General features: G+C 39.2%; 2 protein-coding genes across 3 annotated transcripts; one reads left to right on the top strand and one right to left on the bottom strand.

The window, feature by feature from the left end:
• Window positions 1-28,428: 28,428 nt before the first annotated feature.
• On the bottom strand, window positions 28,429-102,848 carry LOC149156931 (nucleolar essential protein-like protein). Of its 2 annotated transcripts, none has more exons than XM_089438834.1 (8): window positions 102,591-102,848; window positions 89,927-90,118; window positions 67,510-67,602; window positions 67,265-67,409; window positions 67,014-67,124; window positions 66,827-66,909; window positions 66,549-66,606; window positions 28,429-28,876 (listed from the first exon to the last, which is right to left on the bottom strand). In XM_089438834.1, exons 2-8 carry the CDS (start codon window positions 90,107-90,109, stop codon window positions 28,797-28,799), a joined length of 753 nt encoding a protein of 250 aa, XP_089294960.1. In that variant the 5' UTR covers window positions 90,110-90,118; window positions 102,591-102,848; the 3' UTR covers window positions 28,429-28,796. The 2 variants fall into 2 exon arrangements, with proteins under 2 accessions (XP_089294960.1, XP_089294959.1); XM_089438833.1 differs by having other exon boundaries at window positions 102,627-102,847.
• Window positions 102,849-109,748: 6,900 nt separating this feature from the next.
• LOC149156930 (uncharacterized) lies at window positions 109,749-110,679 on the top strand. Its single transcript, XM_089444917.1, has 2 exons — window positions 109,749-110,069; window positions 110,536-110,679. The coding sequence occupies exons 1-2, from the start codon at window positions 109,749-109,751 to the stop codon at window positions 110,677-110,679; spliced, it is 465 nt and encodes a 154-aa protein (XP_089301043.1).
• Window positions 110,680-144,179: the final 33,500 nt, after the last annotated feature.

Below are 144,179 nucleotides of genomic sequence, written 5' to 3'. Positions count from 1 at the left end.
CTCCATCTTTTGGACAAGAACCTGTTGTGCTCTACAACAACCCCCCATTTCATATCAAATTTATTCTCAAAACTATAATATGAAATGGGCCCCTTTTTATTTTAATTGGTATCAACTTAGTATTATTCAAAAAGATCTGAAAAACAAAATAAAATAAAAAAACATTACAAAACCTTTTTGATAAACCAATTAATTGGTCTTATAATATATGAATGAGTAATCTTTTATCATTGCGATAAAGTGATCGCATGTCGCAATGACAAAGGAGGCATAACTTAAAAACCCATTGGTTTTCTCCGACGCGACAACACGCAAAAGGCTATCAGATATCGGCAATAACAAGTTATCATTACAAAAAGTCCCTTTCGCTCCGATGTGATGCGATAAAGTCCCTTCCGCTCCGATGCGATGTGATATCGCTATCGGCAACCGAAGATGTACAATGCATGCTTTTCAAAGTTCTCAGTTAATACTCCCGATGCAAATTGGAGATATCGCTATCGGCAATCAGGGATTCCAAAAGGAACCAATATAACGATTTAAGTTTTCCCCTGACGGCCGATTGCGATAAAGCCAAAAGCGCGAATTTCAAAAAATTGATAAAGCAGGGATATTACGGTTAATTCGTATTAAAGGCCTTATCTTCCCAGCAGCGATTCACCTGCGCTCAACCGCCAAAACATCCAAGACACACTTAAACGAATCATTCGGCCTATAAACGATATGATGGGCATTTAAAGGATTGACAGGTTTTAACGGCCATTTAATGGAATAGTATGTCTAAAAAAATCTGTTCACAGATTGTATCCTCGGCCACTTTAAGTTAATCCTTCATCATGCATTGATTAATATATCTCACTCATATTTGGTTGGCGCTACCAATTCTCTGTATTACGTTCATTTTCACTCCTGTGCAGAACTCTTCCGAAGCAGTAGATTCAAGCAGAATGGGGAAGAAGTCTAAGAAAACTGCAATAGCCTCCGCTTCGCCAGCCACAGGACAACTAATCGTCGATCCAAGAACTAAAAGAAAAGGATTGATATCCGACACTACATGTCTAGGACACGGCAAAACTACTTGGCAAAGTACCTATAATTTAATTGAAGCCGAAGAACCCGAGGTGACAGCAGTACAAGCCACAGTAGATACCACTCGAAAATCTGATGCTACTCTAAAGGATTTAGCCGACTCTTCCTTCATCGGATAGCAGCCCGGGAACAAATTCTCCCATATACGGATGTAGTAAAGTGGGCAATTGAAGAAATCCCAATTACAAACAGAACCTTTTGCACCATGGATGGCAGAATCTTCGGCTCATTTCAACCTAATGATTTGAGGCAAATGTATCATTTGCTTGTACCGGAGAAGAAGTACAACAAGGCATTTCTGGAGAAATTCTGAGATGAGAACGAAATTGAATCCGAACCCATTCGGGATTGGAGGCAAAATCCGACAAAACACAAGTATGAGTCTTCGGGTAAGTACTCTGTTGATTCTCTATGTTCTCCTTATTGTTATGCTGGGATAATGATGTGTAGATTGTGGGGGTTACACGATTCCGCAAATTTCACTATAGAGATGGTTCCTTTGATGGAGGCGGCATGTAATAGCGAAATAATGGATTGGGCAACTGTACTTTCAGATAAGCTAGCAACCGCAGTTCTTGATTTTAGAAGCAAAACCCGCATCACCGAAAGGTTTATTCCCCCATTCTACTATAGTGCTTATATCTTGGACACCCTGTGTTTTAATTCTGAATTTCCTGTGCTTGGATGGAGGTGGACTCCACAAGACCCCATGCCCATTCATATATACCATCAGAAGTTGTGGAAAACTTACTATAAGCACCATTTATACCAAGTCTGCAATGGTTTTATGTTACCCATTCACTACTCTATTTTTGATAAACCTGCTCCTAAGATTTCCTACCAAGCAGGGGTTGATTTGACATCCATAGGAAGATGGTTCGGAGAGGAAAAAATTACTAATATAAGAATTTTCGGCAGCCAAGCCAAACCTCATGTCCTCCCTTTGTACATACCTGATAAACTGTTGGCTAGGGAGATAGCCTATCAGATTATGTCAGAAGGAGTTACACAAACTCTAAAGAAAAATAAGAAGCGGGTTTGGCCCTCTTTTCCTCTAAGATGCGGTGTCTACGCTCTGCATGACTTTAACATGCAGAGAAAGAAGCTGAAAAAATGAAGGCATTAAGTCTAGCAACTCTTCCTAATAGGCGATTTGATCCAAACAAAGTCGCCTATAATGCACTTGAACAGGCCAAATTGACAAAGTTTGATCATAAAGAAGATAAGTTCGATGACCTGTTCTCCTCAGCCGAGCCAATGTCCCAAGTTAAAACGTTGGCCAGAATGGAATATAAAGATGACGGGTTAGTTGAATTCAACAAACTTAGAGAACAGAGGTTGCAAACTCTGCCTTTAGATCTGTTAGCAACAACCCCAACGACAGAATGAAGCGAGCCTGAGCAGCGACTCACTAAGGAACCTCCTGTTACATCAAAAGAACAAGAGGAAGTGCATATGAAAAAACAAGAGGAAACCCAGACAAAAGAGCAGGAACAGAGCAGCATAGAGGTGAATGTAGATGCCCAGATTGACCCGAAATTGCTCCAAGAATGGCAGAAATTCGACTCAATCATCAGCAATCTTGAGTGCTCGAAGGAAGCCAAAACATCAAAAGCGGCTGACACACAGGAGACAACTTCAAAACAGGTTCCAAGTGGCACCAGCGGCCTACCCAGTTCTAAAGAAGTAGAGATAATCCCTAAGGATCCCTCCGATCAGATTATTTTGCAAATAGAAGAAATTCCTCCCTTAGATGTCTTTTACAGCCCAAGACACAAGGTTGTGGTAAAACGACAGCGGAAAAGGAGAAGGACTGATCAACCTTCCCTATTCCCTGAACAAACAGTGACGGGCAACGTGGTTTGGAAAGAGGAATTTGATCCCTCTGATGACCTAACAAAACTATCCCAATATGCTGGAGCCTATTCGGCAGCTATAATAGACAAGGCATCAGAGGTGAGTAATTTATTAAAAGCAAAAGACCAGGAGATCTTTTCACTACAAGCACAACTATCGGAGGCACAGCAGAAGGCGGAGCAAGCAGAACAGCAATTGTTTACACAACAGCAAATAAATAATCAATTGACTAAACAATTGCAGGAAGAGAAATAGAGGATTGATTACAGTGCAGTTCAAAAGCATAAAGAGTTGTATGAGGCATTGGCACAACTAAAAGCAGCGAATGAACAAATGTTGAAGTCGAAAGATGAGCAAATTGCTCAACTATCAGCCCAGCTAGAGAAAACAAAGAATTTTCCACAGCTAGCTGAATTCAGAGCAGAGGCATTACAGATAAACAAGGCATTGATAACAAAGATAAAGCTTTTATGTCAACAAATCGCCCAGGCGGAACCTTTCTGTGATTTGACGACATCAATAAGTGAAAAATCGGAAAAAGCTGGAACAGACTTGGATCAAGCCGATGAAACACTAACTAATTTTCTTGAGTGGCAAGACACTGATCAGGGACAGGCGGCTAATTTACCAAAAATCCTAGAATCACATAAGGAAATATTATTTACGGAATGGCAGTCCCAGTTAATGAAAGCAGAGAGAGCAATTTCAAGATGCAAATTAACCACAAGTAATTTGGTTGAATTGGTTAATAATACTCTTTACTTGTCTAACATGATTTCTCAATGTACTCCAGGTAAATTGACAGCGGCTAAAACATTGGAGCAGTCATGTTATCCGGAACTAGAGAAAAATGGGAGATTAATCGCAGGAATTAACAGTTTGACATGGGACACCTATTGGTTCTTCTTATTCAAACCATACAGCCAGAGAGCCGCCCTCAAATGCCTCACAGATGCAATCGGGTATATCATTCCCGATATACAGGATGCCACCTATGCTGCCCAACTCAATTCTCGCCTCAACAGACCACCAGAAGTGGAGCCAATGCTTGCGATATGCCAACTCAGGTTTAAAGGCAAACAGCCTAAGTGATGATTCATGCCGCCGACTACCAGATTGCCATGAAGGAGATATTCAGAATCAAATGATACCAATTAAGTAGGATTTTAGTTTCATAGGTAGTTAGCTTAATTAAGTATTTATAGACCCTTTCATGTATTTAGAAAGGGTCATAAGTTTTGTATATGACTTAAAACCTGAAGTTGCACTACTGTACTTTAGGTATATTCTTTTATAAAACTGGGCCAATCATTCTGACTTTGACAAAGAAGCTTTTATGCGAATGTGCACTACTGTCTTTGTTTGAAAGTATTTCTGAGTTGGAAGAAGAATTCCAAATAGCGATTGATATTGGGAGTGATTAGCAACTCATATGGTACTATTATCTATGTCTGAATTCATTCTTTTTATATGAATTGTCATTTGATCGCTTTTGCTATTATCGGATATATGCATGTGTTTTTAACAGCATCCTTTATTCCTTCCACTATTGGATGTTTACAGTATGCTTTTCTTTTGATCATATATGTATCGATAATATAAATGATAAGTGTAGCAATATTGTGTTAATCACTTTGTTTAACTATTTAAACAAAGTAATCATTGAATGAATAAATGTCTATGTTTATTAGATAGAGTCATCTATATGCCTGTCAATAGACAAAGATCATCAAGCGCTACCTTTCAAAGAATAATAGTTCCCGTGATTAGTTGTAGTTCTTTTATTTCTGCTGATAGATTAAGTTATTCACCTATCGATAGATTAGATAATCAATCGTTCATCCACCCCTTTTATTCATTACTGGGAAACTGGTCCCATTATCCCCAGTCGGAGCCACCATTCCAAATGGAGAAGGAGCTGTATTAAGGTCCGGATCGGGTGGTTATCCCCAATGTTGATACAACGATTTTCGGGGCATCAACATTTTTGGCGCTAGAAGGAGGGCTCAACTGTGAATGGCAAGAAAACCCAAATCTACAGACCATTCTAAGAGTAATTCTCCCTCCATATCACCTCGTACTTCCCAATTGCATGCTGGTTCTCCAGTATCCAAACAAGAAGAAGAGGAATCAACTACCACTGCTCAAACCCACAATACTCCAGAACAATTAAGTCTTGAATCTCCTGAAGTTCAGTCTCTCATCCATAAACTTCAGAGCTTCTCGATATCACCACAAAAATCTGAGGTATCTCAAAGCAGTGTGACTTCGCAATTCAATTTACCTCACCCTCTCACCAGACTTCAGAGTGGAAAGCTCGGTATTGAACCTACTGAGTTCCCTTTACCCAAAAGGAAAAAGGCAAAGAGAAACACTGAAGGATCTGACAGTGAAGAACTTTCATCCACATCCTCCATCTCATCTTCCCCAGTGCGAAGTCAACCATCCACTCCCTCATCACACATTGTTGTTCATCAGGGATTAGAAACTTCAACATCCCAACCTGCGCAATCCTCAATATCAGCTCCTTTGCAGACATCTGGAATTTCAACAGCAGTATCATCCACTACTGCGGTTACAATGGAAAATCCATGGACCAGGCCTGGTGCGGTCAACATGCTTGCACCACTGCATGCATTACTTGATGCTCCTGAGAAATGGCTACCCAAGTTTAATCGAGATGATGGAACACAAGCTGAAGAACATATTAATAACTTCATGTTAGCAGTTAATTTGAAGGGAGTAACAGAGCAAGATGTTGTCGTTAGGCTTTTCCCTTATACTTTGCAAGGATCAGCAGGATCCTGGTATTTTTCCTTGCCTTCTGGTTCCATTACCAGTTGGACCACTTGCCAAGAACAGTTTCTTACTAACTATGGTGATGATAGGTCTTTAGCTACATTAATAAATGATCTCTCCAATCTTAGGATAAAGCATAGGGAACCGATTAAAGAATTTAATGCACGATTCAATAAACTCTTGAAAGCTAAGATTATTTTTCCCGTTCCGCACTCAAACTGGGTCTCCAATATGGTGCCTGTCAGAAAGAAAAATGGCGACATCAGGATTTGTATAGATTTCAGAAATTTGAATAAGGCGAGCCTAAAAGATAATTTCCCATTACCTACTATGGAGAAGATACTCCAATCAGTGACAGGCTCTGAGTTGATGTCCTTTTTAGACGGTTTTTCAGGATATAACCAAGTTTTGGTCCATTCTGATGACCGACTCAAAACCACATTCAGAACAAAATGGGGAACTTATGCTTATCAGAAAATGCCTTTCGGACTTATTAATGCAGAAGCCACGTTCCAAAGAGCGATGGATATAGCTTTCAAAGGATTGATTAGCAAAACAGTAGTTGTCTACTTAGACGATATTACTGTATTTTCTAAAAAGAAATCCAATCATTTGCATGATTTAAATCAAATCTTTCAACGCTGCAAAAAGTACGGTATTTCACTTAATCCCAAAAAATCCTTCTTCGCTCTTGACCAAGTAAAGCTCTTAGGCTTTATTGTTTCTAAAGATGGCATTTATATTGATCCGGACAGGATTAAAGAAATCTCTGAAATCCCTTTCCCTCATAATAAAAAATCCATGCAGTCATTTCTAGGCCAAATCAATTTTGTCAAAAGATTCGTTCCAGACTTTTCTCAAATCATTTTGCCACTTCAAACTATGATTAAGAAAAATTCAGTCTTTAGATGGGGATCAACAGAAAAGGAAGCGTTTGATTTAATCAAACAATCAATAATCAATGCCCCCACTTTAAATACTCCTAATTTTTCTAATCATTTCACATTGTATACTATCGCATCCGATTTGTCTTATGCAACAGTACTCGCACAGATTAACAATCACAACTTAGAAGCACCCATTTCATTCTATAGTTCAAATCTTCAGGGTGTTGAATTGAATTACTCAGAAGTAGAAAAACAAGCCTTTGCGATATATAAAGCTGTCAAACATTACAGACCCTTCCTTTTAAAAGCCCATACAAAAGTTATAGTTCCTTTCCCTGTAGTAAGGCAACTATTAATCCAAAGGGAATTAGGTGAAAAAATGGCAAATTGGGTTACAGCACTTCAAGAATATGACTTAGAAATTAAACCAGCAAAGATTGTTAGAGGCCAAGGTTTTTGCAGGTTATTGGCGGGAGCATCCAACATTCAAGAATCAAGTGATACAGATCAAACCGAAGCGATCAACCAGATAAGTATTACTGATTCTGAATCACAATATGCTGACTTGATCTTTTATTTGAAAAATGGATATGTACCTCCTAACCTGTCTTAAAAAAACAAAAGGGCCATTAGATTAAAAGCAAAAAATTTCACAATTATTAATGATGTGCTTTTTAGGCAAAATTATGATTCAATCTTATTAAGATGCCTAGAAAAACCTGAAGCACAAAAGGTTTTGCAGGAATTACATGATGAACCAGCAGGAGGACATTTTGGAGCTGACACAACAACCCACAAAATCATTCATGCTAGATATTATTGGCCCACTCTGTTTAGAGATGCTCATGAATATGTAAGGAAATGCCGAAATTGTCAAACTTCTAGTGGAAGACAAAGAAAGCCAGCTTTCCCTTTGCAACCAGTCAACATTGAACAACCATTTGAGTAATGGGGATTAGACATCATTGGAGAAATTACTCCACATTCTTCCAAATAGCATAAGTATATCCTTACCGCCACTGATTATTTTACTAAGTGGGTTGAAGCAATTCCTTTAAAGACAACAAATTCTGAGGCAATTATAGAATTCATAGATCAATTCATCATTACCAGGTTTGGTGTCCCAAATGCTCTTGTTTTTTATAATGCATCTTACTTCTCAGGCAAAGCTATGTTTGATTTTGCTATTAAAAGAGGATTTAAATTGAAATATTCTGCTAATTACTATCCCCAGGGTAATGGTTTAGCAGAATCCACAAATAAAAATCTGATTAAAATTATTAAGCGAACTATCGAACAGAATCATAAAAAATGGCACAAATCCTTAATATTTGCACTATGGGCTGATAGGATAACGCAGAAGGCTTCCATAGGTTCTTCTCCGTTCAATCTCGTGTATGGAAAAGAAGCAGTGCTACCAACAAATCTTGTCCTTCCTTCTCTAGCCCTAGTTCAGTTTATTGAGGAAAGCCCTTCTTCTTCTATTCAACTTAGACATGACCAAATTCTAAAATTAGAAGAGGAAAGAGAAAAAGCCAAGGTTATTCATGCAAAACATCAGCAAATTATCAAGTCATCCTTTGATTCAGCCTCATCCGGTTCAAAACAATTTCAAGTCGGTGATTTAGTTCTGAAATGGGACAAAGCCCATGAAGATAAGGGAAAACACACCAAGTTCCAGAAGATGTGGCTTGGGCCATTTCAGATCTGTGAGAAGATAGGCCATTCGACCTTCATATTACAAGATTTATCAGGTTTGAGAGATTCTCTCCCTGTTAATGGCCTTATCTTAAAAAAATTCTTCAATTGAGGAGGTAACCCCTTCTCCTTTTTAATTTAGTGGAATTTAGTAGTTTGTAGGACCATTAGAGAATAAAGTTGTAAGGTATCTTCCATTGACCTTTGCTGTATTTAAAAGTTGCTCAAAAGAAGTAGTGTTGATATTTGCTTTTAAAATAATAGAAGTCTTAAACAAAAGGGATAATTTCTAGGAAACTAGGAATAATTGCATTCTGAAACCACGCTTCAATTTTTTTGAACGCTTCTCAAAGTTTAGAACTATTGTAAATCATTTTATGTTTTCATATTGGTCACAAAAGGGTTATCAATATCAAAACAGGAACTAATCCAACTTCAGCATCTTTAACTCTTACCTGTCATCCATTTACTCTTAAGGAGAAAATTGTCCATCCCACTCACCAAAGCTTATGATTACTCAGAGTGTAATTCTAATATATTTGATATAAAAGATAAGAGGTCTTATTACAAGCCTGCTTACCATGATCATAGGCAAATAGTTTAACCGACATTACCAACATTGCATACCAAAACAGGGTAATGGCTTAGGATTATAAGACAAGGGGTCTCATCACGAGCCAGCGTGTTCGGTTAAATTACTACCAGTGAATGGAATTGTCACTCAGCTGGTCACCAAACCAGGACAATGGCTTTTTATCTTACAAAATAACAGAAAAATAGAAAAGAAATGCAAAATGTGAAAAGCATGTTTTGAATTCATTCTGTTAATCATACTCTGAAATGGATGGGACAATGGACAATAACATGGTTAAAAGGTATCCCTGTCGAAACTATGAACGTTTGCGGGCAGCAGAGGCTCTACCTATGACAAAGGAGTCAATTCTAAAAGCTGATTTGGAAAGGTTTTCTGTTTTATCATTATCAACCAATAGAGGCCAATTTAAAACTTAGAATGTATCTAATTTTAAACAAGAGAGGAAATTAGCAAAGATAGTTTCATTTTATTTGGAATGCATATATACCTAGTTATATTAGAATTTTCCCCTTTGATGAGATTCCTATTTTGAAAAAGTTTAAGTATTTCCGTACTTTTCAGAGATAACTGTTTCTTCCAGCGAATCGCCAATTGTTGTGCTCTACAACAACCCCCCATTTCATATCAAATTTATTCTCAAAACTATAATATGAAATGGGCCCCTTTTTATTTTAATTGGTATCAACTTAGTAATATTCAAAAAGATCTGAAAAACAAAATTAAAAAAAACATTACAAAACCTTTTTGATAAACCAATTAATTGGTCTTATAATATATAAATGAGTAATCTTTTATCATTGCGATAAAGCGATCGCCGGATCGCATGTCGCAATGACAAAGGAGGCATAACTTAAAGACCCATTGGTTTTCTCCGACGCGACAACACGCTATCGGATATCGGCAATAACAAGTTATTATTACAAAAAGTCCCTTTCGCTCCGATGCGATGCGATAGAGTCCCTTTCGCTCCGATGCAATGCGATATCGCTATCGGCGATCGGAGATGTACAATGCATGCTTTTCAAAGTTCTCAGTTAATACTCCCGATGCGAATTGGCGATATCGCTATCGGCAATCGGGGATTCCAAAAGGAACCAATATAATGATTTAAGTTTTCCCCCGATGGTCGATTGCGATAAAGCCAAAAGCGCGAATTTCAAAAAATTGATAAAGCAGGGATATTACGGTTAATTAGTATTAAAGGCCTTATCTTCCCAACAGCGATTCACCTGCGCTCAACCGCCAAAACATCCAAGACACGCTTAAACGAATCATTCGGCCAATAAACGATATGATGGGCATTTAAAGGATTGACAGGTTTTAACGGCCATTTAATGGAATAGTAAGTCTAAAAAAATCTTTTCACAGATTGTATCCGCGGCCACTTTAAGTTAATCCTTCATCATGCATTGATTAATATATCTCGCTCATATTTGGTTGGCGCTACCAATTCTCTGTATTACGTTCATTTTCACTCTTGTGCAGAACTCTTCCGAAGCAGTAGATTCAAGCAGAATGGGGAAGAAGTCTAAGAAAACTGCAATAGCCTCCGCTTCGCTAGCCACAGGACAACTCATCGCTGATCCAGGAACTAAAAGAAAAGGATTGATATCCGACACTACATGTCTGGGACTCGGAAAAACTACTTGGAAAAGTACCTATAATTTAATTGAAGCCGAAGAACCCGAGGTGACAGCAGTACAAGCCACAGTAGATACCACTCGAAAATCTGATGCTACTCTAAAGGATTTAGCCGACTCTTTCCTTCATCGGATAGCAGCCCGGGAACAAATTCTCCCATATACGGATGTAGTAAGGTGGGCAATTGAAGAAATCCCAATTACAGACAGAACCTTTTGCACCATGGATGGGAGAATCTTCGGCTCATTTCAACCTAATGATTTGAGGCAAATGTATCATTTGCCTGTACCAGAGAAGAAGTACAACAAGCCATTTCTGGAGAAATTCCAAGATGAGAACGAAATTGAATCCAAACCCATTCGGGATTGGAGAAAAAATCCGGCAAAACAGAAGCATGAGTCTTCGGGTAAGTACTCTGTTGATTCTCTATGTTCTCCTTATTGTTATGCTGGGATAACGATGTGTAGATTGTGGGGGTTACACGATTACGCAAATTTCACTATAGAGATGGTTCCTTTGATGGAGGCGGCATGTAATAGTGAAATAATGGATTGGGCAACTATACTGTCAGATAAGCTAGCAACCGCAATTCTTGATTTTAGAAGCAAAACTCGCATCACCGAAAGGTTTATTCCCCCATTCTACTATAGTGCTTATATCTTGGATACCCTGTGTTTTAATTCTGAATTTCCTGTGCTTGGATGGAGGTGGACTCCACAAGACTCCATGCCCATTCATATATACCATCAGAAGTTGTGGAAAACTTACTATAAGCACCATTTATACCAAGTCTGCAATGGTTTTATGTTACCCATTCACTACTCTATTTTTGATAAACCTGCTCCTAAGATTTCCTACCAAGCAGGGGTTGACTTGACATCCATAGGAAGATGGTTCGGAGAGGAAAAATTTACTTATATAAGAATTTTCGGCAACCAAGCCAAACCTCATGTCCTCCCTTTGTACATACCTGATAAACTGTTGGCTAGGGAGATAGCCTATCAGATTATGTCAGAAGGAGTTACACAAACTCTAAAGAAAAATAAGAAGCAGGTTTGGCCCTCTTTTCCTCTAAGATGCGGTGTCTACGCTCTGCATGACTTTAAACATGCAGAGAAAGAAGCTGAAAAAATGAAGGCATTAAGTCTAGCAACTCTTCCTAATAGGCGATTTGATCCAAACAAAGTCGCCTATAATGCACTTGAACAGGCCAAATTGACAAAGTTTGATCATAAAGAAGATAAGTTCGATGACCTGTTCTCCTCAGCCGAGTCAATGTCCCAAGTTAAAACGCTGGCCAGAATGGAATATAAAGATGACGGGTTAGTTGAATTCAACAGACTTAGAGAACAGAGGTTGCAAACTCTGCCTCTAGATCTGTTAGCAACAACCCCAACGACAGAATCAAGCGAGCCTGAGCAGCGACTCACTAAGGAACCTCCTGTTACATCAAAAGAACAGGAGGAAGTGCATATGAAAAAACAAGAGGAAACCCAGACAAAAGAGCAGGAACAGAGCAGCATAGAGGTGAATGTAGATGCCCAGATTGACCCGAAATTGCTCCAGGAATGGCAGCAATTTGACTCAATCATTAGCAATCTTGAGTGCTCGAAGGAAGCCGAAACATCAAAAGCGGCTGACACACAGGAGACAACTTCAAAACAGGTTCCAAGTGGAACCAGCTGCCTACCCAGTTCTAAAGAAGTAGAGATAATCCCTAAGGATCCCTCCGATCAGATTATTTTGCAAATAGAAGAAATTCCTCCCTTAGATGTCTTTTACAGCCCAAGACACAAGGCTGTGGTAAAACGACAGCGGAAAAGGAGAAGGATTGATCAACCTTCCCTATTCCCTGAACAAACAGTGACGGGCAACGTAGTTTGGAAAGAGGAATTTGATCCCTCTGATGACCTAACAAAACTATCCCAATATGCTGGAGCCTATTCGGCAGCTACAATAGACAAGGCATCAGAGGTGAGTAATTTATTAAAAGCAAAAGACCAGGAGATCTTTTCACTACAAGCACAACTATCGGAGGCACAGCAGAAGGCGGAGCAAGCAGAACGACAATTGTTTACACAACAGCAAATAAATAATCAATTGACTAAACAATTGCAGGAAGAGAAACAGAGGATTGATTACAGTGCAGTTCAAAAGCAGAAAGAGTTGTCTGAGGCATTGGCACAACTAAAAGCAGCGAATGAACAAATGCTGAAGTCGAAAGATGAGCAAATTGCTCAACTATCAGCCCAGCTAGAGAAAACAAAGAATCTTCCACAGCTAGCTGAATTCAGAGCAGAGGCATTACAGATAAACAAGGCATTGATAACACAGATAAAGCTTTTATGTCAACAAATCACCCAGGTGGAACCTTTATGCGATTTGACGACATCAATAAGTGAAAAATCGGAAAAAGCTAGAACAGACTTGGATCAAGCCGATGAAACACTAACTAATTTTCTTGAGTGGCAAGACACCGATCAGGGACAGGCGGCTAATTTACCAAAAATCCTAGAATCACATAAGGAGATATTATTTACGGAATGGCAGTCCCAGTTAATGAAAGCAGAGAGAGCAATTTCAAGATGCAAATTAACCACAAGTAATTTGGTTGAATTGGTTAATAATACTCTCTACTTGTCTAACATGATTTCTCAATGTACTCCAGGTAAATTGACAGCGGCTAAAACATTGGAGCAGTCATGTTATCCGGAACTAGAGAAAAATGGGAGATTAATCGCAGGAATTAACAGTTTGACATGGGACACCTATTGGTTCTTCTTAGTCAAACCATACAGCCAGAGAGCCGCCCTCAAATGCCTCACAGATGCAATCGGGTATATCATTCCCGATATACAGGATGCCACCTATACTGTCCAACTCAATTCTCGTCTCAACAGACCACCAGAAGTGGAGCCAATGCTTGCGATATGCCAACTCAGGTTTAAAGGCAAACAACCTAAGTGATGATTCATGTCGCCGACCGCCAGATTGCCATGAAGGAGATATTCAGAATCAAATGATACCAATTAAGTAGGATTTTAGTTTCATAGGTAGTTAGCTTAATTAAGTATTTATAGACCCTTTCATGTATTTAGAAAAGGTCGTAAGTTTTGTATATGACTTAAAACCTGAAGTTGCACTACTGTACTTCAGGTATATTCTTTTATAAAACTGGGCCAATCATTCTGATTTTGACAAAGAAGCTTTTATGCGAATGTGCACTACTGTCTTTGTTTGAAAGTATTTCTGAGTTGGAAGAAGAATTCCAAATAGCGATTGATATTGGGAGTGATTAGCAACTCATATGGTACTATTATCTATGTCTGAATTCATTCTTTTTATATGAATTGTCATTTGATCGCTTTTGCTATTATCGGATATATGCATGTGTTTTTAACAACATCCTTTATTCCTTCCACTATTGGATGTTTACAGTATGCTTTTCTTTTGATCATATATGTATCGATAATATAAATTATAAGTGTAGCAATATTGTATTAATCACTTTCTTTAACTATTTAAACAAAGTAATCATTGAATGAATAAATGTCTATGTTTATTAGATAGAGTCATCTATATGCCTGTCAATAGACAAAGATCATCAAGCGCTACATTTCAAAGAATAATAGTTCCCGGGATTAGTAGTAGTTCTTTTATTTCTGCTGATAGATTAAGTTATTCACCTATCGATAGATTAGATAATCAATCGTTCATCCACCCCTTTTTATTCATTACTGGGAAACTGGTCCCATTATCCCCAGTGGGAGCCACCATTCCAAACGGAGAAGGAGTTGTATTAAGGTCCGGACCGGATGGTTATCCCCAATGTTGATACAACGATTTTCGGGGCATCAACAGAACCTTCAAAGAATAACTTCCATACATCAGATTGTTTTGTTATAGGGTTTTCAATTATATCTTCAATTTTTACTTGAGAGTCATGTGTTTGGTTTGAAGAGAGTTGAAAACATCCAAAATCTTGATCAATTGCACAAATGGGATGGTTCATTGGTTGATCTGTTTTACAGATAGTGTGCACAAATCTTACTTCTCTATATAACCTATGTTGTTCTCCCCCGTAGATTGGAATAGTGGCATAAGACATGTCCAATTGAAGAGTCCCCCCTAATATGGGACAGCAAGACCTTGAAAGGAGCATTCCAAATTTGGGGGGATATTTATGATAACTATATCTAACACTACACTTTTCACTAGGATTTCAGCAAGAGTGACTACTAAATCCTTAATCAGTGCTAGGCAAGGCACCCTTTTTGAATCAAAGGTGTGCAAATCATGATAGGACCTAGTTACGTCAATATTTAAATGATCCAAGATAGTTTTTGGCATGAGATTATGTGATGCTCCAAAGTCAAGCATACAATTGTATAACTTTGAATCATTTGTCTTTAGAGTCACATAGAAAGTGGGCACTATTTCATCTATCATATCTGAGTTAGGACCAAAACCCATTGTTGGTTTTTCATCTTGAAGACTAATAACATCACTTTCAGCGTCAACCGAGGTGTTCTGTATCCATTTGGAGACTTGATTTTTATCTAGGCTTTTTAGACAGTTCTAAAAGTGGTATAGGAATTTTAACTCTTTCTAACTCCTTTTCAACATTAAATGCAGTTAAGACAGTTTTTTCAGTTGGCGCTGTATCAGTTGACTGATTTAATGGTCGAATAATAGTTGTCTGAGTTTCAACAGATTTGGTACAAGATTTAATTGTTGGAGTTTCCTTGGGAGGTCTTCCAGGGCCAGGTCTAGGTCTAAGATCATATCTTTTGTTCAACTCTGCAATTAGGAATTCAGAGAAGGCATGGTATTTGGAAGCCTGTGAAGAATCTTGGTCTTCTTGAACCTGCTTTTGTTGAGATATAGGAATAATAGCGGTCTGACCAGAAGAGGTATCCATATTGTTAACATCTTCAATGATAGTCATAGTATTGTCATCAGGTTGTTGATCATTTACCAGTAAAGGAGTTGGAGCCTATTGATCGTTACTAGGCCTTTGAAGAATTTGTAATGGTGGATTTCTTTTGTATTGACCTTGATTTTGATTTTGAGGTCGAGTGAGTATTTGTTGAATTGTTCTAGGTTGAGTCTCAATCTTGGAAATTCTATTAGATAGATTTCTAAGAAGTGATGTTATCTCATCTATTTTAAAATCTTCAGTTTTAGTCTTAGAGGAAATAGAGGCCTCTTGACTAAATTTAAGTTTTCTTTGGGCCTTTTCCTCTTTAGCTTTTAAAGTGGCTGAGGCTGCCCTATTTGCTTCCACCTTTATAGCATTAGTTTGCATGTCTTCAAGAGTTCTTGAATTTCTTTCTCTTAACATTACAACAAAATCATCTTCAAAGGCTTTTGAGAACCTAGATTTGGTTGCTGCTACAGGGGATTTACAATCAGGGGCATCTTATGATAAAGTTTGTTGAACCTTTTGATAAAATCAGAGACAGGTTCACTAAAGTTTATTTTAAGTTCTTCAAACTCAGTCAAAAAGTAAAGAGCATCTTTCTTCACTCCCCATTGATTTTTTATTATATTTGTTATCTCTTCCCAATTTCTAATGGAATTTGCAGGTAACTATGTAAACCAAGTTCTCACATTTCCCTCAAGAAACTGAATAAACAACCTCATGTAAACATTTTCTTGTTCTATGTTCATGTTATCTGCAAAGTCTATAAATGCTTGAAGATGGTCTTCAGCTGAGGGACCAGTTTCTCCATTATACCTAGGAAGGTGCTTTAAATATCCAGGAGGGAAAGCATCAAGGTTTGGAGGTAAAACTAAAGCTGCATATCTTGCCTGTACAATGGGTTGGAATGCCATAGTAGAAGGTGGTGTATGAGGTGTTTGTATAGAAGAAGAAGAAGATGATGATGGTGATGGTGATAGAGAGGGTGAATGACTATGTGGAGGTGAAGAAGGAAGGGATAAAGAAGGAGGAGACATCCTAAAAGATTTTAAAGGAGTTTTAATAACTAACTTGTGGACCTGAGAATGAATATCCTCTTTTGTTTCAAAGAGTGGATTTGAATATATAGAAAAGGTCCCTTCAAGTTGTTTAGAAGGAGAAGATTCAGGGCGTTCAGAAGTGGAAGGGAATGAATAAGTAGTGGGGGATATGAAATATGTAGGTTTGTATTCAGGTAAATGAACACCCAGGTCAGACTCAGATTTAGGTGATCCTAGTGGAAATAGGGGTTTCGGATGAGATTCAAGTGAATGAATAAGGAAAGTTGATTTAAAATCAACTCCCATATCTAAAAGTTCAGCAACCCTAGGTGATAAATGAGTCCAATCTGGATTGTATGGAATGTTACTATAGGGATCAAATTGTAATATATCTTCAATCTGCAAGGCTGAAGTGGAAGAAGATGGTTGATGTCTCCTTCTAGAACTAGCCTTTCTCACAAGTCTTTTTGGATCTGACAGAGGACTAACTATGTCAAATTTAGAATGGGATCTAGTGTGCTTAAAAGGTGCCAGTTTGATATAGTGGAGTCGCCAAGTGAAGGATTTTGACCTATCTAGACCTTTAGTCACCTTAAAGGAATAGGATTTATGTCGTTGACCTAGGAAAACTAATCAAATTCGAGTCCCCGGCAATGGTGCCAGATTGATGTTGTATCTCTGAGATGATAATGGTCAGCTATCATGCCAAGGCATCTAAAATATTTGTTTTGGGGGTTTTGTTTTAATTTTTGGAGGACCAGTGTATGAAACAGATTCAAAATAGTGATGACTAACCTTTTTGAATAACACTAATATTAAACAAAGGGATGCTATTACAATCCACACAGTGATTTAGCTTATCTGGTGATGAATAGAAACAGAAAGATGATATGACTATTACATTTTTCAAAAAGAAAATTAAATAACCATACGTAAGAAAACCTTCAAACAATGTTCAGAAATTTTGACAAAATATGCCAAAGATTACAAAAACACTGATGATTTTATGATTCAAAGGGAATTACTTAGACAAACAGTTTTTATAATTCATTCTCTTTAAAGATGATCACTTCAGAAAGCTTATAAGAGTGAATTGAAACTCAACTACTCCTATCTGGCTATCTTGGTTATCTTTGTAAAACTTAAGAATATGAAGAAAACAAAGTGAACAAAAATTAGAAAACTTACAAAGAATACAAAACTGTATGAATCAAAATTTAGAATCCTTTGCTTTGGTATTAATGATTTAGAAAAAGTTGAGTACATTTAGTGATTAAAAATGTTTTTCCAATGGTGCAACCATTAATAACTCGTTAAAGAGAGTTATTTATACAATCTTAGAGCTAAGAAAATATATTAAACAAATTTACAAAAATCGATTAATACAAAATCAGGAATATGAATTGATAATCGATCTGTCACTATTTTGGTGTTGCACTGTTGATGATTGTCCCTGGAAATGTTGAATGTTGCTGAGTTGTTGATGACTATCCCTGGAAATGTTGAATGTTGTTTGAACCTCCTTTTAGTCAAGCAAATCAGTTAATTGTTCCCAACGTTTCTTATCTGGGATAGATAACTTAGTCACCCTTTGATAAACTTCATCCATTTTTGTATATTTAGTAAAAGTGGGTTTCACTAAAAATATATGTCTGATTTCATTTAGGATGAAAAAGGTATCTCTAAGTGCATTTAGCACAACCCTTGGTGTTGTTGCACCTCTTATGTTTGAAACTGTAGCTACATTGGTGTTGACCTCTGCAAGTTTTCAGACATAGTCTTCAATGGGCATTAATTTATCATTTATTACCAGCATAGAGGGAAAACCCTTAATGATCAAGGGTTCCAACCTGTTGAAAAAACGTTGAACTATGACGTTAACAATGTTGCATTTCTCCTCCAACTAAGAATGAGATTTTTCTTTGTAATAATCTTCTTCACTTCCAGTATGGTTGTTGTCTTGTCATTAATTCCTAATTCTTCAAGCTCATAGTTGTCTTTAGAATTCAGAAACTTGATTATTTCAGTGGCAACTTCTGGCATGTCCTCAAGTTCCTTGGAGATGGTTTCAATAGCTTCCTGAGCTTTCTCCAACAAGTCCTTTTGATCAAAGATTATCCTGATATAAGGCCAGATATCTTTGATTGATTCAGTGATCTCTTCCCATAACATTTCCTTTACCAAACCCAATTTATTTCCAAGGTAAGATTCTTTGATTTCTTTCTGCAATACCTCAATTTGACTTTTTTCCCTCTGCAACTCAGCTGCATGTGAACTGTCTGCAACTACTTTCAAGTGTTGTAGTGTCTTCAGTTGATCCTGCAATTTCTTCATTTCCTCTGTCTGAATAGACAGATTCTGAACAGCTTCAGCAAGTTGTTCAGCTCCTACTGTTGTTCTTGTAGTTGTTGTTGTGCCTGAGGCAAAAGTTGTAATTATAGACTGTTGTAAGACGAACTACATCCATTGGAATATTGGCCCTTTTTACAAAGTCCTCTTTCTCTTTGACAAGTTTCTCCATTTGTTCCTCCATCTGTTTTATTTGCAGATTTTTTTCCATGATGAGCTTCATCATGTCATATTTCTGAGTTTCAGTTTCTTTAATCTCTTTAGTCATTGGGTCCTCTAAAGCTAGCAATTTTAGCTGCTTCCTTAATGTTGAAATCTCAGTATTTTTCGTCTTGACAATTTCTTCTGCAGCCTTTATATCAGAGTGATCATATCCCGTCTTCAGCGTCAGATCTTCCAAAGCTTTGATCTTGGTGTCTTTGGCCAATGAGGTAATATTCTCAAGCTTTAGCTGTGACTGTGTATTAGCCAAGGTAACTTGCATTTTTGACAGACTCATGGCAGTGTTAATTAAAGTAGAAGCAATCATTTGGCCAGTGTATTTGTGCATCTCAATTTGGTCAATTGAATGTACATCGTTAACATCAAAGTCAAAGGAGGCTTGCTTATGGTAATGTGCAGCAGTCCTGGGCTGTGGAATCTGAGCTTGTAAGAAACCCATCTGCATTTTACCTTTCTTAAAGTCAAACACTGAAAAAAGCCTGGCTTGAGAACTGGAAGAATGTTTCCAGAATTGAGTATAAGTATTTAACTTTAACTCCTCATTCTTCTTCTTAATTTCAATGAAGACATGAAAAATGGCATCTTCTTTATCCTTCTGACTGCTTTCACTGGTCTGAATCGCCTATTGTTCATGAGATGTGGTGGAATGAGTAGGAGACTGAATAGTCTGTCCACCACACTGTGTAAAAAGAGAGGTTTCTCCAAGTCCATCAAATGTTATTTTTTGTAACTCAATAGTTGCACTGACCTTGGAAGAGAGCCTAGGTCTCTTCTTTCTATGTACAATTCTAAAACCTTGACTTGATGCTTCAGTTGTAGGGGATGACTATTCTTCCCTCCCTCGTTTAGTTGTCTTTTCCTGTGCAAGTGGAGTTTGTACATTGGAAGTAGAGACTGCCTGTTCTTCAGCTTCTTGAAGGGTGTTCTCCTTCCACTCTGACTGATTTTTGTACTGCTCTATTTCAGGCCTGGCAGTATGATGGTATGCAGTGAATTTGTTTTCAACTCTGAGCCTAGAAATCACTCCCATTGGGTCATAAGACCAAGTGAAGCTGAGGCCAAACTTCATTTGCTTCAATAACCTGTCTGCTTCTTCTCCTGCTGCTCTAGTATTACAGATGAATGGACCAACCTGAGCCTTTAGCTTGAATTGTGATTTCTTCTTTGCAGCCACAAAATGTATTTCATCTGCATTTAACATCTGCCTAATATATTCTAATGCAAAAATTATGATAGGGAGGTACTTAGGAATCTTGTAGGGTGTAAGCTCACAACTATAGACTCTGATCTCTATATAATTTTGGTAAAGATACCAATCTCCTGTTGTGGCTTGATCAACCAACTACAACACTTTCACAATTTCATCACTTATTCTTGGTACTAGAGTGCTGCTAATAAGATTAATCGCTGGATGAACAAACAATTCTATGAATTGTTTATATGTAAATTCTTCCTTCTCCTTCATTCCCATATAAGTCCAAAAGATCACTAATTGTTGGTTGCCTTCTTCATCTAGCTTCTGCAAGGTGAATGGAGACTTGTCTCCCTGAAAATATATAAAAAGATACACAAGTATTGAAGCATACTTGAATACCTCTTCAGTATTGAACTAGACAAATTGTTCATGAATGGCCTCAGTTAGAAATTGGCTAAAGTTATAACGAACAGTGGGTTTGGAACCAACAGAAAAGATAGATAAGAAACCAATGATGGCTTCATTTACATATTGATCAGAATTGTAACCAAGAAGATAAGAAAGAATGTAATTTTCTTGGTTCTGTCTGGGAATATAGATCAATCATAGGGAGGGTTTCTTTTAGGCAAAGGGTTATCTACATCTAGGAAAAGTTCTAGAGTTTGAGCTCTTTTAGTGAAATCTAGCTTTTGATAGGCCTCTGTTAGGCTTTCATGAGAAAAGGAATGGGTTGGCACAATAGTTGGGCCCTGCAACATCTGTTCAATGGACTGAGCATTGATGGAGCACAGAATTGCCCCTCTAGGTGAGATGATAGCTCTTTGAATGGGGTCATAGGATTCATGGTATTTCTTGACAAATTCAAGTGCTCTGTGTATCCGAGGAAAGATGTAATGAGGAAGGTGGGAGTCCCAAAGTCCTATTTCATCTGTTTGATCAACTAATTGATCCTCCATCCAGCAGTAGATTTCAAACAAATCGAATTCAGACAAAGACTCATTGATTTTATAGTCTCTGTCGACCAGGGGAGTATGATGGAAGTCAACTTGTGGATGAATGAGAGGATTTGGGGTTTCTGCAACTTCTTTTCCTTTAGGAGGCATTTTGTTAATTGAATTCAAAATTGAAAGTGATAGAAATTGGAAGAATTGGGCTGAAACACAGTGATAATAGAATCACAGTGCAATTGGAAATGGATTAGGTGGACCTAGATGTAGACTTGCTTTTGAAAAGAATTGAAAATTCGGTTGAATAATGAATCTATCGTTTTGGCTGCAAACAACAAGTATCCAATGAATTTTGGGAATGCACTGTGTAACGGTTTTTTTATGAAAATCAAGGCTTATAACGAACAAGATGGAGCGGGTCCATTAATCAATAGTTAAATCCTCATTAATTCTCAAACGGGGATGATAAACAGTTAAATGGAATATTGATGTGTGAGGGGTGGCGAATTAATGGATAACGAGAAAAGAGATGGCAACTGATTAGACAGAGGAAGTGACATGGGAGTGGATGTGGATGATGACGTAGGAGTGGCGGTAAACAATTGAATGAAAACTGTGTTCGGGAATAGGTTGGAATGGTAAGTTGTTTCGGGATTTTAAGTCCCGAATAACTAGGATGGGGGAAAAGCAGTTTTGGAGGGCAGTTTCCAAAACTACCGACTTCGGACCCTCCATCCCCCTACCCTCGCCGATAACGTTCGGACGGCAAGGGAGGGCCGAAGAGCGATGTAGGCCATCAAAGCTTAGGGGAATGTGCGGGATGAAGAAGAACATGAGTGAGATTTAATATCGTGGTGGATAGTGATGGTGGGGTCAAGAGTTATGACGGATGTGACATGCGTGGGTTATTGGTGAATGAATGGATAACATGCAGATACCATAACATTGATACTTTGTAAATAATGTTTAATTTAAACCATTCATTATATGCACATGTATGCAATGTTCTGACTTTAGAATAAAAATCATTTCATGCTCCAATGGTATTTCATTTGTCTACCTACCCTTAGTCACCTGAGTGCATTTATACTAGCAACTCAACATTTTCCTTTTAATGATTAATCTACTTCTATCCCTTATTGCTTCCATTGGCTCAGATTAAACTGTTGAGCCAATTTTATTTGCTACTTATTGACAAAAATTTAAATCCAATCCAATCATGATTACACTGTATAATTGGATTGTATGAACTAGTGTGGTATTTAAACAATATGCACACAACTTTTATTTGCAAAAATAAACTTGACTAAGAGTAGTGGCATTTGGATTTGCAACACTTTCATAATTTATTATTTTTCTTTTATTTCTAATCTAACATTTTATTTTTGTCTTCCTTTTTTAGGGCATCCATTCTAACATTTTATTTGATATGGACTTATTCATCAAAATATGTCTAACATTTGTTGATTCAATATTCTTTTTGTCCATATCCTAACTTAACATTTTTTGAAATATATTTTCATTTTTTGACTAATTGATGCTAACTCACCAAAACCAAAAAACGCTACAACACCCCCTTTAAGCCGAAGGAGGGCTAGCTAGAGGTAAGACGAGGGTTGATGAGGTGACAGTGGTCTCCTCTAAAATGTAATGGATTTGGCAATTTAGCCTTCGAATTTTATTTCAAGTACGAAATTTTGTTGTAGCATGACTAAAATGAGAGCTTGTTGAGGAACTAGGGACTTCAACCAAGTTGTTGTTACGAAACTTAAACAAAGTAGTGATAGGTTGGTTATAGAAAGTTGGGTTGGTTATTACTTCAAGGACCATGTGCACTTGATCAAGCACCCTACTTTGGTCACATGCACCTTCTTACAAGGGTGCACCTTGCTTTAGGTTGATTGTTCTTCACTGCTATGACTTGGACCCTCATGGGAAACCCATCCAGCCAGATTTGACCAGCCCCAGCCTGTTTGTTTCTTGGACCAGCGCCTGCCAGTAACGAGCGATGCAAGTAACGATTGGCCAATCAATGCCTTAACGAATTCAAAGCCAGCTCAAAAAGCCAGCGATCTAATTCATCCCATTGGTTCAATCCAACGATCCCATCCATCCTATCCAGAGAAGCAGCGATAAACGCCTCAGAATGATAGATGACTCACACGTACCACCCATATGGACCAGAGTTAGGGGATTGTACTCGGAGTTACTGTCTGTCGGAGACCACTCGAACTCTCTGATAGAACAAAGCATGGGGATCTGGTTTACATACTTTAAAGGGGGTTTGTACCTTGAACTTGAGCTTTATTGGACCACACATGTGATGTCTTGGTCATAATTCTTTATTTTATAAGGGCACCCTTATCATCCAAAAATTTGTTGTAACAACTTGAATGTTAACCCTCACATTTACACACTTTAAAGGGGGTTTGTACCTTGAACTTGAGCTTTATTGGACCACAGATGTGATGTCTTGGTCATAATTCTTTATTTTATAAGGGCACCCTTATCATTCAAAAATCTGTTGTAATAACTTGAATGTTATCCTATGGTTTGTTGTACTCATAGTTTTAGCACATGGTATTGTACTCACCCATGGTTTCCTACACATGCTTCTTAAAGGGTGCCTCTTTTATAAAAAGAAGGTTGTGCTCTCATTTGTAATGAGAGTTTGGAGTATAAGAGACACACTTACTCATTTATTTTGTGTTATTGATTTTAACTTGGCATTTTCCTAACTAATATTTTGTGAGAGATATAGTACAAGGCTTTTCATTGTAACAAGGGAAGGTTAGTTGAGAACGCTAGCAAGAAGCCATAAGAGGGGTAAAGAAAATTCTAGACATGCTTTGCACCTTCACCTGATACTATGGGAGATAACCCTTGCATCTACCACGTATAGATCCTATAGAGCAACTACTAGGTCAAAGGGCAACAATGGAGAGATAGTTCATTGTCACCTCAACTAAAGTTCCCTGCTCTTTACGGACTGTCACCGGTGGGAGGAGTCTGGGTACAAGAGGAATCACAAGAATAAATGGATCAATGATAAGACATGGGGTGATTAGATAGCTCAAGTAGATAGCTTGCTTGAAAAAACAAGGTGTTAAGCTCAAATAGATAGCTTGCTTGAAAAACAAGGTGTTAAGCTCTCTTGGAAGGGCTAAGAGGACACTTGAGCCTAGGTTTGGAGGGTATGCCTTGACAAAGGGCTTCCTAGGCTTAAGGATCCTCGTGAAGAAACAAATTCTATGTAATCCTTGTGGAATTTGAGTTGTAGAGTTGTGGGACCACAAAGAACCCAAGTGGACCCAAACTAGGTAAAGGGTATGGAGTTGATCAATCAAGAAGGGGCTTGACCTAATTAGGGAAGAGAATGGGATCAAATGACTAATTTTCTTTTGAGATTTGAATGCAATGATCCTAGCGAGGACACTAACCCAAATCAACCTAGGGAAAGAGGTGGTCTTATAGCTAGGGCTTGCTATATCTCCGAATTCCACTGTTGGATTGTGCTCAAACTTGGAGGACCCCTTGAGAAGACCCCAGTGCATTTGTCGACCAATTTTCAAGGTGTTTGGATGGAAACAAATGATTTCTCTTAATGCCCTAGGTGACCCTCTAGGGTTAGGCTTAGAATTGGGAGAGGTGAAGAAAAGAAAGATAAATTTGACCACCAAGAGGATACAGGGATCAATGTCTTGCTTAGGGGGCTTAATGGAGTCAAGATACACTTAGATCGAGGAATTTCATGAGATGAGAAGCCCTAATTAACCTTCGCTAGCCTATTCAAGGGCAACAACTAGGTAATTAGAGATTTATACTTCAAAATTGCCAAAGAGATGAAATTTCAAAGTATTTCAACCTAAGATGTGCCTCTAGAAACATTCATCTAATCCTTCAAAGAGCAATGCATGCATTAAATTATTTATTCAAGGTCCCAGAAGAATTACACATTACATTTGACAAGTAAGATGACAAGTATAGCATTAAAAGTTCACTTACATGAGAGATAAAGAGTACATCCATTCATCAACTTTGCATTAGAAAGAAGCTCCAAAGACAATAGCGAAAATACAAACATCATAGTGCATCAAGAATCTCCAAAAAACTTAACCCATCAAAAGTGCGAAAATATCTTAAGAGATACTAATCCAATCCAAGTGATGATGAGAGGTTAGAATGACTCTCTCGCATATTTATACAGCTCTAGAGGGGATTAAATTTGCCTAATTGGCCTCATTTAACCCCAAATAATTAAATAATACATAATAATGACATAGCTTGGTATAACGCTGACCAAGATAGCTCTATAGTACCAAGAATAGCCACTCAGGAGGGCAAATAATGAATATGATGAGTTGTTGGGCCATTAAGGAGGTTTGATAATGTCCAAATGTGCCAAGTTGAGTGAAAATGATCCAAACATAGTGGACAAGGGGTTGGCCCCTTGTTTTCCAAGCAAGTCATATGTAGTACTCCCAAGTGGGTGTGGGGGCACAATGACATCCTTATGGGTCTCCGAGTGTATCGATAATGTCTGTAAATCATCTGTAAGGGCTAAGATGATGACATAAACCCTCCCTTTGTCTCCTGTAATGAGACACATCCTCATTTGGACCCTGAAAGATCTATCAAGTGTATGGTGCAAGATGTGGAGCCCGCTGGGCATGGTGAATTAAGTGCATCATCCTCATCCAAAAAGTGGAACATGAACAATCATTGAATGGTGTTGGGGATCCATGACATGATGTTTGTTATGGTGGAAGCCCTTGGCTCTCTACACTCACCTTACAAGTGCCAATGTGGCCCTATAGAGGGCTTGGACCTCGTATAGGGAGACAAAACCCCAAATGGAGACCCACTTGCAATCCTACATAAGATCAATGCGTCCCCTTGCCCTCCAATACAACAAATCATTAGAGAAATTTAGTAAAAGAGTTTACAAATCATGGAATCAATTGGGTACTTTATGGTGGCATGCCCTTCCATAGTGGGCTTTAGCATGTACAGGTGTCTCCAAGCTCAATAAGGGTGTTAACCAAAGACCCTATTAAGTGCTTTCATCTTTTAAAGGGGTGACATGTCCATGGTACATCCATCAATGGGTAGGTGGCATGTGATATAATGATGGAACGGCGTGGGGATTTGGGAAAACCTCTAGGCCACATGCCATGGTACAAGGGTAGCTATGATGAGGGATGCCCACACTTGGGTATATGAGTGTAGAAGGGAGAAAATCATGGTACATGAGTTACTCTGACCTTTGTTTTTCCACCCTATTTCATATGTCTTTTGCCTTTGATTGATTTTTCTTTATAACTGCTCGGGGCTAAGGGGATGAGAGCATGAAGCGTGGGGTATAGTAGTATATACCCCTTTTAAGGTGGGGCAGTTCATTGCCCACTATGGGTTGGGACAATCATGGGTTCTTTAGTGTGAAGGGGGCTCATCTAGGGCCCATAGGAACCAGTGTGATGGTCATGAATGAGGGATAGAGCTCATGTTTGGCTTTTGCCCACATTCCAGGCCCTACCAAAGTGTGGACAAGGAGAGGGGGAGGTTAACTGTTTGTGGACCCCCAGTGGACAAATGTGGACCCAGATGGAAAACTTGATGAAATGGGTTTAAAGTGAGTGTAGGGGAGTGATGTATATGGTGTCAGAGAAGCGGGACCACGCAACCAAAATCGGGATTTCCCATGTAGTGTCAACCCTAAAGCTAATAGCCAGTGAAGGAGATCCCACAGGACTAGGAGGACTAGGATACAAGACTAACCACCAAATTGGGCAGAGTAGGCAAGATTACAAATCTAGCCCACCCTTTCCATCGAATCACGCCACCAATCTAGGCCCAAAAGTGTCCATGATAAGTAAACAAAATTACTCAACTACAATCAAAATCTATACCTTCGGGGTCAAGTGGCCCACCTTCAACCATATGATCATAATAGATGGGTGAGGGACCACATAGTTGGCTCAGGTGACAGAGATAGTGGCACATCGAGCTATATGGTGTCTACAAGGGGTTCCTAGCTGCCAGCTGGGGACCATCTACGAGAGAATTTTCTCCTATGGACACTACCCACAGGTGGTGGGTAATAGGTTTGATTGCTCATTTGAATGATATAATTCCGTTGCAACTAGCAACAACAATACATTTGATATTACCTTGGCATTTCATTACAAACTCTCAATTCTTGATGTTAATGGTAAAGTGTAGGGTTGACATAATGCTCTAGGCTTTTATGATCACATTGCAATTTGATACATGTTTCGATTCTTGATGACAATTCATGGTGCATAATTGTGAGCAAGATTTCTTTTTCTGAGTACAACTTTGAATGAGCACTTGTCTTAGTCAAATGTACTTTTGAGCTTGATCCGCTATTCACACTTAAGCTAGTTTGGTATTCTTGAGAGTGGGTAGTGATTTCACCCAGGTGTTTGTCGAGTCAAGTTGGAAAATTCCCCTTTCTACACATCCATCCTAGTTGGCCTTGGCCTTTAAGAACAGCCCTCTTAAGTTAAGAAAACCTTTCTCTTAGCATTAAAGCAAGAGGCAAGGCCACCAAAATGATAGTGGGTAACTTACCTAGTAGTTGCTCCTAGGCTCTCCCGTTAGGACTTCTTCCTTAGGAGAGAGTTCGAGCAATATCACACACCACATCACATGAAGCATACCTATGCCTATGAAGCATAGAATAAACACTTTCGGAGCAGACCAAAAGCTAACATATACACCTTATACTTTCTATTACAAAAGGTAGCCCTCCATTCTATCCCACAACTGTGATTGCAAACAAATAGAATAGTTTCCACATATTAAGTTATTTGTACTGACCAGACATGAACATATTTGGCATTACATTAATTATTAATATAAATGCAAATAATATTGTAATAAGCTTACTTCACCCACATTTTCTCTTAAAACATATCACATTCTACTTCTTCTCTACCTTACGGCCATGCTTACAACCAGAAAACAAGAAGGATTGGAAAATAAAGTTATTTGAACAAGAGACATAAATAAAGTGTATTAATCCAATAACTAATGCATTAAATCTGAAACGTGAATATATGTTTACATTGTCCACTTTGACTATACAAAACAATTTGATCTAAAAAGCATTCTGTTAGCATATAACTCGGTTGGATTCTAAGCATACAGAAGCACTGTCTCTGGCAAGAAAAGCAAACATCCTCCATTAGACTTGCTAAAGATGTTTACAGAAATTATTTACTTACTCCTACAAAAATTTCCACTCATGCTCAACTGCATTGCAAATGTGGCCTATGCAACATGCAGCACTGAGGATATTCTGAAACTGCAAAACTAATACATTAATAACTAATAACGTGAATAATATTTAAATATGTTTACATTGTCCACTTTGAGTATGCAAAACAAATTCATTTAAAAAACTTTGACCTGTTAGCATACAACTGGGCTAGATTCTAATCATGGCCAGGAAGCACTGTCCCTGGCAATCAATCGAAAATCCTCCATTAGATTTGCTAAATATGTTTACAGAAATTATTTGCTCACTCCTACAATATTTTCCACTTCTGTTCAACTGCATTGCAAATGCGGCCTATGCAACATGCAGCACTGAGAGGATATTCTGAAACTGCAAAACCAAGGCCACCAAAATAACCATCAATGCTTCAAACACTACCAATACCGCAAATATAAAAAACATAATTTGGAGTACACTATATATGATGTCACAAACAAAGTAACTAGGTTATGGCATGAAACCTGAAGTCGGCCATATCTCAGATCTATGATGGCAACTGAATCACCAAGAGTGCATTTTCTACAGAATGTATTTTTCTCCAAAATAAAATTGTGTGCACAAAACTTCAGAAAAAAATAGAAAAAAAGACCAAAAAATGTGAATGGGAAAAAGGTTAGTAAACACACACACACACCTATAGAGAGAGAGAGAGAGAACAGGATTTGTTAGCCTCCATGGGACCAAGTAGGACCAATTAATCTATGGAACGTTACATCATCATACTGCTAAGCTTTTTAAAAATAAATGTCTAACTAAAAGTAAAGAGGAATACAGTCCAAAAATTCTGTGACAGAAATACATATGAATCGAAGATGGCAGATACTATAAAGTTTACCAAAGATTGAGGACTTCAATGACAAAAAATTATTCCACAAACTAATTAGATGGATATACAACATTGGTAAAGAAAAATAATTTTGGACAAACGATGATGCCCTGGATGCGAAATGTTTGGGAAAATATAACCCCAATTTCAGTGGACAGACCAAGTACGCATCTCTTGATGAAAGAATGCAAATATGCTAATCCAGGCTTATCTCCTATTGCAAGCGAAAAGGATAGTAACTTACGCAGATATTCATACAGATCCTCATGACACTCAAGGCTACAGTACAAAGCTAGTTATTAAGATAAAATAATGTGCAAATTTTTCCATGTTTGTATAGCAACAAAAGACCACTTGGCAGGTTGATATCATCGCTATGGAACAAGAAATGTTAACATCAATGTTACTTTTATCGTGTCAGTGAATATATCACTGAGAGTCTGGAATATAACTTATCAGCAATATTGGGGGAAAATAATGAAAAATATTTAAAAATATAGACAAAAAAAATCCTCGGAGAAATTAAAACAAAAACAAAAACATCTTTTTTAGCATCTAAAGCAACAACAACATCAAACACGCACATTACGACATAAATAAGAAAATAAAACTGATATATAAGAGATGTTAAGATGCTAAGTGATATATCACACATGGATGCTGAAGTTTGTTGTCTATCACAAGTCCTAAGTCCTAACCAGGCTTCTACAAAATCACATCAAAAAAATAATAAATGTATCTCATGATTCATCATCATGAGCAAAGTTATCAGGATTCAGAACTGGCACTAGTGTAATAAAAAATACATAAAATATGAAAATCATATATATACTGGAGATCCATATTACACAAGCAGATCAGGGACAGAACTAGGGCCTGATCTGCTGGCTCAGATCCAGGGTATGTTGTAAATGTATTTTCCTCAGTTGGGCCATTATCCCAGGACAGGAGCCCAAATAGGTTCAGATTAGTAAGCGTCACATGTGACTGAGATTTGTTAATATTTTTGCTTCCACTGAATGATTATGTTAAAAACTTAGTTGTGCTTTTATTCAGTAGATCTGTTATAAATCTGCTAGGAACTAGTTGCCGGGTGCTAGGATCAGAATTTAACACCTAATTCTATCAATTAAACAAAATATTCTCTTAAACTTTTAAGGAAAAAAAATGGTACGGTGCTTGATGATGCAGAAAGCAAATGTGAATTAGAAAGTAGAGGATTGGAGAACTTGTGGACTCTGAAGAAGAAGAGCATGTGCAGGTAAGACAGAAGAAACATATGGATGTTGAGCCAGTGGCACAAGCTGATTTTGAGCATGGATTTAGAACCATTATGCAGGAGAGATTAAAATCTCTAAAATCAGAATCATGGAAACATCCTATGCTAAACATGGTGATTCTCACGAGGCTTTTTGGAGGATCCAAATAGCACAGTCGAATAACTGAGATAGAAAGTAGTGGAAACAATGTCCTTTTCATGTTCTTGTTAAAAAGGGTAACAAGCAGCAAAACCAGCAATGGTATGTTCCACAGGGTTGTTCTCCTGTGCAAAGTACAAAACAGAAAGAAGAAGCCAAATTTGGAGAGAAATAGGACATCAACAGTCTGGTTCTTGAATACAATGAGTGGGAGCAAGAGGATTTACCCATTGCTGCAGCAAAACCAATTCATTGGTCTCCAGCAAATCCAGAGTTATCGATACAGAACAAAGGAATACCAATATTCATCCGAATAAAGCCTCCAAATAGCTGGATGCCTGAACAGGGAGACTATTTCTTTTCAGACAGAGTGCCGAACTGTTCAGGGATAGTTTCTTGTTGCAAGGTCATGGTATTTGAAGGGAGCTATTCTCGTAATTAAGTAAGAGAGAAGTTTTCACTCTTTGATGGAGGCATCTATGATCTAGCATTTAAGGTAGTTTAAAATGACCAAAGGAGGATGCATTGTGCAGTGGTGGACACCCATCCCTTCAAGAATTTTGTGTGTCTGTGTGTGTGTGTATCTTGAGGCAACTTTGGAAGGATATGTATCCACTTTAAAGAAGTATCTTGAAAAGAAGGTCAGCTCTGTTGACCTCATATATTGATTACTGAAGCAGGCCTGAGGAGCCGACCCCTTTCATTGGGTATCATTTGAGGCTTTTGGTGGTTAAACGAGGCAGTTTGGATCCCCTCTAGTATACATGGAAGCCACTCTTATCTTTTAGAATGGTTATTGACATTAAAAAGAACCTTTCTTGGATATGCAGCATATGCTTTAAAAGGTGGGGGCTCGTGTGCCCACTATGGAAGGATCAATGAGGACTTGATTGGAGGAGGGAACAATGTTGAAGGGCCTTTGGAGTATGGATGTTGTGTGTTGAAGCTCTTCTTTTACCCATTCATGGAGGTGTCCCTCTCTTTGGGGGGGTTTCAGTGTAGATTAGTATACATGTCACTTGAGAAGCCCTTCCTTTTGTATTTTGAAATTAATCAACTAGAAAAGCGGACCTTTTGCCCCTCCATAAGCTAGATTAGGGGCCTTTACTCAAGAAAATAATATTGAATGTAAAAGGAAGTTGAAGATTTCCCTACAAACAGAGATGCACTTCCTCTCATTTTCTCATGGTTGGATTGGGAAAGAAATCCCTTAGCAAAGTCTGAAATTTTGTTGGAGACTTTGGCTTGGATTTGGTTCTATGGATGGAATGCTAATGCACCTCATTGAGAACTTATTTTGTGGATGAATTTTGCAATTTCTTGATGATTCAAGGCTAAAGTTTATGAATGAGCAGTGATTTCTTTAGTAGGTGATCTCTCTAAGTCTTGCAGATTTATTTATTGAATGTATTATGTGCAAATGTGTTTATCTATTGGTGAGTGTGCATTCTCTTTATATTGTTCTTGGATAGATCCTATCTAGTAAACCCTAGAAAGAATTCTAGTGGAGAACCTTCTCTTGAAGTTATATCTTGGAGCTTGTAAAAAATAAGAGGATCTACTAGGGTTTACTAGTGGACAACTCTAGTCATCACCCTTAGTATATTCATAACTTCTCAAGGGAGACCTGGTTGACCCCATATGTCCAATGAAAAGACACTAGTCTTTGATCCTCCCATCAACTTTCATAATCTAAAATTCTATCAAAACCGTTTTGCTAGGTTTACTCTTCATGCTACTTTGAAACTCATTGCTTGAAATCCTAGCAATCTTAACCTAGGGATACCTTCCTTCAATCAGAGGAGAGCTGGCATGAAGTGAGTAGAGGCTTGGAAGAGGCTTGGTGAGGTGACAATGGCCCCCTCTTGAGTTGCACGTGTATTGCACTTGAACTTTCAGACATCATCTCAAGAAGTGCGAGTTTGTGTGATAACAAGTCACACAAAAAAGGAATAATCATTGTTTTCAAGCCACCATCAATGGAACGAACTAGGGCTTGCAATTAATGGGCCTATTTCTTTTGTCTAAATAAGGCATTATAAGAGTGAGCTAGTCTATACTCACTAGACACTATTGAAAGTATAGAAATATTTTTGATTCAAAGGGAATGAAAAAAACTCGCCCTCCCTAAGAGTCTCGTTGTTTAGGCCCCTCCAAATTAATAGGGGACAAGGCATTACAAGTAAGTCGATTGTAGTGAAGGATAAAGTTCCTAGCCATTGTTTATGTTAACATTTCACCCTAGACATTGATTAGATGTCACTAATGAAGTTTAAAGGAAACATCCCATGAGTTTGCTCCATCTTTTAAAGAACAATGTAAAACAAATGTGACCCTACAAATTAGGCATGTTCTTACACTTTGGCATATTTCCTTCAAAACACAAGCACTACAAACTACATAACGACCACCATCCCTTACATACAAGGACATGTTGCACATCTTGCAAAAATTCAAAGGCTAAAAGTCGTAGCATTCATAATAAGTTGGGTGGTTGAAACAGAAGGATTTTCTTCGATATTTTCATTAAATTTTCATCCAAAGTTGTGGGTAACACCTAATAATTATATTACTACATTCATTCTCTTCAATTTTGAGAGTTCCACAGATTTCATATAGATCATTTTATATTTTGACATTTAATATACAAATGAGATTTTTATTTATTTGTTAACATTATTTATAGTTTTTTTTTCAATAATTTAATATTTAGAAAACTTTAATTTTTTCTAATTTTTTTAATTTTCAAAAATTGGCAATTTTTTTTGTTTCCAAGATCTTTTTTATTTAATTCATTTTTTTTGGGTTGGTGGGGAGTGTTTCGCTTTTCCATGGCATCCCTGTTTCACCAAGAATCAAGATCATCCTCTTGATCCACTTCATGCAATGTTATACACTCCTCTTGAGTCATTGCCTCATAAGGTTCAACACCTAAATAACCCACCTTGAGCAATGGAAGCATCTCCTAGTCCATCCAGTTAAAGTTGTACCCTATTAAAGTTGTTACTTGACTCTCCACAACCAAATAGGACGAGGAATCAACCTCATCCAAGAATATGGGATCTACAATAGAATGTGTTGTTCAACCAACTGGGCTTTAACCAAATATTGTATTGCACAGACCAAATTTAACCTGTTAACACCATTTTAGCAAGGACTAGCTTATTTAGAGAAATGGGAAACATCTATTCTGATATTGGTTTCATTAGCGTGAACTGGACATCTTCATCAACTCCTAATCAATAGTTGGCAATGATACAAGGAAGTGATCATGCAGCAAATGAACTTGCTCAATACATTGTTTCAACATGTGGTATGAATGATGTAATAGGACCAATTTGCATCAAGGAACGACCTAGTGCAAAGATGCAATCCAGAAAAGACGCAAAGGTTGTCAGAATTTTGAAGGAGACATATGCATGTCAAAGCACTACTGAAAAAGCATGAAGCAACATTTGCACACACTGGCAAAGGCTCTGTTGGAGAATGAAACATTGAACGTTCAAGAGATAGAAAGAATATTAAATCCTCAGATTGGATGCTTCTGTGGTTCATGATATAATGATTCTCCATGTGATCTTCCAGAAGATCTTAATCAATATTATATCCTTTTTAGGTCAAAGGAGATCAGCATGTGGAACCTACCATCAGCTCAGTATTTTCTATTGTATCATTTGCTTTTTTCAAAAATTACATTTCATGACTACTGAGCTATGTTTCCCATACAGTTTCATCCATCCTTTTAAAAAAGACATGCCCAAACCTGCAGAATTAGGCCACCGAGATGTTACTGTGCATCATGAGAAAATCGTACATGGATTGCGTGGTAGCTATAGCAATTCCAATTGGAGAAGAGAATGATTATAGCTTTCCAATCTCAAGAAATAGTTAAAGAGAAGGCATCACCAATTTACAGTCTCAAACATGCATTTCTCATATATTGTGGGCAGGGAGCTGAACAGTTCACAAATTTGATCCGAATTGGATCATTATATTGTTTGTCATCCATCTCAATGCATTTGGAGTGGAAAAAGTGGAGGAATCAGCTCACGAGATTGTTTTTACCGACGGGATCCAGTTTGGCGAAATGGGGTCTGAAACCTTCCAGGAGCATTTTGAGGCATCAAATGATGTTTTTTGGGGTAAAACTTTGTCGCTTTGGCGCAATATCTTTTCATGCTATTCTACACAGAGACCTTTCCAATGGCGCAAGAAGCGTGTCAATCAGAGTCCGTCTGCAAAATTTATGCCACTCAGAAGTTGACCTTCATGTTTTCACACCTATAGTTCGGGAGGATGCCGCATCAACCCCCATTATTCATGGAAAAAGGGCTAGCCACATGATTATGATGTAAAAGACTCTAGAAGAGTCTATATTGTAACTCTAGTTAAGAGTTGATGTAGTCAAACTTAACCACTAGTAGGCTATCGGATTGTGTTATAACCGGGTAATTAGTAGGAAGGGGTACTCCATTCTTTCGAGAGCATTTTATTCCATAGCTAAGCAAAGATAACCAGGAGAGATGGGAGGTAGAGCACACAGAGAGGATATGTGCACTGTAGCAACCCACAAGCCACAAGCATTACTTCTTTGTACCTACGGCTATATTTCTAGACAGAGAAAGAGAGTGAAGCAGCCTCACCTTTTAGCTAGGTTTTCTCCCGAAAGGGTTTCCCAAAGAGCAAATCTTGTGTCTTATGTGTGTGTGTGTGTGTTTATTTTGTCGTTCTCTACTTTTCTGCATAATTTTCATTCGCATGCATGCACTAATTACAGTTAAATCCACAGATCTTAAGTTTAATAAACTGTAATAGCGTAGAATTTTCATAGTTTAAATATAATATTATTCGATCTGTTGTGACAAACTATCCAGTGGAATATCCACGGCAATTTACAAATCATTTGGTATCAGAGCAGGTTTCTTTGGGTATTTGTGGATATTTGAGGGATCTAGGTCGACAGGGTCGAAAATCGTAAAACCCTAATCATGGCCGACGAATCTATAGACAAACCTCGTGATCCTGCAGAGGTGAGGTTTTCACGGATATAAACCGCAATGTAAACCTCCTCATGGTGGCCCTAAGCAATACGCAGGGGATATTTGGAAAAGATGGGGGTCCAATGCAGAGGACAAATCAGAAGGGGGATCTAGAGATTGGGAAGACACGGAGAACCAGCGAAAGAAAGAACCCGTAAAGAACAACCCAGTTCGAGTGTCGTGAATCAATCCCTGTTCAAAATGGAAGCAAAAGTCGATATCAATTCGTACCACGATGAGATTGACGCTCTCAAGTTGAACCACTGGTTGCAGCAACTAGAAGTTTATTTCAGCGTCGATCAAATCGAGTAAGGGGAAAAGATCTCATTCGCACAACTGAAATTAGAGGGCCATGCACTAACTTGGTGGGAGAGCCACACGGAAACCCTAAGGTTGGAGGGCGAACCTCCAGTGACTAAGTGGGAGGATTTCAAAACCCTCATCAACTCACAGTTTTATCCCATTGGGTACGTGGAGGACTAATGGATCTGGTGGCATTACTTCAGGCAAAAGTTGGGCCAAAGCGTGCAGGAGTACACCACAGAATTCAGAAAGATGGCTATAATGCTAGGTATCTCTCCAAAGAACCCAGATGTACTCCTCAAGTATTTGGGGGGTCTGCACCGCCATCTACGTGAGCAAGTGATGTTGTTCAAGCCCAAATCAGTGGACGAGGCTTGTGTACAAGCACAATACCTGGAGAACATAGGCCTGAAAAGAGCACAATCAAGTGGATCGAAGCAAAAGGAGCAACAGGAAGCTTCTAAGGAGGGGAAGAAGAAGCAAAAAGGGGGAAAAGATAAAAAGACGGCAGCCACAACACACCAGTACAAAGATCCTAGCAACCACTGCAACATTGATGGCCATACAGAGGAGAAGTGTTGGAAGTTGCATCCAAAGCTAAACTTGAAGAACAAGAAGAAAGATAAAAAGAAGAATCCCATGGCCACTTATTCGAGCAACCAAGTTAAAAGCAACTCGGACGTGGATGAGAAGATCGTATGTACATCAGTGCAAAAGGAGGTGAGCCTAAGTAGCCTTCAGCAACAAGAAGAGAAAGAAATGACCAAACTCTTCCATATAAAGATACAGGTCAAGAAGACAAAGATTGATGATCTGTTTGACTCGGGATCGCAGGCAAATCTCATTGCAACAGATCTGGTCAAGAAGTTGGGGCTGGAAGTTCGTGATCATCCAAACCCATATCCACTGGGATGGGTAAATAAGGATGCAAAGCTGAAGGTAACAAAACAGTGCAAAATTAGATTTGCTATCAGTGCTGATTTTATTGATGAAGTAGATCTGGATGTGGTTCCCCTTTATGTATGTGGAGTTGTGTTTGGGAGTCCATACATGTACATGCGTGATGCAATATTCATGAGGAGAGTTAATCAGTACCGGTTCATAAAGGATGGAAAATCGTTCATCATCAACGTGCACAAAGGCAAGTCGAAAATTTCATTGGTAAGTGCCAACCAAGCCAAGAAATTGATCAATTCCAGCAAGACGTAAGTTTTATTGTTTTTAAGAGAAAGTCAGCCTAAAGAGGAGTCAATAAAAAGCAAGGCATCCCTGGAGGGGTGTACTAAGAAACAGAAACAACAATTGGAGTAGTTGTTACAACCATACAAGGATGTGTTCCGAGAGCCTAAAGGGTTACCACCTAAGATAGAAGTGGAGCACAAGATCCATCTATTGCCAGACTCCCCATTGCTAAATATTGGGTTGTAAAGGCAGTCTGTTATAGAAGAAAGTGAGGTGAAGAAACAGTTACAGCAGTTGCTAGAACAGGGTGTCATTCGACCGAGTACATCACCATGGGGGTCACCCATCATCATTGTGCCAAAGAATGATGGGACTTGGCGGATGTGTATAGATTACAGGGCGTTGAATAAAATCACACTCAAGAATAGATACCCCCTGCCTAGGATAGATCTACTAGATCACTTGCAACAAGCAAAGTATTTCACCAAGTTGAGCTTGAAGTTTGGATATCACCAAGTTCGAGTCAAAGAAGAAGATACATGGAAGACCGCCTTCAAAACCAGGCAATGTTTGTATGAGTGGTTAGTTATTCCATTTGGCCTATGTAATGCACCAGCTACATTTATGAGATTAATGAGTGATATACTGCACCCTTTTATAGATTCATTTGTTATTGTCTATTTGGATGATATACTAGTATATAATGTTACCTAGGAGGAGCATATTTCACATTTGACGCAGGTGCTGGAAACATTGAAGAAACACCAATTGCTAGCAAATCTCAGGAAGTGTGAGTTTGCGCAGCAGTCTTTGGTGTATCTGGGGTCTGTGATTGGTGGAGGAGAGCTGAAAATAAATCCTTCCAAGATGGAGGCCATCATGAAATCGTCGGTGCCTACTAATGTTTTTGAGGTCAGGAGTTTCATTTGAGCAGCACAGTACCTGAGGAAATTCATAGCCTCATTTTCAGTGGTCATAGCACCATTCCACGCCATAACAACAAGTGGCAAGAGTTTCCAGTGGGGAAAAGATCAGCAGAAGGCTTTCAAGGAGTTGAAGAAGAGGATCAGTCAAGCACCAGTTCTGGCATTACCAAACTTGCAGCGGCCCTTTGAAGTGTAGACAGATGCGAGTGGGTATGCTATGGGAGTTGTCTTGATGCAAGGAGGAAGGCCCATTTGCTACCATTCTGAAGTGTTTCATGGGGCAGTTCTTAACTACCCTACCTACGATAAGGAGCTCTATTCCATGGTGCAAGCTGTGAAGAAGTGGAAGCAATATCTGATGGGAAAGGAAACTGTAATCCACATAGATCAGTAGCCGTTACAGTACTTGCAAGCCCAGAGTAAGCTACAGCAAACCGGGCATTACAAGTGGATGGGTTTTTACAGCCATTTCATTTGGTGATCAAGTATAAGAAGGGTAGCACAAACAAGTTGGTCGATATGCTTTCAAGGCCACCCACATCAAAGATTACAGCTTTGGGGACTCTTGTGCACATGGAGCCATTCACCCATGATGCATACAGAGAGGCATGTTCAGAAGATGAGGACTTCAAGGAGGTGTATCAGCAGTTGCAAAGTTAAAGTCATGTGCACGATGGCGACAGCACCGTTGACTACCATCTCCAGGATGGGTTACTCCATAGGCTAGATAAACTATGTGTTCCTAAAGGTAAGCGTTTGCAGCTGATTAAAGAGGCTCACACCTCCAAGGTTGCAGGGCACTTTGGTGTAGGAAAGACCATGGCTAACTTGCAGAGGTATGTGTATTGACCCAAGATGAAAGAGCAAGTAGCTAGGTTCATAAGAGGATGCATGCTTTGTTGTACCAGCAAGCCTAGCAACAAGAAATAGGGTCTATATCATCCCTTACCTGTACCTACTCGTCCTTGGGAAAGCATTTCCATGGACTTTGTGGGAGATTTACCAACAACCAGGAAGGGACATGACTACATATTCGTGGTAGTTGATAGGTTCAGCAAGATGTGTGTTTTGATGCCCTGTAAAAATACCATCGGCGAACAAGAAGCAACAAACTTGTTCTTTGGACAGGTTTGGGTGCACTTTGGAATACCAAGGAGCATCATTTCAGACAGGGACACAAGATTTCTCAGTGCATTCTGGATTACATTGTGGGAGAAGATGGACACAAAGTTGAAGAGATCTACAACATTCCATCCACAGCCAGATGGGTAGACAGAAATAGTCAACAGGACTTTGGTGCAACTTCTAAGGGGATACAACCAGAATCATTTGAAGAAACGGGATGAAAATCTAGTATATATACAACATTCTTATAACAGATTAATCCACACTTCTACAGGAAAGTCCCCATTTGAGACTTGTTTTGGATATTTGCCAACTTCACCTTTGGATATTGCATATGGGCAGCAAGGAGGAGTGAGGGAAGATCTTATAGGAGATGCATTGCAGACTGAAAAATTATAGAGGAGATCAGGCAGATGCATCTACAGGTACCAGGAACACTGCAGAAGTCGCAAGAGAAGTATAAGACTAGGCATGATCAACACAAAACAGAGAAATCATTCAAGGTGGCAGACAGCATATGACCACAGTTGAACAAGGAGCAGCTGCATGGGCCTGCTAAGAAAATCAGGGCTTTAAGGTATGGTCCCTTTGAGATACTGGAAAAGGTGGGTGATAATGCCTATCGACTCAGTTTATCACCATATATGCGCATTTACGTAGTTGTGAATGAAGAGAATTTGAAACTCTATGAGCCTTCCATGCTAGATCAGGAAGAGGAACAGATCCTACCTTCTATGGAGGATTTGGCATCAGACGCTTAGGCAAAGTTGACAGAAGATACAGTTTTGCAGAAGAGGTCCAGAACTACAAGACAGGGGCAGCATGACCTTTGGCAGATTGGGTTGAAGGGACAACTTCCAGGCAAAGCTAAATGGTACACTAGAGAGAAGGTGGAGGAAAAATTTCCTCACCTCATTCAGTAAAAGCTTTTGGGGACCAAAAGCCTCCCAAAATGGGGAGGTGTAATCCGAATTGAATCATTATATTATTTTTCATCCATCATGATGCATTTGGAGTGGAAAAAGTGGAGGAATCAGCTCACGGGACTGTATTTATCGACGGGACCCAGTTTGCCGGAACAAGGTCTGAAACGTTTTTTAGGGGTAAAACTTTGTCGCTTTAGCACAACACCTTTTCATGTTATTTTACACACAGAGCCAACCCCCATTATTCATGGAAAAGGGGCTATCATGTGTTTGTGATGTAAAAGACTCTAGAAGAGTCTATTTTGTAACTCTAGTTAAGAGTTGATGTAGTCAGCAGAATTAACCACTAGTAGGTTATTGAGCTGTGTTATAACCATGCCACTAGGAAGAAGAGGCATGCCATTCTTTTGAGAGCATTTTGTTCCATAGTTGAGCAAAGATAGTCAGGAGAGATAGGAGGTAGAGCACACAAAGAGGATCTATGCACTGTAGCAGCCCACGAGCCACAGACATTACTTCTTTGTACCTACAGCCATATTTCCAGACAGAGAAAGAGACCGAAGCAACCTCACCTTCTAGCTAGGTTTTCTCCCGAAAGGGTTTCCCAGAGAGCATATCTTGTGTCTTATGTGTGTGAGCTTATTTTTTCGTTCTCTACATTTCTACATAATTTCCATTTCCATGCATGCATCAATTACAGTAAAATCTACAGATCTAGAATTTTAATAAAACTGTAATAGCATAAAAATGTGGTATTTTAATATATTATTATCAGACCTATTGTGACGAACTGTCCAATGGAATATCCACGACAATTATGAATCACTTCCCCCTAAGCATCTAGATTCATTCTCCCAAGGAAGCCTAAAGGCCTATATATACTGGTCATCTCATAAGTAGTGTAAAAATGCGGTATTTTAATATATTATTATCAGATATGTTGTGACGAACTGTCCAATGGAATATCCACAGCAATTTACAGATCACTTCCCCCTAAGCATATAGATTCATTCTCCCGAGGAGGCCTAAAGGCCTATATATATTAGTCATCTCATAAGGTCAGGCTAGTTAGAATCTGAGATAGAGTGTCCTTATTATAGTCATAGAGCTTTGTTTTGTGAGAACTTAGAAGCTAGAGAAGACCAAGCTAAAGGAGAGGCCCCTCGTGTCATGGAGGTATAATCACTTATGTATTCCATTTTTCTATATGTAGAAATTTCTGTTTTCCCACCCCGGTTTTCAGTTTCACCTTATTTCTCCCATGTAGTTAAATGCCCTTTCCCATAACCATACATTTAACAAGCTGAAAAAATAAATATTGCCTGAAAACACAAATTCTGGAAATTTTACAGAATGTTGTAAATTGCAGAAATAAAAATCAGCAGTAATAAATAACCATTAAAACACATTTAAACACTGAGATTTTTGGTCAACTTGACCCTGGAAAAACCCCCTACAACTCTTGGGGAAAACCAGTTTGAGAGCTCTTCTTTATTTCTGAAAATTGCCTTTTACAGTTAGAAATATTCAGCGAAAAATCAGCAAGCAAATTTACAACTTATCTTTTTTCCCATGCCTCACAGCAAACTAGAAATTACAACAAACAGGACAGCAATAAATGTTGTACGGCCTCCTCAATTTTCATGCCCACTTTCAGCATTAAATGCTGATGTACGGCCAGCATTAAATGCGTTGTACGGACTGCAATAAATGCATTGTACCACCCTCGTTTTGCGTGCAGAAAAATCAGCAAACTGCTCCTCAATTTTTGTGCAAGCCACTCCTCGAAAATCGTGCCAAAATCTGCCTTTCACTGTGTGTTGAATCAGCTGTACAAATCTGCTCAACTGCTGCCTTGGAATGTGTGCCAAGTTGCTGTCTCCTTCTCCTCCCTGCTCAGAAATATCTCTTGCTCTCTTGCTCTCCTTCTCCCAATCTGCTCATGAAATAATGAATGACCTTTTCCTCATTTTCCTCCTTTAATCGTGATCCAAGTGACTTTTGGGTGATCCAAGTGACTTTGGGTGATCCCTAAATCCAATGGCTGAAATAGATTGAGATCTAAAGCTGAGATTAAATGCTCATTTAAATCTCACTTTTTATTTTTTAATTCACCCCACTTTAATAAAGACCCACTTAGTCATTTATTTCCAAAGTCACTTTTCCTTTCTAATTTTTTCATTGACTTTATAAAAGTCACTTTAAAATTAGACTTAATAACTTTTATCACTTAAAGTCACTTTTAAATTAGATTTAACTTTATAAAAATTATAAAGTTACTTTAGGAGAAAAATTAAATTCTTTTGGACACTTTTCCCTAGGCCAAAGATCAAAGCCTTAAGGAACCACCTGTCCTCCGATACCAAATTTCAACACTATAATGTAATATTGATTCCCTTTCCTTTGTATTGTTGGTATTCCTGGTATATACATGTTGTTCATGTTATTTTAATGTTGGTTTATCAAATGTATATCATGCTAACTTGATCTTGCAGGAAGGGTTTTGGGTGTTTGTTTGTTGGTTGCATATATGCAGGGGCTTAGAGACTAGGAGGTTTAGCATCCGCCAAGTTTGTTGCGTCGACTGAATGATGTGATCTCATTTGGAAGGTGTGGTCTATCATCATCTTCTTGTATGATATATTACGGATTGCGTGATATATTGATTGTCATGGAATCTCTTTGCATAGATATTGCAAACACATTTGTCCGGTGATCCCTGGGCAATAATCACAGAGTAACAACTACTTGTGGCTGTGTGATTTCTGCTACAACAATCATACCTCTAAGTCTTGTTGGAGAAACCTCCCTTCGAATAATATCCAACCACAAAACAACAGGAGAGAAGTCACTGAGGTGACAGTGGTGGTGGGTTACATTATTGTCCTAGACCTAGAATGCCTAATGAGGCTTTGCAATAGGCTACTAGATTTTGCGATAACATTTCCAAAAGACTCCAATAGTAACCCAATGCCCATTTTACCCCCCTCGCCTTTGACCATCAGACTCAGGAGTCCTTGACAACATCGACCTCACTGTTTGACCTCTCTCGCTTTCTTGACAAGATCTTGAGTTGGGTTGCCTATTTTCCAGTCTTGGACAAGCTCACTTGTTGTTTTCTATAATCGTACCTTTGTCACAATTTTATACATATATTTTGATGTTATATTATTTATGTAGATTTCTTTCTTTGTATTATTATTGGCATTTTCTAGGAGTCACATTGGCACTCCCACAATGTATTCATATTGGTTGTATTGTTCAATCCCATTGACCTACTTTTGTCATTTGTCAAACAATAATAAAGTTCTCTTATCTTCTATGAGATAATAAAGGCCATTTATAATGACAATATAAACTTTGAAAATCACATCCACTAGATGTACTTTAGGCCATCACAAAATACAAATATATTCGAGATCAAAGTGTTTCTACATTGTTACTATACAAAAAACCGTTTTTGTTAAAAATAAGTTGGTTAATATACAATCAATTGTTGTCGTTCTCATGATGTCTCATTCTGACTTACATTGCTACCACCCCAACTTACCAACTATACTTGTAGGCACAACTTATGCACAAAGCAACAATGAGGAGTATGCATCTTGGTGCTCAAAGTTAAGTTGATATCACGCAATCATAATTAGCTATAGATATAGAACTATGCATGTCATATACTTCAATAAACATGCACCAAGCACATATTTCATTCAATATTATCCACCATGCGCAATAAAACAAATGGACACATTTACATTAAGAAGTATAGGGACTAGATTGTCAACTGACGAAGAACTAGGTCAGTCAATCCACATTATTGAGTAGTTGAAGTGAGTATTGAAGACAAATATCATAATCATAATATTTGTTAAAAAAATTCTTATTGTTGATTTTCCAGTACAATAGATACAAGTACTTTATTTATGAACTATGATAATTACTTCCAATAATGTAGATGTTATTTAGCACTTCAAGATGATCATTATGTAATTATACTTCAAAAATTCAACTACGTAGACAATAACACAATAGAGATCACAATGCACAAAGAGACAACAAGATTTTACCCTAGAAAAACCCACTGGGGGGAAAACCCAACCAACCTTTTCCTTAGAGAATCAATGTAACAAGAGAAACATCATAGTCAAACTAACTAGCAAGATGACAACCACAACATACCAAGTCGAACTTCCCAAATTACTTCAAGGAGCCTCTCAACCAACTTGCTCTTGGTCTGCACTAGGGCCGAATTTCGGCCTCTCCTTTGCCTCAGATTTTCGGACCTTTACCACGGAAATTTTAGACCTTCAATCGCACATGTGAGGGAAGCAGAAGGACACACGTGCAAGAAACTTCTTCTTGAAGTTGGCTTCTTTTTCTCCTTCAACTTGGCCTTCCTTTCCTTCATCCTCCTTCGCTATATCAAATCAAAAATATGCTTAATGAGATGCTATGTAAATGTCGTGGATTAAAGACAAGTGGTCTCTATATATATATATATATGTTGGAGGGGGTCGAATAGATGTCTCTTGGGCAAGGCTGACTTCATCACTTAGAGGTTGTCTTGGGCATCTTTGTTGGATGGTATTGTCATTAATGCAACCCATGGAGTTGGTTGGGCTTGATTTTGACTAAAAACAGCAGCCATTGATGTCAAATAGTTAATGAACGTTTCCTAATAATTGTTGGATTACATCAAGTTGGCAACTCCACTATTGAATGGTTGAAAACCCATGTCCTAGGGATTGGGCTCCCTGGATTGAGGATGTACCCTGACTTTGTCGAGGGTTTTTGAAGGGTCAAACCATTGATTTCGGGTTGGATATCTAGGTCATTAGATTCTCCTCGAAGAGATGTTTTTGCTGGTATGTGGTACGCCCCGTGGTTCATCCTAGTTTGAGAGAAAATTGGGTTTGAAGTTGAAGACCTAGTTTTGTGGGCTAAAACCCCAGGGGGTAGTAACATGACACCCTATTCACCTACAGTTGTCAATATATGACAATGATTATCACCGTAATCTCATTGTGTATATTTGGAATAACTTCAAGAACCAAAGGCAATAAACCAATCACTGACTTCACAACCTTGGTAGGACCATATGTACTAAGCCAATCATTGATTCCAAACTTTAAATAGGGTTCTTAAGTGTTAGTTACTATTATTTATTAATTATTAAAGGGTGCTTATTGATTTTTGACATAACATTAATTTAGGAAGTATATTAATTTAGGGAGTGTCACGTAGTGTTCTAAAATAACAAAAACTTCCTATTTAAAGAGTCTAATTCGTCACCATAAGGGCAGTTTTCCTTTGCTTAGAGCCTAAGACAATTAATAAACTATTATCATTTATTAAACCATGTTATTAAAATATTTAAAAGGAATCTAAAGACCTCCAACATCTAACTTAAAAGCCCTTAACTAAGCCTAATCAAACACTATAAAAGGAGATCTAATGCACTCAACAACTAACTCACATTTAGCTCTGAAATTCTATATGATTTTCAGCATACCTGAAGTAGAACAGCGAAGAATATCTAGGGCAGCGAAAGCTTGGTTAATTTTCTGATTAGACTCCAAGTATCTTTCCTCCACTTGGCTTTCAAGGTATGTGTTTGCATTGACTATTTGATGATCTTTTGAGTTTCGTTGATTATAGGTGTAGGGATTGGTCGTAGGCCTGTATAGACACAATCTTCCTTGCAGATTAAGGGCTTTGACAATTAGCCTCGGCCTTTTCTTCTAAGTGGCTAACCGCAAGTCTTTTTTTTCTCTTGCATTGGGAATGTGTTAAGTCCTCACTCCTTCAACTGCAACTAGACCCATAACAAAGCAAACCAACAAATATCAATTATAATCCTGTAGTTTGCTCGGCCAAGGGTTTCCTCGGGAAACAGGCCTAAAGGATTCACCTTTTTATTGAGCAGTTTCTAGGTCTATTAGCATAATGACCTCGTATTTGGATCATTGCTAGTAGTAGCATACCTTGACATGGTTTTGTGTTAATGTGACAACTATAATGCATGAAGCAACATCACCTTTGGACTATATTGCAGTATAGGATATTGAGCTATGCAAATATGATTGATTGAATTGATGCCTTGCCATGACAAACTAGTTTGACTTTGACTGCTACAGAATTGACAAATGATGTAATTATGGGAATGCAACCGATCCAAATCATTGACCTGACACCTTGACTGTTTTAACAAGTAATGAGAGCAACATACATCTTGAACTTGACATAAGAAACTGTGACTTGAAGACAAATGCTAGCTTAACATAGTGACCATTCTATATGACAATAATGAATTGCAATTGTCTTGACTTAACTTTGATAGTGACAGCAATATATGGACAGCAAGGTAGTTGTGAACAATTCTTATGATTGTCTCAACAGTGAGATTATAATCTCTTATACAGTGAGAAGGTAATCTACAGCAAGTGACATATTGATGTTGATATAATATCTAGACCATGACTTGACACATCAATGAAACTATTACATAATTTTGACATGACTATCTACTTGACAGTTTTGTACAATGACCTTGACTAATGTACAGTTAGAGTTTTATTGGCATTGGTCCATTAACTTATGTCAGCATGCATTGATGTGACAACTAGAATATTGAATGCAACAGCTAAGCACCTAATGAACTTGACTGGCAACATGACAGTTGACATTATTCAGTGATAAGGTGATCTACAACATGTGACAGATCTTGATTTTGACTTAAACACAATTACATGACCTTGACAGTTGCTTGATACCTTAACCTTAATTTAATTCTTTTGAATAAGACTTAACTATGACACATGGTTTGGAACAGTGAGTTTACATCTAGTTGACAAGTGTCTTTGACTATACTTGACTAAGACATTATATGACAATGTTGCATTATTATTGAGTTGACACCTTGACTTTGACTTGACCTGTAGATTGAGGTACTTACACCTATGACAATGATGACCTAGAGAGAGTGTACAAGTTACACAACTGTAACTTTGTAGAACAGCAGGTCTTGAAGGCATTCTCATCCAATTGTACAAGCATATTGATGTAAAGATGGATAGCAGGGCTTGACCAGCTGAGCAGCAGTGTTTACACGTATGCTAGTAGCTCTCCAAGGGCAGAGTTTGAGAGCATTGGTAGCAGGTCATAGGGATGACCTGAGGCACCTTTGTTTGTGCCATCATTTGATAGCAGTACCAGATGGTTGCAACATTGTGAGCAGTTTGAAACAGTGAAGCAACGTGAAGTATGATTGTCTGCATATGAGCCTTGATGCTTATTCATTTGTGACGTGCAGTGGTAGCCAGCGTTGTGAGCTCTTGATGTTGAGCAGTGATCAGATGTGCAGTGATCTACGTGTGCAGTGATCTACGTGTGCAATTGAGCAGTGACAGTGATGTGTAGTTGAGCAATGACTTTGATGTGCAGCATTGTGCAGTGATCAATTTAATTGTGCAGTGGTTAGTGGCTACCAAGATTTGACAAATATACAACATCTCCTTTACAGCGTTACTATATGGATTCAAAGCACAGGGGGATCTAGTCTGAAAATTGTGAGACGTGGTCTGTTAGCGCTTCAAGGCGGCAAGGTGGTGCAAGGCAGGTGATTGGAGTCACCTTCAGGTTGTGGCCTAAAAACACTTCAAGTTGGTCGGGGGGTGCTAGGACAGGTTGTAGCCTGCATAGGGCGTTGTGGTGTCTTTTTAGTTGGGGTTGATAAACTATAGAGCGACGAAGCATCCTTTCCGACCGCAGTTGGTAAAAAGAGTGTTCAGCACTCGTCAAGTTATGCCCTGACTTACAGGGCATTGGGGCGTCCTTCTGGTTGTAGAAGGTTATTAGGGTTTAGTAGTGTCCTACAGGTTGTTGCCTATGAATTAGGGGGTTGGAGCCTCCTCTTTTCTTTTAAAGAGGAGGAGAAGACAATTACTAAGAAGCGTTCAGTGGTTTTTGACCCGGAGGGGGTTTTCCACTTACAAATTTGTGTCCTCTATTTTATCTTTCTACATTGTTGTATGGTGTCGTCTATTGTTGATTATTGTTTATGATAATAATATCTAAAGATTAACTAATGCTCTGAAAAGTACAAAAAAAAAGTGCTAATTGCTAAGAAATGCTGATTCTTCCCCCCCAACCCCCCTCCCCAACAGTATTTCCAACAATCTTGTGGTTGATAAGGTCATGAAGAACATGCCTTTATAAAATTTTCTTTAGAATTATAGAAACAATAAATATTTTCTTTTCTTGCAAGCGTGAAGAACATCCTTCAAATAATTTTTCTTTTACAAAAATAATTTATATTTCATCATTACAAGTACAAATGAAATATTATGAAGACCGACCATAGCTACAAAATTCAACAATTCAATCATGCAAAATCTTATTACAAACCTAGGCTCCTTTGATCTTGCATTATCCTGCTTATATCTCTTGGAATGGAAATTTTATGAGAAAATCTTATTATTCTTAACTATTAAGTTCAACCAAAGTTCATAACAAGATATCGATTATCAATATAATCACAGTATCAAGATCCTTAAAAATTGACCAACTGGTCAATTGAAGCATATGATGCAACATGAATGGGCATTATGTTTTGACTACTTCATAATCCAAGCATTTGTTCTTTGAAAGCAAAGAAGGTTACTTCGGAATTTTGTATTTATTAGAAAGCTTTTTGTATGAAAGCTAGCCTTCAGTGATTAAATGTTTTTATAATTCTTCACTTCTTTGAGTACCCATGAGATGAAAATATGCATGTATGCATGCCCATGGATGTGACTTATTGGTTGCTTTCAGGTGAATTAAAGACCATATCCACTGAACATGGCATGTAGCCCATGTTCACTGCAGAACAATGTCGTAGTCAAAGCATTTTCTAGAAATTTGTTCTTATTGGAAAATGTAACTATGTTCGGTCTTCAATAATGTACTTGAGTCATTATGTAATGTACTTGTCAAAAGAATAAAGAAAAGAATTTTTATTATTATAATTGTGACTTATTAAAGCATGGGTTTCATGCTTGTGTCACCATGTTTTAGGTCAAAGTCCCCATTGAGGACTTCTAGGATTTATTCCGAGTATATAGAGTTATTGTACATTTAAAGAGACCCTTCTTGGGCTTTTGAATCATGTAAAAAGGTTAAGTATTGAGTCAAATATGAATTATGTAACCTCCACACCATGTCGGCCTAAGACCCTATTCGACCCCACAAAAAGCGTATAAAAGGAAGGACATCGAATTCATTTGGAAGGACATCGAATTCATTTGGAGCATCACTTCTCATCAAGTTCAAGTTCTCTCTACTGGGCAGAAGTGCAAAAATCTTCTTGTTGGGCAAAAGTGCGAAGTGGGTAGTTGGGAAAGTCTCTTGGCGGGAAGTCGAAGTGAATGCGAGTTTGGGTGAGTTTAAGAAGTCAAGGAAAATCGAAATTTTGGTGGTGGTCTCTCTCTGTTTCATGCTCTAGATTGGGAGATCAAAGTCTTCCAAGTTGGACTGCTGTCAGTTGCTGCAAGTCGCTGCATAGTCGAAGTTGCTGGGAAGAGGTCAATCCTCTGGAGGCTGACTTGGTGTGGAGGGAAGGCCTAGTCTTGGTCTAGGGTGAAGAGTCTCAAAGAATACTATTGAAAGGAAGAAATCCTTTGACTGGGTTTTCCCCTCAAAGGGGGTTTTGCCCTGGCATGTGCCTACATATTGTGTTCAATGTTTTATGTGTTGTTGCTTTTGGTAATTGCTTGATGAACTGAAGAAAGAAGATATAAAGAATCATAATAAGAAGAAAAATCACAAGTAATTATCAAGATCAAGAAAATCTTTGCTGCCTTTCCGATTTTCCAACATGGTATCAGAGGTTTGGTGAAGAAAGAAGAAAAAGGCAGATCCATTCATAGGCACTATCTCAGGGAAAGAGTCTATTATATTCAAGGAAGATGTCTAACATAATCAAGGGTGAGAACAAACTTGAAGGAGCATCTAACTTCAAAACCTGGAAGAAGAGGATTGACCTAATCCTCGAGAAGAACAAGGTGCTAGACTTGGTTAAAGGAAATGTAAAGAAGCCTACAAAAGAAGCCAGTGATGCTGACAAAGTGAAATTCAAGGATCTAGAATTGGTGGCTATGACTCTGATGGTAGAAAGGATAAAAGACAAACTTGTCCCATTCATAGCTAACATCGATCATGCTTTGGTGATGTACATTGTATATAGCCTTGTCGAAGTCGTTCGCTATTAAGAACATTGGTCAAGTAGCAAGTTTGAAAAATGAGTTGAGGAATATGAAAATGACTAAAGAAGATACTATGGCAACCTTCTTTGTGAAGATAGCTAGACTCAGGGATGATCTTTTGGCCATCGATGAGATTGTTCCAGAGAAAGAATTGGTGATCACTGTTATATTAGGATTGCCACCCTCTTGGGGTGCATTTGCATCAGGTCTCAACGGTTGGAAGGTAGTTCCCACCTTTGAAGAATCATGGACCGCATGTAGTCAAGAAGAATTAAGGATCTCAATGGTTGCTAATCCTGAAGGAGTATCAAATGCTTATGTTGGTCATCATAAAGGAAAGAGATCGAAGGGATCAAGGAAGAAAGTTGACATGTCTAAGATAGAGTGTTATCAATGTCATAAGAAAGGTCACTACAAGAGTGATTGTCCCGAGAATCCAAGGAATAAGAAGAGAGGAAGAGATCAAGCCAACTTTGGTGAAGAAGGAGACTTGAAGAAAGTCAACACTGAAGAATCCGACATTAGGGACTTACACTATTAAGTCATTTGCTTTATATAACTTGTTTTACATGTTTTAGAATTTATAGGTTTTTAACATATCTTTGGAAAAGGCATTTTTGTATTGCTTTAAGTTTGTAGGTTTCCCTCGAACTTTGGAGGGAGCTCCCAACAACTCTCAAAGATAAGTATCTCATGTCTTTTCAGTTTTGGGTTCATGTACTCATTTAGTTTTGATTATATTAAATACTAATCACCTTTCTCCCTTTGTTGTCTTGATCAGGAAAACATCTGAAAGGAGGAGGATCTCTCAAGACAAGGTTAGTCAAGATTCAAAGGTATGTTTTGAATACATTGATTGAAAGGATTATTCATTTGATGATCTATTACTAACTTTGTTATGACTAGCTGTATTGAATCTTAGTGATTCTTGTTTGGGTGATTCATCTCTTGATAAATCTACCCACCCCACTCATATTCTTGATTGACTATGTAGAACCCTAGACAGGTTCTGGAAAATCCTAACCAAAGGTTATGCTAATGTGAATGTTTGAAATCCTAAGTTACTTAGAGATATTCTTAAATGTTGGTTGAAGTCTTATTGATGAAGTCATGTTTGGGATTTTGGTATGATCGAGAAATCCTAACTTGTTAGAGTTGAATGATGAGGTCTAAAATCTTGAACCTTTGAAGTTTTCGTAATGTTGTGTTTGCTATGTTTCTACATTGGAACCCTAGCACACTAGGGTTTGGTGGAATTTGTGTTCTACATTGCAACCTTAGCTCATTAGGGTTTGGTGGAATGTGTGAGCAAGACCCTTATATTGTCTTAAAATGTTTTCCTTAGTATGTGTGTGTTTGTCTGATCAAACCCTAGTGTAATCAAAATGATTGTGTGTCTAACTCTTATTTGATATTGTTGTGAAGTTGGGTTTGACTAACACATGATATGAAATATATTTGCATGATGATAAAATCTAGGCATCTATATAGATATGTCCTTTTGGTTAAAGTCCTAGGTTGGTCTAGGTCAAATGTATTTATGTTATTAGACATATGATATGCTTATGCATGGTTATGAATTCATAGATATGTGTGCTGACCTGGCCATTGATGGTCATGAGTCTTAGGGTTTAATGAAGTCCTTGTTTGAGATTCTAGGGTGATGATATCTGGAAATCTAGGGTGTTATTACTAAACCCTAGTGAAGTTAAATTGTCTAGTATGTAAAATCTATTAGATGATTGTTAAAAATGAAATTCTAGGGTTTTGCAGTTAAATCCTAGTAGTGACATTGTCCAGTGTGAAATGTAACAATCTGAAATCTATGCATGTAATGATTGTTAAGATTGTGGAAATGGAATTCTAAGGTTTTGGAAATAAACCTTAGTCAAAGTAAAATCTCTAGAATACGATGATTTGAGATTTGTATAAGTTTGTTGAATTTCTGAAAAATGGAATTCTAGGGTTTTGGAGTTGAACCTTAGTTGAAGTAAAAATCTCTGATGAATGTTGACTATATGATAATTTGAGATTTGTTGAAATTTTGGTTGAGTTTGATGATTGATCGGAAATCTAAGGTTTGCAACTAACCCTAGCAATAGTTGGTCATGTTAGTGACTGATTGATGGTTGATCGAAAATCTAAGGGTTTGAAACTAACCCTAGTGGAAGTTGGGCACGTTAATGTCTAAGTTGCAATTGACTTTGATTCTTTTGTATGAAATCTAGGATTTGTATGAATCCCTAGTGAGAAGTCTAACATGTGAATTTTGAAAGGCTGTTAGATGCTTTATAGATCTATACGTGTCTTAATTGTTTCTAGGGTTTGCTATATGTTGTAGGAAGGTATGTCATACCTTTGGAAGACACATTGAAACCCTAGATGGAATGAATGTAGCTATAAAGTAGTCTAGGGTGTATGACAAAGCCCCTAGCAAGATGTTGAAGAGTATATGTCTCTTGTTTATAATTAAGTCTGGGTATCTCACATATATATGAAATGCTTCCGTGATTCTGATATGGCTAACATTATGCTTTTATAGTTTTGGTTGTACTTGTTATTGAAGTTGTACAGGTACACAATCTTCAACTTGGTGAAGATGTTCATTGATGTGATAAGTATGATGGGAATGATAATGACTCTGATAAACTGGTTGGAAGCCACGAAAGATTCTCCGATGTCGAAAAGGAAGAAGTTGATCTCCCGCAAGAAGCATGAATAGAAGAAATCTCCCTAAGATTAAGAGGGAGTCTAGATAAAGAGATGCTTCCTAGTTGAGAGGGAAGGCTTAGCTTGGTGTTAATTGAAGAATGAATTTCGGAGGATATGTTATTGCATGATAAGTAGGAAGTAAATCATATGATTGAGGAATCCTCTGTCAAAAGATTCAGTTGATAGTCCTACTATGGAAAGATGAAAAGCAACATTTGTTGTCTGTGAGACCCCGAAGGTTTGTATTTGATTATGTACATGTGAAAGTATATTATTGATTGGGGTTGTGTTTATACAGGTGAATCTCTCGAAGGATTTGATAGCATGTTGGTTACCAATTAGTTTAATTGGGAGAGATTGGTCATTCTTGATCTGCTGGATCAAGGGGTGTTGAGGCTTTGTGAGTAAAGCATTGCCTCGAAGGACATCTAGCTGGCACATTGTGTTGATGTCTAGAAGTTGGAAAGGTGGTGTTAATCAAAGACCTCTGTTTTGGATACACACCTAGATTTTTGGGTTGATGGTTAGCAAGTAAGCCTGATGGTACCTAGAGGGGTTGAAGCTTGAATACATCTTAGTCCCACTTGGATAGATTGCCCTAGTCAGGAATCTAGTCCATGGCATTGCGGTGCCTAAATTGTTGAGTGACTGGTTGGATAGATTGCCCTAGTCAGGAATCTAGTCCATGGCATTGCAGTGCCTAAAGTTCTTCATGGTTGATATAGTTTGAGATCTTCCATTGTATTTGTACATTATGAATACCTCCCTGGTTAAGAGGGAGTGTTGGAAAATGTAATTATGTTCGGTCTTCAATAATGTAATTGAGTCATTATGTAATGTACTTGTCAAAAGAATAAAGAAAAGAATTATTATTATTATTATTGTGATTGTGACTTATTAAAGCATGGGTTTCATGCTTGGGTCACCATGTTTTAGGTCAAAGTCCCCATTCAGGACTTCTAGGATTTATTCCGAGTCTATAGAGTTATTGTACATTTAAAGAGACCCTTCTTGGACTTTTGAATCATGTAAAAAGGTTAAGTATTGAGTCAAATATGAATTATGTAACCTCCACACCATGTCGGCCTAAGGGAAGATCAAGTTGGCCTAAGATCCTATTCGACCCCACAAGAAGCCTATAAAAGGAAGGACACATAATTCATTTGGAGCATCACTTCTCATCAAGTTCGAATTCTCTCTTCTGGGAAGAACTGCAAAGTGGGTAGCTGGGAAAGTCTATTGTCGAGAAGCCGAAGTGAATGTGAGTTTGGGTGAGTCTAAGAAGTCAAGGAAAATCAAAATTTTGGTGGTAGTATCTCTCTGTTTCGTGCTCTAGATTGGGAGATCAAAGTCTTCCAAGTTGGACTACTGCCGAAAGTTGTTAGTTGCTGCATAGTCGAAATTGTTGGGAAGAGGTCAATCTTATGGAGGCTGACTTGGTGTGGAGAGAAGGTTCGGTCTTGGTCTCAAGTGAAGAGTCTCAAAGAATACTATTTAAAGGAAGAATTACTTTGATTGGGTTTTCCCCTTACCGGGGTTTTGCCCTGGCATGTGCCTACATCTTGTGTTCATTGTTTTATGTGATGCTGCTTTTGGTAATTGCTTGATGAACTAAAGAAGGAAGATATGAATCGTAATAATAAGAAACATCACAAGTAATTATCAAGATCAAAAAAATATTTACTGCCTTTTTGATTTTCCAACTGTTCTATGGGATAGTGTCTTATTAAAATGTTGGGATCCTTCGGCGTTCCATTGTTTCACTTAAATTCCTTTAATTAGTAATCTAAGGATACATAATTATTTTTCTTTTCAGATAGTGAATGTCACCCAACCTTTTCAAACAAGCTAATTTGCCCAAATTCATCACAACATGTAGATTATCAATAGAATTGTTTCATCAAAGTGATGAAAATTCACCATGTGATCAATCAAAGTACAATATGCAATTTACTTCATGTGACATACAAAATGGATGGCATGTGAAAACCTCTTGGTTCATTTGCCATTTCTGTGAATAATGTATAAAATATGATATATATTACCTGTGAAATCCTTCAAGTGATGCATATAATACTTCCAAAAATGTATAATAACATTATCATTTACAATGTGATTGATTGGATTCTTCTCTACGATCAGCTCTGAGCGCTGCTACCTCAGCTCGGCCCTCCGGCCATTCCGCCCCCAGCGCATGAGCAGATCGAGCCTTGGATCTGTTTAGATCAGATCGCTGCTCCTCAATCCTGTCTTCTGACCCCTGCGTGCTCCTTCTGTGGGTGAGCTCGTTTCCGAGGATCTGCACAAGCGAGGTCCCAGGTCATGGAGACTTGATTCGACTATCAAATCAGATCTAGGGCCCATGGAGGTGTTGGGTACCCCCCAGGCCCCTTCCTCCTCTCCTCCGTCGGCAAGCTCCCCAGCTGAGGCGTTCAGTCGTCTTCTGGAAGGGCTACCCAAGAAGAAAAATGCAGAAGCAACGAAATTCGTCAAGAAACTCGACGATATCCCCGAGATTTCTCTACCCCCGGAAACCCCGATCCAGGTTGCTCTGTCCCTATCCGAGCGGGCTCTCATAGGCCAGTTTACCGGTCTATGGCCATCTCCCAAGTCGACAGAGAGTTGGGTTAAAAGAAACTGGTCGCCGCTGATCAACGAAAGTGTGACATCTTATTTCCTGGGCCGAGGATTCTTCCTCTTTGAATTCACCTCCAAAGACGACAAAGAGCTGATCTTTCGAAATGGCCCTTACTTTATGGGCCCCCAGGGTCTGTATCTGAATAAATGGACCCCCGACTTTGACCTAGCAGTAGACGTACCCAAAGTTGTTCCGGTATGGGTTAGGCTTCCCAACCTCCCGGTTCATTGCTGGAACTAGGATTCTCTGATGCATATTGGAAATGCCCTGGGGAAATTCATAGACCGAGCGAACAGCAAGGATCAATACGACTGCGCAAGGATCTGCGTTGAGGTGGATCTGGAGGAGGGGCTTCCAGAGGCCATCAAACTCAAAGTAGGAAACTGGACGCATGTGCAGAAGCTAGATTATGAACAGTTGCCTTTCAAATGTCGGAAATGCCAGGTCTATGGGCACTTCGCCAGAAACTGCCCAACGGCCAATGAAGCAGCTCAAGGGAAGGAGGCCGGCTGGAATCAAGTAAAACGATCCAAAATGGCATCCAAGACCCAGAAGCCGGGAGGAACTACCGGCAAAGGCCTCCAGCAGGACCCAGCTCAGCAGATCCAGCAGCCCCAGCCCTCGTTCAATCCAGAGAACAGGTTCGGCCCTCTCAGCTCCCAACCAGAGGACTCTCATGAAGTAGCAGTTCAAAAGCCAGCGTCCCCAGACAAAGGTTCCCAATCGCCCAGCGTTAAAGACAAGGGAGCTATTGAAAGTCCAAAAGGAACCCCTGAAGTAGTCGAGGAGGAGGATCAAGAGTCAAAAGAATCGGAGGAGGAAGGGGAAATAGGAGAATCCCAATCCTTAGTAAGGAGATCTACAAGAGGACGTAAAACGGATCGGGAGAAAAGAGAGCACGAAACATATAAAGATAAACTCCAGGGCAGCCAACCAACATTGGAGAAGCTGTTAGAAAAAAAGCCGAAGATGGTAAGAAACAAGCATCAAGGCTCCAAGGAAGCCCAGCCAAACAAAGGTAAATAATGAAGATTATCCCCTGGAACTGTAGGGGTATGGGCAGTAAAATAAAGGAAGAAGCTATACGAAATCTAATAAGAATAGAGGCCCCTGACATACTCCTTCTCCAGGAGACTAAGATGGAGGAACCAGATTTTCTCCAGGTAAGCAAGAAACTTTGGAAAATAGTAATGCAACAGCTGTCTCAGCCCGAGGAGCCTCTGGAGGGTTGGGTACTCTTTGGAATGAAAGCAGATTTTCGTTGGTGGCAGAGGCATCAAATACCCACTGGGCGATGTTAAAGATGCAGCATGTAATTACAAAAGAAATCCTTTGCCTTTTCAATGTTTATGTTCCAGTAAATGCTGGAGAAAAAAAGAGCTGCTGGGACTCCTTAAGGCAGCACGCAGATCTGGTTAATCTAGAAAATGTCATCATAGCAGGCGACCTAAACATCACTTTGCACTCTTCTGAAAAGAGAGGAGGCTCCATTGTACGAGACCCGGCAAGGGAATGGGTTGAGGATCTCCTCCAAGACTGGGATCTGCTAGATATCAAGCCCGTCTCAGGTATGTACACTTGGTCCAATAAAAGAATAGGTCCTGGCCATATTGCAGCAAGGTTGGATAGATTCTTGGTGCATAGCTCTTTTCTTCTGCTTGGCCTAGACGCTAGCATGCATATTCTTCCTTGTAGCATCTCTGATCATAAGCCAATCAAGCTCACCCTCCGAGCTCACGTTGACCTAGGTCCCATTCCCTTCAAGTTTAGCCCATTGTGGATCAAGGAACCAAATTTCTTGCAGATTGTGAAAGAAAGCTGGTCTCAGCCAGTCACTGGATCTCCATTTTATATTTGGGAAGAAAAACTCAGGAGATTGAAATCAGCCCTGAAGAGCTGGGCCAAATCTATTGCAAATCCAGCAGCTGAAAGGAAAAATATCCAAAGCCAGCTTGAAGCATTTCAATTGAACATAGAAGAGGCTCACATATCCAGAGAGACTTTAGACAAGGAGGCTCACCTCCAGCAATGCTATCATAAAGCTTGCCTGACCGAAGAGGAAACGTGGAGGATCAAATCGCGATGCCTCTGGCTAAAGGCAGGTGACAGAAATACATCATTCTTCCACAAGCATGCGGAAGAGAGAAAAGGTTTCAACTCCATCAATGAAATTAAGGAAGCGGATATCACTCATAAGGACTTTGCAAGTATTAAATAGGCAGCTCATCATCATTTTAAAGGGTTGTACAGTGAAGATAAGAATGCGAATCAGAATTTTAGTTTGTTGGACGGGATTCCCTCCTCAGTATCTGTTGATATGAACCAGCATCTAGAAAGTAAAGTCACAATGGATGAAGTCAAAAGGGCCCTCTATGCCATGAATCCTGACAAATCCCTTGGCCCTGATGGCTTTTCCGCCTCTTTCCTCCAAACCTGCTGGCACATAGTGGGGAAAGACTTATACAAAATGGTTCAAAAATCGCAGGCTTGCCAGAAATTAGGTGGAAGTACTAACTCCTCTTTTCTAGCTCTCGTCCCCAAGGAAAAGGGAGCCAATTCCTTCAATAGGTTTCGCCCTATATCCCTGTGCAACATTGGCTACAAATTGATCACAAAAGTTATTGCTAACACGCTGAGGCATATTCTACCTAAAGTCATCCCGAAGAACCAAGGAGGCTTCATTCACGGAAGGCATTTAGTGGACAACTTCACACTTGTCCAAGAGGCAATTCTATCAAGCCAGCAGCGCAAGGAACGAGGTATGGCTATCAAACTGGACCTAGCAAATGCCTTTGATCGAGTTAATCATAGTTTTCTTTTGAATGTGTTGGAAAATTTTGGTTTTGGGGTGAGATTCATCACTTAGATCCGGGCCTGCATCTCGGAACCATGGATTGCCCCTTTAGTCAATGGTAGATCTGCAGGTTTCTTCAAAGCTACAAGAGGGTTAAGACAGGGTTGCCCCATGTCTCCCCTGTTGTTTGTAATTCAAGCTTCAGCTCTCAGTTTCCATTTAAACAACCAAATGCAAGAGCAGGAGATTTCAGGGATATCCATAGCAAGGGGGGTCCAAAATACAAATCATGCATTATTTGCAGATGACACTCTGCTGCTTGGGACAGCTTCGATCCACTCGGCCAGAAGATTTAAAGAGACGCTCGATGAGTATTGCATGGAGGCTGGTAGCAGTCTCAATAAGGGTAAGTGCCATACTTACTGCTGGAATACCCCGCCCTCCTTGATCAACTCCATCTCTAGATGCCTAGGATTCGCAGCCTCCTCAGAATGGACATCGTTCAAGTATCTGGGGCTGCCTATCTTCCTCAAACGCGCCCACAGTAGGGACTGGATGCCGCAGGTAGAAAAATTTAAAAGTAAGCTGCAGGCATGGGGAGTTAATTGGTTAAATATGGCAGGTAAGACAGTCCTCATTAAAGTTGTCCTTAGCAGCCTCCCGTTATTTCAGTTTCTGTGCTTCTGGCGCCCAAATGTATCCTTCAGAAAATGGAACAATATATCAGAAACTTCTTTTGGAAAGGGGGTAAACACAATGAGAGAAGATTCCAGCTTGTCAAATGGGAGACTGTTCTCAAGCCTAAGATGGAGGGAGGGCTCAATTTTAAAAAACTCCTTCATCAGAACATAGCAATGGGAGCTAAACTTCTATGGAGGCTAATTGCGCCTAAACCAGGCTGGGCACAGACAGTTCTCTGGCGAAAATATCTCAAAGGCGCAAGACTGAGATGTTTAGACAGACCCCTGCCTCAAGGAAACACGTCATTCGTCAACCTCTGCTCCAAATCCGCCCCTTTGATTCAATCCAAAGCCTATTGGATTCCCGGAAATAGGAAAAAAATAAACTTATGGAAGGACCGTATTATGGATCGTGAACCTATCGGAGAAAGCCCAAAGCTGAAATCGCTGAAGGATTGGTTGGTGGCTGCAGGGAAGATCAAGCTGTGGGATATCTCCACTTGGAATGGCACGCAGTGAGCGGGCTAGAGTCTGCCGGATCCGCCCTCAGACCTTCAACAAGAAGCCGCCCACCTCTGCGAACTATTGAATGGAATCGCACCCACGCGCAGCAATAAGAAGGACAGGCGAGGCTGGGGCGATCAATCGACTGGTTATACAGTCGCCCAAGGATATGCGTGCCTAGATGCAATACCAAATGTGCCCATAGATCCGGCCCCGTGGAAGACAGTATGGGGCAGCTCCACGCTGCCAAAAATCGATCTCTTTTGCTGGATATTATGTCACGGGAAAATATTAACTGAAGATAAACTCCAGAGGCGCAGCTTCTACGGACCTTCCAGGTGCTCGTTGTGTCATGACTCTGAGAAAAGCGCCACGCATCTGATTCTTAATTGCAAGTTCTCAATTCAGGTCTGGAGAGAATTGATGGAGTATTGGAACCCCAGTTTCGAGCTTCCAGCGACCATAATAGACCTGTTTGCCACCTAGAAAACCTGCTATCCCGAACCCCCTCCCAAAATTAAAGGGATCAAAGCGACCTGGGCATCACTGCTAAAAATCTGCCGCTGGCAGCTATGGCTAGAGCGCAACAACAGAATCTTCAGGAATCTCCACCACAATGCCAAGACAGTGGCGGCCAAGGTAAAGACCCAATTAAAAGAATGTTTGGGAGGCCATAAAGATGACTCCAATCTCACCCAGTTAGACAGAGATTGGGGGTCCTCCTTGAACCTGAATTTTCAACAAAATATCAGAAGCATGGCTCCTCCAAAGGAATGGCAAATAAGCGGGAAAGGCAGAGAGGACTTTCAAAACTGGATTCTCAAACAAAAGATGCACTCCCTCTTCTTCGACGGTGCAGCAAAAGGTAACCCGGGCAGCGCTGGAGCAGGGGGAGTAATTAAAAGCATAGATGGTGCAGAGATCCTCCATTTTGCCTGGGGATTAGGAATCAACTCCAGCATCCAAGCTGAAGCATTTGCCCTCTATCAAGGACTCAAACAGCTTTAGAACTTGAAAATCAAGGAGGCCAATATCCTGGGGGATTCCGAAGTGATCATCAAACTTATGGTGACTAGCTCTATTCCACGGGATTTAAGATTAGCAAGGCTGATCCAAAGAATCAGAGGAATGGCAAAGATGTTTCAAAATCTGAAATTCTTTCACGTGCTGAGAGACAACAACAAAGAGGCAGATCTCGAAGCCAATAAAGTTGCTCAGCTATCGGCTGGGACATTGAAAAGAGACGGGGAAGAAGCATGGGTTCCAATTCCTTAAAGCATTTCAGAAGATGTTTTTTTGCTTAATTCTAACGTTGTTTGTATGTACTTTTAAACTAGGGCAAATAGAAAATAAAAGCACAATTGCTGATTCCAAATGGAAGCGGACAGCAAGGCTAAAAGAATCTCAGAAGGAAAAAACCAAATGGATAGTGCCCACTCCTATTGTATTCAGAAGACTGGTATTTAGACCAACTCATTAATACAATTCATAACCGTTCTTGTTAAAAAAAAAAACATTATCATTTACAATGTATGAAAACAATATGTGTGTGTGTATCAAGGGATCCAGAGAGAGAGAGAGAGAGAGATTCCAAGGAAAATCTCATGGGGAAACCCCCAACCACTTCCCCGCATTTTGCAGCTAGTACTCAGTATAAACCCATCGGCACCTGACCCAGTAGGTTTGGTAGGGACATCAAGCGCATTGTTGCACAAAGCGGGGATGTTTTTTGGAAAAGAAGCGTCGAAAGTGTCATTTTCCAAAAATCTAGGAAGCAATATATATATTTGCATTTATATTAGAAAAAACATCCAAAATACCAAATTAGTGGTAGAAGATATGAAAACATGCATATTTGTACATAAATCGAGATAGATATGGCATCCATTACATCAATGATTAATTATTTGAACATCAACCATCTAGATTCTAGCAATTACAAACATAGTACATACATCAAATTTGTTAACATATCATAAAACATAAAACATTTAGAAGAAAAAATGTAGCATAAAAACTATGGCTGAAATATGAAAACTGATAGCTTGGAAACTTAAATGTAAAAATACACACACGTATTTGTAAATAACAATTTATTAATATATAAAATTGTATAAGATGCTATGAATGTTTACAATGAATCCTTGCTTTTATACCTCAATAGGCGACCTTTCGTGAATGGGCATGTCTTTTAGACATGCCTTTTCACTTAACTTAATGATTATTTAACCTAACTAATATTTGATTATTTAATATTTATATTTATTTTATTTATTTAATTGTTATGAATTATATTCATAACATAGCCCCTTCCTTCAGAAGCTTTGTCCTCAAAGCTATATTGCTGGCAATTGTCTTTGCGGTGGTTGTCGTCTTGGCATATGGGAGGCGGAAGGTCTCTGGTGGCTCAGCGTCTATAATTCGCTAATAACTCTATTTTTGAGTCCAAGGTTGTCTTCTTTTGTTCCCTTCTCTCTTTTTTTTTATATTATCTTTTTTCAAGTTAAATTTTTTTTTAAATATATATATATATATATATATAATTTTTTTTAATAAGCTTTTTTATAAATGATTAAATTTTATATATTAATTAATTAAATGAAATTAATTAATTAATTAGATTAATTAATTTATATGAATTAATTAATAGTTTTTACTTAAGTTATATTTAATTATACGCTTAATCGGATGGCTTAAGGTTATATGCCCAAACGAAAAGACCAATCGTTGGAGCATGTCGTTTGACACTTGGTTTTTAATGATGTTGGGTGCGATCTTTTCGTCAGTGCAGGAGCGAAGAACTATTTTGGCCACACACAGAGCCGCCCTTCTCCATTTGTCATATCCAACAGAGCTCCACCACCCATTAGGTGGGTTTTCCGCAGGGCATGAGTTGTGAGCCATGGATGCTCGAGGACTTGGTGTGCGCTGAGTCTCTTGGTGACGTCTCTAGAGAGTATACATTATATCAAGTCTTTAGCAGAGTCAGATATTGAGCACCACCGATCACTTCGAAACGAAGGTGCCCACAGATGACAACCTCAAATCTTTCCAAAGTTGTCTTTCCCGCAAAAGGAACCTGTCCACTCAACATTAAGTACAGGATCACCCCTGCGCTCCACACATCCACTTTCTCGCTGTAATGCTTCTCTACTAACACCTCCGGTGCCAAGTAATACGGAGTACCCACAAATCCTTGCATTAATCCTTCCCCCGAAGAGAAAGAACAAGCGTCCCCAAAGTTTGAAACTTGATTTCAGCGAGGGAATTTGAATTATTGGCAAAGAGAATGTTTTCGGGTTTTATATCTCGGTGGGCAATTCCCATGGAATGGCAGTAACTGATGGCCTCCATAAGCTTTTGCAAGATGGTGGCTGCCTCTTCGAAGAAGAAGGGTATTGTATCTTTCTTGCTATCGAACAAATCTCCACCAAAGCACATCTCCATTACCAGATGGACATATTCTTCGTCCTCATAAGCTGCATGCAGAGAAACTACCGCTGGGTGACCTGAAACACGCTGCATCATCCTGATTTCATTGTTGCAGCGTTCTTTGTTGACAAAATTGTCGTGCAGGATATCCAATTTTCTAATGGTCTTGTAGTCATTCGACACCCCTTGGATTCGCCTGTCCGGCAGAGTGATCCACTGCTTGAACTGGTATACCCACTGCTCAACTGATACACTTGTGTTCACAAAGCACATAACCGATTTCCCCAGCCAAACTATGGCATAGACTTCCGTCAGAGACTTTCTTGCACCATAGGGTAGCACAATCACGCCCGACCTCGCTTTTCCTTTTACGAACATCTTGTCCACGCTCCGTTTTTTATAAGGCTGAAGCACCGCACTTTTGCCTCACTTGCACCAATTTAGTCGAATCCTTCCGGAGACTCTTAGCACTTTGTTGAGCTTCTACGCCACTTTTGACATCAGGTTGTCTGAGAATGGTGGAAACATCGCATGTTGTGTCGCCCTCTAGAATCACATTGCCTTCCTTCAAGTACAGTTTCAGTTTCCCCACGTTTACGATGTTTCTCCGAATTGATCTAATAACATCCTCGGGAAGCTTGCTTTTGCACAGCAGATTGAGGACCTTCATGATTCTTCTGGAATCCAACCCTGCGAAAGCCGCGCCATACAAATACGCGTTCATGATTCCATATCGTGAAATTGTTGCAACCTGCTCTCCAGCTCTACAATCGCTATGCAAAATTAGTACGCCGACTTGTAGAATTCGGAGGAGGTTTCAAGAAAAATTGTCCCCTCAGAGCACACCCACAGAGACCTCTTATCGTTGTGAGGCTTGAGATCTGCGAACACATCTCTGAGGTTTTTTGACAAGTTTAAATCCAATTCAACATGTATTATATCTTCTTTTATAAATTCTACATGTTTGAGTGTTGTATTTTCAATGACTTCATCCTCTTTTACATAAATATCAGCTTCATTGGAATCATTATCATCATTCTGGTCAACATCTTCTTTCTCTTCTTCCTCATTTTTCTCTTCATCATCTTCCTTATTATTGATTTTCTTTCGACATTCTTTAACTTCTGCAATTGATTTTTCTAATCGCTGAAATGCTTCTTGAATACTAAACTGTTCAACGTAATCAGGATGTGAACGTAATGGCACATTGTGCGGCAAACTACGTTCAAAGGCCCGCATGATTATATCGTGTGCCATGGCTCTGATACCACTGTAGCATAAAAACTATGGCTGAAGTATGAAAACTGATAGCTTGGAAACTTGAATGTAAAAATACACACGTATTTGTAAATAATAATTTATTAATATATAAAATTGTATAAGATGATATGAATGTTTACAATGAGGTCCTGCTTTTATACCTCAACAGGCGACCTTTCGTGAATGGGCACGTCTTTTAGACATGCCTTTTCACTTAACTTAATGACTATTTAACCTAACTAACATTTGATTATTTAATATTTATATTTATTTTATTTATTTAATTGTTATGAATTATATTCATAACATAAAATCATAAAACATTCAAATGACTTATCTAGCAAGTAAGCCACTGTCAACATGAGTCATGTCCAAAATTCAAATAATAATGTTTACAAAATAGGCCACCTGACCACCAAGCACACACTGAACTAGGAAGAGTAAGACATAAAAGTTCAAATTCACAACGAATCTAATCTATGACAAACGTAGTAAACTATGAATATATCTACTAATTTCCCCTCCTTCCACCACGAACACTACGTGAGCTTCCACATGGTGGCGGTGAAGCTGATGGTGCCTGTGGAAGTTGTGGCAGTGGAACTGATGAAGATAAAGCCCATGTTGTTGGTGTTGAAGAATTGAACCTGGAAACCATGGGACCAAATGGGGGTGGCATCTCAACTCGATAATCATCATCCTCGATAAGAGCATCCTCCAATTAATTTAATTGCAACACTCCATCCTCCAAATTGGCCTCCTATAGATTTTTGTCCCAAAGCTTAAGGTCTTTATTATTCTTTGCATCCTCATAGTAGTGGGACAACAATCGCAAGTTGTAGTGAACATAAACCAAGCTCCTCCTCCTTCACTCCTCCAAGCTCTCCTCAAGCCTCTCTTCTCCAAGCTCTCCAAAGATGTAATAATGAGGAAAAGAGGGGGAAATGCCTTTTAACCCCATCTATCATTTTCCTAACTCACCATAAACCCACCCCCAACCCAAGTTATATCAAAGAAAAAATAAAAAATAAAAAATAAAATAAATTGGGCCTCCTGCGGAACTGTCCGTTGCCCTCCGGATCCGCTCGAGATCCACTCGGATCCGTGACCAATCCTCCATGGATCTAAGGCAGATCTTTTTCTAGATCCGCTGATCAGAAATCCGGAACCGCGGATCAGGCCCACACAATTACAGATTTCCAGGAATCACCCCAAATCGGCGGATTTGCAGATCAAACTTTTGGATCCGCGGTTCCACCAGAGGATCAATACAGGACAAGGTTCCGGCCTTGGATCCTTGGTGGGGGAAAGGATCGTGCAACATTGATTAAGCGAGGCACACAATACAGGCAGCCAACCTAAGAGATCAACCTCAAGACCTGCATCAAGCTCAAAGCACTCAACCACTCTAGCTAGCCCACCAAGGTTGTCTGTGTGAGAAAGAGCCAAGGAAAACCTCGCAGAATATCCAGATGGAAGGCAGCTCCACTGCCAGCCACAATAGCAGCTGGTAAACCCAAGGAACTCAACCAGATTTGAACCTATGACCTGTGACCTCCCTGTTGGCAGCATGCCTTGCCCAGATGGTTCAACCAATCGAGGTAATCCTTGGGGTTCACAAACATTTATATACATAGGCTGTGAATAGTCCCAGATGGCACTTTCTTTATGAATGTTAGTATCTGTCAGTCCACAAGCTGTCTTCTGTTTATGATGGTCATTGATGCTATGTTTTTCATATCCATATAGGTAAATGCCAGATTTATAAAGTCTTCTGTAGATTTTTATAGGCCTTTTACTCTTTTCAGGCAGGTGGATACCTATCCAGAATGGCATTACTGAATCTATATCTATGGGTCTAAATGTTTTATCCTGAAACAAAAAGTGATATTTCAGCTGTGACATCACAATCATGTGATCTGTATATAACACTTCAATAATATCCGCAAATCTAAACCCTTGTAAAAAACTGTCAGTAACAGATAAAACTTACTTGAGATAAAATCATCAATGTAGTCTACATCAATTTTCCCATGAGCCATTGCCCCAACCTGCAAAAATGACTTCTGTAAGATAACTGTTTGTTAACAAGTACTAAACAAAAATGAGTCAAACAGGAATACCGCAAATTCTTCTCCATATCAATTCCACATAATATGATGTTATCGTATTAAGAACAGCAATGGTAAAAATAAAACTGAAACAATTGTAAAACATGCTTAGTAACTGTGCACACAGACTGGAGCTGGCTGGAAGGCTTCTTGTTCTTACCACAAAAATGAGAGGAATCTTGTCAGTGGAAGCAGCAACATAGTCATGAAGCTTAACTACTTTGGGTGCACTGTATGATAGCCCTAATCACAGTGAGATTTTTTTAATCAGGATATGGAAAATGGGTGTCATCCAAGGAAATATATGCATAAGCAAATAAAACAAGAAACCAAATTCCACTTCTCACCAATTCGATGGGCTTCACTAGGTAGATATTTTGTAACTGGATTTTTTATCACATGTAGGAGTTTATCTGGCCCATTAGTTGCACGAATGCTCAATTTTTGCAGAAGTTGCACTGCAGTCACAATTCAATACACAAAACAAACTGTTCTTAGAACCCAAACAAAATCAAAACCATATCACTAAGAACATACAAATTTAGAGAATATCATGTCGGACTTGAGTTAAAAAAAGCAAATGAATATAAAAGCTTACCCATCAACCCACAAAACCGCTTGAAGGTTCTTGGAAGACGAACATGGGGATTCACTTGTATAAGCACTTTCTTCTGAGTTTGCACATATACTGCACTAACCCTTCCAGACTTGTTAAGAGGGCTGTCCAAAATTGCCAATAGAGCCTGTTTACATTAGGTGATTATTAGCAGAAGAAATCTCGAAACAACCTTCAGAAAGATATTTAAAAATTATTACAAAGATAGAAAAAAGAACCAAACATACCTGGTGAACAATATCTGGCCGAAATATTGCTAGGTCCTGTTTGTGTTTTCGCAGAAAATGGCGATGGTCATCGCAGTTTAGAAGTTGGTATGTCTATACACACCATAAAACATATCAGTTGTGTCAGAATATATGTAATACATAGGCATGAGAGTTAATAACTGGATGCTTTTGGAGTCTATCCATAATTGCAGCTTTCCATAATGGAATGTTTTCATACCTGGTCCACTATCCATCTCACTTTTGTGATAAATTTTTAAAAACATTTTTCCTCTGCGGTTTACTTATTTATCTCCATAATCAGCTCTCTATTTAATTTCGTGAAGTCGTCACAATTAATCATTTTTATGTACAATTTATAACAAAACAAATATTCTTTTATCTGTAGAGGAAAGGTTATTCTTCATTCTCCCACATTTTTCAAAGAAATTAACAACTCTTCTGTTGGAAATACTGAGAGGGGGGTGAATCAGTATTTCTTTTTCTCACTATTGTTTTACTAGTTAAAATATATATGTTCAGAACACAAAATGAACAGCAGGAATAAATGCTTTTATTAATATAACTGTGCAGTAAAATAAATACAATAAATAGATTGTCACAATTGGTTGCCAAGCTCCAACTTGGACTTTGGTGAGGCTCCAACCTCCTGAGCACCAACTCTATTTTGCCAAGACACCAATCTTGGACTTAGGAGCACCAACTCCCAAGGACTTCAATCCTGTTCAATTCTGGGGCTCCAACCTCTTTGGTATACACTGGTGTGCTGCTGCGCTCTTTTCAGCTTCCACTGCTTCTGCTGCCCCCTTTTCTTCTGTTGCTTTCACTATCTCATGCTCAGGTTATACCGTTCACGAACAACTCCTTCAGTTCTCTGTTTTTGCTGCTTTTATATGCTCCATCCCCCTGTCCATTCGTTTCCTCTTACATGCTGACTCTTTGGCTTCCTCCTCACTTGATCGCTTGACACTTCGGCTTCCATTCCTTTGCTTCTTCTGTCTTACAGGCTTTATCGGAAGCGTTCTTTAGGCCGAAAGCCTTTTCTAACCATGGACTTACTAGGAATCGAAGCCACCCTTTATCGGTGCTTTATAATCAACCATCGGAAGCCACCAACCGAGCCTTTAATCAACCATCACCAAGCGCTTTAATCAACCCGCCACACTTATAGACATATATGGAATTACCATAAAACCCCTCATGGCCATATGCAACCATATAATATCAATACACCACTTAACTCAATGTACGCGGATCTCAAGGATTATATGGCTGCTTTCATAAATTCGGCGGGTCCGGATTTCGCAATCATAACAAAACTCTTAAGGCCTGACCTCCGATGAGGAGCGGACCCGATGCTCTTTTAGACTCCCTTCTATACTGGTTTCGGGTCCGATGTATATCGGCACTTGCTGTAAACAATAGTCCCGATCCTCCGACGGAACGCGGACCCGACGCCTTCTTATACTCTCGTCTCTATATTGAATTCGGGTCCGGGATATCGGCAGGTTCGCTTCAGCGGATTTGTAACGCAAAGGTTTAGCGGACCCGATCTCCCTTTAGGCTGCTCTCTAATATGATTTCGGCTCCGGATGATTTCGGCGATGTCACATATCGCTTCCCCCGATCCTTCCAATGCGATCACTCCGATATGCCGATTGCCGATTAGATCTCCGTCGTTCATTATTCTTTCAGATCGGACGGTCAGCGCTAAATCGCATATCGCGTCCATCGCATATCGCATCCTCCATTCTGCATTCCCCGATCGCCGATTTGGCGAAATATATATAGATATATATATATATATATATATGCCATCGGGTCCATATGTGCCGAAACACATTTAACTTGTGTTGTTTCCGCCAAAAAGGAAAAGGCCTTTGATTATTATAAATGCATATATGTAGATTTTGGGCGCTCAAACACTCCCGATAGCATTAATACATGCAGATGTGGGTTTCCATTGCCCGAACAACTCCCGATAGTATTAATGAAGGCATATATGGGTTTTGATCGCCCGAACAGCTCCCGATAATGTTATCTGAGGCATATATGGCTCTGTTTGCTTCATTTGCTCCTCCGATGGCTCCTCTTGCTCCGATGGCTCCTCTTGCTCTGATATGCTCCGATAGCTCCTTCGATGGCTCCTCTTGCTCTGGCACTCCTCCGATATGGCTCCTCTTGCTCTGATATATGTGGCTCCTCCGTTATGGTCTGCTCCTCTTGGCTCCGATATGCTCTGTCTCCTCCTCTTGAATATTGCCATATTGACATCAATGACAATCTGTGTCCAACAATCTCCCCCTTTGTTATTGATGGCAATATTCTTCTGCTTTCTCCCCCTTTGACATCAATGGCAAAGGAATGCATACGAACTCCCCCTGTCAAGTTGCTCCCCCTGTCCTGCTACATCTTTATGAATAAACTTGAGCGATGATAAAGAAATAACCCCCATCTTTTGTCACAGGTGTTCGAATGCTTCCCGAGGAAGAGGTTTAGTGAAAATATCAGCTATCTGCTCCTTAGTACTTTATAATATATATATTCCAGAGCGATGTTTTGTTCAGCTACTTACTCACGAAGGAAATGATACTTGATTGGTATATGTTTGGTTCTTGAGTGCATCACTGGATTTTTACTGAGACTGATAGCACTAGTGTTGTCACAATAAACAGTAATTGGTTGATCTGTACATATGTTGACATCCTTTAGCGCTTCCTTCATCCATAGTATATGAGTACAACAGTCTGCTGCAGCAATATACTCGGCTTCAGTTGTGGATAATGATATGGATGACTGTTTTTTGCTGAGCCAGGATACCAAACAGTCTCCTAGGAAGAATGCATTTCCACTAGTACTTTTCCGATCATCTATATTTCCAGCCCAATCAGCATCGGTGTATGCAGTTACAGTCAGTGTTGAGTTCCTTGGGTACCAAAGACCGAAATCAGAAGTTCCCTTCAGATATCTGAGGATTCTTTTTACAGCTAATAAATGGGATTGTTTGGGAGCCGATTGAAATCTTCCCACCATTCCTACTGCTTGCATTATGTCTGGTCGTGTAGCTGTTAAGTATAGAAGGGCTCCAATCATTGACCTGTAATGAGTTGCATCTACTAGAGGGGAGTCATCATCTTTGCTCAGTTTGCAGTTTGTGGTCATGGGAGTGCTCATGGGTGCACAGTCCTCCATTCCATATTTTTTGAGCATGTCTTTTAGATATTTGGCTTGAGATATACACAATCCTGCTCTGGTTTGAGATACTTGAAGTCCAAGGAAGTGGGACAGTTCACCTATCATTGACATCTCAAATTCTTTTGCCATGCTTTGAGAAAATTCATGGCTCATTTCATCATTATTACTAGCAAAAATCAGATCATCGACATAAACAAGAGCAACTAGTAACTTACCTTGATATGTCTTTATGTATAGATTTCTTCCAGCCACTCCCTTTTTGAAGCCTTGTTGTTGGAGATGGTTATCCAGTCTTGCATACCAAGCTCTAGGAGCTTGTTTCAGCCCATACAAAGCCTTTTTCAACTTACAGACTAGGTCCTTTCCTGTTGTCAGATCAAAACCTTCTGGCTGCTCCATGTAGACTTCCTCCTTGAGTTCCCCATTTAGAAATGCTGATTTCACGTCCATTTGATAGATTTTGAATCATTTCGAGCAAGCAAATGCTAAAAACATCCTGATAGCTTCCATACGGGCCACTGGTGCAAACGTCTCTTCAAAGTCAACTCCTTCAATTTGCGAATAGCCTTTGCAAACAAGTCTTGCCTTGTTTCTGATAACCTGTCCTTCCTCATTCATTTTATTTTTGAACACCCATTTGGTTCCTATTATGTTTTTGTCCTTCGAACGAGGTACCAGCTCCCATGTCTTGTTCTTCTCAATTTGGGGCATTTCTTCTTCCATTGCTTTTACCCAATGAGGATCCTTACTTGCTTCTGTGAATGTTTCTGGTTCTATCATAGATAGGAGGGCAATGGCTTTTCTCTTGGGTGAGGTTGTTATCCTTCTTCTGGTCTGCACACCTTCATCTTTATCGCCAATGATCTGTTCTTCTGGATGGTATCTTTCTACATACTTCATCTTTGAAGGAGTATGAGACGGTTCTCTTTCCTCTTTTTCTTCTTCATCATCTATCTCTTCTTCTTTAGATTCTTCTTCTTCAATGAGGAAGTCATCTTCTTGTTCTTCAGTTTCCTTTTCTGGAAGATCTTCATCAACCTTTACATCAATGCTTTCCACTATTTTCTTCAGTCGATAATTGTAGCACTTGTAAGCTTTGCTCCGTGGAGAGTATCCAAGAAATATCCCCTCATCAACCCGAGAATCAAATTTTCCAGGTGAGCCATCATTTATTTTTATGAAGCACTTGCTTCCAAATATCCTGAAGTACTTCACCGAAGCAGGTCTTCCTTTCCATAGCTCATAAGGAGTTTTGTCACAATTTGGTCTTAATTGAGTCCGATTCAATGTATAGACAGTTGTCCCTACTGCTTCCCTCCAGAATTTAGGTTGTAGGTCAGCTGCTAACAGCATGGTTCTTGCCATTTCTTGGACAGTTCGGTTTCGTCTTTCAACTACCCCATTTTGCTGAGGTGTTCTGGCAGCCGAGAATTCCCTTTTAATTCCATGAATATTGCAGAACTCACTGAACTCGTTTGATGTGAATTCTCCTCCTCTGTCTGTTCTGAGACACTTAATTTTTGAATCTTTTTCGTTTTCTATAAGGGCTTTTAAATTCTTAAAACACTCAAAGGTTTCAGATTTATACTTTATGAAATATATCCACATCATTCTAGTATAATCATCAACAAATAACACAAAGTACCTTTCTCCTTGGAGTGCTTGATTTCTAGTTGGCCCACACACATCAGCATGGATGATCTCCAAGGGCTTTGATGTACAGTGTTCCTTTGTCTTGTGGCTGGTTCTGGTCTGTTTTCCATGTTGACATGGACCACACACTGCTTGCTTTGGTTTGGACAACCTTGTGGATGTCTTGTACAGCTTTGATCTTGCTGATATTGACCAAATTTTCGAAGCTGGTATGTTCAAGTCTCTTGTGCCACAACCAACTCTCATCTGCCTGACTCAAGTAGCATTTGTTTTCCTGAATTTTGTTCAGAACGTAAATATTGTCTGGTGTTCTCACTCCTTTTGCCACAAGTTTCCCTGAGGCAGAGTTCCTTATTTCACAATCTTTGGTGCTGAAAACAACCTTATGTCCTTGATCACAAATTTGGCTGACGCTCAGAAGGTTGTGTTTGAGTCCGTCAACCAGCAGAGCATCTTGAGCTTTTCCTTTTCCATTGATCAGAGTAACTGTTCCTCTTCCTGCAATTTTGCCAGTTCCGCTTCCAAAGGACACATTCCCTTCCTTTTTGCTCAGTGAGATAAATTTCCTTCTGTCTCCTGTCATGTGTCTGGAGCACCCACTATCCACAAACCACTGGTTTCCATTATTTTGCGCAAATAGAGCCAGGCCGCATTTGTCCATTGTAGAGATCTTGTTGCTCGTCTTTCTTCCTTTGAGTGGGCAGTTTTGTTCATAGTGTCCATTATTGTAGCAAAAAGAGCAAGTCAGATCAAATTTAGTCAAGGGATCGAATGAATTCAAGGTTTTGATTTGTTCCTGTCTTTTGGGAGCATATGAGTTGATTACTCGGTCCTTTTGCGTTGACTTCTCACTTCTGCGAGCCATACAGTGTCTAGCTTGGTGACCGAAGTTTTTACAGTGAAAACAGTGTCCAAGAAATATGGTTTTGAAGTAACCACGATTTAATTCGCTTTCCTTTCTGAGAATTACTCCTCCCTCGTCCTTTGGATTTTTGATGGGCCCTTGGTGGGGTACAGATTTGTATTTGCTGTAGTGTCCATGATTCGACTCCACATTCTTCTTTGGAGTAACTCTTTCTTTATTCTTGGAATCTGGGATGCACTTTTGATAAGATACTTTTTCATCTTTTGGGTTGCAGGAAAGTGCATCGGCATAGCTTTTCGCACTATTCTTAGTGCTTGAGGATTCTCCCTTGAAACCTATTCCAGACTTATCATGTTGAGGTTTTTTATTTTTCAGAATAGTATCAAGTATTTGAGAGCTTTTACAACCCTTTTTAATTTGCTCCAACTCCTTTCTCAGAGATACTACTTCGGCCTCACGTTCTTCACAAGTCTCTTCTTTTTCCTTAAGCTTTGTTTCCAAGAGATCTTCTCTCCTTCTTATTTCCTCGTTTTCCACTTTGAGAGAGATAATTTTGTTCCGCAGTTTCTCGTTCTCTTCAATGGCACTTATTAACAGTTCATCCACATTTCCTTCTGGCCCCGAGTCATCATCATCTGTGAGTGCCATGAATAATGCTTCTTGGGTTTCATCATGATCGCTTTCCTCATCTGATTTCTTTTTGATGACCATAAACTCATCCTCATCAGACTCACCTTGCTTGGAGAGAAGGTTTTTCTTATTGAACCCTTTCTTTTTGTATGTCATTCTTTTAGAATTTCTTTCATCATCACTGTATTGTTTATGAGGACATTTTGCTGCATAATGACCTATTTTACCACATTTAAAACAGATAAGAGGATACTTGCCTTTAAGCTTAGATCCTCTCTTCATCTTTCGTACATATTGAGCCAATTCGGATTCCACATCTGACTCATCACTACAGTCATTCCTTTCTTTCCCTTTCTTTGACTTTGAGGCCTTGAATGCTGCATCTTTGGAGCTAGGTCCACCTTTCCTCATTTCATAGGCAGTGAGAATTCCATGGAGTTCATCCATTTTGAAGGTGTCAAGATCCTTTGATTCTTCTATAGCACTTATTTTGGAGTCAAATCTGTCTGGAAGGGACCTTAATACCTTTTGTACAATAGTACTTTCTTCAACCTTTTCGTCCAATCCTTTCAGGGAATTTACCACTTCAGCTACTCGGAGGAGGTATGCTGCAATATCTTCTTCCTCTTCCATCTTCAAACTTTCAAATTGTCTTCTGTGAGTTGGAAGCTTTGCCTTTTTGACTTTTGAGTCTCCATCGTACAAGCTAACTAGCTTCTCCCACATTTCTCTGGCAGAGTTACAGTGCATGATTTTTGTAAACTCGGAATCAGTGATTCCACTGGTGATAGAGTTCATGGCTTTTGCATTTGCAATGTAGGCTTTCCTCTCGTCTTGGTCTGTTGGAAGAGTGGAAGTCGCTCGGTATTCAGTTTGACAAAAATGCCAGACTTCAGGTCCAAGGGACATTAAATAGTAAGTCATTCTTTTCTTCCAAAACCCAAAGTTAGTGCCATCAAACAGAGGAGGTTTTCCTGATGCTTCATGATTTCTCATCATGGTTGCTGATCCTTCTTCAAGCTGTTAGGCTAGAATGAAGAAGCCGGCTCTGATACCAATTGTTGGAAATACTGAGAGGGGGGTGAATCAATATTTCTTTTTCTCACTATTGTTTTACTAGTTAAAATATATATGTTCAGAACACAAAATGAACAGCAGGAATAAATGCTTTTATTAATATAACTGTGCAGTGAAATAAATACAATAAATAGATTGTCACAATTGGTTGCCAAGCTCCAACTTGGACTTTGGTGAGGCTCCAACCTCCTGAGCACCAACTCTATTTTGCCAAGACACCAATCTTGGACTTAGGAGCACCAACTCCCAAGGACTTCAATCCTGTTCAATTCTGGGGCTCCAACCTCTTTGGTATACACTAGTGTGCTGTTGCGCTCTTTTCAGCTTCCACTGCTTCTGCTGCCCCCTTTTCTTCTGTTGCTTTCACTATCTCATGCTCAGGTTATACCGTTCACGAACAACTCCTTCAGTTCTCTGTTTTTGCTGCTTTTATATGCTCCATCCCCCTGTCCATTCGTTTCCTCTTACATGCTGACTCTTTGGCTTCCTCCTCACTTGATCGCTTGACACTTCGGCTTCCATTCCTTTGCTTCTTCTGTCTTACAGGCTTTATCGGAAGCGTTCTTTAGGCCGAAAGCCTTTTATAACCATGGACTTACTAGGAATCGAAGCCACCCTTTATCGGTGCTTTATAATCAACCATCTGAAGCCACCAACCGAGCCTTTAATCAACCATCACCAAGCGCTCTAATCAACCCGCCACACTTATAGACATATATGGAATTACCATAAAACCCCTCATGGCCATATGCAACCATATAATATCAATACACAGAACTAGCATAAAAACCGCTTAACTCAATGTACGCGGATCTCAAGGATTATATGGCTGCTTTCATAAATTCAGCGGGTCCAGATTTCGCAACCATAACAAAACTCTTAAGGCCTAACCTCCGATGAGGAGCGGACCCGATGCTCTTTTAGACTCCCTTCTATACTGGTTTCGGGTCCGATGTATATCGGCACTTGCTGTAAACAATAGTCCCGATCCTCCGACGGAACGCGGACCCGACGCCTTCTTATACTCCCGTCTCTATATTGAATTCGGGTCTGGGATATCGGCAGGTTCACTTCGGCGGATTTGTAATGCGAAGGTTTAGCGGACCCGATCTCCCTTTAGACTGCTCTCTAATATGATTTCGGCTCCGGATGATTTCGGCGATGTCACATATCGCTTCCCCCGATCCTTCCGACGCGATCACTCCGATATGCCGATTACCAATTAGATCTCCGTCGTTCATTATTCTTTCAGATTGGACGGTCAGCGCTAAATCGCATATCGCATATCGCATCCTCCATTCTCCATTCCTCGATCGCCGATTTGGCGAAATATATATATATATATATGCCATCGGGTCCATATGTGCCAAAACACATTTAACTTGTGTTGTTTGCGCAAAAGACCTTTGATTATTATAAATGCATATATGTAGATTTTGGGCGCTCAAACACTCCCGATAGCATTAATACATGCATATGTGGGTTTCCATTGCCCGAACAACTCCCGATAGTATTAATGAAGGCATATATGGGTTTTGATCGCCCGAACAGCTCCCGATAATGTTATCTGAGGCATATATGGCACTGTTTGCTTCATTTGCTCCTCCGATGGCTCCTCTTGCTCCAATGGCTCCTCTTGCTCCGATATGCTCCGGTAGCTCCTCCGATGGCTCCTCTTGCTCTGGCACTCCTCCGATATGGCTCCTCTTGCTCTGATATATGTGGCTCCTCCGATATGGTCTGCTCCTCTTGGCTCCGATATGCTCAGTCTCCTCCTCTTGAATATTGCCATATTGACATCAATGACAATCTGTGTCCAACATCTTCTTCCATTACAAGATGCAATCAGGAGGCAGAATGACTCTTTAATTCAGAAAACCAGGGAAACAGTATGGTAGCAAAAGCTATAAGCAAGATATCTGACATAAGCTAAAGCCAGGGACTGGTTCATGTTTTCCAGGAAAATGAAAAATCTTTTGCAAACCTTCTTTCGCGGTAATCTTGAATCTCACCATAACCATTTGGCACTTTAATCCATGCCAGCAAAGGAAAGGTTGACGTGTTTAGGCAAGTCTTTTCAGCTTTAACATGCTTCTCGTGTTAGAATGTGTTAAAATTGGCAACTAGGGTCAAACTCCACATGGGTCATCTTAATTATGACAGCTGATATTTTTCTTGGATTCCTCTCTCCGAGAGATGTAGGATTGATCTAAAGATCATCCGATTCTGACATGTACAAATGAAGTTATGAATTTATTTTGATTATGGTCAAATTGTCAAGGTCAGCGAACAAACTTATGTAGGCTCAGAAGCCCAACATTCACGTCTATTCATCTTCAAAGTTGCATATAAATAGAAGGTGACTTAGCCTCATTTGGACACACTCATCTTCACACTTCTCTCTCTCACATTGATTGGGTATGGATTTTTTAGCCTCTCTCTCTCCACACGTTTTCAGGAGAGCGAAATTTCAGGAGCCCGAATTCCTAGACAGTTTGACCAAGTGTTGACCAGCATGCGTTGACCTCCTTTGACTGCGTTTTTGTGAGGGCTATCTCTGTTTGGGCAGGCCGCATTTATGGGCACAAAAATCGATACAAATGTAAGAGGGAGTTGGCTTCTGAATTTGAGATGAAGGGCCTAGGACTGATGCACTATTTCCTATGGTTGGAGGTCTGGCAAAAGGCAGGTGAAATTTTCCTCTCTCAAGGAAAATATGTTGTGAAGATATTGGAAAGATTTGGCATGGTGGACTGCAAGCCTGTGACTACTCCGATGGAACTTAATTTTAAGAAGTTATGTGGTAGTGTTGCTGGACCTGAATTGGGAAATGCTTTTGAGTACCGTCAACTCATAGGAGCACTGATGTTCTTGGTGAACTCCTGTCCGCACATATGTTTTGCATTTAACACATTAAGCTAATATATGGTTGAGCCTCATCATATACATTGGATTGGTGCCAAGAATCTTCTGAGATATCTTCAGGGCACAATCACTCATGGACTAAGATATCCTGGATGAGCACGAAGCAGAAATTGGTTGCCTTGAGCACAGCCGAGGCCGAATACATAGCTGCTAGTATGGCCTCCTGCGGAGTTGTCTGGTTGAGAAAGCTCTTCAGTGAGCTGTTTGGACATTTGCTGGATACCACCGTCATCCTCTACGACAACCAAAGTGGATTTTGATTATCAGAGAATCTCGTGTTTCATGATCGCTCCAAGCACATAGATATCAAGTACCACTTTATCTGGGATATGGTACATAAGGAGTAATAAGTCTCCATCACATTGGGACTGATGAGCAGGTCACCAATATTCTGACAAAGCCCTTGGGGAAGGTCATGTTCTTGGCCTTCCGAGAACGACTTGGAATCGTGTACAAACCCTCTTATGAGGGTCCTGTATGAGATGGACAATGGGCTCTGGGAGCTCCGGGGGGCTTGGGGTACTTCTTGGAGCGATGAGCAACCATAGGGTGAGTGGTTCAGTCTTCCCCTAGTGGTTTGTTGTGTACAGGGTGAGTGGTTCAGCCTTCCCCTGTGATACCCCTTGGCGACATGTAGGTAGGATGAGTGGTTCATCCTTCTCCCGCTGAGACATCCTACCCATGCAGTCTAGGACTCATGGGAAGTACCTCTCATCTGGCCAATGAGTAGGGAAATGAGAATAGGGACCATAGTACTACTGATGGACGCATCGTGTACCACCGTACTCCCATGCTAGGATGACTGATATTGATCTGGGATCAATTGGAACTGACTTCGGGTCAGTAAGAGTGGTATGAGACACTCTCCTTTGATTGGATCTGACTTTGGGTCAGTAAGAGTGGTATGAGACACTCTTTTGATTGGAACTGACTTCGGTTCAAGTAAGAGTGGTATGACACACTCTCCTTTGATTGGGACTAACTTCGGGTCAGCATATAAGATAAGATAAGATAATTTTATTAATGTCCAACAAATGACCATAATAGATCAACGGGACTGTCAGTTACAATGATTACATCATGCCAAGCCGGTGGACCAAATGGTCCCCTTTAACATTTCTTGAAAAGCAGAAATACATCTATAATCTAAGTAAATGTAAATGTAGAAGCTAGAAGCTCTCGGCTTTGAAACAAAGCACTGCGATGAAACAAAGAAGGAGAAGAAGAAGAAAAGGGGAAGGAGTCTCCTACCCAATTCCTACTCCTAACATTGAGGTCGAGAGAAGAAAACTGAGAGAACCTTGTCAAACTCTGCTGTCCTGTGGGCATACTGGGCTGTCGCTGCTGTCGCCTGGAGGTTCTAAGGCGCCTCCCAGGGGTGGATCCAATCCTAGAGCACTAGTGCAGTCTAGTGGGTTGGCCCCCCCAGGACCGCACTGATCTAGTCTCAGTGTTTGTGGGTCGGTCAATGGTTCTTTTGGTGCCCCGCGCTGATGGTAGCGCCATAAAGAAGTCCGTGATCTTCTGCGTGGTGTCCAATCTGGTGGGGGGCTAAAGAAAACGGGCCCGAAATCTGAAGGCCTCCTTGAGATAAAGTGCAAGGCATCTCTGATCAACATATCTGAGGACGCTGATCAAAGTCTGAGAAGACCTGAAGAGACAATGGAAACGACCTCGAATCTCGTAGCAAGCAGGGCATCCGAAGATCAAGTGTGTCTCTGTCTCTATCTCCTGTAAGTGACAGAGCTGGCAAATCCTATCTGCCCTATCGATGTGGTGATCTGTCTCCACCCGGAGTCTGTGAGACCCAACTCTGAGCTGCCCGAGGGGGATTCTAAGGGCATGCATCCAATGCTGGAACGTGTACTGGGGTCTGATGATGAGCCCATCCCTGATCTCCAGGCAATGCTCCGCGTAGAAGGCCATTTTTGGACGCAACCCATTGGGAGGATTGGTCCATGTGGTCTGAATGTATCGTCTGTAAATATCCTCCTTAATGATTTTATTCAGCTCTAGTTGATTGGGAAGGAGGTGGCCTGGAGCATTCAGAGAGCACTAAAAAGGAGGGGGATGGTCAATCTGGATTCCTGAAGCCTCCAGAAGCTCTGTCACGTCGGTGTACCAACATTTGGATTGGCCTGTCTGCATACGAGAGATGTTCTCCGAGGAGCAATATGCTAAATATGAGTATCTATCACGACCCTTCCTCGTGTCTGCCAGGCCTCGGAACCTGTGCAAGAGTGACACTACCCTGAATATCACCTCTAGGCGGAAAGGTTGAGCCCCAAACTCTGCTAGAATGATGTGCTGAGGAATTGTCTGCTTGCACCTAATGAAACGACGCAAAAGGAGGGTCTGGACCCGCTCCGCTAAAGCCCAATCTGACTCTAGGAGAGAAGGACCCCAAATCTCTGAGCCGTAAAGCACTGTGGGGAGAATCAAAGTGTCCATGATGCTCATTTTGGACGAGATGTCCTCGAAATGGTGTCAGAAACACTGCCTCTCCAGAAGGGCTAGGGAGCCATACCCTTTGTTGATCCGAGGCTGAAGGGTTGGCCGCACGCTGAAGCGAGGCCCTGAAAACTGAACTCCCAAATATGTATAGGTGCTGACAATCTCGATCTCTTCTCCTTTAAATAGGAAGTGGAAGTCCGAGGTTTTCTTGACTCCATTGAAGATAATCACTTTGGTTTTACCCAAGTTCACAGTTAGATGCCTCCGGTCACAAAAAGCTGCGAGAGCATCCAGCTATCTCTGAAGGCCTTCTTGGGAGGAGACAATAAGGGCAATATCGTCTACAAAGAGGAGGATGGAAATCAGGACCTAGTGAAGAAGACACCCATCTGTATCCTGGATATGCTCCCGGAGGAAGGACTCAAGCTCATCGATATAGATCCCGAATAAAGTAGGAGAAAGGGGGCATCCTTGCTTGACTCCAATGGTGCTTCGGATGAAATCCAACATTCCATCGATTGTGCGGAGACGGCCAAGGACGACCTCATAGAGGCGCATGATAGTTGTTAGGAGAGTTGAGGAAATGCCAATCTCTCTTAGCCTCTGGAAAAGATCTTCCCTCAAGACTGAGTCAAAGGCCTTCCAGAAGTCTACAAAGCAGCAATACACTTTAGAGGATCGATGCCTAGCTTCCTCGATCACCACACGAAGAGTAAGGATGTGGTCGATCGTCTGGTGGTCTGGGCGGAATCCTGCTTGGCCCTTGGCCCTGAGTTGTCTCTGCTCAAGGAAATGGGAGAGTGTCATGTGGAGTGTTGTAGCATATAGCTTGGAGAATGTGTGCCCAACCATGATTGTCCTATAGTTGTTGGGGTCGGAAGTAGGCCCTGACTTGTGGATTGGGTAGATAATGTGGTGTGACCAACCATCCGGAAATCCATCCCAAACCACCTAGTTGAAAAGGTCCACCAAATATCCTACTAGGGGGCGAAGTCCATACTTAAAGAATTATGCCTAGAAGCCTTCTTCGTCTGCTGCCCTGTTGCTATTCATTGTCCATATTGCCTCTCTGATATCTTTGTCGGAAAAAAGGTGGCAAGAGGTGGGGGGGGAAGTAACCTGAATCAGAGGCTACCCAGGAATGTCATACAGCTGGGAGGTGTGAGAAAACACTAAGGCAGGATCTAGGTCGACTGGGGTAGGTGAGCGTCGGGAAAGGATGGTCCCCCAAAAATCTTTTGGGGAGCGAAGGAGGAGAGTAGAAAGAACCTGTCTCCTATAGGCAATGAAAAGGCACTTCTTGCGGCGAAGGAGGCGACGGTAGGCTAAACAGAGGTCTGGGTATGTTGGTAAGGACTTTCGGAATGCGTGTTGGAGGTCCTGATGCATAGACTTGCATTCTTGGTCATACCATTTATTCATGGGGCAATTTCCCAGTTTACGAGAGGTGGTGGTAGTGCGGGTAAAATGGGGGAAGGATTGGAGCGCAGCTTCCCAGATTGTATATGAGAGGCACTGGTATTTGTCCTTGGTGGAGCTGAGAGAGGCGAACTGGGACTCCGATGGGAGTGTCTGTTTGAGGATAGAGGAGAAGAAGTCAGGGTCAATCTCCTCAAATCAGAAGGTGTTCCTTCATAGTTCAGCAGTGCAAAGCAGTACATTGATGGCAGAGATAATACAAATTGTCAGATGGATTAGCAGAATGGAGTTCTCCCTAGTTGAGAGGAAGTGTTAAAATTGGCAACAAGGGCTAAACTCCACATGGGTCATCTTATTTATGACAGCTGATATTTTTCTTGGATTCCTCTCTCCGAGAGGTGTAGGATTGATCTAAAGATCATCCAATTCTGACATGTACAAATGAAGTTATGAATTTATTTTGACTATGGTCAAATTGTCAAGGTCGGCCAACAAACTTATGTAGACTCAGAAGCCCAACAGTGATGTCTATTCATCCTCAACATTGCATATAAATAGAAGGTGACTTGGCCTCATTTCGACACACTTGTCTTCACACTTCTCTCTCTCTCTCTCTCATTGATTGGGTACAGATTTTTGACCCTCTCTCTCTCCACACGTCCAAAAAGTGAAATTTCAGGAGACCAAATTTCTGGACAGTTTGACCAAGTGTTGACCAGCATACGTTGACCTCCTTTGACTGCGTTTTTGTGAGGGCTATCTCTGTTTGGGCAGGCCGCATTTTTGGGCACAGAAATCGAGGCTAAACGTTGACTGTTGACCAACGTTGACTACAACTAGGGCTGAACACAGGTGGGCTGTTTGACCAGATTTTGACTGGGCTGTTTTGAGGGCTGATTCATCTTGCTGTTTGGAGGCTGAAGTTGACTGAAGTTGACCAATTTGTTGGGTCAAATCTTCCTTGTTGACCAGTGTTGACTTTTCTGGTTAGGGCTCTTTTGCTGCTATTATAAATTATCAGATTTGTAAATTGTACTATCTCTCTCTGCTGAACTATTGAAGAAGACTAAAAGAAGATTTGATCAAGGGTTTCCCCACATTGGGGTTTATCCCTCGTTAGTGCCACATCTTGTGTCCTCTTGTCTTGACTTGTCTTCTATTGTTTATGTTTATGTTCTATCTACATTTTACTATCATGTTGATGTGATTGCTAATCTGAATATTGATACTGGACTAATAAATAAATTGAAGTAAAATTGCTCTAAAGCATAGAACATACCATTGTTGCCTAAATTAACAGAATGATCCTCCTTAATATCTAGTTTGAATCTTGTATCCAAGGATACAGGAATGTGAATCAAAGAAGAGTGCAATACCATAGCCAAAAGCTAATAATGGGCTCAACTGCATCTAGATGGTCTTGTTAATAACCTCTAAAATATGGAAGATACGCTGATGTATTATCTGTTCTGCTGTATTTTGCTTCAGGTTAATCACTAACTCCATTCCATCTTCAAACCCTATAATATTTTTTCTAGGCTGACTCCTGGTTGTTTTAAGCAGTGGTATCTTCAAGATGCATTGTTAATCAAAGTCATGACCCAAATTAACCACGCATCGATGCTCTGTGCATGGTTCCTTTAATTCTTGTCGCAGTACCCAGACCAAAAAGGAAAATAGTGAAGCTAAAGTTTTGACAAAAGCATTAACTGCTAAAAAGAACTTTGTGCATAGGATGTATTAAGGTCCAACACATTCTAATGTCAAGATAATGATACAGTTCATGGATTGGTGGTGAAAAAACCAAACAGAATTTTCTAATATCTTCACAAACACATGACTGTATTTTTCAGTTCCACTATGACTCTCCATTTCAAAGTCTTCAAGCTGAACATGAAACACAAAATAGCATTCTTTGGGTTTTGCTACATTAAATATCAAGGATTGGTGATGAAAAAACCAATGTTCCACCAAGACTATGGGACGGGGAGACGTGGGTGCGGGGAGACGCACAAGGGGGACGTGTGAGAGTACCCTCAAACTTTAGGGAAATTTAGGGGGTACGGGGGGACGTCGAGGTATATAGTTTTTTTTAAGATATATATTTCAAATTCATATTCAATAATCAAAGCATAAATACAATGATACATACATAATTGAATTAAGTAATGAAATACATTGATCCATACTCATCATCCTTACTAATACATACATGATTCATCCGTAGACCACGAGATTCAATAATGAAATACTCTGATACATATTCATCATTCATTATTCACCATTCTAGAATCTACATTGATTTAAAAATTAAATTCATCATTCATCATTCTAAATTCTAAATTGATTTAAAATTAAAATTCATCATTCATCATTCTAGAATCTAATTAGTACTAAGCAAAATAGACTATAATAGATACTGAAATCTAAAGACTGGAATAGTAAATTGATATAACTAAACTCAAAAACAATGGAGTGATGAGTCTAAAAGTCACTCTAAAGTACACAGAGGGCTTGGTGCTCTTGATTAAATACTAATTCCATACCCTTGTACATAACAAAATGCAATGGAAACATTGCAATCCATCGAATCTTGAATTCCTGAAAAACTCTTAAGTCTGCTGGATTTTGAGTGAGATCTAAAATTCTACTTTCTGCATATGAAATCCAATGAGGTCGGAACCACTCTCAAACATCCTAAGTCATTTCCTGGTAATGTTAAAAATTTAAGTAAAAGGATGAAAATGAAAGACATTCTCCTTTATCTTTCATTTTCATCATTTTACTTTAAGAATTTAACATTACCATGAATTGCATAGCATTAGTAGGGAAATATGGTCAAATACTAGGTTTCCCCTGTCATAAATCATTGTTTACAAGCAAATTTAAGGGGGGACGCATAGCCCATTTTGAGGGGGGACGCCCAGGCGTCCTCCTTTTGGGGAGTTGCGTCCCCCACACTGGGGAAATGTCCCCCCTTGCGTCTCCCCAAAAGGGGGACGTGGGGAAATGTTTCCCCAAACGTCCCCCCGTCACGGGTGCGTGGGGTGCGAGGGGTGCGCGCACCCGACCCTAGGGGACAGGTCCCCGTGGAACACTGGAAAAAACAAACAGAAAGTTCTAATAACTCCAGTAACACATCACTGTAATTTCCAGTTCCACTATGCTCTCCATTTCAATGTTGCGAAAATCGTGATTTTTTTCCTGGAACGATTAAATCGGCGAAAATCTTGTTTTTTTTGGCCGATTTTTACAATTTTTTCTTTTTTCAGACCCTTGCCGATTTAATCCCATTTGCAATTATCGCAACATTGCTCCATTTCAAAGACTTCAAGCTGAACATTAAACACAAAGAGCATTATGTGGTTTTTGCCACATTACAATAATTTTTTTCACATCAGAATTGTTAGTTTATGAAGAGAATTACAGAAGTTACCTAACCAGCAAGCCAATATCAGCCATGTACAAAAAATTGTCTGGACATGGAATTGCAGGCCAAACCACATGGTTGTTGAATACCTATTATAATGGGCTTACTTAGCAATATGGATTATGCGATTGTATGTTAATGAAATCAAGAGATTAGTTGCATTTGGTTTTGTAGTTTTTGCGCACTGTAAGCCAGAAAAAATGTATAGTGTTCACACAGATCTTGTGGAGATGTATAGAATAGGACCATCTACTCTGGCCAAAACAGCAAGTCAATGGGACTAGAGAATACAGTAAGTCACAAACGTGACATGGGAGTGTCAGAGAGGTGTTACCAGGAGCGCCCTTCCAGGATCCACAACCCCCTCCGAACCGCACTCCGAGCAGAAGCATCCAGGGAATGCCCTTAGGAGCATGCACTCAAAATTCAGGAGTACACTCCAGGGCTCCCTAGGACACTCCCTGCCCGTGGACAGCATGGCTCTCCCTGGGACACTCTCTGCCCCTATAGACAAGCATGGGTCTCCCTGGGACACTCCCAAGGCACTCCCTGGACACTCTTTACACGTGCCGTAAGGCTTATCAAACATTGTAATGTACCCTACTCAAACCATGAAAACTATATTATATTCATAACACTGTCCTTTCCTTGGTCTACCCAAAAGGGAAAGAATGCATAACCACATTGGGTTTGGGTGCATGCATGTGGATTAATGCGCATAGATAAGATTGAGCGTGACTGGGAGTTATTTGGAGTGCATGCATGAGTGAACTAAAGACCACTGGGACACATGCACTGATTTAGGAATAATTTGGCACTTTTCTTGGAGTTCACAACAGTGCATGCATGCATGGGGAGATAACAGAGAGTGTGGTCCAGTTAACTAGGCGCATGCCTTTTTCTCTCCCACTTCACAGCAGTTTGACATGAATTAGATCCATAGTATCTGCATTACACTGAACGCATGCTTCTTCTCTCCACTTCTACTTAAGTGGAACTCAAGCACACCCCCTTAGCCATGCGCATGGCTATCTCATCCTAGTTCACCATCAGTTAACTGAAATGCATGAAAGAGAACTCCAAGAAGACTAGTGAGTTAACAATGTGCATCATCTTCAAACCTTCCCTTAACTCCAACACTATAGAACACTTTACTTTGTGTCGTCCTCAAGTAGACAAGGTACACCTGCACATCAGCTTGAATCTCACTAACGCGCATGGGTTGAAGAGAGAATCTTGCATGGATACTTCGACTTCCATAGTTGATAAAAGGAGGAGGTTGCTTTGGTAGCTGTCAGTTGCATGTTGTGAGTTTTCAATTCGTGCTGCAGTTTTGACCATAAGCTCTAACAACCCTGAGTATCCCCGTTTCGGAGAGACATGTGCGCTCCCCCTAGTCAAAAGGGTGTGTGTTGATGGAATAGCTTCAGTTTGTGAGACCCTAGCACATCATCTTTTCTAGGCTGCAATCATTCATCAAGCTTGGAGGTTGATTTGGAGATAAAATTTAGAGGACAGTTTCAGATTTGTGTTTATTTCAAATTTTCAACGAGTAATCTTCATATTTCTAATTTATGATTTTTATATGCAAATAAAATTTCAGATTTTGTTGTGCCCTTGTTTTGGAAATATTGTTATTTTTCAAGTATCTTTATTTGGGAATATTACAGTGGTATCATAGCTACATGACTTGGCAGCCTGTTTCAGTTAACTGTGCGCGTGAACAGGGTGGTCAAAACCAGGAAAAACAAGAAGAAATAAGGGCTGGAAATGATCAATCATCACCATCAAGTGAGGAGGCGGCAAAATAAATGTTCATAGAAATGTTAAAATAGCTACAAATGAACAACTTTTATTTGAGTCAGATGGCTCAAAACACAACAAATGGAAGAAATCTAGTGCATACGAAGGGAGTGTAAAGTAGCAAGGTTGAAGAAAACATTGAACATTCTTACAGCAAAGTTGCAAACCTTCGGGTTCAACACAATCTAGACCTTTCATGCCTACTTTTATACAAAAGGATGAGCCTACACAAGAGGAACCTATGGAGGACAATGAAGACACTTGAATATTAGCTAAGTATCAAGCTTTGGGGGCAGACTTCCAATCAACCATCTCTTTTCAAGACTACTTGGAGGTCAAAAAGCACACAAAGCCAAAGCAAAAACAATGGAACCAGGGGATTAGACTATGGGCTGCAGAAGAGGTTGGGATGTCTATCCTTACCAAGTTTTGATGGATCATCCAAGTGTACAGCTAGGGCTTGGATTCAGAAATTGGATATTTACCTTGCCCTAGATCATATGAAAGAGATTTAAGCCATCAAGTTTGCTACCCTTCACATTGAAGGAGGCTGGAGCTACACATGAGTGGTGGTATCATAGTGTAGCGACACAAGGACATGGTGCAATAGTCTCTTATGATCAGTTCTTCACCACATTGATAATGCGGTTTGACTGCAAGGATTCAAAGGCACACTCCAGAAAGTTGGCTCAATTGAGATAGGTTGGAACACTTGATGCATATATTTTAGAGTTTTAGTGGTTGTCAATCATGGTTTCTGATGTGTCTGAGAAGAGATTGATTTCTTGGTTCATAGAAGGCTTGTCAGAACCTCTAAGGAGTTGTGTCAAAGCTTTTGATTCGCTAACCTTGCAGGATGCTATTAAGTGTGCAAGGAATATAGAGTTATCCACATCACAAGCTAGGTTTCCTTGCAAGTTTCCACATAGACCCTTGTCGCAAAGTTCGCCACAGAAGAAGGACAAGAAGCTAGAGTATAATAGACCTAAGGGTGAGATGTCTAGGCCAATTGGTCGTGCAACTTGTGATTCTAGGGTTAAGTTGAGACGAAAAAGGCTTTGCTTTGACTGTCGTGAGCCTTGGACACTTGGACATAAGTGCAGAAGTGGAGACAAGGCCCACTGGATTGAGGTTTTTGCGGAGCTTAGTGATGATAAGTCAGAAAAGACACAGGTAATTGATGAGCAACATGAGCAAATGGATGGAGAGACAAGTACAGATGAGAACCCGAATGATTTGGAATAGATAGATGGTGCATTTGCAACCCTCAATATTATTCCTCAGTATAACTCCTTTAGAGTAAAGGGTGTTATCCAAGGATAGTGAGTTGTTGTGTTGACTAATAGTAGGGCTACCGACAATTTCATTGACTCATCCTATGTGAAGAAGCGGGGTTTGCAAGTTGAGGAGCATGATGGTTTTCAGGTGCGGACATCAAGTGGCCCAATGTTGTGTTGTGTTCATCGTGTTCCACAGTTGAGAATAACTTTGGGTAATTACACCCTTACTAAATGTGGTTGCAAGTAAGGATACCAATGTTGTGTTGGGTGTTTAGTGGTTGCACTTTAGAAGTCCATTTGTTATGAACTTTAAGACTATGCAATCGAGTTTCACAGTAGATGGTAGGAGGGTGATATTTTGGGGCTTAACTCTAGATGTGCTCCTAGAGTTACTTCAGTTAAGAGAATGAAGAGACATTTTTTACACTCGGACACTAAGTCGGCAGTGCAATGTTTCATTTCAAAAAGGTCTACTGATATAGGACAGTGTGGACATCATGTAGACATACAAGGCTTGTTGGACAAGAATAGAGTGGTGTTTTCAGATCTATCAGATGGCCTACCTCCAGATCATGGTTTTTAGCCTGTTATTGAGCTTGTGAGACAGCAAGCCAATTGTTAAGAATCCCTAACATCATCTTGAACAATTCAAGGATGAGAACGAGAGGACTATTCAAGAGTTGTTGGGTGCAGGACATATACAGCCTAGCTCTAGTCACTTCGCTTCTTCTATTGTCCTAGTGAAGGAGGATGGCACTATGAGGATGTGCATTGATTATTATGCACTAAATAAAAAGACCATCAAGAACAAGTATCTTAGTCTACATATTAATGAGACGATGGATGACCTAAATGGAGTGGTCTAGTTCTCCAAAATAGATCTTTGTTTAGGATACCATCAGATTTGAGTCTGAGAGCTCATTCTTTCTGCAACTTTACCATCTCAAGACAACACCCAAGTTCCTAAACCTTCATCCCATATTCTCTTTCATTTAAATAAATATAACTAATAAATGCAGTTTCAATAGATTAAGGCATAACCAAGAAAGATTTCACCAAACAACACAAAGTAAAGAATGGGTGCAGAAAAACATAGAAATCATTTCGAACAAATTTGTAACTACCGTTCCCCTTTATCTAAATGATCTTTGATTAAGACACTCGAAACTTGAATGGCATAGGCATGAAGGATTTCGCAGAACAAGACAAAGCAAAGAATGGACGCAGAAACCACAATAGGAAATGTTTCAAAGAAATTTGTGATTATTGTTCCCCTTTAACTTTTCAATGAACTTTGATCAATAAGTGCTTCCTAATTACTCAGACTTTCTGTGAAGTCACACACGTTATCTAATCAACCTTACAAAAAAAAACATAATCAGGTTCTCACATACCCATACATTATGTTTCAAATTTAAGAAAGGTTTCAAGCTGCTTTCAATGAAGAATGAATGTTGCTTTAAAATTCTAGATGGGATATGTATAATGTTAAATTTAAAAAAATTAGAAAATGTGTATTTTGCACCTTTGATTGAGATGAGATGTCTACTTTCATATTTTGGCCACATCAAATTATATTCTCATACGTATTCACACTCAAATCTTATGACCATTGTATTAATGCAATACAACAAAAACATGATGCAAAGGTTATATGTAAAATATAGAGGAGGGGGGAGAAGGAACCTTGCCAACTTTGGCAACCTCCAAATGTGCCTTCTCCAGGATGAAAATCACTTCTTCTCCACCTTTTTTGATGGGAGGTGGTGCTGGCAATCCTACAAGTTCAGTTTCTATGTCTTGTGTTGCTGAATCTGCTGCGTCTTCATCTTCTTCCCTACTCCTCTTGCGCTTAATACCTCTATCCATTTTGTCAACCTGAAAAACAAATGATAATTTATTTTCAAAATGTTATCCAATGATTCTTTAATCATACAATTTTAATATATTTTAAATCATCTTAGTGGAACACGTGCAATACACTTCATTTAGTTCCCTCCTCTCTTAGTTGTGTGATTTAGGTGCATGTGTGTTGACAAAAAGTTACATGTGTTCCCATGGTTTGCATTTTGGAATTGTCACTAAGACTATAAATGCTACGAGCTCCTGTTTCCTCCTTCCACTCCTCCTGCTTTTAAGTTCTCAGTTAACAAATTCAGACAGAAAGGTCCACTCCTCCTGCTTTTAAGTTCTCAGTTAACAAATTCAGACAGAAAGGTCCACTCCTCCAAAACAGAAAAAACCGTTTTTGACAATGAAATTCAGACCTTCTATTCAACTAACCTTCATTCTCCTAATACGTGTCAAAGAAGGAATTTCACACAACCAACCAATTTATTTATTTCTTGATCATAATTCATGAACGTGCCTCATGTTGGAATTTGACAACTAATTGTAAATATGTGTAAAATTGTATTTACTGCCAAGTTGGTTTTATAACGAAACCACTGTTATGTAACAGATGAGCCTCCTATAAAATGATTAATGCCCGAACTGTTGTAATAAGGAGAATCATTATTGGTTTAATTCTTGGTTCTTGGTTAATTAACTGATTGGGCCAACAATTGGTATCAGAGAATTGAGTTGAGTTGAGGAGACGGCATGAATATTGGGAGCTCGAGCCGTGCATAAGGAAAGGTGAAATGAACCCTCAAAAAGGTGAAAGCAACCCTCGAATACGCTGCGGCTGGGTTATCTCTGTGTGAAGAAGGGGAGACACTTCTGCGTGAATAAGGGGAGACACCAGAGTCCGTGTATGTGCTGCCATTCACCGTGCATGAAGAAGAGGAGATGCTGCCCGTGTATGTCCTGCCATTTCACCGCCTGACAGAGCAGCCCGTGTTCCACTGTTTTTAGTTGAAGAGGGGTTGCCACCGAAAGTGAGCGAGAAAACTGCACAGAGGCCGACTAATCTGATTATCGAGCCCACCATTTTTTTTTTGAAAGGCTGCCGCCGAAAAATATCAGAGGTCTGGTGCAGAGGAGAAAGAAAAATCAGAGGTATTTTTTATTAAAAAAAAAATTGAATTCTGGTTTTTTTTGGAGCGGACAGATTGGAAAAATGTAAGTTGAAGAAAACAAATCAGTTTTTTTTTTAATTCTGTTGAGCATATGGTCTCAAGTTTAAAAAAAAAATACATAAATTTCTATGTATTTGAGGCAGTCTCAGGATTTTTTTTTTGAAATATTTTAAGAAAGGGGTTCATTGAAGAACAAAGGGAATTAAAGGGAATTTCTTCCCGAAAACTGTTTTTTTTCAGTCAATTCGAAGATTTTTTTTTAAGGAACAGAATTCTGAAATTGATTTTGTGGATAGAAAAATTTGAAAACCCTTGTTGGAAGAAGACAAATCAATTTTCTTGTTTAGAAACCCTAGTTGACAGACTGAAACCCTAGGAGGAAAGAAATGGCCAAGATGACGAATGCAAAGTTTGAAGTGGAGAAATTCACCGGCAAGAACAACTTTGCTTTATGGAAACTGAAAGTTAGGGATTTGCTAGTGCAACAAAGGTTGCACAAAGCTCTGGACAGAGCAAATAAGAAACCTGCTAGCATGACAGATTTGGACTGGGAGGACTTGGATGCCCGAGCTCTCAGTACCATCAGGTTATGCCTGGCGGATGAAGTTCTCTTCAACATTGTTGAAGAGAGTACAGCTGCAGGTTTATGGGAAAAACTGGAAAAACTATATATGACAAAGTCGTTAACCAATAGAATTTATTTGAAAAGACAATTGTACAATCTTCGGATGAAGGAGGGTACAAAAGTTGCAGAACATTTAAATGTTTTTAATACACTTATATGCCAATTATCAGATATGGAAGTTAAAATTCAGGAAGAAGACAAAGTTATAACCTTGTTGTGTTCTTTGCCCGAGTCATGGGACCACTTCGTAACTTCAATCAGTTTGAGCATTGCTGATTCTTTGAAATTTGAATCAGTTGTGGGAGCTCTCTTATCTGAAGAAGTACGAAGGAAATCCAGTACTGAGACAATTGCACCAGAAGCCATGATAGCCAGAGGACAGTCAAAGGAGAGAGGAGAAAAAACAAGGGGGTCTTCCAAATCAAAATCAAAGGGAAAGAAGTGTAAGGCAAAATGTTGGCACTGCAATAAAATTGGACACCTCAAGAAAGACTGTTGGAAACGAAAAGAGTCTGATAACCCAAAGAAGGAAGCAAATCAGGTTGATTCAGGTATGATAGACGAAGTTTTATCTGCTGAAGAATTATGTATGATAGATGAAACTTTACCTGTATGTAATGTCTCTCAGGATTTTGAAAGTTGGCTGTTAGACTCTGGTGCTTCTCATCACATGTGTCCACACAGAAATTGGTTTACTTCATATGAAGATGTAAATGGTAGTTCTGTGTTTATGGGTAATAATGTATCATGTCAGACTGTTGGGATGGGAAATATCAGGATTAAAATGTATGATAACACGGTTAGAACATTAACTAGTGTTAGACATGTACCTGATTTGAAGAAAATTTTGATTTCTTTGCAAGTGTTGGATTTGGATGGTTATAAGTTTACAGGTCAGAATGGAGTGTTGAAAGTCTCTAAAGGCGCCCTAGTTGTTATGAAAGCAGAAAAGGTCGGAAATCTTTACAGACTCAAAGGAAGTACTCAGGTCAGTGAAGCAGCGATTGTGTCAGAGAAAGAAGAAGAAGGTGCTCGCTTATGGCATTAGCGATTGGGTCACATGAGCGAGAAAGGTCTTCATGTACTGATGAAACATAAATCACTTCCTGTTTTGAAATCCTTGAAGTTGGATTTCTGTAAACATTATGTGTATGGAAAACAATGTAAACAGAGATTTAAAACTGGAAGTCATAATAATAAAGAAATTATGGACTATATGCATTATGATCTGTGGGGACCATCTCCTGTTGTATCATATGAAGGTGCTTTATATTTTTTAACGTTTATTGATGATTTCTCCTGTAAATTTTGGGTCTTTATGCTGAAAAAGAAAGCTGAAGTATTCAATGTCTTTAAGCAATTTAATGAAATGGTAGAAAAAAGAACAGGCAAATCAATTAAATGTTTAAGAATTGACAATGGTGGTGAATTTACTTCTCTAGAATTTGAACAATACTGTAAGGATGAAGGAATTGTTAGACACAAAATTGGTGTTTATAGTGTATACTCCTCAATGAAATGGTGTTGCTGAACGTATGAATCAGACTCTTATGGAAAGATCCAAAAGCATGATCAACAATGCTAACCTGCAAAAGGAGTTGTGGGCAGAAGCAGTATCCACTGCTTGTTATTTAGTTAACAAATCACCTTCAATAGCAATTAATTGTAAAATTCCTGAAGAAGTTTGGTTAGGTCAGTCTTGTGATTATTCACATTTAAGGATATTTGGTTGTGATGCTTATGCTCTTATTCCTAAAAATCAGCGTTTAAAATTAAATCCAAAATTAAAATGTTATGTCTTTGTTGGGTATGACTATGCAGTGAAAGGGTACAGGTTGCGGGATCCTACGTCACAGAAGATAGTCATTAGCAGAGATGTAACATTTGATGAATCTTCTCTTTTAAAATCAAATGTTGAAAGAATTGAACAGGAACAGGTATCACCAAATCAATAAATTCGGTTGGAGGCTAGACCTTTCTTTGAAAGTTGAAAGGAAGAAGAGACTTCTAAAGGAAAAGGTGTTGAAGATACAAAGGAAGTTGTTGAAGTTTCTGAACCAGTTCAGCAACCAGTCACTCTAAGAAGGTCTACAAGGGGAAAAAAAAACTCCCAAGAGGTATGAAGATTCTGCTTCATCTTTTGCTTTGATTACTGAAAATGGGGAACCTTCTTGTTATCAAGAAGTAGTAGATGATATGAATAGCGAAAAATGGAAAATGGCTATGGAAGAAGAAATGGATTCCTTAGCCAAGAACAATACCTGGGATCTTGTAGAACTTCCTGAAGGAAGAATTGTTGTTGGATGCAAATGGGTCTTCAAACTAAAACAGAAAGTTGATAGAAGTATCGAAAGGTATAAGGCGAGACTGGTAGCAAAAGGGTATTCTCAAGTTGAAGGGGTCGACTTTCATGAGATTTTTTCACCAGTTGTAAAACTTGTTTCTATTCGTACTGTGTTGGCACTAACTGCATTACTTAACCTTGAGTTAGAACAGTTAGATGTTAAAACAACTTTTCTACATGGTGATTTGGATGAAGAGTTATATGGAACAGCCAGAAGGTTTTGTACAAGGTCACAACAGAAGATTAGTTTGCAAGCTTAGGAAATCATTGTATGGCCTGAGGCAGTCTCCCAGGCAATGGTACAAGAAGTTTGACTCCTTCATGGTGAGCCAGAACTTTATTAGAAGTGAGTATGATCATTGTGTATACTTCAAGAGTTTCAGTGGCATATTCATTATCTTAGTTTTGTATGTTGACGATATGCTTATTGCAAGCAAAAGCATGGAAGAGATCAACAGGTTAAAGGCTTAGCTCTCTAAGACATTTGATATGAAGGATCTTGGAGAAGGAAAACATATCTTGGGCATGGAGATACACAGAGACAGGGAAAATGGTAAGCTTTGGTTATCACAACAGAAGTATGTGGAAAGAGTACTTGAAAAGTTCTGTATGAACAATGTGAAACCTATTAATGTTCCATTAGCTTCCCATTTTAAGCTTTCTTCGATTTTGAGTCCTAGAATTGATGAAGAAAAGCAGTATATGTCTCATGTACCATATGCAAATGTTGTAGGCAACTTAATGTATGTGATGGTATCTACAAGACCTGACATTTCACATGCAGTTGGAGTTGTCAGCAGGTTCATGGCAAATCCAGGTGAAGAACATTGGCGAGCAGTGAAATAGGTGCTTCGATATCTAAGAGGCACAAGTGACCATTGCATCATCTTTAATGGTAGTGAAGGATCATTTTGCGGATATGTAGACGTTGATTATGCAAGTGATTTGGACAAAAGGAGATCTACTACAGGTTATGTCTTTACTCTTGCAGGTGGAGCAATTAGTTGGATGTCAAAGCTTAAAGAAATCATTACATTGTCCACTACCGAAGCAGAATATATAGCTGTTTCAGATGCCAGTAAAGAAGCAATCTAGTTAAAGGGTCTACTTGATGAGATTGGAAGGACGCAGGAGAAAGTGAATGTACTTTGTGACAGTTAGAGTGCTATTCACTTGGCTACAAATTCAGCTTATCACAACAAGACCAAGCACATTGATGTAAGGTAGGTATCATTTTCTAAGACATGTGATCAATGGTGGAAAAGTAACTCTCAAGAAGGTCCATACACGGGAGAATTGTGCAGACATATTCACGAAGCCAGTTACAGTAGAGAAGCTGCAATGGTGTTTAGCTTCTCTTGGCTTGCAAAAGAGATGATGAATGGGCATGGGCAAGGGATTAGGAAAATTGTTGTCAAAGTGGAGTTTTGTTGACTCCTAATCATAGGGATTGGGTGAACAACTGTAATTAGTGTAAATAAATAATAGATGAAATGGAGAGTCATCGGGAGATACATTGAAAAGTCACTCCCTCTTGTATATAGTAATGAACAACCTGAATGAATAATATGATTACATTTGAGGAGTTACCTCCTGGTCTGACATGGTATCAGAGCCAGCACCATTTTTGGCTTCCCTCTCTGCTTTGTAACTCCCTTCTGCCTATGTTTTGCCTATTTTGCAGAACTGACCTCTTGCAACCACTCCACAGGTGTGCCTCTCTCAAGAATTTGATAACCGTTCTGCAGGTTTTCCCCTCTCTCGCAACTGTTGCCCCTCTCTGGCAACTGCTGCAGACGTTCGGCTGGTTATGTGAGGCAACTGCTCCACAAGCGCAGTTGAGGTATCACTCCCACACCTGCATGCATGCTGCCTACCGATATACCTCTCATGGTTTCATCACTCTCTTGGTTTCATAGTGTTAAACACGGGTGCGATGAATGAAATTCTCTTATGACTGTGTATCGGCGTTCTGGACCCTAATCGGGTATTTTTCTCTGTTCATACATTTTATTTATAAATCACAGTCAATTAGTGTTAAGCGTTAATATTGAGTTTAAGCGCTAAACCTTTCCTTAAGCGCCTTTATTAAAAGTATGAATTAAGCACGTGGGTGGTATTGATAAGTGGGAAGTGGTATCTCGCGCGCCCTAAAGGCTATAAATGGTATTCTTAAAATTGCGATTAACCTTAGCGGGCAACACGTAGCACAGGAAAACCACTTTTATCGCGCGCTCTCGACCTGATATCAGTCATGCAAGATTTCACGCGAGATTGCGCAACAGTCGTTTGATTGGACGGGTCACATCAACGGTGGAGATCGTCCGAGTTAGTTGGTGAGCGGACAACGCAACATCCGTTGGATCTGTAGAAGTGAGATCAACGGCACAGATTGAAGCGCTTGATAAAAGGAGAAACCAACGAGGGACCAACAGTGATCGGTCATATAAGCAAGACCCTCAAGGGGAAATCCAAGTACAGAACCGGATTTAAGCGCAGCTGATTGGTTACAAAGTTAACCAGTAGTTGAATTACAGACTACCACCTCATTTTCGTCAACCTCCTACGTCATTTTTTTACCAGCAGAAGAGCGATTTTTTACACAGTACACATTTTTAAAATGCACTCATTGATATCTGTTGTGGGAGTGGTTCTCAATGGGAAGGAGAACTATCCTTATTGGTCTCGGAAAATCAAACACGCTCTCATTTTTAATGAGTTGTGGAAAGGAGTATGTGTTGGAAACGGAGACAAAGAGCCAAAATAGCCTACCTCAGACAAGGAATTCGCCATTTGGGAAAATAAGAACAGCAAGGCTTATGCATTGATTGCAGCATCAGTAAATGAAGAGGTGAGTCACCATATTTCGCCATTTTCAAATGCTTTCGAAGCCTTACAAAAACTGAAGAAACTCTATGACTCATACTCTGCACTTGAAGTTGTTTAACTCATGATTAAATTGTTCACCCTTGAATTATGAAATGATGATCCTCTTGCTCTTGCATCAAAAGTAAAATCTATTATGCATGATATCAAAGTCACTAATGTTGAACTGGACATTCCTCTAATAGCTTTTCTCAAGGCACTTTATCCCACTTACTCAAATTATCTTGAGTCATTGCAAGCAAATGGAAACCTCAAAGATATTACCTTTGACTCCCTTGTGAAAAAATTTGTCGAAAGAGAGACAGCTTTCGAGAAGAAGACAGCTACTCAATCTTCTGAAGAGGTTGTGTGCCTTGCACATAGAGAGAAGAATCTTGCTCAAGATTCTTCCAGAGGAAGAGGTGGTCGAAGAGGAAGAGGAATAAATTTCAAAGACAAGGGGGCAGACATTCTCAAGGAGTAAAGTCAAATTTGCACTGCATACGCTGCAAAAGAGATGGATCACATGATGCATCCACATGTAAGTTGCCTTGGGGCAGAATTGAGCATGAAAGAAACCAACCCAAAGGTAAAACTAATGACAAAGAGAAAGGTATAGCACCTGAATCCGCTCACTATGTTGTGGCACACTGTAATATTGGAGTAAATGAAGACTTATTTAATGCTTCACTTGCTTCTTGGAAAAATGATTGGTTGCTTGATTCAGGAGCAACTTGCCACATGACTTTTAGAAGAGATTTTTTTGAAGAATTCACTGACAATGTTGATGGAGTAGTATACTTTGCAGACAAATCAAAACTCAAGCCATCAGGGCTTGGTACAATCAGGCTTAAATTGCCTGGTCTTCCAGACTTTCTTCTGCATCATGTTTTATATCTCCCACAGCTGAGGAGAAACTTGTTGTCCTTGGTCCACATCCACTAGCAAGGACACTCCATTCATATGTTTGATGGCAAGCTTGAGGTGAGAAAAGCATCAAACCACTCACTTGTCATGACGGGGATAGAAGAAAAAAGGATTCTCAAGGTACCTCTACTCGTGCACAAAATTTATCATACAATTCTCATTATGAAGAAGGTACATTTCCATCAAGTTTATTATGGCAAACATACTAGATTTGGACACTTGAACTATGACAGCGTCCGCTTATTGAAGAAAAATGGTGTTACTGGTTTGCCTACAATTCCTACGAAACTTAAGCAGTGTGATGCTTGCATTCTAAGAAAGCATAGCAAACAGTCTTTTCATGATTCACATTCCAGAGCACATAGAAAACTTGAACTCATTCATTCAGATTTATGTGGTCCAATGCATGTTCCTTCTGCAAATGGAAATAAATATATGATGACATTTATTGATGACTACACCAGAATGTGTTGGGTTTATTTATTGAAAAACAAATCTGATGCTTTTCAAACATTCAAGAACTGTCATACATGGATTGAAAATGATGCACAATCTCATATTGGCTCTATTTGCACTGATAATGGAAAAGAATACACTTCAAATGAATTTGAAAACTATCATTGCTAACATGGGATCAAACATCAAACAATTGTGCCTTATAATCCCCAACAGAACGGAGTAGCTGAAAAAATGAATAGGACAATCTTAAATATGGCGCGCTCCATGATGTTTTTCAAAAATGTAAAAATGATGTTTTGGGCTGATGCAATTCTATGTGTTGTATATGTAAAGAATAGATGTCCATTTAATGCTATTAGAAACAAGACTCCTTATGAAATGTGGTATGGGCACATTCCTTCGGTAAAGCATCTCAGGGTCTTTGATTCTACATGTTATGCCTTGATACCAAAGGTACATAGAAACAAACTTGGTGCAAGAAGTTGTAAGTGTATCTTCCTGGGGTATTCAAACACCTCCAAAGCATACTGTCTCTATGATGAAGTCAATAAAATATTTGTTGTATCTAGAGATGTAATATTTCTAGAATCATCCAAAACTAACAATGTTGTTGAGCGACAACTTGATCACTTGGATAGATTCGCAAATGCAAAATCATTTCAAGAATTTGATAATCAGATTCGAAATCTTGAAGGGGGGATACCTATACTCGATCAACCTGTGGAATCTTCTTCTGAAGCACTCTCTCCCCTGCATGAAACTCCAACAACGGATTATACTTTGAGTGATGTGATTGACAAAACTGGGAAACTCAATCTTGATTCAGTCCCAACTCAATCAACGGAGCAGCCTCGACCATCCCAGAAAGGTCCCCCAAACTGGCTGACAAAGACACTTGAAAGTGTTCATCTTGATGAGGTTGGAAAGACAAGAACTAGAAATTCAACCTGGCAAAATGGAGGTGATGTAGATGACTCTGATTCACCTGTTGATATGGATGTTTCTTATGATTGTGATTTAAAATTGTCTACAGATTTTGAACCAACTTCCTTCAAAGAAGCTGCTTCTCGTGATGAATGGAAAAAAGCAATGCAAAAGGAGTATGATGTCTTGATAAAGAATGGCACTTGGAAGCTGGTTGATCCTCCATTGGGAACCAAACCAATTGGCTGCAAGTGGGTCTACAAGAACAAGTATAAAGCTGATGGCTCACTTGACAAGCACAAAGTCAGGCTTGTGGCAAAAAGTTTTGCACAGAAGGAAGGAGTCAATTATGAGGAGACTTTTGCCCCCACAGCAAAATGGGCTACCATATGGACACTCTTTGCCCTAGCAGCTCAGAACGGTTGGAAAGTCCATCAAATGGACGTAAAAATTGCTTTTTTGAATGGAGATCTAAAAGAGAATGTTTTTATGTCCCAGCCTGAAGGATTTATTGTAAAAAAACATGAACATAAAGTATGCAAACTTGTGAAATCTTTGTATGGCCTCAAACAAGCACCGCGAGCCTGGTATGAAAAACTAACTGAGCATCTTCTGAAACTCAATTTCAAACATTATGATCTTGATGATGCAACTTTGTTTGTCAAGAAGGTTGGCAAAACAGTTGTATATCTTGTGGTATATGTAGATGATCTTTTGATGACAGGGAACAATGAGAGCTACATTGCATCCATAAAGAAGGAATTGAGGAAAGGTTTTAAAATGACTGATTTGGGCTATGTTCATTACTATCTTGGTATTGAAGTAACTCAACATCCGAAGTCCATATTCCTTTCTCAAAAGAAGTACATTGGAGATATGTTGAATAGGTTTGGCATGACTGAATGCAATCCTCTGACTACTCCAATGGAACAAAACTTAAAGCTCACATCCATTGAAGGAAAAGAATTTGAGGATGCAACAAAGTATAGACAGCTTGTAGGAAGTCTCAACTACCTAACTACTATTAGAGCAGAAATTTCGTTTGTTGTTGGAATCTTCTCCAGGTTTTATGCAAAAGCCTTGTGAGGGACATTGGTCTGCTGCAAAAAGAGTTCTAAAGTACTTGAAGGGAACTCAAGACTTTGGAATCAAGTATACACAAGTGGGCGACTTCAGCTTGATTGGATACTCCGATTTAGACTTCGATGGAGACAAAGAAACTGGGGTATCTACTTCGGGTTATGCTATGAATCTTGGATCAGGAGCTGTCTCCTGGAGATCACGCAGACAATCAGTTCCAGCAGATTCCACAACAGAGGCAGAATATGTGGCAGCAGCTAAGGCAACAAAAGAAATTGTGTGGCTCAAAAAAATTCTGGAAGATTTGCAGGTAAAACAAGTACAATCGACTCCACTCATGATTGACAATACCTCGGCAATAAAGTTGGCCAAGAACCCAAAGTTCTATGATCGAACGAAACACATCAATACAAAATATCATCTCATTCGACATCATGTTGAGGCCAAAACAATCCATCTTCGCCATTGGTCCACTAATGAGCAGATTGCAGACATCTTCACCAAAGCGCTTGGAAGAGAAAAGCTTGAAAGATTTAGAACGATGCTTGGACTCACCAACATCCCTTCAGATTAAGGGGGAGAATGTTGACCCTTAATCATAGGGATTGGGTGAACAGCTGTAATTAGTGTAAATAAATAATAGAAAAAATGGAGAGTTATCGGGAGATGAACTGAACAGTCACTCCCTCTTGTATATAATAATGAACAACCTGAATGAATAATACGATTACATTTGAGGAGTTACCTCCTGGCCTGACAAGTTTGATGGAACTTGACAACTAATTGTAAATATGTGTAAAATTGTATTTACTGCCAAGTTGGTTTTATAACGAAACAACTGTTATGTAACAGAGGAGCCTCCTATAAAATGATGAATGCCCGAACTGTTGTAATAAGGAGGATCATTTTTGGTTTAATAGAAAATCCAATCCCTTGCTCCATGGATATTTCCCATGTAAAAATCTTGTGGTTTTTCCCTGTGTCTTGCATTCAATTTCATTAGTTTTCAGTTATATAATTCTTGGTTCTTGGTTAATTAACTGATTGGGCCAACACCTCAAGCATATTCATTGACCGGATTATAATCGTATTTTAACAAGTAATATACTTTATCAGTGTGGTTAACATCTTAATAACATATAGTGTGAGATATTCTTGGGAGTTATTACCCAACAATCCCCTTGCCAAGAAATAAGATTTCTGAAATTTTATCCCTTTCAATGCAACTGCTTATTATCTTAAAACTTGTAACATTTTTGGTACTCCGTTGACTTGAATAACACTCATTCTCAAGGTAGACTCCACCAGACTCAACTAGACAATCTCTAATATTGCCGTCAAGGTAGACTCCAATTGGCTCCCCTGGCTAACTAATTGGGCATTTCTTTTCAGTATCATTTTATCCAAGACCGCTTGCACTTAATAGGTAGCCTACACTGGCTTCATCATCATTCTATTACTTAAAACAGGGGGTTAAAAAAATAGTTCTTCTGCAAACATTATGCTTTTCCTCAATTGCAATAAATAAAAAGAATTACCTCCAATCTCTATGTGCACAAATTTGTCTCTAGGGCAAGATATATTCTAAGAATATAAGGTCTGGATAATTTTTGCTTACGGGTATGCTTGAGAAAATAAAATTGCGGCAACGTTCAGGTATGAAAACTCTGCTGCCTGCAAGTTCGGTTTCTCACATTCGGTTTCTCCTTGACCGCTTTCTATATTTCTCGCAGCGGATTGTGCTTCTCTCGACATGGAGAGCGACAGGGAAACCTTACCGGTAGGGACGAGTCCTTGAAGGCTGGACTAGGACCCGCCTTACCATAACCCGGAGAGCAATCAAAGGCCATAATATTAAGAGCCCTAAAAACCTTGTATTACTCGCCTGCAAGAATTATCCCGACTAAAGCAAGTTACTTGGACATTCTCTTTTACTCAAAGAGAGCAGCTCTCACAAAAATTCATCCGCGAGGCAAGCGCAACAGCTGCAAAGCAGCTTAGCCCTCCCTTGAAAAAGATTTTGATAAATTTAATATTTAAAAGATGCATCAAGAAAAGTTTCAATAAACATCGGGGCGATTTTGTTGTGAGTTATACGTTTATGACCTGAATTAAATATAATAGTAGCGAAGTCCACCATACCTTCAGAGCAACAATGGCGTGACCTGGCCTTTCTCAATCACTCGAAGCAGCCACTCGAAGCAGCCCCAGGGTTTGGTTGAATAAAAACCAGGCAACCAGCCAGGCAACGAAAGCAACGAACAGCACAAACGGGGTGGCGTTGACGGTAAAACTGAAAACAGTGCTTCTGTTTATGTGTGTTTGACAGATAAAACGGAGAGAGTGACTAGAGAAAATATGCGGTCGTGAATGTACTTAGCGTTTAATGCATGTGCCTTTATTTATGTCCATGGCAGTTCCAATTTTTATTATCCATGGCAATAAATTTTCTTTGCATAAAGTTTGTGGGATAAATGTATTTTGGGTAAAGATTAAAGGCCAGTAATGGTTTTAAAAAGTGTAAAGAGATGTCGATAGAATTGTTAAATTGGGAATTGTTAAATTGGAATTTTTCTATTTTGTTTTGAAATAATAATTGTTGTATTAGATTTAGGTTGTTTATATATTTGTTTTGAGTTGGTAATACACAATTAAAATATTGAAATGATGATATAATTTATCACTTATTTTACTGATGAAAGATTTAAAATTATTGTGAAGAAATATTGATTTTTTAGAATGGACAATTTCTACCAAGAAGAAATAGTAGGTACATATTACTTTTGTCTTATTTTAGGTTATTAAATTTATGTTTGCCGTGTCTCATACGGCAACATTTAGAATGTATGTTTTATTCTTATTCTTATTTGTATTCCCTATTATTCGTGATTATCTCATTTAGGAAATTATCTATAATTGTTGTAAATCAAGACAATGTATTATTACTTTGCATCAAGTTGAACTCGGCCCAAAGGATGACAAATTAGAAGAATATTATTATTGTTGTATATTGGTTGCTTCAATAGTAGGTTTTGGATGACATTGTTTGCTTAAAGAGATCTTTGCTTAATGTACCACAACCAGTTGCCATAAGTTATATCATAGTGCATAGTAATCTACATATGCATTTGTGGAGTAACTCAAAAACAATATGATGCCCCATCTCCATGGAGTCTCATAGTTTGTCTATACATATCAAACAGTCGTGGTGTCATATGCCCACTTTTCTTAGCAATGAGAAATGAGATCTTCTTGTCACCTACAATATAAGATGTGGCAACTATTCAAAGGATGGTTCTTATATTACCAACAATGGAAACTTTTATAATTTTATATCATCTAATGGACCTGCATATGCATGGAGCTTTAGTATGAACTCTCTAGTATGGTATTCACCTAATGTTTTACACTACCAACAAAATAATTTGTCACTTAAAAGGTAAGTGGAACATATTTCCACTCATAAGCATAGACAACCTTATTGTTTACAATTATGAATAGGCAACATTGATGGGCATCATTTGGAAATCATCTACCTAGGTTTGATCTTTTCATCATTATTTAATAGTAAACCAAAAAACATAACCCGTGACAAAAAAAAAAAAAAACAACAACAACAACAACAACAAATTAAATATTTTTAGGATTCAACCAAAATAATCTAGCCCATAACCCATTTTTTTAATCCAAATTAAATACTTTTGAAGGATCCTTACCACAAATCAAAAAGTGTCTTTTATTGGAGTTGGGATTTGAAAAAAAAATATTTATTAGAAATATAGTAATATTATAATAATAAATTTTACCAATTTTAAAACAGAGTATCTCATTACAAACATTTTTCCTTCCAATTTTTAGGCAATAAAATAAAATATTAAGTGATATAAAAAAAATATTCTACCATAAAAACATGTGAGTAAACCAGTGTTGTTCCATGTGAATTGCAAGGTTTCATCAATGTTAGTGCCCCCATTAAACGAACAATATGAGTATGTTTGCTTCCCCACTCTCACATCATAAGCCATGGCTGACTCGGTCTCTTATGGCTTGTCCTTAACCTTAGCTTCCTCACCCTGACATCCCTCTACAGATCTCGCGGGTCTAGTACTGTGTCGACTATCCATGGACACAGAACTTCTGATTTTTTTACCTTTATGAGGATTATGCTTGTGCTCATTTCACGCTATTACTTTTCTCCACATGTATCAAGATTGAGACCCGACAGCATCCCTATCTACCTCTTATTCTTTTTTTGTTCCTTATTCAAAGACTTAAATTATGATGGGAAGTAACTGATAGAAAATATATTATTTACCTAATTATCAAATATGTTTAAAGATTTTAATTTTGAATGATTTTCTTGTAAAGCTTAAGAATAAAAAATCACTACACCTATTTTAAAATGATGCTCAAATATAGCAACAATATCTAGAAATAATGACATAAAATATACGAGGTAGTTATCCATACTGAAATATTTATTTTTGCAATGTTAAATATTATAAATTATATTGGTCAATGTTATAACAACGTTGTTTTATCAACATTTAACGAAATGATTGATTTAATAAATAATGTCAATGTGTGAGTTTGTTATGTTGTTGGTACATACAACAACAACCATTGAACTTTCTAAATGCAAAACTTATTCATGTGTCTCATAGCCATTAAGCAAGGCCAAGCATTTTGGGTTTGTGGAAAAAGGGAAAAAGAGTTGATGGCAATTGAAAATATTAAAAGAAAAAGATTATTTATATTTTTCAAATTTTAATTTATGGTGTACTCTGATGGCTAGACAAGAAAAACATGCAAAAGTATAATAGATAGAATTGTTACTCTATAAATAAAATTAAGTCAATTATTTATTTGAAAATAAATCATTAAATAAGCTCAAAATTATTAATAATGATGTTAATAAATGTTTATATTTTTTTATAAGGATTTTAGAATTTGTTAGGTCCATATATTGCTAGTGTACCCCTTTATTGTTATTAGTGCAACCCCCTTATTGTATTGTTGTGCCCATGTAGTCCCCATGTTGTTATTAGTGTGCCTCATGAAGCCCACTATGTTATTGTTGTGCCCCTACAATATTATTGTTATGTAGACTCTGATTATATTGGGACTCCTTAGACTCCTATATATAGAAAGGAGGTCTTGTCATTTGTATCATCCAAGAATTATTCATTTATGTAATGTAAAAAAGGTTTCCCCCTCAAAGAGGCTACTTTTGAAGTTGTTTATCTATCTCATTCTTTTAATTTGTGGGACAGTTGCATAACATTTGGTATCAGAGCTTTGGATTTTAGGGTTTCGCTGCTTCAAACAGGTCATTGTGGAATTTTCGTTATAACTTTTTTTCTACGAAGTTTCAGAAGCTGAAATTAAAACTCATTTGAGTCGAAATGTTGATGAACCTCAGTTCCGAATTTCAAATCTTGTCTTGCTATATTTTCGGAGTTATGATCCAAGAAGTTAGGGTTTTTACAGGATCCTGAATTATATCTCAAACAGGTGACCAGGGGAAAATCGTTATAACTTTCTCTCTTAGCATCAGAGTGAAATTTCGTAAAAATTTACAAAAAGAGGACGGATTGTAGTTTTTTGTTTATCGTTTCCAGGTCCGAAGGTCAAAACAATGATAAGTGGCACTTCGTAAAAGTTCGCTCTATTGAAACTATCTATAATCAAGTCATCGTGGGATATTTGAAATAATTATTTCTTGGAGAATCCAATCTTGATCAGACTTGTGGGGTTGGAGAGGGGACTCATAGGGCTACCATATGATGAAATTTCATACCTTGGAGATCTGAAATTACAGAGATACAACATATTCAATATCGAGCTCCTACAAAACAAAACAACAACAACAACAACTAAAAAAAAAAATGTGTGTAGTATTTTTAAAATTTTGCATAAGTTTGGTTTGAAAAATTAGTTTGAAGTAATTAAAAGGGCATAATGAAGCATAATTATCATTAATTGATGCCCCGAAGAAATAAAATGGAAACACCTAGTAAGCAACCTCAAATCTTGACCATGACTCATGAAGAAGAGGAAGAAGTGCAACATGATATATCAAAATTACGAGACCAAGTGCAACAAATTTCACTCTCACAAAAAGTAACAGAAGTTAAGATGAATGGTTTAAAGAAAGGCGTGGAAGCTAAGATGAATGGCGTGGAAGCTAAGACTGATGACGTGGAATCTAAGATGAATGGTTTAGCAGTAAACATGGAAGATCTGAAGAAAGACATGGAAGGTTTGAAAGGAGGTTTGGAAAAGTTGCTTCAAGAAATGCTTCCTAATGGCGAAAAGGTAGTAGAGGAAACTCATGATGAGAACAAAAGAAACGTTACTCGTGATTCCATAGAATCTAATGTTGGATTGAATACCCACCATGTTCCAAAGATCGATATGAGGAAGTTTGATGGCAAGGATTCGGTAACTTGGATACTACAGATGGAGCAATATTTTGATCTACATGATGTGCAATTGTTGCAAAAGGTATGTATCACATTTTTATATTTAGAACCGAATAATTTTGTACGGTATAAAGGGATTTTTTCTCGTAAACCTCTTGTCACCTGGTCAATTTTCACGAAGGAAATGATAGCACATTATTAGGATACAAAGAGCAACACCTTCTTTAGTCAATTGATAAATCTCAAACAAAAGGGTTTAATGGTAGAGCACATTGAGGACTTCCAAAAATTGAATATAAGGGTAAATGATATTCCATAGAAGCAGAGGATTGATGTCTTCATGAGACTTTAAAGGATAACATCCAACATGAGGTTCACCTTTGGGAACTCGATTCATTGGAGAAGGCATACAAGTTGGCAAGAAAAATTGAAAGCAAAATTATTACAAGGAAGCTTACCACTCATAACTATAAAGATGGAAGTGTTATTGCTCCTAGCCTTCCACAACCTACAAGGTTCACACCACAACAATTGGAATAAAAAAGAGCAAAAGGGCTTTATTATAGTTGTGATAGAAAATACACTAAAGGTCATAAGTGTACTGAGAAGAAATTAATTTACATAGATGGGGAAGAGGAGGAAGAAAAGGAACAAGAAACACCAAAAGAAGAGGATATCCACCAGGAACCAACCCTAGAGAAAAAAGAAATTAATATGACCATATCTTGTAATGCATTGACAAGAATTACCACTCCTCAAACTCACAAGATAGAAGAACATATCAAGAAGAAAAGGGTAATAGTGTTGATTGATTCGAGTAGTACCCGTAATTTTATTCATTATAAGATAGACAAGGAATTGAATTGCTTCCTATATCCAGCACCAGAGTGTCAAGTAATGGTTGCAAATGGAGGAACCATAAATTTCTCTGGAAAGTGCCATAATATCAAGCTATCCATGAGATGTCTTGAATAGTCCAATGCTTTCCATTCCAATGGGTGATGTTGATGTTGTACTAGGAGTCTAATGGTTACAATCTTTGGGGACGATATCTTTCAATTTTCAAGAACGTTTCTTGAAAAAAAAATGGAAGGAAAGGAAGTTGAATTAAGGGGTATCACAGGGAAACCATGAAAGATAGTCAACTCTAATGGCATGACAAGGCTTCTAAAGAAAGAAAAACGGGGCGTAATATGTTCACTACAAGTTCAAACAACGAAATCATCTATTTATGTAGATCTCCAAAAAGTCTTGGACAATCATTCTAAGGGTTCAAGCAGTGGAAGATCACATCAAGCATCATCAACAAGTTCTCAAACTCTTAAAGGATAACCTCACTTTGGCGCAGAATCAAATGAAACAACAGGCAAGTCGACATTGCAGCAAAAGAAATTTTGATGTAGGCGACTGGGTATTTTTGGGGCTACAATCATACAAACAAATGTCCATCAAGCAAGCTAAGAAAGATAATAAATTATCACCAAAATACTATGGTCCTTACAAGGTGTTGCAAAATATTGATATTATGGCATACAAATTGGAGCTTCCTGCATCTTCTCGAATGCACCCAATTCTCCATGTTTCATGCTTAAAGAAGGTTATAGGTGACAAGCTCCTAGTTCAAACAATATTATGGGAACTTGATGAGGAAGGAAAAATCATATTGGAACGTGAAGCAGTCACAGAATCAAGAACCCGATAGCTACGAAATCGATCAATTTCAGAGTATCTCATCAAGAGGAAGATATTACCCGCTGAAAACTACACATGGGAGGATGATAATTTTATACAAAAGCATCCAAAATTACTCAAGCGTTGAGGACAACACTTTTTTGGAGGAGAGGGGCATGTTTGGTCCCTATATTGCTAGTGTACCCCCTTATTGTTATTAGTGCAACCCCCTTATTGTATTGTTGTGACCATGTAGTCCTCATGTTGTTATTATTGTGCCCCACAGAAGCTCACTGTTAGTATCGGTATCTTCATCCCTCCATCAATGATCAAATTTCTCTTTTTGCATGCATTTTAGGTGTCTTGTCCGATTAGCTACATTCCATTAGGTCATGGATCAACTGATGGTAGTGGTTCATTGTCAATTTCCCTCATGTCATTTACCTGCTGGCCTATTTTCACATGTTCAGGTCATTTACAGGTATTTTTTGTCATTACATGTGCAAAAGCCATTTTTTAGGGTTTTAGGTCTCATTAGGTCTAGGGTTTGTCACCATGGTCAGCAAAAGCTCAATAAAGGGTCAGCAGGCACATGAGGAGGTCTAATAAGTTCACAAAATCAAAATTTCAATGATGATATACATAATAAGTGGGTTTTAAAACAGAGTTTTTATTCCTATGTATAAAAATTTTATGTAATTTTTAAAATAGAATTGCCGCGGACCTAGCTGCGGACTGCACGCTCTCCTCTGCCCCGCCGCCATTGAAACCTGATTCTTCCTCGACCGCTCGGATGGCTCCTCCGGAAGCACCTCCGGAGGAGGCTGCGCTCCAACAAGCATTCTCAGCCTTGATTAAATCGTTACCAGCTCAACGTGCTCGCCCTTCTGTATCCAAATTTGTCAAAAAAAGTGAAGGGCTTCAGGAAGTCTCTCTTCCTCCTTTCTTGCCCAGAAAGGCTGCTCTCGCTTTGGCGGAAAAAGGACTAATAGGACAATTTACAGGGCTCTGGCCCTCCCCAAAAACTGTTTAGAGATGGGTGGAGAGGAACTGGGCTGATAAAACCCAAGGAAAAATTTCTATCAGATTCTGTGGAAAGGGCTACTTTACCTTCCATTTTGAAACTAAGGAAGACAAGGATTTAATCTTCCGCAATGGTCCTTACTTCATGGATTCCAGAGGTTTGTACTTGAACAAATGGACTCCGGACTTCGATCCGGAACTTGATATCCCCAATGCGGTTCCTGTATGGGTTCGACTTCCTCACCTACCCTTGCATTGCTGGGGAGACGAATCTGTTCGTGCCATTGGGAATGCTGTTGGGAATTACATTGACAGAAGTGAGCCGAGAGACAACATGCAGGCTTGTGCTCGTATCTGCGTCGAAGTTGATTTGGGAAGAGGCCTTCCAGAAGCAATTAAACTCAAAGTCGACGACTGGACGCACATTCAGCAGCTCGACTATGAGCAGATCCCCTTCAAGTGCAAGGTATGTCACAAGTATGGACACTTTTCTAATCGTTGCACTAAGAACTCTAATGTTGAAAATGTTCCGCAAGAAGAACAATGGGAGCCCGTCAAAAAGAAAAAATCAGCCCCTAGTCAAAAATCGCACATGGCTGCTGGTCCCTCTTCCCACCCCCTCCACCATCTCTCCATCCTCATCTCCCCAACCTTCTCTCCCTCTTCCTCCTTCCTCCCATCCGCCTCTGCACTCTGTTCGACAGTTGGAACCCTTTCTTTCATCGCCCTCCTCCAATCCCTTCCATGCCATTTCCCTTCCTGAGGAATCCTCTGATCCCTTATCTCAACCTGATCCTCCCTCTTCTCCCCTTCCCCTGATCATTCCCTCCTCCCTTCCATCTGATCCTCCCCCTCTAAGAATAACCCGAAGCAACTCCAAGGAATCCACGGTAGACAGTCAAAAGAAACCTGGCAGAAAATCTTCCAAACAGCACAGGGACGAGAATGCGCAAAAGGACATAGCACTAGGACTCCAGAATCCAATAGAATCATATATACAAGGAACAACAGATAAAGACACAGCATGCAAAGATAAAGGAGGGAGAGCAACTCCTCGAGTCCCTCTGTTGAAATGATTAAAATACTATCATGGAACAGCAGGGGATTAGGGCACCCCTCCAAAACCAATGCCCTAAAGGATCTTATAAACCAAGAGAAGCCAGCTATCGTATTACTGCAAGAAACAAAGCAGAGGAAGTCTGAAATCAGCAAGACCATCGCATACCATAAGCGCTATCAAGGAAGTATAAGTGAATCCAGAGGGGCCTCAGGTGGAATTGCCACACTTTGGTACCAGGACGAGTGGAACAGTGCAGCAAAAGTAATAGATCAACATTGGATTAAGACAGTGCTACAGAACAACCTAAATGGACAGCAGATAGTAATATACAATGTCTACGCCCCTAATCATTATAGGGACAAAGAAGTTTGCTGGGATTCCCTCAGCAAGAACATTGCAGAAGAAGACAGCAACAACATCATTGTTGGGGGCGAATTCAATCTAATCTTGCATGCCAATGAAAAAAGTGGAGGATGCTTCACACCAGACCCCTGTAGAAGTCAGCTGGAAAATATAATGCAGCAAGGAGATTTAGTCGATGTCATCCCAAAAAATCGGAAATACACCTGGAGTAACCGTAGATTGGGCAGCAGTAATATTATGGAGCGGCTTGATCGATTTCTGGTAAATATTTCCCTTCTTTCCACCTTTTCAGCTGTAAGCGCCACCATTCTTCCATATGCTACCTCTAATCATTTCCCTATAACTTTAGCTCTCGAATCTCACAGACCTTTGGGTCCTTTGCCCTTTAAATACAACCATATATGGAATGGCTACCAAGGTGTCAAAGAACTGGTTCAGCAGACATGGCGTCAGCACGTTGAAGGATCCCCATGCTTTATATGGGAAAGCAAACTAAAAAATGTGAAAAAGGCACTAAAGAATTGGGCCAAAACGCAGTATATCGAGCCAGAAGAAAAGCAGCGTGAGGTGAAAACAAAAATCGAAGACCTCCACTATGTTATAGAAAAGCAAGCATATCAACAAGCTGAAAAGATCCAAGAAGAAAGCCTTTACAACCAACTAAGCAGCATTAGAAGGGAAGAGGAAGAAAAATGGGGTATGAAATCCAGACAGACTTGGCTGAAAAGTGGAGATCATAATACATCCTTCTTCCATAAACAGGCCACTACTCGGCAAATAAGAAATAATATAACAGCCATCATAGATAGCTCAGGGACTCAGCACAACGAACAGGCAGCCATCAAAAGTGCGGCCTCAGACCATTTCAAAAAGCTCTTAACTGAAATCGGAGATGAAGGAAACTATGATGACCTCCTGCAACATCTGCCAACTAAGATTACATCTGAATTAAATGAAAGGTTGGCAGAAGAAATAAATGAGGAAGAAATCAAGGATGCAATATGGTGCCTCCAGCCAGACAAGGCGCCAGGGCCGGATGGATTCTCTATTTGTTTTTACAGAGAATATTGGGGAATGATAAAAAAGGACCTCATTAAATATCTCAAATGGATACAGAGAAAAAAAAAATTGGAGGATACACAAACTCAACACATCTGGCTCTCATCCCAAAGGAAAATCATCCTTCCAACTTTACCCGCTTCAGGCCAATATCATTATGCAATTCTTCCTACAAAATCTTCACAAAAATCCTTGCTTCTCGTCTCAAACCTCTCCTGCCAAAGTTAATATCTGAAAACCAAGGAGGCTTTATGGCTAACAGGCAAATCTCAGACTCTATCCTCTTAGTACAGGAGGCCATTCACTCAAGCCATTTGAGGAATGAAAAAGGCTTCATTCTGAAATTGGACTTGGCAAATGCATTCGATAGGGTAAGACACTCCTTTTTATTTGTTGTCCTTAAGAAAATGGGCTTCTCCTCTGCCTTTATTGAAATTATAAGAACTTGTATCTCTGGACCATGGATTGCACCTCTCGTCAATGGCAGACCTGGGCCTCCCTTCCGTTCCTCAAGAGGACTACGGCAAGGCTGTCCCTTATCTCCCTACCTCTTTCTCTTAATGGCAGAATCCTTCAGTTGTGCCCTTGATCATAAGCGCCAGATAGGCCTCATCACTGGTATTAAGTTTGAAGATGGAGTGAAAAACATAAATCACTCCCAATTTGCCGACGACACCTTGCTGCTTGGAGGGGCAACCACAATTATAGCTCGCAGATTCAAAACATTGTTAGACAAGTTCATGAGATACTCAGGGGGACAGATTAATAATCTCAAAAGCTGTATTTATGGATGGAACGCCACAGCCCACACACTTCAAAGCATCGCCAACATTTTTGGTGTCCCCTGCAAACTAAATTGGAGTCACTTCAGCTACCTGGGAATGCCTGTAAGTATAGGGAAAACAAGGGCTGACGTTTGGGAAACAATTCTGGACAAAATGAAAAGGAAAATCCAAAAATGGGGAACCTCTTGGCTCAACCCAGCTGGCAGATTGGTGCTCCTTAAGTCGGGCCTTTCCTCTCTTCCCCTTTATCAATTTTCCCTTACTCAAGCTCCAGCATCGTTCTTCAGCAAAATGGACAGTGCTCTCAGATTTTTCCTTTGGCAGGGGGGTAAAAATGAGAGGAAGAAATTCAATTTGGTAGGATGGAAACATGTCATTCAAAGCCAAGAGAAAGGAGGCCTTGGCATTCGATCTCCATCTCTCACAAATCTTGCCTTTGGCGGAAAATTAGTCTGGAGACTAATTGAAGGACAACCAACCTGGTGGAAAAAAGTTTTAGAGGCTAAATACATTAGTCAACCTCGGCAGCAACTTCTCACAGTCGAACTTCCCAATAGAAGCTGCACAAAGATCTGGAAGCTGTGCAAAAAAGCCATCCCCTTTATGGCTCAAAACGTCTCCAAGGTGCCTAAAGGAGGTAGAGAAATCAACATCGGTGCTGACAAAATAATGGGGAATCCGCCTCTCAACAGCCTCCCAGGTATGGCTGCAATTATTGTTTTTCTTCAAAGCAAAGGAATATGCAACCTAGAACAACTGTCTCAATGGGACACAATAACCCATGCTTGGAAGTGATGGTTTTTTCCTCCTATCCCTCAACGTCTCAAAGAGAAATTCGACCAATTCTGCAAACAACTCCACAGCATTGCACCCACTCTAAAAAATGACAAGGACACTTTCAGATGGGATCCCTCTGGCGCCAGCTATACAACAAAGGCAGGTTATGACTACTTGTGCAGCGAAGACTATCCGGCAACAGCATGGCTGCATAGAAAAATGGTTTGGAAAGCAGAAGCAATCCCCAAGGTGAAATTTTTCATGTGGACACTGTTAAAAGGGAAAACACTCACTGCAGAGAATCTTAAAAGAAGAGGCATTGCTGGCCCCTCCAGATGCCCTAATTGCCAAGAAGCAGAGGAATCGATTCAACATCTATTTATCTCTTGCCCCTTTGCATTTTCCTGTTGGAACAGCATCGATCCTTCTGTGTCTTCCTTCTGGCAGTCCCAGCTATCCATTGAAGAAGTCATTAACAACTGGAAAAAAAATTACCCTTGGCAATTCAAGAAAAATAACCCTGCCAAGCGTGTGTGGGATGCCCTCCCTCTGACCCTTCTATGGAGGATCTGGCTTGTGCGGAACAATAAGATATTCAAAGACAAAGAGACATCTCTCAGGCATTTATGCAACAAAGCCAAAATTCTGGCAATCGAAACCATTGCATGCAAGATCACAAAAAAAATGGATACTACAAATCTTTGGACAGAGGAAAAAGAATTCATAGGGAGTTTGATAGACAGGCCTAACATCCCTCCAGCTATGAAAACCCACAGCAACCCGGGCAACTCTCGCAGCCACAGATGGAAAATTCGACTAAATCATGATGACTTCTTCAGCTGGCTACGCTCAAGCAACACCCACTCCTTGTTCTTTGACGGTGCCTCCAAATCAAACCCGGGAGCAGCGGGAGCAGGGGGCGTCATCTTCAATCCCAATGGAGAGCCCTTAGTTTCCTTCGAATGGGGGCTAGGGATTCTTTCAAATAACAGAGCTGAGGCTCTGGCTCTCTACCAAGGTATTCTGCAATTACAGGCTCAGGGAATCCAGAAAGCCATGATCTTTGGCGACTCAACCATCATTATAAATTTAATGACTAGCAGAAGGACAACCTCCAATATCTTCTTGCAGCAAACCATTAGTAGATGTCAAGTATGGATCAACCAAGCGCAGGACTTTCAACTCTTTCATATCCTCCGCTCCATCAATCAGGAAGCAGACAAACGTGCCAATCAAGCTTGCACTCGACCAAAAGGAAGTCTTCTCTGCAATACCGAGGATTTGCATCAATTCCTTCCTTGATTATCATGACCAGCTCAATTTCCCCTTGCCCAATGACTCGTTCCCTCCACAAGGCGTGTCTTGTTCAATCTTACAACACCGAAGCTCTTTGCCATTTGTCGCCGGAAATCCTCCTTTCTCTCCCGGCTAAAACCTCTGTTCCTTTGAAATCATGCAGCGCATGTAAAATCCGAGACTGCCCAACCTTCCTTAATGAAATCCATATTTTCAAATCTCATAACTTGCCGACTATATATCCAAAGAAGCGTCCTTCTTATCCCCAAACTCCTCTTTTCATCTTAGCTCGTCCTCTCAATTGGCTTACGCTCCCATACACAGCTTATGCTTCAGCGCTGCCAAAGTCCGCGCTCGTCCTGCTACATGAACATGAACAATGCCTCCAGCTCCAGACCCTCAGCGTTAAGATTGAAGAAGCTGTCAGCCACCCTGAAGACTTCATTAATCGACAGACTAATCTCATAAGCAAAGATTAAATGAAATGTAAAATCTGTTTACTGTTGTTTCAGTTTGTTCGAGTTTATACCTGTGTTAGTGCTCCTCAAATCGAAAACAAAAATGAAAGCAATTCAGCTGACCGCCTAAATGTAACTCAGTTGCAAGCTCACCTTATGAGCCCAACTCATGTAATGTTGGAGCTTAGACTCCCTCCTTTTTTTGAATAGAATCAGCAGTCGAAATTGTTAAAAAAAAAAAGTTATGTAATTTCAATATTTTCTATATGTAATAAGTTCAGAGCTGCTGCCCTAGCTCACCTTGCCAACTCCAGCAACTGCAAGCAAAAACACAAGCATCAATGCATCAGTTTATCAAATGATTAAGAAAAGTCAATTTCAATGGAAAAACAGAGTTCAAGACCAAAAGTGACTTTGACATTAGAAAAGTGGGTTTGAGATGAGTAAAAATTTAAAGTCATTCATATTTAAAGTGAAAGAGGTCCTCTTTATCATTTCATTGTGCAAGATACCCTTGGAGAGAAAAAAATCGCGATCTGGAGGCAAATTGAGCAAAGGAAGTTAAAAACCTTGTTTTCCAAGCAAACTTGCCCGGCGTTGCGCATTAGAGGCAGTGCGTTGCGCATCAGAGGCAATTCTGCAGTGTAATTTTGAACTGGCGCTGCGCATTGGGCCCAATGCGTTGCGCATCAGTCCATATCTTCCTCAATCACTCGAAATCGTGCCATAACCCTCAAATTTTCTACATTTGCATGCTACAAGTAAGTAATCATCATCCCAAAGCTGAATTTGAGGTCACATTGGTGTTTTTCATAAGTCTTGCATGTGGAAAATGAAACCCTAGTTTCTCTTCACTGTTTTCCATTTCATTGTGCAAATTTCATTCCATCATCACAAAAACATCATTAAACCCCTTTTCACTCTTTTATTACCCTAAACACTCCATTTATCCCATTTTCCCCATATCCCACTCCCCTAAAACAATTATTTCCCTCGCCAAACCCTAAATCCCTCACTAAACCCTAATTTCCCAAAACTATTCCCTTCATTCCCCAATTTCATTTCCCAAGAGTAAAATCTCTTCATACTCATCACCATTGTCCTCTTTCATCACCATTTTTCACCATACCTTCATCTCATCATTTTCCTAAGACAAGCACTATGGCAAGAAACAGCGACTCAAGCTATGAAGAAGAAACACAAAGTGACAGTTCAAGGGACAAGAATGTACAACCTAGGAGACCTCACAAGGGTGGGAAGATGATCAGAGAGGAGCCTATTAGCATTTTTGAACATCTTGCATGCCCTCTTGCCACCACTTGTTTCAGATACCAATCTTGCTTTGAGTTTTGTGAGCTAGTTGAAAGGGTTAAGTATCATGATGAATTAGCTAGGCAATTTGTCATCAACATGGAGGACAATATGGTACAGCTTGCTGGCATCAATTTCACTCTTTCACTAGCCATTATTGCAGAAGCAAATAGGATGCCAGATGTGGGGGAAGATGGAATAAAAGACAAAATATCAGCAAACAGAACTATGAACCCTACATTAAAGCCAAATATCATAGTAAATTGGGCAGGGTGTTTCCTTTCAAGTTTGTGGAGGACCAGTATGTGCCACTAATGAAACTCATCATTAAATACTTCACATGTGAGGGAAGGTTCTCCAGACTCTATGCCTATCATATTAGATTGCTTATGCATTTTACCAGGGTTAGAATGATGAGTATACCATACTTCATTTGCAAAAACATAGAGAGGATGATTGTGCTTGCAAAGAGAAAACCATACCCACAACAACTTAATAGCATTTATCACTTTGTTGTCATCAAGATTACTGTTGTACATTAGCTCACTTAGTTGGGAGTGCCATGGGAAATCTTCATTGCCCATGAGATTTTCAAGGGGCCTCAAATTTTTGTAAAACCTCAAGAGGAAGGTGGACCTTCTGAGCAACAAAGAGAGCATGAAAGCAGAACTGAAGAGGCTCACATTCCTGTGTTTATAACTTATGAAAAGGGGACAAGAAGACTTTTTGCAGCTGCCAAACGAGTATTATCTCCACCAGGGGTGGAAGGGGTCTCGTTCTCTTCACTGGACAACAGGCAAATGTTATCTTCACCTGGGGTGAAAGGGGCTTTGCCTTCTTCTTCAGCAAAACAAGTACAGGACAGAGGAAAGCAACCATTGCATGATGAAGGGCCTTCTAAAGGCCAAGACAGGGATTTTATTTTGGTTGAGGAAGAGGACACTGATTTAGGCTCCCAAAGCTCAAGACTCAAGGATGTGATCATCAAGGAGAAAGAAACTGAGATCCAAGCCTTATCTCTTGACCTTGAGAGGGCTAAATGGATCATTAATTACCTTGAGCAACAGAACAAGCAATTGGAGGACAAACAAACAATCATGGAGCTGCAAACCATAAGGGAAAACCGGCAATTGGCAAAAAGAAGGAAAATCAAGCTGACTTCACTAGAGCAAGAAATAGAGGCTGATCGAGAATCATGGTTGGAAAGAGTGAATATCCACCTTGAGAAGCTTCTTGATAAGGCTAATAAGGAGAAGAACATGTTGCGCCACATGGCCTATCACTATTTGGCCCGGAACAAAATTTGCAAGACAAGAATAAGAAGCCTAAAAGCCAAGTTAGGGAGAGCCTTAAAAGCCAAAAAGGAGCAAGATAAACTTAGAATCTTGGCTGAAGCTTCCTTGGCTCAGCAAAGCAATTGATAAGCTTGCCTCTTGCCAATTTTGAAGCATTTTGGAGAAATTTTTGTCATTTCCTAAATTTTAATTGCAAAACACAGAAATTTTCCTCTGATGCGCAGCGCCACTGCGCTGCGCATTGAGCTGGTTGGGAATTTTGAGGAATGGCTTACATTTTTGGATTCCTCATGAAAAAATATGAAAACCCAGAAAGTTTCATGAATTTTGGAGGAGATCTGGGTCACCTAAAGGGCAAAAAACACCTCAAAAATGCCCTCTCTGCCACTTTTTGGACCCACAGGAAGCAGTCTTGGGAGAACTGATTTTTGAAGGGGCAAATGGACACCAAATCCAAAAATTCCACTTGTCCTAGAAAGTAGACAGATAGACCTTTCCAACAAGCCATCTTGGAGAAAATTTGGTGAAGGGGAAGGCCTTCAAACTCAGCTTGGAAAAGGCGCTGCGCATCAGGCAAAATTTTGCCAATTTTGCTCAAAAACTCAAATTTTCGCCTAGTTTTCTACCAGTTTGACTTTTCTTCTCTCATGGTTAAATTCATGATACAAATTGATGTAAATTAATGTACTATGATGTAAAAATGATGAAAAATGATTGAAGGAGGTTGATACATCAGTTTTAGGTGGTTTTGAGTTGAATGAATCAGTTTCCATAGTTTTAGAGGCAAGCTGTTCCACTACCTATTTTTCAGTTCCTAGTTTAGATCTTGTTGAAACAACTCCTTGACTCATGGATTCGACCCCTGATGGCTAGCATAGGTGGTTTGATGCCTATATCTTGTACTTTCTTAGTCATTTGTCAAGGTTGGACTCTTGTGGATGCATTGAGCACTATTGTACATCACTTCTGCAGTTTGGCAAGGAAATAAACCAGGGTTTTGCAACATTTTGTGGGATTCTTGTGGTAATGTGAATTAGCATTGTTTTCTTCTCTGTAATTCAGTTGATCTTATGTTTATGTGTGCCATCATCTCTCTTATTCTGCATAACTAAATGAATCAAGTGTAAAAGGTAGAATCCATTGGTGTTTCAGTGCTTTGCCTTAGGGTTTATTTAGTTTTACATGTTTTCTATTGTTTGAAGAGGACTCGTGACATTTTCATGCCCTCTCCAGCTCCTCACCAATCTTTAGACTCACCATTACACTCATTTCAAAGTGCTAAAACACTTGCCTACCTCGCCCCATAAAAACCTCTGCAAATCTGTGTTGATTTCCCGGACCCAAAGCTGCCTTCCCCATCTGATCCAGCAACCAACCATTAAAATCAATCAAATTCCTCTGAGAAAACATACCTAGCCTAAAATTAGTATTCATATCAGTCATCTCAAGCCTTCCTTGATAAATTTTCATTGAGATTGACAAGGAGAGAGCCCTCTCCCGACCTAGTAGGGCTAGCTACCAAGTTAAGCGTGGTTTGATGTTACCCTAGACCTGCCTTTCTCAGCCTGGGGTAGATTTTGGCCCTAGCACTCACTATTGTTATTGTTGTGTCCCTACAATATTATTGTTATGTAGGCTCTGGTTATATTGGGACCCCTTAGACTCCTATATATAGAAAGAAGGTCTTGTCATTTGTATCATCTAAGAATTGTTCATTTATGTGATGTAAAGGAGGTTTCCCCCTCGAAGATGCTACTTTTGAATTCATTGATCTATCTCATTCTTCGAATTTGTGAGTTGGTTGCATAACAGAATTATCAAGAATTATTAGGTGGATGGTAGGGATTTAAACCCCATAGAATAATGTAGAATATTATTAGTAGTATGAACAAATAAAAAGTTGAGATTTACCTCCAAAATAGCTATGTTCTTTTTTTCCTTTCAATTAAATTGATTAATTAATAAAGTGCCATATTAACAAGTGTTATGGTTTTTGGGATATATGGTATTGATAAACCATGGTATTGTAACAAAGGCTATGTCATATGCAGAAAAAATTACACTAATTGGTGCATAGATGTCATGTCTAGACTAAAAAATTAGGCGTAAAGATGTGAGGTCAGCCATAAAATGTGAGGTCATATGGTGCACAGATGTCACGCCTAGACTAAAAAAGTAGAAGAAAATCTGAGATGAACTGATTCAAAAGAAAAGTTGATCAACCTAACTAAAAATATTAATTTTTTTATTATTAAATTAAAAATATTATTTTTTTTATTATTAAATTATTAATTTGTATTATTGACTTTATTCATAAAATGTAAATAAATTAGTTGAAATGACATTAGTCCTCGCAAGTTGTAACAAAAAGGAAAGTGAAGCGAAAATAGCACGTTTAGTAAAAAGACCACATTTAGTGAAGTAAAAAGGCAACGTTTAGTAAAAAGACCATATTTCATAATAACAGGAAAAAGTAACATTTGTTATGTACATTTTACGAGCTTCCATCGACAAAAATACTCAACAAAAGGTATTACAGGTTGCACTTTCTTTCATAAAAATTAAAATTCGAAAATATGTCCAGGTTTATGGCGTTCAGTATCACACAATGTACATGTGTCTTAGTCTTCTTTTCTCTAATACTAGCAGAAAACTTGTGTACAACGCTCAACAAGTTTTCAAGGCGCAAGCTTCTAACTTTAATTTTGTAAAATCCAATAATGTAGAAATCAATATTGTATATCATATACTTAAAAATTGACCTTTTTCACAATATAATATACAAATTTTGCTTTAAACAATATACAAAATCTATGCAAGTTCCAGTCATCGGTAATTGTGGAGTTCCATAATGAGATTCATGATGTAATCCTCCGCGATTGTGGAGTTCCATAATGAGATTCTTAGCGTAAAAATGTGAGGTCAACCATAAAATGTGAGGTCATATGTTGCACAGACGTTAGCGTAAAATGCCAGGTCATATGTGCATAAATGTCACACCTAGGTTAAAAAGGTACACGAAAATGGTTAACTGATTCAAAAGAAAAGTCTATCGATCTAAATATTCATTCACAAATTGACGCGAGTCGGAAAAAGAAACAAGTGGGATCCTTTATAATATATTGACCCATATTCTTCTAATGTAACTTGCGAATTAATGAGGCGGAATGTAGTTTTAGCAACATAATTTTTTGATCTAGCTTAATCAATGGAAAGCACAATGAGTTCAAGAAATATGCCATACCCTGCCATATTCATTCATCTTAAAGATTTTAAAATTACATCTAATCATCATATATCTCTTTTCTCAATTAATCTCTTTCTTCTTAATTTATTTTTTTATTATCATTTCTATTCTTGGCATAATATTATGACTTATCTTATCTATTTAATTTTAAAAACAATTAAAATATCCTAACCAATTTACTTCCTTGGTATTTATATTTTTTCACTAATATTTTTTCAAATTTTTCAATAACTATTTCAATAATATTCTATTAATAAAATATCTCTTAATATTTTACATGTTTATTTTATTAATATCTATGATATATTAATATTTTTACTATCTATATTAATAATTTCCATATTTTTTTAATATAATTTTCTTTGACACTCTCTAATGGAATGTCCGCACAAAATCATAAAACGATTCAAAAATGCAAGCAAAATTTACTCACAAAGAAAAACTAAAGCATTATAAAAAATTGTTCGTTAACCACCATGTGCGATCCTCACTATAATTAAAATTGGACTTCCCTATGTAGACAAAGTCATCCCAACATGATGAGAATTATTGTAATGTATGCTTTTGATTTTAAAGTTGCAACATAGAAGTTAGTTAGATGTATATTAGAACAATTACATTGTAAATGAAACATTATTTCAACATTAATTGCTTATGATCTCGGGAACCGACGACAAACTAATCAGAGGAATCGCAATGTCGTAAGCCTAAAATGTGAGGTCATGTGTGCACAGATGTCACCCCTAGATTAAAAAGTGGACAAAAACCAGAGATTAATTGATTCAAGAGAAAGGCTTATCAGCGTAACAAGTAAACTCACACATGAGGTGTAGACTTAAAAAACAAAAAGTTAGAAGGAATTTTTTTTAAATAATTAAATTTATGATATATTTTAAAGATTTAGATTTGAATGCAACAAGGTTTCATGGTTGGTGCTCTATGTTGCTTAGTTTAAATATAGTTAAATTAAAGTACAAAATAATAAAGATATAATGTGACGAAGTCTTGACTATTGTGTTCAAAATTGGCAAAAACACAAAGAAGGTTCTCAAAGGAAATACATAGTCATTTGGGTCACACTTGTGAATACGTACCTATGAAGGTTTACGAGCAATCATTGAGCTAAATTCACCACTAAGACTTTGTACCTTGCACAACCATACCCTGTTTGAAAACCAATCCCTCAATCTTTTGCATCTTGCATGTTATGTTAAATTGTATGATGGGTATCTATTGTTTTCAGTAATCATGCAACAAATTTGGATTCAAAATCTACCATGTCGGGAAGTCCTCAATTGTAGGAAGTATTGTACTAGCATAGATCCTTCCTAATTGTTTATCTATCAAGTGTCGAGAAGAACTAAATCTCTTAAAGTGCAAATTTTTACTCACATTTTGCGCTTAAAAAGAGGTTTGCACCTTGAAAGATTTTGTCTCCCTTAACACATGGGTGATCCAAAGTTAAAATGGATCTATGCTAGTTTATTAACATTTCATGTTTAGTCTGAGCTCGAAGGAAAATAGAAATCCATTAAAAGTTATTCATATCCACAATTAATTGAGTATTATTAAGTTATTTTATTTTAAAAAAATTGAAATAAATTTATTTGTAATTTAGTATTTGTTATATGATATTTTAAACAAATATTTTATAATAACTAAAAAAAATTGCATCTTTTTAATAATGCTAGAAATTTACATTAGTATTTATTAACATATAAAAAGATAAAATAAATAATAATAATAATAAAATAATAATAATAAATAATAATAAAATAATAAATAAAATAAAAATAAAAATAAACCTCTTTATATCAAAAAATAAAATAATAAAACTCTTTTTCAAATTTGCAATAGGCTTCCAAATTCCATAACTCTTAAAACAAATGGAAAGTGAAAGTATGAATTCCCAAAATACCTAAAATGTTCGTATATAACTATAGAAATATGTATGAATTACACAATCCGGTGGGAGAAGGGATGGAAGGAGTTCTTGAAACCCTTGCCCTAACCGCTCAGTCTTTGTTTTGTTTGCATGGATTTTTTGTAGATATCTTCTGTAAATCGTTCAATGGTGAAAACATGTGATTTAGCAAATAAATATTTTCCTTTTGCAGGTATCGCTGCCAATCAAGCTAGCTCTTCTTTGATTTCATGTAACTCTATGTTGAAGTTTGGTTCTGATCTTCCAATGGTGCAAGAAATTTCTTCTCTTAATGTTCCTATGGATGAGGAAGCTTTAGACTGTGAAAAATATTTTTCAGAGAATGGTTTGGTTTGCAGGTTTAATGGGTTCTAACCATGGTTGTTTGATCTACATAAATGGATCTCTGAGACATGGAAGCCCCTTTTGACGAATGAGCTAAATATTTACCCTATGGCATGGGGTTTCTTCACTATGGTTTTTGAAAAGATTGAAGATAAGAAGACTATTTGTGAATTTGGGTCGTGGTTTTGGGGGAGCATTGACCTCTAAATGCGGCCCTGGTCTCCCACTTTTGATCCAGTAAAGCATTGATTTCTTCAACCCTAGTTTGGGTAAGAATGTCGAGCCTTCCTTTGCATTTCTGAAATCACATATCTCTTTCCTCTATTGGGAATGCGCTGGGAAAATTCTATCATAGCTAAAAAAAAAATCAAGATTACTTATGCCCATATCTGTGTGGAGATGGACTTCAACAAGGGTTTTCCCGTAGAGATTAATTTGATGTCTCCAAACTATGTTTGGGTCCAAAAGCTCGACTACGAGAATATCTCATTTCGGTGTAGATCATGCAATGAAACGGGGCATGTAATTAAAAACTGCCCCAAGTATCCTCAGAATAGCAAAGATAAGAAAAAACCATGAAGGCCCAAATGGTGGTGTTGTAGCAACTACAACCACCCTCCAAAATTTTTCCTTCGCTTCATTTTGGAGCCTCCCTCCTCGAAATCTTAGCAGTCATCTTGTACTGCTCAGGTACTTGTGTTTCATTTTATTTCATATTTCGCTTAACAACTCGTGTTCACTTACTTGTTATGTCGACTAACCACAAGTTGACCCAACAACTTGGTTCACATATGGTCTTGTGTTATCTAGCAAAATTGTGCAATCCTAAAGGGCAACTGCCTTGCACTCAAGAATTGCGCAGAGTAGGCAGTCAACCTTGCTCTGGAAAATTGCGCAAAACTTGTGAGACATCGGGTCCACTCAGCCCAGAAATAGTGCAAAAGATTCCCTTCAGTGGTTGTTTGTTGCATGTGTTGGTAGGTTGTCCAGTTCCCTCCAGAACATTGCAGTTCTTCCTTACATGCATGGCAGCTTTTCCTGAAAAAGCATCCCTAGATTTTAGGGATCTATTTTTAGCACTGGGATTTACATGCAAAATCAATTTTAGAAACTTCTTGTCAAGTGTCACTTTTTCCTAGATTTGTGGCATACGCATCATGAACCCTAAATCTAACAAATCTATTTAATGGACGCCTCAGAGCTCATTCTTCACATTCTATCTTGGAGCTTTGGCATTCCCGAGGCATCTAGAAACCTTCGGCACAGTCGACACAACTTTTCTGGGTAAGTTTTGCTTTTCATGTCTTTTGTCACTTTTTCTGTTGCTTTTGATTTCTTGTCTTGTGTGAGTGTTGTTTTCCTTGTTTTAGTGAACGACCCGCTGGTGTTTCAATGAATTTTAACTTGTAGAAGTGTTTTTTTAATTTTTGCATTGCATTTCCTTAGTGTCACATGCATAACATTGTTTTTGCACTAACAGTCATCGTTGCGGTGACTCTCTTCATGAGTTTCATTGTTTTTCCGTTGGCTGATTTCTACACTTGCTTGGATTGCATGCATGTGCATTCACTCATATTTGCACCGTCTTTGCACACTCATTCAATCCCTCTCATTTTTAGGTTTCCCTTAGGCAGATTTGGGTTTCCTTGGCCCAAATCTTGCTTCCCCCAGCATGCATTGGGCATTCCTGGAAGTCAAGGCTTTGCCTTGCCTCCAGGAATTGCGCAGAGGCTACCTAACACTGCCCCCCAACTGTGCTCTATGCAATCCTAGGAGACAATGCCCAGTCCTACCCACTAGGGCTGCACAATGCGCAGTTCCAGCCAGCAACCCAGCTAGACTGAACTTTGCATTGCGCAGTTCCAGTCCACAGTCAGCCTCTCTAGATTGCACTATGTGTAGCTCCAGTCAACAACAGGCCTCACTGGCAGTTGGGACTATGCAATGCACAGTTCCAGTTGACAGTCTCTCAGCCTCTCAGAGTCAATGTTGCTCAATCTTTCCTAGCAGTCACTGAATTTTCCGCATGATTGATTCTCGAGTTAATTTATGTTGTTTAGCTGACATTGGCTTACCATTAGTTTCTTCTCTGTCTCTAGGTACAACAGTTATTGAGAAACTTCTTAGTAGTACAAGTAACATGGCCTCCAAGAGAGTTGGATCAAAGGACACAATTGAAAGCAATATTGGAGATGTGGTTGAACAAGTGTCTATGAGCTTGCCCGGCTATGCAGACACACTTCTGTTCAATGAGAAAGACATCAAGATCACATGGAAAGACATCAACACTATATTCGCAGGGAATTTTGAGGAGAATCTGGAGGACTATCATGTCTATGTCAACATTCATAAGTTAGGATTGTACAAGGTTGCATGCAGTGTTAGTGGAGTAGAGCTTGCTACCTTCAGGATGGAGGATTATCAGCAGATGTATCATTTGTCATAGTCGGTGAATAGGATGGGTGCATCGTTCTACACTCCCAACAGCAACACAAACACAAGAGACATCTTGAAGCGTTGGGTAAGGTAGCCATCAAAGTTCAGGACGACACCCAACCAGATCTACAAGACAAAGACACTCAGGACGACATACCAACTCTTTGACGTCTTTGCATGTTGCTTGTATGTCCAAGAGAGTACAGAGACCTTCCCACAGAGTTGGGTTGTTATGTTGGATCAGCTGGCGAACTGGTCTGACATGTTGGCTCTTCAGCTGCAAGTGCATGTATCGAATGCCCGGAGTCCACCCAAGGATCAATAAGAAAGATTCTTCATGTCTTCCTACCTTCTCGATGCAATTTATGCTGGTTAAAAATTTCCTGGCATGGGTTGGGCATGGACACCTTCAAAGAATGTTGTGAACATATATTGCAAGTTTCTCTCAAAGTGCATCTACCGAGGAGTCGTGGCTAGACTATCTGACCACTTCGTTTCCCCTCTGTACACGATGATCTTTGAACAAGATCCACCTTGCATGTCCCAGGCAGCAATGGAGGCGTTGCTGAACATTGCATATTGGTATGCCTCACCCGATGGCACCTTCATCAAGATGTACAACGTGGAGAAGGCTTCGCATTTGTTGCCAAGGTTTTCCACAGACAAGTTGGTCATGCAGAAGGTTACATACCACATCTCGACAGGGTTATTAGTTGGATTGCACAAGAAGAAGAAGGCACCATGGCCTATGCTTCCTTTGCAGATTGGGTTGTACATGATCCAGAGTTTGAAAGAAGTGGATGCCAAGCTCGAGGACTTTAAGAAGTTTAAGTTCAGCACCAAGAGTTTCAATCTATACAATTTGCATGGCTTATGCAGGGACCACTATACGAGAGTGTACTATCCTTAGATCCATGGGACGTGTCATTGGCCAGAGGAAGACCCTTGGAGATATTGTTATAACTCCTCTAGGCTCAATGAAACGGTCAGCATGGCAGTAGAGTGGCTAGCAGCACTCAAGGCAACAACACCATAGGGAGCAGTAGCAAGCAACAAACCTGCACAAGAAAAAGGCAAGAGGAAGATTGTCGAAAGTGCAGAGGCAAAGAAAAGCTACAAGTTTAAGGAAGATCAATTTTTCGAGAGAGTAGCTTTGGAGATAGGAGAAAAGAGGCGACATTGCGACAAGAGAGGAGTACATAAAAGGAGAGATAAGCAAAGATTGGAAGAGACGGAGAGGAAGTTGCAGGAAGTAGAGAAGAAGCTCAAAGAAGAACAAGAGTCACATAGAAGAGAGAAGGAAGCATAGAAAGAATGGGAACAAGAATATGAACTGGAACAGGAACATGAATAGGAACAGGAGGAAGTGCAAGGCACTCAAACAGAGAAAACTGCGTTGATATAGGTTGAAGACTCAGATCCACCAAAAGCAGATGATGAATAGGGTGAGTAGCCACAGGAACAGGAACTTGCTCAGCAGGATGAACCAATAATAGAATAGATGGACACAAAGATGGTACAACCAGAACAGGATCAGGACACTGACCTCATGCCAAAAGCAACCGAGGTCACCTCAAAAGATTCACCAGATCCAACAGCAAAGCAAGTCCCAAGTGAACAAGGGGATATTGTTCTCCTTGAAGACGATCCAAGAGAAGATGTGTACAACATAGACTTTGACGAGTCACAACACAGAGTTGTACATACACGTAGAGCGCACATCCCAGATGAGCATGCATCACTTGCGCACTTTGAAGAACAGGTGATTGTGTGAGATGTGCGAAGACATCCATCTGCCTTGGCCAATGTTATGAAGGCTTATGCTGAAGCCATGAGCTCAAGTGTGAAGTTCTTAATAGCAGAAAATGAGCGCATGGCTAAGGAATTGCAAGTAGCTAGGTAGAGAGAGGAACATTCAACAAGATCTGCCAGAGCATAGATGAAGAAAGTGATACTTGCTAAAGTGTCGGCTCTTGAGACAATCATGCAGAGACTATATGATAGGTTTGTCACCATGCGAAAGGTAGTTGTCCATCTACATGGTCATCAGCAGCGTTGCATCAAGATAGCGCGCACACTCACAGACATACATGTCGTTGTTGATCATGTACAAACATGGACAATGAGGTACAATGGATCCCCGCTTCACTTGCACAAGAGGATGAAGCCGTAGGGAGAGTTGGACAAAGCAGACTTCCAGAGTCTTATCCGGAACTATGAGGAACGCCCGTCGCTCATCACTAATGTTGAGGCTTTGTACGCACGGTTTCTCAGGAGCTTGGATGTCATGGTGAGAAAGTACGACACTCTGTCAATTGGAACACTCACTGAAGCCAAAGAGAAGAACCAAGTCTGATTGGAGCTCGATGCGTACTTTGATCAGTTGATGCACATGGCCACTAGCGCAGATTTGCAGATAAGTGCAAAGAACATGCAGAGATATGTCACCGGTCTAACCATGCTCAGGATTAAGCTGCGCATGTTACGTGATGAGTTGGACAGGGGTTCCAGATCAGTATCCCTAGAAGCGATGGAGGGAAGAGTTCATTTCCAAAAAGACATCATCAAACAATATGTGGACACCATTGCACAATAGAAAGCTTGGCATTATTTCATTACCAAAGATCATGGAGAGGAGGTTGATGGGTTGGTCTTTCCACAGTCCTCTGAGTCTTACTGTTGTCTTATATGGCTAACTCAAGCCTATTTTTGTCCCACATGGGTATATGTGGAAAATGTATTACTATTGTAAACATGATGTAAAGTGAAATTCCAAGTGTCATTAGTGGAATTCAAACAATCATATGTAATGTAAAGAGTTATATATAATGAAGTTGAAGAATCATGAGCATAGTCCAAGAGTCACAAAGGGGAATGTCAAGGGTCACCCCACCCTTTGTTACAAATAGAACCTCATAACTCATAGAAGAGGCTTTTGGGAGCCAAACTTTTAGCTAGGCATTACTTAGAGGAGGCTTGGAGATATTGTGACGAGCCTTGGTTTCTCCACAGTGCAGAGTGAGTACATCTCTTTGGAGGAGCAGACAGTGTTGACTGTAACGTTCCACTATTGGGGCTAGTGGTTGTCAATGGTATAAGTATGGATGGAACTTCCACTTTATATATATATATATATATATATATATAGAGAGAGAGAGAGAGAGAGAGAGAGAGAGAGAGAGAGAGAGCCAACATGTCTTCATGCATATGTTGTTATTGTAGTTTGACTATTCTGGTTACTTAGCAATGTATGTTGCTTAACTTACGCATTTTTGTATGAATTGTTTTGTATATGATTGTACAAATCTTGTTGAATTCGTGTTGTTGGTTTAACCCGTCACTTTGGATTGTCAACTATTCTTCTTTCCAGCTTGTGATGTCATTCTACTCATGTGTTCCTTTCAGACTGCGTACTATTACAGGCTTCTAAGGTAGACACTTCTTTTCCCCCTCCATGTGTTAGAACCCCCATGCATCTCACTTGAATCGTTGCAAGGTCAAACACTTGCTTTCGACAAACATATCACACTTGCCTTTGCGCGCTATTGTAGTCAAGGTGATGAGCCTCGGTACGGCAATAAGAATGTTGCAACTCCCAAGGCTACCAACTTTAATTATCAACCCGGGGGTTCATACAAACTTAAGAGGTATCGACACTATATGTGCAGCATACGATGTGTCCTTCCTTTGTTGTCATGATGTAATGAAGTGCATTTAATGAAATCAAATCTTAAAATAATTGCAGAAAATGAAATGCTCGAAATAGAAAGCTTAACCTATTGCAAGAAAGAAAATACAAGGAAAGAAACCTATTCTAATTGCATAAATTAAAGATCATGAACTAAATGTCAACCATTACATTTCAAAGAGTTTAGATCCATTAACAGAGTTCATTGGATGTGGCAATCAAGAAAATCATCATCATATTATCCAATTCATAAATTTGTCCATTAACCTAAATCGCTGAAATGTTTTGCATGGGTAAAGAGACAAGTCCTAAGTGGTACTTAGTCTTCCCTAATAATTGATTTAGAGCCTAGGGGTCTTGATTAAACCCTAAGGGATCATAACCAAGCTTCTTGAGCGAATTTGGGCAAGTATATACACGTTGGAAGGCTGCTGCAAGGATTCTTGTAGTTTACTACATGAAACAACAAATTTGTTATAGGGAGTTTTAATTCACCGAATGACCAACCAAATAAAATCCAAATTGGATGGGACAAATTTTGTAATTTACTAGGATGTCTTAGGTCTCAATTTCAAGTGGAATCCCTCAAAAATACCTCTGTTAACCCATGCTAAAAATAGCAGAAAAATTACTAGTCTAAAATCTAGAAATTTGAGAACTAGTGAACTAGTAAATCTATCAAATGCCTAACCTAATCAAGTGAAAATGCAATGGCATAATTTTTGTTATTAACTAGAATGTTTTTGGAATATAATGCAAGTGGAATCAACTCGATTGAAGCTTGTTAGCATGCTCTAAAAAATAGCAGAAATTTATTGTTATTTTCCACAAAGGACTTCCAAAAATCTAGATTTGGGAATAAGCAAACTAATCCAAGTAACTCAGTGATTACTATGACCTTCCAAAGTTGTTCCAATGATTAAATGATGCTTGTGATCCTGCAAAATAACTTACTTCAACCATTTAACCCAATCCTACAATAATAAATCATTAATATTAAATGCAGAAATAGAAAAAAGACAAGAACAAGAGATCCATGTGAATAAGAAGTGAAAAGAAGAAAAGTAAATAATATAAAAGGGCTCTGAGGCTCTTGGGATGGCCAAGCCCAAGGAAACTCAGAGTCCTATAGAAGAGACCAAGATTTATAAGTTGAACATGGCACCAATATTCATTATTTCCATCAATATGATTACATCCTTGCAAGAAATGACAATGGAGCTGCAAAAATATGAGTTCTCTCCACAAGAAGACTAATAAAAATCTACTCCTAGAGGCAAATTTGACTTGTTACTTATACAAAATGATTAAGAATCATTCCCCATGAAAGGAGGAGTCTTTCCCCACCAAAATCCCTTGATTAGTGGATCTAGTTCCCGATACTAGGAATCTGCATTAAATGGCAAGGAACACATTCCTAGATTTTATCAATCATTAGAGCTCCACAATTTGTGCCATAATTCCATAATATCTTGTTGATTTATTATTTAATATTGATCCTCCTATAGTAGGTAGTGGGTCCCTAGATTATCTCCTACTCTAAATCTCCATAATCTGCCCAATATTCTCTTAATATTCCACAAAAATAAATAATATTAGGCACAAATATGCAATTATCCATAAACCTTCCTAATGAACATATTAAATTTAAAAATACAGTATCTAATGTAAAAAGTGAGGTTTAACGTGTTGAATGATGGTCAGACGGGCCTTAATTTATGTCTAATTTAGAGGCATGTGCCTTCATTTATGTCTAATTTAGAGGTCTGTCACAAGGCATAGCTTTACTACCCACTGTTGGGACTCCTACTCCAAATGGTCTGAAGTCTAGTTGGGACTTCTTACCAGGGAGATCCCCTGACATGTTGGCGGGTCCAACACTGTCAACAGGTGGGAAGGTGCATAAGGTGATCACTATACAGTATAAAAAACAAGAAAATATTCAAGAAAAAAAAATAACCATAACACAAGAAGGAAGCATATTCATTCAAAGAAACTGCAGCCACAACAACAGAAGATAAGTAGGAAAATTCACTTGCTAATGTGGATCCTTTGGTTGCCAGAAAAGATTCCCCAATGCAATGTTAGTAGAAAAGCAACAAACCGTCATGGAAAACAAATTACCTTTGGAAACCAAAAGGAATCTTAATGAAAAAGGAAACTTCTTAGGAAGATCAAGCAGATGAGGAATATTTCAAGAAAAATACCATGTAGTTACTGAAAAATGATTCGTCGAAATTTGCATAAAATGCAAGCTGGATTCAAGGGAAGAAAGGAAAATGTTCTTCTCCAAGGAAAACAAGAAGTCATTCTAGATCAAAATAAAAATATAGTTAAAAACGGAACGTAAATGTGTCTGTATTTTGGGGGGGTTTGGAAAATATTTAGTTGGAAGGGGACTGAAATATTTGTCATGGGGAACTCTTTTGAGGGTTTGGATTGAGTCTTTGTGCTCAATCTCAAACCCGCAAGGAAGATTGGAATATGTAAAGGTTTTGGCCATGTAATCCATATTTTTTTAATACAAATCTCTACCATTTTCATTTAGATTTTTACTTTAGATTCAATAGCTTATGTGATATGCTAAAACACAAGACAAGAATCTACTCTACTCTTTAGCGGAAACCAAAATTGATCGATGAAAACAATAAGCATAAAATGAAGAATATCAATCGTAGATAACACAATATTTCTCTAGGGAAAGCAACTGCTCAAAACCCCGACAATCTATATTGCATTAACCAGAAGATCTGAGAAGAAAATACAATGCTTGTTCATCCTGAACAATTCTTGCACTAGTACAATCTAACTCTCTGCTTCCTAGGCTGACTTTGGCCAACATTTAGCCAATTTACTAGCCTTCCAAGCCCCTACTTCCTTGTGCAGTCCCTAGGGGAATTAGCCTCTATTTAATGTGGGAATTCCCTCTCCATAATTGCGCAATCCAAACATAGGCCCTCAACTAATTGCATGCACCATCTGTAAAATTCAGAAAAAATATATAACTAATAATACATTATCCCTGAACTCTAATCTCAACTAGGTCTTCCTTCAAACTGACATGCATGAGTTATTTTGAGTGATTTATCAGTTATTTGATTGATCACTGCATGTGAATTAAATCCAATTTAATTCACTTGACCACTCACTAGTTTCTCCAACAGTTAGAACTAGTTTAACTGAATTTAAATCAATTAACTAAATTAAATAATTACAACTCAATAAGAAATCAAGCTAGGCCCCTAAAATTTAGGGATCACTCTACATGACTTTAGATAGACTTCCAACTCGAATTTACTGAGCCAACTAAGCCAACTTAACTTAGTTAAAAACTACAAGCTGTTATGAGAATAGAATTACAATTTAATTCCCAATTTAATTCGAGGACAAGAAAGGAATTCAACTCTATCCCAATCTGGTACCTTTGGAATGTTCTATATGCAGCACTTGTCACTATTGTTGTTTTTACTACAACATCTACAACAAAAAAGAATCCAAACTAAATCAATATGATGCATCTGTCACCAGAGTCTCTGACTGTTACTAGCTCTACCTCTGTCGACTGAAAACTTTGCGCTTCGACTGAATCTGCCTCTGTCACTTTGATACCTAATTGCATCAAACGCCACTGATCCATCCTACTACTATGTACTGTGGGCTCCCATAGCAAAGTAATGATCCATGAGACAAAGCATCTCAATGGACCCTGCCCAATTTCTACACTCTTGGGACTATTACTTCACATCACCCCACCTCTCACCTAGAGGTATGGCTGCATGTGCTCCCTCTACAAACTTGGCTTGAAATTTCCCCCTACTGGAGGTCTCTACTTGAGTGGATGTCTCCACTCGGTCTCCTTTCTTCTTCTCCAGTTGTGGCTTCTCCACAACTTTCTCAGGCTACTTCTTCTCTGCTTGAGTGGATGTCTCCACTTGGTCTCCTCTCTACTTCTCTAATTGTGGTTGCTCCAAAACTTTATGATACTGCTTCTAAGGCTGCTTCTGGGGCTGCATGTTGAGAGGTAATTCATGCTCCCTCTCAACCACCAAGTCTCTAACCTTTGCCTTGCTCCTTAAGGCTTTTCATGCATCTTCGACCTCGAGAGCATACAGGTTCTTGACTTGCACACTAATCTATTTCACCTGTCCCGTGGCAATGTGTCTAAGGAAAACCTTTCCCTTACTAAAAATCACATCATAGCCATGGTCTTCCAATACCGCGATGGAAACAAGATTCTTCTTTAGTCCTGGAACATACATCACATCTGTGATTCTGAGAGGGGAGTCAAACTCCCTCTAAAAGGTAATTGTACCGATCCCGGTAGCGCTATACCTCCCATCATCTCCAAACTCTATGTTCTACTTGAGGTCTTTCTCCTCAAAGTCACTGAAGAGATCTCTATTCCTCGTCATATGGAACAAGGCACCGCTGTCGAGATACCACATGCTTCCCATTACAGTGCTGGCCATGCATGCAATGAGAGTGAAATCAAGTTCGAATTGTGAAGCTAGAGCTTCACCTGTTGTCACTACTGCTGGCTCCTTCTTGCTTGCTTTCTTTTGTGGGAAATTCGTGGCATAGTGCTCGTACTCGTGACAGTGAAAACACTTGAATTTCGACGAGTATTTCTTCTTGCTGCCCGCCTCACCTTGGGACTTCTTTCCCTTGGATTTCTTTTCTTTGTTGACTAATGCAAAGTCCTCTTCCACTTCTTTGGAAGAGGTCCCATCTTTGGTGTTCCGCCAAATCTCTTCCTGTACCAAATCCGACCACAACCGCTCCCAATTTGGTAGCTTCTCCCTCCCATTAACAGAGTCCTAGTAACTATGCCAGCTCTTGGGAAGTCCTAGAAGAGCTAGGATCACCATATCATCTTCGGCAATAGTAATCCTGACACTTCCAAGCTCATCTCGATAATGGGTGAACTTGGTCAAGTACTTTGGAATTGAGTCGCCCTTCTCCATCTTGATCTTTTTGAGTTTTTCCTTTAGTGCCAACTTCCTATGGTCACTGCTATTTTGAAACAGGTCCGTTAATGCCTTCCACATTGAGTATGGAGTATCCTTACCATGGAGACTCGAGACAATGTGGTCTCGAACTCCTTCCAAGATAATTCTTCTCGCTTTTGCCACACACTTTCTCCATTCATACATATCTTTAGCATCCGATGTTGGAGGCTTAGGAATGTCATGATCTATGAATTACTTGAGGCCACTATCTTCCATCATTGCCTCCATCCTGTCCTTCCAAGCTATTTAATTCGAGCTGACCTCCAAGGCATACTCAAGTATCAAACCGTAGAAGGCCATATTGTTGATTATGAAGTATGAACTTGTAAATTTGATTTCACATGTACAACAAACTCGAATTCTCCTCTTCTATATTGTCTTCAACTTTGATACCATGTAAATTTTCACTGTAGATTCAACAACTTATGTGATTTTGTAAAACACAAGACAAGAATCTACTCTACTCTTCAGTGGAAACCAAAATTGATCGATGAAAACAATAAACAGAAAAGGAAGAATATTAACCACACATAACACAATGTTTCTATGGGGAAAGAAACTGCCTAAAACCTCGACTATCTATATTGCATTAACCATAAGATCTGAGAAGAAAATGCAATTTTTATTCACCCTGAACAATTCCTACACTAGTATAATCTAATTTTCTGCTTCTTAGGCTGACTCTGGCCAACACTTAGCCAATTTAATAGCCTTCCAAGCCCCTACTTTCTTGCGCAATCCATAAGGGAATTAGCCTATATTTAATGTGGAAATTCCCTCTCCATAACTGCGTAATCCAAACATAGGCCCTCAATTGATTGTATGCACCATCTGTAAAATTCAAAAAATTATACAACTGTAGTACATTGTCCCTAAACTCTAATCCCAACTGGGTCTTCCTCTGATCTGACATGCATGAGTTATTTTGAGTGATTTATCAGTTATCTGATTGATCACTGCATGTGAATTAAATACAATTTAATTCACTTGACCACTCACTAGTTCCTCCAACAGTTAGAACTAGTTTAACTGAATTAAACTGAGTGAAACTGAATTAAATAATTACAAGTCAATAAGAACTCAACCTGGGCCCCTAAAATTTAGAGATCACTCTACATGACTCTAGATATACTTCCAACTCGAATTTACAGAGCCAACTAAGTCAACTTAACTTAGTTAACTGCTACAAGTTGTTATGAGAATAAAATTACAAGTTAATTCCCAATTTAATTCAAGGACAAATTAAATTAGGATTTTCTTGATGTTATTTTTAACATTTCTTGTTGCTATTTTCAACATTTCATTTATAAAAAAAGAATAGAAATATGTATGACATTATTTTTAAAATTGTTAATATTATTTAATTACAATTTTATTTTTTCCCCAATGGGGGTGCCTTAATTGTTGGACAAGTGGTGGAGGAGGCGACGACGGAGCTTGTTCGACCTCCACGCGCGCCCCACCCCCATGTTTAATAGACGTGATAGCAAGGGCCAGCGTGCGAGGCTGTCACCCACGACGATGGCTATTAAATCTTGTCCTTGGAGTTGGTTACACATTGCTTGGTCATGGTGGGAGATGGTAGTGTTGTGCAGTGCGGTAAGGGTTGTGGAGCTCCTGCATGCCTCGCTAAGGTCTAGGCCTTGGGGGAGAGGCAGAGAAGCCAACAACTAGTGCGCAGTGTGGGGTGTGTTGGTAGCGCTGGATGATCCTTGGGACCCTGGAACGTCCAGGGAGAATGAACCGGTTGGCATTCTCGTCGGCCCAGTTCGTTTGCATGATGCGGTGCAGGGGAGAGGAGAAGAGCCAGGGCTAACAGACCTTGGCTAATCACTGTCGAATTATCCTCTTTTGGTTCGTGATCGGTAGGGAACTTGTTCAAGAGACGGGTGGTTTGGGACTGATTAACACCTGTGACAAGACTTTGGTTTCTCAAGGCCCCTGTAAGGAATTACAGTTGGGAAGGGCTCAACTAGCTGGAGGAAATAAGCAGAGACAAGTATAGAAGTAGTGGTGGGACGCCGCGTTCAGCTTCCAAAGCAATGTGATGAGGAATCCTCGTCCCGCTTTGCCTGGGTATGGAGAGTTGATTACGGTGACGACCAGTGTAGGATAGCCCCTCAATTCTCTTTGGGGCAGTGGTAGAAGTTACATTGTTTTATGTTGTTGTGTGGGGTTAGGAGGGTGTTTGTGTTCGTCTCCCTTTCAGGTATTTTGGGTACACCGGGATGCCTCACTACCAAGGGAGACCAGGTTGTGGGGGTGGAAATCCACGACAAGCAGATTAGCCGAAGCGGTACAATGACGCGTTGTCGGGTTCGTCGGGCAGTGGTGAGACAGAGGAGAGAGTTGATGGCTCCCCGGGGCATGTGGTTGCTCCAGTGATGCTAGAGTCTATCACTGCTCAAATCTGGAACATTCAAGTGAACATGGACAACCTCAGGAACCAAAGGTATGATGACTGTAACGAGCTAGTAGCTTTCGTCAATGACATTCAATTTGGCCAAAGTGAAATCATGGAATAATTGGATAATCTGCGACACCAACAAAGGCGCACCAACGAACACCTTCGCAGTATAGAAGCAAGGGTAGAGGATATTGATTTTCATAAGCACGAATATGCTGGCTATTTTACAGCTCCCCCTGTAATCCCTCCCCTTAATATGTTGCTTTCTATTATGTTTCCCTTTTTGTTTACAATATGTATGTCATGTCTCCTAGGTCGCCAAAAAATAATGCATGAAGCCAGTAGCTCATGTTATCCTCCAGTTCTCAATCTTAACAAGTCTAGTCAAATTGAGAGAAAGGGGCCCATTGAGATGCATTTTGTACTCTGCACTTTGATGTTAATATAATGATTGTACTTTGACTAACAAAAAAAATTAAAAAAAATACAATTTTACTTTTATCATGTATTTATTAAAAATATAATAAAATATTACAATTTTATTTTGTATCTTAAATTTATTAAAAATATAATAAAATATTTTCATTAACTATTCAATAAAGTTTTAATTTTATAATAGTTATTAATTGATAATATAGATAAATTGGTAATAACTTTAATTATATATAAGGGTATATATTTGGATTGAATTTAAATAATATTTGAAATTTAAATTTATTTTGATTTAGTCCACGGGGTCTTGGATAGACGGTGATCGAGTGCTTTGTTAAGGCACTCCTTGATGTGAAGCCACCGGTTCAATTCCTCGCCCCGATCGAGGTGATATATTGGACATGATGAAGATGTAGTCCTGCCAAGCTTATAAAAAATAAAATAAATTAAAATTGATTAACAAATTAAATTATCAGTTGACAAAAGTAAAGACTATATTTATGCATGTGACATGGGTTGTAGTATTTTGTATATTGCATGCATGCATGTTATTTTATTTTTTTCATAAAGACTTGTATAATCTTAAGTAGAGATCCTAATAACATTTTTCTTAACAAATGCAATAAAAAGCCTCACTATAAAAGAACCATAGTAATCACATAGGGATTTGATATGATGTCAACTCCAGTTAATAAATCATTGTAAACAAGCTTCACAATTCATTTGGGTATACCACAATTAACAAACATTTTCATTAATTGTAACATATTAGAAGGAACATGAAATTCTAAGTAATGTTTGAATATTGAGCTTGCAACGAAAATACATAAATGTCCTCTTGAATCATGGCATCTAAAAGCCAATCAAGCCTTTTGATATGCTGAGCACGACCTCAGCGCCTAGCTCCGACAGATATGGTAAAATATTGATGTGCTCTTAAAGATAAAATGTGAACAGAATTGAAAAAGAAGGAGATGTAGCTCACAGGTGAGGCCTGCACCTGGAGACTACACTCAGAACAGAGAGATCACTCTCGTACACTCTATTATTCATGAATGAAAGATTACATCATTAAGTACAACACCAGGAATTAGGAAGTTGCAACCAAACCCCTAAACTCTAGGAACTAATCCTAAACTAGGGAGATACGTTACAACTATGTAACCATTTTCTCCATTAATACAAAATAATATAATTATTTTCAACTCCCCCCCTTAATGGAGAAAGGGTTGTCCTGGACTCCTAGCATCCTTCTAAATATTGTCCTTCTATATATTGTATGCAAGTTATTTGCAAAGGGTTGGTTGGCTTGTAACTTCTGGGAGACTTGTGGGAAAGAAACTCTGTTTCTTCACTGTGTAATTTTGACAGAGAATTAATGAAAGGCAGTGGCTCTGTTTCATGAGATTCTTGTGGTTGTGAGTGTAGCAAATGTGTCTCTTATGTTTTCATATGTATTTCGTTATGTTTCATAATTCAATTCATGTTCATTTCCAGTGAAATTTTCTGAGTGAGATTAGGTAGAATTCAATTTTATTGCTCTGCCTGTGGGAAAATTTCATGTTCAGTGTTTTTCTTCTGTTGAAAAGGATTCATGTCACTATGCCCTTTTCACTTTCTTTAGCAATCTATTCATGCCGCTGTACCTGAAACTAAATTGTTACATTTTCCGCCTACCTTGCCTCACAGAATAATCTGTGCCTTTGTATTAAATTCTCTGTTCTTTGCTGAGCGTTGGTCCCATACCATCCCAGAAGCTCGGTCATTCATAAAATTTGTTTCTTGTACCCATATTCACTTACTAGCCTAAGATCAATATTTCATTGTAAGTCATCTCAGACCGTTTTTTGCTTATCTATTCACTGAGCGTGACTCGGAGAGAGCCCTCTCCTGTTCTGGTAGGGCTAGCTACCAGATTGAGCGTGGTTTGTGGTTACCCTAATTTTTGCCTTCCTTCAGCTTAAGGCAGATTTAGGTGCTAACATAGTGGTGACTCTACTGGGGAGAAACTGAAATCAAATCCCCTTGTTTCATAATAATTCTAAGCTTCCGGATGATGAGCTTAGGATTGGAAAGGCTGAGTAAGTTGGTTGTGTCCTGTGATTTTTCTCAATAGCACGCTGGCTTCGAGACGATATACCAGAGCCAATCCAGACCCAGATCCTCCTCATATCTACGAAAACCCCAATTTGATCCCGAGACTCCTTCGTTAAGAAAGCACCATAACTCCCGTGTTCAAATCCCATTCATGTCCCGACATTTTTGAGTATCTTGAAGAGCTTGAGTTTGACGAACGATTTGAGATATCATTGTTTGAGTCTAAATCTGAAAGGGCTATTGATTATACTGTCCCCAATCCGCAATTTCTTGTAGACCTCGAAACAGAAAGAGCTAATAGGTTAATTGATAATTATATTGCAACACAGCCCCAAACTCCAATTGCTAGCCCCTTACAAACTGTTCACACTCCTCCAACACCTCCAAGGCCAAATCCACCGAGAATGATGGCTGCCCGTTTCACACCCCTTGTTCTACCCCAAGTTCTAGATGATATGCCAACGGATTATCAAAGTAAAATCCCGTTTTTTGATGGCACTCCTAACAACATTACTGCTCAGCAACATGTAGACAAAATGGCAGACTTCTATGAACTCCATGAGATCGATGTGGAGAACGTGGCAATGAGGCTCTTTGTACATAAATTTGCAGGTGATGTGAGGAAATGGTTCAGAGGTTTTCCGGCAGCAAGGATCACTACCTTGGCCGAACTACAAAGACAATTTTTAAATCAATGGGAAGTGAAAAAGAATCCCCTTCAAATTCTGGCTGAATATGAACAAATCAAACGAAACGCTGGTGAGTCGGTCCAAGATTATTGTGTCAGATTCAATTCAGTTTACAACGAGATTCCAGATCATCTAAAGCCACCTGTGGGACTAGCTATGATGAAATTTCCGGATGGTTTTGATGCTGACATGGCCTACCAATTAAGAGAGAGAGAACTGGCCACAATGGAAGACATGCAGAAAATTGCGGTCAGCGTTGAAGCAAACCTGTTGTCCAAAAGAGCTAGAGCGAAAGCAGAAAAGAAAATCACTGTGAAAGAAGAGTCTTCTTCAATGGATCAACTACTCAAAAAGGTAGAGCAGATGCTTGAAAGGGTGAAGCTCGACAAGCCTGAGCCACAAGTTAGAAATCCTAACTTCCGTGGCCAACAGCAGCCACAATATCGAATAAGACAGAGAGATCAGTGAACCCAAGAGCAGACAGCACAACAATCGGTACAAACACCTTTGCAGGAGAATTTTGTGCACGGACCGGAGTCAGATGAGGATGAGAATGTAATAGGCGAAGAAAACCACCTCTTTACTCCAGATGAGCTACCTACTTACATTACCGAAGAAGAAGAGTGTGCGGTAAGTTCAGCTGCACACAAAGACACAGATTTCATTCTAGCTAGTGACACTGTTCTAGAAGAAGAATCAGAGGAGTATCAAAGGGGGTATATGAATGCTCTGTCCGCACATTAGCAGCGATATTCACTTAGAAACAGAGATGTGTCGGCCAAACCAATTCAGAAGAAGAAGGAGGTTGAAACAACAAAGAATGATTCCTCAGCTATACAAAGAAAAGGAAAGGAGGCGGTTGGTCCGGAGAGCAGCAAATCAAAATCAGCAGAACAATCACAGCGGCAAGCTGCATCAGAGGAAAAAGAAAAGAAAGAGATCCCAGTCAAAGAGGTAGAAAGTAATCACGCTTTTAGCTTAGAGAATGATATTTCTAAGTTAAAGGTATCCATCCCCTTGACTGAAATAATGAAGAACAACAGTTATAGAGGACAGATTTCTAAAATGTTGAATTTGGACCCAATGTCCCACATGGTAAATGTAGAAGATGATCAGCCTGAAATGATTTTTGGGCCAGCATCGAATGGTGAGTCTCCTGACAGTGATGTGCCACCCTTCTATATCAATTTAAGATTGCATGATTTTGTGTTACATAATGCCATGTTCGATTCCGGAGCTTCTCACAATCTCATGCCCAAGGCTATCATGGATAAGCTCGGTCTGGACATCACCCGACAATACCACGATCTCTATTCATTTGATTCCAGTAGAGTGAGGTGTATAGGACTCATCAAAGACTTGGTTGTGAGTTTGGATCAACTTCCCATGAAAAATGTTTTGATGGATGTGGTGGTAGCAGGTATTCCTCCAAGGTTTGGCATGCTTCTTTCCAGGTCTTGGGTAGAAAAATTGAAAGGGACACTACAACTGGATTTCTCCTATGCAACAATCTCGGTGTTTGGACAAATGAGGAAATTATATCGGGAACAAAAAATGAAATATATGATCACAAGTAAGGAGAAACCTATAAATCATCCTATTCACTATGTACATACAGATTTAGAGTCTTTTGTTTTGTTTTCAGATAGTTTAAATGATATAGATAGTCAGATAGTAGAAGCAGATGACATTCTGGAAATAACAGAAAATTTTAGAGAAATTTTGAAGAAAGAAGGACAAGAGAAGCAGAAAAATGTTGTGCAATCAGCTGAAAGTAATGGACAACAAGCAGACAAGGCACAACAAACAGATTTCCAGCACTTACAAGAGGAGGAAGAAGGCTTGTGGACCATGGATTTTGATGGAACAGTAGGAAATGATGGCGCTGGAATTGGAATTTGGGTACGCAACCCTTTCTCCGCCCTAAACAAAGTGCCTAACAGCGTGAGGGTTTGCTCTTACAAGCTGGCCTTTGAGTGTTCAAACAATGAAGCTGAGTATGAAGCCCTGATTTCTGGCCTGAAGATTCTTAGAAAGCTGAATGCAAAAAGGATTTCGATATATGGCGACTCCGAATTGGTAATAAAGCAGGTCAGAGATGAGTATCAAGCAAAACATCCTAGAATGCGGGCCTATCGTAATGCGGTTTTAGACATCTTAAAGTTGTTTTCAAAATACACCTCGACATGTGTGCCTCGTATACAAAATAGTATTGCTGATGCTCTTGCCAAGGCAACAAGTAGTTTGAAGATCCCCATGAATTCCAGCAATAAATTTGAAATCCATGTCAAGCATCGTCCAACCATTCCAGACAATCAACGATATTGGCAAGTGTTTCAAGATGATGAGGAGATTAAGGATTTTCTGCAAAACAAAGACAAGTTCAAAGAAACCTCAATTGATGTAGAAAACGACGATGGCAAAGGGAATGGTACAGATGAAGTGCAGATCAATGAAATGGACGTGTTGCAGCTGAAGAATAACATTATTCCTAAAGGCTTGATACCTCTAGAAGAACTTTTTGATCAGGATGATGTAGCCCGCAAGCCAACATTACAACCAACAGAGAAGGGTATAGAAGAGGTCAACATCGAAACAGCTGCCAAAGCTAAGTTGGTAAAATTGTCTAAAGCATTGCCGCCAAAGATCAAGGACAAATATATCAGTTTGATGGCTTCATTTGCAGATGTGTTTGCTTGGGACTATTCTGATTTAAAGACCTATGATACCAATATTATTAAGCACACGATACCCATCAAGCCCAATCAAAAACCATTTAGACAGAAGCTGAGAAGGATAAATCCAAAGTTGCTGCCATCTATTGAAAAAGAGGTAAACAGGTTGTACAAGTCAGGTATCATTGTGCCCATCAGATTTTCAGATTGGATCTCTAACTTGGTGCTCGTATGAAAGAAGACAGGTGAGATCCGCTTGTGCATTGATTTCAGAAATCTAAATAAAGTCTCATTGAAGCACAACTATCCACTGCCCAAAATGGACCATATCCTTCAGCGAGTAGTGGGGGCATCTCGTATGTCACTACTTGATGGTTATTCCAGATATAACCAAATTTATGTCCATGAGGATGACCTAGACAAGACAACATTCACCACTCCATGGGGAACCTTTCATTATGCCAAAATGCCTTTCGGTTTAAAGAATGCAGGTGCCACCTTTCAGCGTGCAATGGACTTGGATTTTGCGAATGAGAAGGGTGTGTTTTTGGTGGTGTACCTGGATGATTTGATGGTGTTTTCTGAATCTGATGAAGAGCACATGCATCACCTAAAAATTGTCTTTCAAAAGTGCAGAAAATATGGTTTATCACTGAATCCTAAGAAGAGCTTATTCGCCATGGAGGAAGGAAAATTACTTGGGCACATCATTTCAAAGGATGGCATTCGTATTGACCCAGCAGGTGTGCAAGCAATTCAACAAATCGATCTGCCCCAGAATAAAAAAGAGATACAATCGTTCAATGGTAAGATGAATTTTCTACGTCGCTTTGTGCCTAATCTTGTTGAACACTTAAGAGAGATGACCAACATGCTCAAGAAGGACAACCAAGTGAAATGGATAGAAGAGGCTGTAAAATCTTTCAACTTGGTCAAATTGGCCCTTTCTTCAGCTCCAGTTCTAGTCAGCCCGGACTACACTTAGGATTTCATATTGTTTTCATTTGCTTCTTAGCACACTATGGCAGCGATATTATTGCAGAAAAGAGATGATCATGAAAGACCCATTGCATTCTTCAACAGAGCTATAAGAGATGCAACGTTAAAGTACAACATCATTGAGAAGCAAGCCCTAGCACTGGTGAAGGCATTGAAGGATTTCCGGATATATATTCTACATTATCACATTTTGGCCTATGTTCCTAACGCTGCTGTAAAAGATG

Source organism: Pinus tabuliformis, chromosome 9 (assembly GCF_031772625.1).
Source record: "Pinus tabuliformis cultivar Carrire ecotype Pingquan chromosome 9, CPIR1, whole genome shotgun sequence".
In the NCBI taxonomy this organism is placed as follows: domain Eukaryota; kingdom Viridiplantae; phylum Streptophyta; class Pinopsida; order Pinales; family Pinaceae; genus Pinus; species Pinus tabuliformis.
Note: the sequence above shows the minus strand (reverse complement) of the source record. Positions and strands in the feature narration are given on the sequence as shown.

What these genes read in the sequence shown, in the direction of transcription:
- LOC149156930 (XM_089444917.1), top strand. Translation starts at nt 109,749, where the DNA reads ATGGATTCCAGAGGTTTGTACTTGAACAAATGGACTCCGGACTTCGAT. An exon ending in AGATCCCCTTCAAGTGCAAG is followed by an intron (nt 110,070 to 110,535) that starts GTATGTCACAAG and finishes TCTTCCAAACAG; the next exon opens with CACAGGGACGAGAATGCGCA.
- LOC149156931 (XM_089438834.1), bottom strand. Translation starts at nt 90,109, where the DNA reads ATGGATAGAGGTATTAAGCGCAAGAGGAGTAGGGAAGAAGATGAAGAC. An exon ending in GCGGTTTTGTGGGTTGATGG is followed by an intron (nt 67,125 to 67,264) that starts GTAAGCTTTTAT and finishes TTGTGACTGCAG; the next exon opens with TGCAACTTCTGCAAAAATTG. An exon ending in CATTGATGATTTTATCTCAA is followed by an intron (nt 28,877 to 66,548) that starts GTAAGTTTTATC and finishes TTGGTTTTGCAG; the next exon opens with TTTCAGAATATCCTCTCAGT.